Below are 144,179 nucleotides of genomic sequence, written 5' to 3'. Positions count from 1 at the left end.
CCAAAACCTATAGATAAAGTAGAGAAAACCAAGTTATTTGAAACCGAAATGTTTCGTAAATTAAACTTAAAATATTTGGAGCAGATAAAATCAAGTAACACTAGAGAATTTAAAGAGACTATAAAATTCAAGAATTCCCCTCTCATATTAATACTGCTTTTTTCATGTTAATAGTGTGTGTCCGCTTTCATGTTAATTGTTATTTTCAACCGTTTTATTTTAAATATCAAATTTTTTTTTGCTACATTTAATAGTGGAGAGCTTTCATGCTGATAGTGCTCAATGGTGATTTTGCTCGATAAAATGGTTTATCAAAATATCTTAATATAATTTTTTTAAATTTTGGTTTGTTTTGGTATTTGAACTTTTACTTTTTCAAAATCATACTTAAAGTTTAATTTTTGTTTTATTTTAGTACTGTCGTTCAAAATTTGAAGTTAAGTTTTGAAAAAAAATTGAAAGTTTAGGTATTAAAATGAACCAAAACTGATAGTTTAGGCACTAAACATGTTAAATTTTTAACAACAGCGTACTAAAATGAAACAAACTAAATGTTACGTATGATTTTGAAAAAAAACTAAACGTTACGTATGATTTTGAAAAAAATTAAAAGTTTATATACTAAAACAGACTAAACTTATATTTTAGGTACTAAATGCATAATTTACCCTAAAATTTTATATTATATTTGTTAGGATTTGCAGAAGCTCGAATTGACAACCGAAAAAGTTGTAAGAGAGTGAATTGACAATAATTTGTTTAGGGAGTAAGGAGAGTAAGATAGATAAATTTGGCACAATGATTTATAGTGGTTCGACTTATCAACCAACTCTACTTCCACTACCTAAGCTCCGCACTTAGGATTTTCTAACAAATTCACTAATTTATTATTTCTTTTTCAAGGATCAAGAGATAACCTTTACACTCTCTATTTTTTCAATTGGCTAAGATAGAACAAATCCCCTTTTACAAAAGGTAAAAAGAAGTAAACAATAAAACCTCTCAAAGGTAGGGTGTTTACAAATTTAGCTCACTAAAACACTTAATATTTATGTAATACCCCAACTCGTACCCGACCAGGATACGCGTATGAGATGTCACATTGACTTTTAAACTATTTGACTTATCGAAATAATGACTAAAATTTTAACTTTTATTGGAAAATAAAAACATATTTACAAAACGTATCAAAGCATCTATAATTTAAAATATTATGAGTACATGCCAACAACATTTCTAATAACCAAGACACATACAATTCAACTTTTAGCTGATCCGAAAGTCTTCACAAGCATATTGTCATGCTCTTGCCTACCCATCTTGCTCCTCGAAGCTCTTTGAACCTACGTGTGAAAATAATCACACGTTAAGTCTATGACTTAGTGAGACACTATGAATAAAATAAAATCATAAAACATTTATTTAAACTTTTCAAAGAAAAATATTTTCTATGAAAAGCAATTTATATTTCATATAAATGGAATAGGCTTTTATTCACTGTTTAATTTATAATCAATTTATCTTTCATATAAATACATATAAACTTGTACACTTCTCATTCCATACTTGTTTGTTAAATTTATATTCATTTATTAATTATTTAGTCCAACGTATATCGCTGAGAACTCAAGGTATGTGAGTACATTAAGGTTGTGCATTGGGTTGCAGTCGAAACTGCCATATAGAATTGCACCGAAGTGCCGCGTAGAATATGCACCAAAGTACCATATAGAAATGTCCTGAAAGACCACGTAAAATTTGTCCTGAAGGACCGCGTAGAACCCTCGACTCTTGACATGTCAACTATACTGCTAATTCTCATAAAATATACTTTGGGCTTTAACCATATAATGATTTCACATTTATTATTCAAGTGTCTTTTATTCACATAGACTTCAGTTATTTAATACATTTTCACATAGACATTTTCACGTAGAACACATTGACATATATCATATTCACATAGATCATTTTTCAAGTATAACACTTTTCACGTATGACATATTCATCTATAACAGATACTCATATTATTTCCTTTCACATATCATATATTCACTTATAACATATATTCATACATTGGCTTAATTCAATATCATTTATGGTTCTCTAGAGAAATTATTCATATAAACCATATAATTAAAATATTTCACATATACTAAAACCACTTATCATATAAAATATATTGGGTAATTCATACCCAAAATTTATTCAAAGAATCATTTAATAAAACAATGTAATATATATATATATATATATATATATATATATATATATATATATATATATATATATATATATAACATAGAACAATTTGAAAATAATTTCTTTCCAAATCATCTGAGGTTGACTCATCGCAAGTCTTTCTCATCCCATACTTTAAAACGTAAATAAAATGCACTCATCTTTGCCCCACTTAAGTCCTAAGCAGACATCCTTCACTTTAGCTTACTAACTTTACAAGTCTATTTGTTCAACACTTGCTTTCGGTCGAATCTACACATTAACATGATCAATATGAATATTTTAGCTCAATAACATCTAACCAATTAACCTTTACTTGAGCGAAATGAAACACCTAAATAACAATTCTTACTGAATAGTATCGGTACTCTGTTCACAGTATCAATACTTATCTTATATGGTATCGATACCCCTTCAGTACCGATACTATGTGCGAATCCCGCCGGCACGACGGCTTAACAGGCTTCTTGTCACGTGAGGCCATTGGTATTCTGTGATTAAGAATGACCTGCAGAAAATGGCTATGGAATGGAATCGATCTGCGTTTCGCTACATTTTAAATTGGCTACATTGGTATTTGAAAATTGTTACCTGAACTTGTCAATTATTCTCAAATTAGTACTGAAAGTTTTTTCCTTTCAAATTGGTACTTGAATTTGGAAAGAATTCTCATATTAGTACCTATACTTACTATTGATATCAAACTACATCCATAGGCCATAACCTTTCATCCTTCTCCAATCATATTAAAATCACTATTAATATTTATCGACACACAATATGAATATCTTCAATTTCACATATAATGTAGAAATAATATTATCTAAATTCGAAATATTTAGAAGAATATGACATTAAAATCACTTCTTGATAGTATGTCTTGCACTTATTGTATTATTATTTTTTTGTATTTATTAAATACAATGTGTACATATTTACCATCAACTATTTTATAAAATAAAAATTAAATATTTAATTGTCATAATAGTTTAATTGACTAAACTAATAATTTATAACTTAGGGTAAAGAACACAAATGGTCCCCCGACTATATGATATTTTTTATTAAGTCTATCGACTATTAAAAGTTACAAAATGGTCCTTCGACTATAAAGTATTGCTTTGTTGAGTCCTTCGACTATTAAAAGTTACAAAATGGTTACCCGACTATTTATTATGTTCCAAACTCGTCATGTTTTGTTAAAAATGGATGATATTATGAGTTGATGTTAACTTGTTGGCTATGATATGATAAAATTCGATCCTGAAATCTCAAACGACTATCATATTTCAATCATCATGTTAACGTCCAGCTTAAACAATCGCCAATTTTTTAATGAAAAATGATGAGTCTAGAATATAATGAATAGTCGGTGACAATTTTGTAGCTTTTAATAGTTCAAGGACTCAACAAAGCAACAATCCATAGTCGAAGGACCATTTTGTAACTTTTTAATAGTCAAAGAACTTAATAAAACAATATCATATAGTTGAGAGACCATTTACGTTTGTTTCCCTATAATTTAATCAACCGGTCTGGTTTAATTTTAATATATACACATGAACTAAATTGAAAATCATAAGACTAAGAAAATGAATAATATATACTCCACTACATCAAAAGTGTTATGTACCTGCGTTTTTAGCTGCGTTTTAAGAGAAAACGCCACAAAATTTAAAGTATATCGCAGCGTTTATAATACAAACGCCACAAAATGATACTTTAGCGGCGTCTTTTAAACAAACGCCGCAATAGAGTGTAATTTAGCGGCGTTTATAGCAAAAATGCCGCAAAAGATAGTTTATAGCGGCGTTTTTTCAACAAACGCCTCAACATAGTGGTAATTTAGCGGCGTTTGTTTAAAAACGCCGCTATAGGTTGTTTATAGTGGCGTTTTTTCAACAAACGATGCTATAGAGGAGTAATTTAGTGGCATTTACTAAACAAACGCCTCAATAGTATTGTTTATAGTGGCGTTTGTGTGAAAAACGCCGCAATAGAGTATTAATATAGCGGCGTTTATATGATAAATGCCACAATATGTTGTTTATAGTGGCGTTTTTATAAAAATGCCGCAAAAATATAAACTATAGTGGCATTTAAAAAAACGTCGTAAAAGGGTTAATATATACTCTATATTTTTCTCCTACCCAATCCCTAAAATCATTTCAGCGCTACTTCCCTAAAAGGGATTTCTCTCGTACAACAACGACCCTCACACAATTGCAGCCGACGTTGTCTTCTGTATGTCCCGGCGACCAAATTTACCCTCTCACTAGCGAACAATTATCGCACGATTGCACGGTTTGATCCATTCTCTCACTACTGAACTTTTTCATTTATTTTTTGTTGGTATTCTGAAAATGGGGAAAACCCAGAAAGCTACGTAATGAAGAAATATAATAGCTTTCGAATAGGAAAAAAATATATATACATATTATTTTATTGGTTTACTGCTTGGGAGAAGTGTTCTTTTGTTTTCGAATAAAAAAATAATTGCTTTCGAATAGAAAAATAATTGCTTTCAAATAGGAAAATAATAGCTTCTGAAAACGTGAATATCTATATGAAGAGCAGGATAAGTTATTCAGTAACAAAAAATATAGTCAGAATGTCCACGTGGCGTCTTTGCTCTGATGATGGATCAAATTATCATTGGGAGGCTATCAGTCCGAACTTGCCGTCGAAACTCGATGATGACCCGAAAGGCCCTCATATTGCAAAATACCCTTCCATGGTCAATCTGCTAAGTGAAGGTAATGATTAATCGCTGAAATTGTATGCCACTATATTTTTATTTTGTACTCTAAAATTTCATAGATCGCACGCATGTAGGATGTTCAAAGCTTATTGAGAACGATGATAGAGGAGTGGATAAATACCCGATGTTTAGAACCGAAATTGGTAACTCAGTGATGTTGAAAGAATCTTCAATTGAAAAAGCAATATATATCCTCAATGAAGACGACGTTGGCTCTATTGATACTCCAAGTAAACGTTTCTATCTTCTATTTAAATTTATTTAATGTTTGCTTCAGTTCCAAAGCCACCTCCAATGAAATTTCATACTATAAGTGGAAGGTCATTATCTGTTTCAAGTGAAGCACTACAGCGAGCAAGGAGTGTTCTTGGTGAACCGGATTTAGGGGATTTATTTGGTGAAATGGATGAAAAGTTTCTCCATATAGAGTTTACACAGAGGAAAAAGTTAACGATGCATCGTCAAACAAGGAAAACAACTTTCTTATGTCCTTTCCCCACGAAGGAGCAATGAAGAATAAATTCTAGTAAACAATATGGTGAAGACTGTTTATGCATTACTTTAATGTTTCTAAATTTTAATGTATTTTGTTGTTAAGTATTTTTATGCATAACTTTTGTATCCTAAAATTAAATGTATGGTTGTTGGTAATTACATAAAACTACATGATAGTAACTTTAGTTTATGTAGAGCCTAAATAAAATATTTAAAATATCAAGTTAAATAAAGGTCATTAGCGGCATTTGTATCAATAAACGCCGTTATATACCTGACTTTTGCGGCATTTATATCAATAAACGCCGCAAAATGTTTACTGTATAGTGGTGTTTTATGAAGAAACGTCGCAAAATATTTTTACTTTTCCTGCGTTTTTATAAAAACGCCGCCATATGTGTAATCTATAGTGGCATTTAGTTATCAAACGCCATAAAATATTTATATTTTAGCGGCATTTTTTTAACAAACGCCACAAATATTTATACATTAGCGGCATTTTTGTACAAATGCCACAATAGGTGTAATCTATAGAGGCGCTTTTTATGTAAACGCCGCAATATAGTTGAATAATAGAGGCGTTTTTCTACAAAAGCCATAATAAAGTTGAACAATAGTGGCATTTTTTACCTAAACGCCGCAATATATCTGCATTATAGAGGCGTTTTTTTAAACGCCACAATATATCGGAAGTATAGAGGCGTTGTTTTTAAAACTCCGTAAACTTAGATAAAAAATCCCAAAACCCGTAAATTTTCATCTCCCTCTTCATTTTGCAGATCACTGGCGAACCCTAACACCCCTAAATTAAATTTTACCTGCAAACTCATATCAAAACCCCAAATCTCTATCCATCCAACTCTTTCAGATTCATTCTCCTTCGTTCAAGCCACCTTTCCTTTCTTTATTTAAAACCCTAAAATATTTGAAACCAAACTTCAAAAGCAACAATGGGAGCTACTATTTTGAAGTGGCTGTAGCGACACTGCGGGCACCGGTGCTGACGGTGGAAGAGGAGGAGAGCTGATCATTGTGACCAGTGAGTAACTGAACTTGAGGTTGCTTGCAATGCAATGGTAATTTATTGTTCATCTGTCTATTTATTTCTGAAATTTATTCTTTGAGGCTCTATTATCTTTGAATATTTTCATATTGTGTTCAGCATATTGCATAGTTCTTTAATGCTTCACTTTTGCTTTAGGAAACTCTTCTTGTCCACAAGGATTTCAATCTTCGTTGCATATATAATTTGTTTATTTAATTTTCTAGATTTCTCTCAAATAAGTGATATTGATTGCGTAAGCTAATTTTTTATTATTGTTTCTTCTAATTTTAGTTTTTTCTTCCCAGATATCAGCTTAATATATTACATGATTTGCAATCAAGGAACAATCAAACTCTACGTGCCCTGCAATGTGTTGGTGAGAACAAACAGCTAAACCTAAGAACTATAAATTCATTTAAGAAGTTCATATCAGACGTTGAATATTTACCATAAACAAAGTTGTGGATTGTCTGAGATTTTGGTGCTTCATGGATTTATATTTTGATATTTGACTAGTGATGCTAGATCCTAACAGCTCAAGGTGTTTACAATGCGACACCTCGGCGGTATCAATGATTGGAGTTCAAATTGGTTTTTCTAATGTAAGGAGATTCCAACTTTAGGCAACTGAGTGAAAGGTTTCTAGATGTTGAGAAGTAAATATTCTTTAACTTATATATTTAAAATGAGAAATTTAAGCTCCCAACCTCTTAATCATTAAACTTGATAAGTGAATTTTTCTTAAACAATTGCCTATTATATCTGATAGCCTATAATTAGAATAGTGCTATTTAACAATGTTTTTTAAAGTTGTGACTTGGGAAATTTCTCTTCTAAAGGAGAAAAACATAACTTTTAAGTGAAGAATATCTCAAAGAAAAGGATTAAGGTCGTGGATTTGGAGTATTTACTATGGCTTCTTATGCTTAAATAAGTTCTTTTCGTTTGGAGTACATTAAATATTAGATAGTCTTTTAGGGATATTTTAGGATTAGTGACATTGGTTGTTTCATTATTTTATACCTCTGTTGTAGAATCTTTTTCTACCACAATAAATGTTTGTGTGTGTGTATAGGTCATAGTTTGAGACTTTGTATCTTGGTTGATTGTATAGGTCATAGTTCTAACTTCCTACAATAGATATATATCCATTAACCATTTCTTCTCAGATGTTGTAATGGAGAAATACTCGAATGTCTATGCATTTCTTAGTTTTCCTACTGTGTTGCTTTGATTCTTAGTTTTTATCAGATACATGTTTACATGACATACATAAAACTAATATACAACTATGCTACTATATGAATTCTATACGAACAATAAGCAACAATACAAGAAACAAGTTCAGTAGATTCCTCATCTTATACAATTAGGAAAGAAAACTGAATGGGAATCGAGCTGATTAAACAATCAATAAATATTGCCTAGTACTTGCACAGTTGAAATTAACATCCATACTGAGATCCATTAGTCCTTAACATAGGAGCAAAAATAATTGTTCAATTATAACCACTCGGTGATTAGGAAATTGCATGCAAGGATTTGAAATGCGTGGAAATTTTCTATCACCTTGCATTCACCCACACACATACAAATAGATGAATAGACGAAGATTATAATTTAATTATAACTTAGCTAAAAAAATTATGCTAATTGTACTACTATATTATTGTTAAGATGTCTTCATTCGAACTTGTCCATTGTTTCTTTCAAAATGTATTTTCAACTAAAGGATATTGATGGACGTTAACCATGGAATTGCTTTATCTATATTGTTAACCAAATACATCAACGTGACATTCCTAACCATTAATGTTGAACTATGTTTCGATATAACAATTTAAGGCAAAATGGTTTTTGGACTTGAATTGAATTTACAAAATGGTTTTTTGGACTTGAATTGAATTTACAAAATGTTTTTGGACTTAATTGAATTTATTCAAAATTTACAAAAATAATTCAAAGTTCTTTTAATTTAAAATTGAGCACAAAAATGTTTTTACGAATAGTAATTTACTATTTGAACAGTAAATTACTATTTGAACAGTAAATAACTGTTTGAACAGTAACCCGAGGCTCAAAAATTCCAGTTTGTAAAAGGGGAACCGATTCCCCCCAAGGGGGTACCGATTCCCTCACTGTTCATCAGCCCAACGGTCATAATATTTGAATATTATGAAGGGGTATCGATTCCCTATGAAGGGGTACCGATTCCCCCCATTCTGGGCAACCTTTTTGAGTAGAAAAATCATTCCCAAACGGCTCCAAAACATCCCCAACGGCTAGATATGACTTCAAACACATTCCAAGCTATAAATACAAGCTAAGGACACTTGAAGAAGTAAGAGAACAACTATCCAAGCAATCAAACACAAGAGAAGAATTTTTCATTCTTATTTCATCTTTCTCTTGTATATATTTTGTTCTTGTGAGCTCAATCTTGTAAACACCTACCTTAGAGAGGTTTTCTTGTTTACACTTATTATCCTTTTGTAAAGGGGAAAGGTTCTAGCTTAGCCCGTGTAAAAGCTAGGGAAAGGTTCTAGTTTAGCCCGGAAAAACTAGGGAGTTGTAAGGTTATCTCTTTGTCCTCAAAAGAAAGAACAAATTAGTGAATTTGTTGGAAAATCCTTGGTGAGGAGCTAAGGTAGTGGATGTAGACTTTGGTTGATAAAGTCGAACCACTCTAAATCGCTGTGCAATTTTCTATCTTTCAATCTCCTTACTCCCTAAACACAAAACCATTCCGACCCCTCTTTGCAAACCGTTTCGGTTGTCATTTCGAGCTTCCGAAAATCCTAACAATTGGCATCAGAGCCTAACTCGTTAAGAAGGTTTAACCACCTTGAGACGATCCTCGAAGAAGCTCTACCAATTCCCGACGCAACCGACAAAGAAATGACTTTTTCCTCCGGTACTTATTATCTTGAAGAATATCCTATTATGGATTCACAACCGGTCAACAAGCCACCTTTCTTCAATGGAGAAAATTATGCACATTGGAAGAATAAGATGATGTACTTCATTCAATCATACAATCTAGGAGCTTGGTACTCAATCATGGACGGTTACTCATTTCCACCCGGCAAGTACAACGATTGGAGTAGAGAAGAGCAGAAAAATTTTCAGCTTAATTCTAAGGCTATACATATTCTATTTTGTGCTTTAGGCCCAAATGAATATGGAAGAGTCTCATCTTGTTCCAGTGCCAAAGAGATTTGGGATAAGCTCCAAGTCACTCATGAAGGAACCGACGAAGTGAGGGAATTAAAGAAAAGTCTTCTCAACCATAGCTACGAGAACTTCAAGATGAAACCCGATGAAGACATCAAAGCTATGACGGATAGATTTTCTGTGATTGTCAACGGTCTCAAGGGATATGGAGAAGTAATCCCAAATGAGAAGCTTGTGAGGAAGATGATTTACTCTCTTCCGAAGGAGTGGCAATCAAAGAAGACAGCCATTATCGAAGCAAGAAACCTAAAGTCTCTCACTCTCGACGAGCTAATTGGTTCCCTTCTCACTCATGAGATGATGGTGAAGGAAGATGAAGAAAGGGAAGAGAAGAAAAACAAGAAGAAGAATGAGGACGTAGGCATCAATGAAAGCTATCAAGAATCAAGTGATGAGGTGGATGAAGAAGACGATGAACAAGAAGAAGAGATGGTCAAGCTCTTGAAGGAACTCAAGAGATTCATGATTTCCAAGGAAGTGAAACATGAATCAACCAAGAAGAAGAGTCCCCCGGTGTGCTTCAATTGTCAAAGAAAGGGGCATGTCAAGTATGAATGTCCTCTTTTAAAGAAAAAGGGGAAGAAGGCATTTGTTGAATCTTGGAGTGATGAAGATGATTCCAATGATGAAGATGAAGTAGTCAACCTATGCCTCATGGCCACTCATGAAGAAGTTGAGGTATCTTCTAACTCAAATGAATTTAATTCATTTACTTTTGATGAGTTACAAGATGCTTATAATAGGTTGTATTTGGGATTTGAGACCATGAATTCCAAATATACGAAATTAATTTCAAAACTCAAAATTAAAGATAATTTGATTTTGAAAGCAAAAGTTGATTTTGAAAATCAAAATGAAATTTTGAAAAATGATTTAGAGCTTTCAAAAATCAAAATAAATGATTTAGAAAAGAAAAATTTTGAGTTAGAAGTTAAGCTTGAAGGCTTAACAAAAGAAAAAGAATTAATTTCTAAAAATAACCTATTATGTGTAAAAATGGCAAAATGCTCACATTGCCATTTTCATGGTCATTTGGAACATACTTGTCCTTTGAAGAAAGGAAAATGTTTTAAAATTAGACAAGTATGGGTTCCGAAAGGAACAAGGGGCATTGAAACTAACGTCCAAGGATCCAAAGCAATTTGGATACCAAAATCGAAATGAATGTCTCTTGTAGGTGTGTGGGAGCAATTGTGATGAAAATAATGATATTCAAGATGCTCTAGCCACACATGAAAAAGGAATGGGTAACCTCTAAGCTTAATGCTTTTAATTTTGGTTATTTGGTTGCTCATTTGATTTTAAGCATGCATGAGTTTTGGTTTTAAATGATTATGCATCATTGTTTTAATCTCATGTATGTTGAAAAGATGATTATGATGAACATTTTAAAGTTATATTAATTTTTAAGAATTTTTAGTTCATCATAATAAAATTTTGGTCAAAATTGGTTTTAATGCAAATGATATCTCTCTAACAATTGATATCAATTTTTCAAATAATTTAATTTTACAAATTTTAAAATTTTTGACCTAAATTTAAATGATTATGCATGTGGTTTAAATGAAAATGATATCTCTTTAACAATTGATATCAATTTTTTTTAATGCATAACATTTTTCGAAAACTTTATGCAAATGCACTTAATTTTAACAATTGATATTTATATCAAATTTCAACAATTGGTATTGCATAAAGTATTTTAGTCTTGGATAAATTGAATTTCATGTGCTACTAACTTGTTTGTTATTCTTTGTTGAAATTCAATTTTGTTTAAGTGTCAAGTTCTTAAAAGCTAAATTTTAATTGGAATGCATTTATTAAGGGGGAGCTTTTGATTTTTCAAATGATTTTAAATGTAAAATTTACTACTTACTCTCCAAAGTTATTTTGAACATCAAAGATTGAATTATTTTTAATATAACAAAAAGGGGGAAAAGTAAGTTTGGTTTGAAAAATTCAATTTCTTAATAAAAAAAAATTCAATTTCTTAATGAAAAAGGGGGAGCTTAACATTTTCATATGTTTTCCAACAACTAGGATCTTTTTCATTAAACATTTTATTAAGGGGGAGTTTTGCCAAAAACAATTTTTCAAATGTTTTGTTATATCAAAAAGGGGGAGATTGTTGAACTATGTTTCGATATAACAATTTAAGGCAAAATGGTTTTTGGACTTGAATTGAATTTACAAAATGGTTTTTTGGACTTGAATTGAATTTACAAAATGTTTTTGGACTTAATTGAATTTATTCAAAATTTACAAAAATAATTCAAAGTTCTTTTAATTTAAAATTGAGCACAAAAATGTTTTTACGAATAGTAAATAACTGTTTGAACAGTAACCCGAGGCTCAAAAATTCCAGTTTGTAAAAGGGGAACCGATTCCCCCCAAGGGGGTACCGATTCCCTCACTGTTCATCAGCCCAACGGTCATAATATTTGAATATTATGAAGGGATATCGATTCCCTATGAAGGGGTACCGATTCCCCCCATTCTGGGCAACCTTTTTGAGTAGAAAAATCATTCCCAAACGGCTCCAAAACATCCCCAACGGCTAGATATGACTTCAAACACATTCCAAGCTATAAATACAAGCTAAGGACACTTGAAGAAGTAAGAGAACAACTATCCAAGCAATCAAACACAAGAGAAGAATTTTTCATTCTTATTTCATCTTTCTCTTGTATATATTTTGTTCTTGTGAGCTCAATCTTGTAAACACCTACCTTAGAGAGGTTTTCTTGTTTACACTTATTATCCTTTTGTAAAGGGGAAAGGTTCTAGCTTAGCCCGTGTAAAAGCTAGGGAAAGGTTCTAGTTTAGCCCGGAAAAACTAGGGAGTTGTAAGGTTATCTCTTTGTCCTCAAAAGAAAGAACAAATTAGTGAATTTGTTGGAAAATCCTTGGTGAGAAGCTAAGGTAGTGGATGTAGACTTTGGTTGATAAAGTCGAACCACTCTAAATCGCTGTGCAATTTTCTATCTTTCAATCTCCTTACTCCCTAAACACAAAACCATTCCGACCCCTCTTTGCAAACCGTTTCGGTTGTCATTTCGAGCTTCCGAAAATCCTAACAATTAACCTTCTATAAATATTCCTAATAACTTAGTCAGTGACAATACCTACCTAACAATCAAATTCCCACTACATGTAAGGCAACACCAAAAAGGAACCTAGCTATCATCCATAAATTTGTTCATTGTACTGAACTTCTTCATCTAACCTTAATCTAGCATTATAAAGAAACATCTAAATTTTTCCAGTTTTTCTTTTAATTCTAATCTAGCAGATTTAACATTTGTAAACAAACACCCCTAGCCCTGTATCCATGCCCATGCATAGCTATACAGTCATGGAGCAGTTCATAACCCTATTTTTTAAACACGTTCCAAAAATGCAATGAGCCTAGGCACATTTATGCTCCAATTTACAGCAACATATATAAATATTAAGTTTCAGTCCACATAATTACTCTACTAGGAAGCTAAAGCATACTCAATTCCACTTCAATAATGAATGTATGCATGGCATTTCTCAACTAAAGGCAACAACAAAATATCATTAGTTCTGTTATATGGGACATCATCGATGGTTACCTGATAATCATAGATTTAGATGTCAAAAGAATATGTTTGATGGTGATGAAGAGTTTCGACATGCTCCTGAGCAAACAATCGCCTCTGAAATATTCAAAATATTGAAAAATATCAATTTTACTTATGGAAAGATGAATCAACAAAGTAGTAAACGATCAAAGAAAAAGGTAAAACAGGTCAATGAAGAGGTTAAAGTTGACGAACAAACTGATGATGAGTCTGATGAAGAGGATGATCCAAATGAGCTAGACTTATGGAAAAAGATGAGTATATTCTTCGAGTTGCCTTATTGGAAAAAGCAGATTTTGAGACATAATCTTGATGTAATGCATATTGAGAAAAATGTTTGTGAGAATATTATTGGGACCATTCTGAATGATGCCAGAAAATCTAAAGATAATCTTAAGAGTCGACTTGACTTAGTGGAGATGGGAATTCGACATGATCTTCATCCGTAATTACATCCGAATGGAAGATATTTTTTATCGGCTTCTATTTTTTCTCTTTTGAAGAAAGAAAAAGAAGTGTTTTGCACGGTGTTGAAGGATATAAAGGTCCCAGATGGGTATGCATGAAACATTTCTCGATGTATCAGTGTTAAAAATTGAAGACTTTATGGTTTAAAGTCACATTATTATCACATATTAATGCAAGATTTACTGCCAGTAGCTGTTCGCGGTTGCATGTCGAGTAAGGTGACGTCTTCTATCATTGAACTTTCTAATATAATGAAAAACATTTGTGGGAAAGTTCTAATGGTTGAAGAACTTGATAAATTACAAGATCGAGTCGCCTTGACTTTATGCAACTTGGAGAAGATATTTTCGTCTTCATTCTTCACAATTATGGTGCATATACTAATTCATCTTCCTCACGAAGCAAGAGTTGGTGGACCAGTTTTCTATCGATGGATGTACCCTATAGAGAGGTGTTAATTGAATTACACGTTTCAAATTACTACTTATTATACCTTTTAATAAAATGTATTTACGTAGTATGTTGTTTTGTGTATAGGTTCTTGGGCAAGTTGAAGTCTTATTGTCGTAATAAGCGTTATCCGGAAGGATCAATTGCTGAAGGGTATTTGGCAGAGGAATGTATGACATTTTGCTCTAGATATTTGGAAGATGTTGAAACAAGATGGAATAGACCAAATCGAAATGATGTGTTAAGTACTGATGACTTACCTCAACATTATTTGTTTGGAAGTTATGGTCAACCATTAGGGAAAGTTGAAATTGCACACTTAGATGACACGTCATGGGTACAAGCACACCGATATGTTCTTTTCCATCACGATTCAATAGATCAATTTCGCATGTAAGTCTTTCGGACCCAAGCTATATGAAATCTCTTAATCTTTTATATATATCAATTTTTAACGACATAATATACTTTATAGTGAGTTTAAAGAAGTCTTGAGATCTCGTGCACGGTCCCGAAGATTAAATCAGCGAGAGCTACATAAGTTATTCACAGAAACTTTTCATGAATGGTTAGGCCAGATGGTAAGCAACTAAATCTTACGGAATACTTATACATAATATATGTCTTGCTTTTTATATCGACATCAATGGCAGTTAATTTACCATTCATGTGTAATAGGTTTGGAGTGGGAGAGAAGTTAGTGAAGATGTTAAATGGATTTCTCAAGGTCCAAATAGAATAGTTAAAAGATATAATGCCTTCCTCATTAATGGGTTCAGGTTCCACACGAAATCTCGTGAAAGATTAAGGAGGACACAAAATTGTGGAGTCGTAGTTACTTCATCAACTACTAGTTATGCTACTGTCAGAGACAATAATCCGCAGGAGGGAGAGGTAGATTATTATGGAAATCTTACGGACATTATTGAGTTAGATTATTATGTAAAACGAAAGGTTGTGTTGTTTCGGTGTGACTGGGTTGATATAAACAGATGCATAAAAAGAGATAAATTCGGGTTTACAATGGTGAATTTCTCTCGATTAATTCATACGGGTCAAAATTTGATGGATGAACCATATGTATTTTCTTCTCAAGTGAAATAAGTATTTTATTCTCACAATCCAATGGATGACGGTTGGTATGTTGTGTTCCGAAATACTCCCAGAGACGTGATAGACATCGGAGATAGAAGTAGAGATGAAATTGAAACAAGATCAGAATGTTTACCTCTAATACCACAAAACTTAGATGAAACTATCATAAATATAACACAATTTCAATGGGTTCGAGAGGACGTTGATGAAGATATTTATGACAACTGACATTACATAAGAATGGCGTACGAGTTTATATCTTTATTTATTTATAATGTTATAACCTTTAACATGTTGTCTTTCAATATATTAATTAATTAATTCGTTTTTTTATTACACATGTTGGTTTATTATAGATATCATGTCGAGGAGAAAAATAATTGATTTCCGGGTTGTTCGAGCTTCTAAAGACCATGAAGAAAGAAATAACGAGGAATCGAATGCACCTGAGTCTTCCGAAGTTCCTGAAACTGTTGAAGAAGAAGTAGAAATCCAAGGTAATATTCGAAACTTTATTTACTACTTTGTTCATTTTCAAAACTGACATTTAATAATTTCTTATATAGTTGAAAATGCTGGAACGTGCAAGACTCGATGACTTACAACTTTGAAGGAATTATATCAACTTCCTCCTGGGCTTCATGTCAAAGTTTCAAGAAACGATGTGGGTTAACCTATTGGCCCAGAATCACGTCTTCTAGTAGGTTACTTAGGCATATTTGGACGTAATGCGAATCTGTTATCGATCAATTATGAGTCATGGCGTGAAATGCCTAATAGTAACAAACATCAGGCGTTGGATTTTGTTAAGGTAATAATGTCATTATTAGTATATACTATATAAAAATTCAATACTAACGTATACTTACGGTGCACACTTATTTACTGTATAGGAGAAATTTTCTTTAGAGGTCTCTGACGATTATGTGAAGCAAGAGTTACGGAAGAGATGGAGGGACCACAAGAGCTCCTTAAAGAATAAATACTTCAAGAATGATCTCAGCCTTGAAGAGAAGCTGCAAACAGTCCCACCTGGAATGCTCAGGTACCAATGGGAAGATGCAGTCAGATTACAAAAAGGACAAGTATGATGTATTTTTTAGAAATAATTGTAACGAATTATAAATCATCATTAAATTTGGTTGTTTGACATTGTAGGACCGAGAGCATGTTGGTGTTGCTAGTAGGCAACATCAAAAGTTTACGCACACGGCTGGATCAAAGAGTTTTGCTTGTATAGCTAATGAGGAGGTATTATAGATTATTGATATTGTTTTTTGTATTCCATGTACATACTAACTCATAGTAATTATATTATTATATTTTGTAGTAAAATACATCTGGTTCTAAAGTTGGCCGAATCCAACTATTCGATATGACACATACGAAGAAGGATGGAACTCCTATGACTGTTGAAGCTGCAGAAATTATTGTATGTTTATTGGGTACATATTTTAAATTTACCTAACTTTATTTATATTTGTAGCATGACATTTTTTATTTTAATTAATTATTCACCTTATTATGAGGAAAATTTGAAGGAGAAAAGGGCGGAGTATCATATCACTGGTTCGAGTCACGGTATGGTTAATGATGATGACATTGAAAACCGAGCTATTAATGACATTTTGGGTCCAGAAATATATGGTCGGGTGCGTTGTCAAGGATCATTTGTTACTCCCACCAAATATTTCGGATCAAGTTCATCACAATACATGTCATCACAGTCTCAATCTTCCCAATTAGAAGTTGGTCGTTTAAAACAACAGTTGGCTGAGATGGATAAACAAATGGCTAACATGAAAGCGGAAAATGAAGCAAGGGAAGCAGCGACAGCACAGAGAGAAGCATAAGAAATTATGTTTTGCTACAGGTTTGCTGTAGTGCTCTCATAATATTGTTGCTAAGTAAGAACCAGCATAAGAAATTATGTTATGAGGGTAGGCCTGTAAATGAACCGAACGAACACGAACGGGGTATGTTCATGTTCGTTCGTTTAACTTTAATCGAACAAATGAACAAACACGAACATAAACGAACAAAAAATATTCTTGTTCGTGTTCGTTCGTTAAGGAATGTAGCTTGTTCGTGTTCGTCCATGTTCGTTCATTTAAATGATAAACGAACACAAATGAACAAACATAAAAGAACGGAAGTAAATGAACATAAATGAATACAATAAACGAACATAAACGAACGAATGTAAACGAACACAATAAATGAACATAAACTAACATAAATGAACAAAACAAATGAACATAAATGAACATAAACTACAACAACAATAATCACATAAAATTCATTAATATAAGTTGCAACTTCATAGTTAATTTGTATTTAATTGTTATGGGATTTTTTATTTGTATTTATAATTAATTGAATTTTAAAATATTATTGGGTATCATATTAAAATTTATTGGGCTTAATATTTTAAATGATTCTAGAGATATTATGTTAAACATAAATAAACAAATATAAACCAACGAAAGTAAACGAACATTAACGAACATTAACGAACAAACATAAATGAATTAACATATTATCGAACGTTCATGAACGTAAATGAACAAACAAACTTCCCGCCGAACGGTTCGCTGAACGTTCGATTCGTTTACAAGCCTATAGGAGAGTGGATTTCTAAAAAAGTTTAAGAGGATGTAAATTTTTAAAATTCTAATGGATTGAAATTATCAATAAAAATTAAAAAAAACTATAAACATATAATAATTTAAATTTTTTAGGAGACGATTGCCCTCAACCGCGACACCCGATCCCTCCTTATTGTTAAGAGTCTTAAATTCATATGTATATAAACCAATGTCGACATTTGAGTCCGTAGTGGTAGAGGATGTCGAAATCTTAGTCAAACTCTATCTAGCATAATTGCAAGTTCAAACATGGCAGTAGGGCTATATTTAGTTGGAAAAAGTATCACATGGTTCTTACACATTGAACTTTATGATATCTTTTTATTTGACAATGAAACTCATAATATATAGACAAAAGTTGCTTGCTCAGTTAACTCAACTGCTAACAAAACAATATATAATGAATATCCCAACAATTCTAAATCCAAAATGAACCACTTGGGCATACGACATCCCTTGTAACTTCATCTTTACAAACAACAGGCCCTGAGTGGATCATTACTGGCAGATATGGGCGATGGAATTGGACCAAACAGCAAATTTATGTACAATTGACGCCATTATTGACTACGATTGCAAACCAATACCAGCATTTGCATTGAAGGCGGCACTTAAATACCCAACCTTCAAACCAGCCTTATCAGCAACGGTATTATCTCTGCAGCGGTAAGAAATTGTCGGTAATTCCTTAAACCCGACTGATCTTTTAGCCGCATCTGCCATGGCACCGTTCTTCTTCGGACTCTTTTTACTAGACGAGATTTCATCGGTCGTACGCTTGTGAGCGGCGAACCATTTGGCCTGCATGTACCCGTGTTGTCTCCATGGTGGCATCTTCATGTCCCTATCTTTCATCGATTTCCTCATTGCTTTGCACATCAGCCTCACTATCTGCTTCAGTTTTTCTGGCTTTTCGACGAAAATGGTCGGGAAAACTTCGATTAATGAAGCATAACTCATCGTTGGTCGAGCTATTTTGAATTCTCCGGCGAGATTTATTTCGATGATATAACGAGTTCCATTAGCATTCACGTCCACGTATTCATATCTCCCTGCTGGATGCCTCCCAAATTTCTCCCACCGTGATTTGCACAGTCCTGTTTATCAAGTTAATAAGATTACATTTTGACCACTAAAACTCACTATAATTCAAGCTCCCTAGAGAAACTTATGGTTTCACCCCGGCTCAAATTATGATTAGTTGAAATATAGGGGTTAAACTCTTAATTTGAGTGTAAATAGAGGGGCTAGAGACACAAATTGACCCATCTAAAATGAAGGAGAATCAAAGAAGCTTACCCGCGTCAAAGCCATTGTCTCGCAAACCATACATGAGCCGACGTTTAAAACCCTCGGAAGACATGTCCGAAACATTCCGACGATCAAATTCTGCTACCTGTTCCAGGATCTTAAGCTTCTCCTTATCATCATCTTCGTTCTTGACGACCAATCTCTTTAACGTGTCTTTTGTCTCCGACCAATAACCTTCCGAATCCGATGATCCATCGTTTTCGTTGTCCTTCTCTTGCACAGTCTTTTTATTACCCTCATGCTCATCGGATTCAAAGGCGCAATCACTCTCGAGAAAAGAATTCACAAGATCCGAGAGATCACTCAAATCCTCCGGGGAGTGGTCGCTGCCGCTGCTCTCGCAGTGCCGTACCACCGACACCGCACGCGCCGCCTCGTCGAAAGCCGCTGCTATCTTATAGTTGAATCTCATTGGAATCCTCGCCATCATCAACAGAACAAATACCTTTATTCCCTCTTTTCCAGGGAGGACGATTGAGGGAGACGGACAGTGGATTTATATTGGAGAAAATGATAAAGTTTCAGTTTTTGGCAAATGGTGTCGTTATGTGCTCAGTATAGTGTCACAAACGAGCCTGAAAGGAGCAGTGTATTTCCCAGAATATTCGGCCAATATTAAACGAAAGTGGACGAATTAATGGAAATTAAATGCCTTTTCCTCTGTATTTATAAAGAATTATTAGAAACATTATCTCGGCTCCGTGATTTGACTTGGCTCTTCAGTGTTTTCAATGAACCTAACCCGAACACGAGTCTAGATTCATTTTAAACGCCACGCCTTAATTTACCGAGTTACTGATGTCATTGCTACGTGGAAAACAGACGCCGCCACTGTAAGTTCGAGTTTTTTTTAAAGTTCGGAGATTTGCTAAAAAACCGAAGGGTCGTTTAATCTGTTTTGGAATGAATGTCCAAGTTCAATGAACCAATGTTTATGTCTTGGTACAATGAATCTGATCTCACGTGGTGATTATCCGTTAGACAATTTGATAAAGGTTAAAGGAAAGAAGAAAATATAAATTTGTGAACTCATAATCTAATATAGTGTTTTTACATTTTAATCAAAATCGTATCTCTCTTTATTATTGTGATTTATATGTTTCGATTTTCTTTTGATATGGGTGTTTTTTTGGTACAATAAAATTTAATTCATGACGGCTTTTTCAGTCTAGAGTCAGGGCATACATAAGACCCAACTAGCATTTACATAGGAATTTACAGATTATCAACCAACGATAATGATAGTAATCAAACTTGATTTTACAAACTTAAATTATTGAATCTCAACCATTTGTACCTACGTTCGTTTGCTTAATATGGATGTCTATAAGAGTTTATTAGATTGTTCTAACTATGAATTCTCGTCTCAAACAAATGATCGAACAAAATAACGAGTAGATGATTAGGAGCATAAAAATTAGCAACCAGGAAAAGTAAATTAAATATATAAGATTTTTTAGAAATGGAATATATGTTTAAAGATAACTCTTAACTATTTGACATTGAACGCTCATACCCATGACATTCTCGGTGCTCGAACTGAAGATCTCAAAGAATAACAATAATTCATCCATCACCGAGGTCGCTTAGTTTGTACAAAATAATTTTTTTAAATAGTATAAAGTGATCATAAGATAATATATATTTTAAAGTTTCTTGGTTTATGATAACTTACACATCTCCTATAGACGCAAATGCTCAAGCCTAAATTCTCTAAAGAGAATAACATTTTATACGAGTTTATTGTATCATATGTCCCCAAAACCATTATCCTCATTTTAATTAGTCCTTAAACTTTAAACATTCCAATTTCATTTCTAAACTATGACTCTCATTATAAATTAATCCTTAAACTTTTGAATATTCCAACTTCATCCCCAAACTATGATTCTTATTCTAAATTGATCCCCAAACTATTGAATCTTTCAATTTCATTCCCTAATTCATCCAAATATGTAATCAATTTCAACCATAGTTTACCCTATATTTTATTTGTTTCAAACATCTAATAATATAACTTGGCATAATGATTTTATTAACAAGAGATGTGAATAGTATATACTTATAATGTGGGTTGAATTTGAAATGTTCAAAAATTTATGGGACCAATTTGGAATGAAGATCATAGTTTAGGGATAAAAATGAAATATTCAAAAGTTTGAGGACTAATTTAGAATGATAGTCATAGAATAAGAATGAAATTGGAATGTTTAAAAGTTTACGGACTAATTTAAAATGATTGTCATAATTGAAGGACATGTGACGCAATTAAGTATTTATTTACTAATGACACTACTTAATGGGTTGTATACAAATACACTTTTAGATGGCATATAAAGAATGTTAATACATGTTTTTAATTCATAGAAATATAATTAGTATAAAAAAATAGCATAATTATATTTCAGCATGTTAAGTAATGTCATGAAAATTAGTATAAAAAATATAATTCTCGAATTTAAATTTATAATAAACAATTAAAACTTGTTTTTAATAAATTATGATATAATTCTATTTTATTTGTCAAATAAACAAATCTATACAATTAAATTTTAAATAACTTCACGTGCACGTAATTATTAGATAATAATTATGTCAAACAAACTCTTATAGGAAATAAATTTTACACCAATACATTTCCAATGAAATTTCAAATTTTTATTAATTTGGAGATTATAAGATATTATTTGTTTGATAAAAATTTAATTATTTGATAAAAAAAACTTATATATTTTCTATAGACATTGTACTTGAACTCGAAACCTCCAAAGACAATTATCATTATGAAATTCTTACAATTTGAAATCCGAGTCCATTATATATAAATTGGGTAAATTACATCGTTCATCACTGAATTTTATTCTCTCTCTTATTTTACTCACCGTACTTTTAAATTTTAAAATTTGTTCACTGAACTTTACAAATTGAATCAATTTGCTCACTATGCCATTAACTTTTTTAACGGTGTTATAGCATGGCACAAACATCAATTCAACATCGTTTTGAAAAACTCAAATATACAACAAAACAACGTCGTTTTGAATCCTCTTCTTTCCACCCATTTTCTCTTTACTTTGCAAATAAGGTGACCGGTTGCATCTGTCGACCACATCATTTATCATTTCGACCACCGTCTACCGTCGTTGATGGTGGTTGTTCAGCCCCAAAATTCATGGGTTGGTTCATCTCGACCCCCTGAGTCCGAATCTGGTATTTGTTTCACAGAAAAATATCTCAAAATCCTTGAATCCATATTGAATGTTTCGGTTTTCTCATTTTCAATCTTCAATTCGTGGACTTCGAGTAAGTTCCGACAAAATGGAGGTCAGATTCAAACTCAAGGTGTCGAGGTTAAACGACCCATAAAATTGGGATTGAACTACCACCATCTACGGTAGTCGATGGCTGCCAGCAGTGGCGTCCGACCATCTTCTTTTTTTATATTATAGTTGGGTGAGCAAAATAAAAGAGAGAGTACAGTTCAGTGAGGAACAATGTAATTTCCCTTTATATTTTCAATTATTTTATATTAAATAATAATAACAAATGACACATAGAGATATAAAAATGGAGTGAGCAAAATAATTCAATATGTAAAATTCAATAAACAAATTAAAAAATTTAAAATATGATGAGTAAAATAGGAGGAGAGTAAAATTTACGCATAATAGAGTTTGGATAAGAAATTCGGCCCATACTTGAGCCAATAAAGTCTTCAGGAATCCATGTAAGTGGCCGTTTTAGGCCAATTTTCATATTTATTGTCACTTTCGTTGCGTACAATTCTTCCCAGAATCAGGAGAAAAACAATTCTTTTTCTTTTAATTATTAGCAAACACACTCTCTCTCTATCCTTTGCCTCGAATGCCTAAAACTCTAAAAACCAGATTCCCAGTTATCCCTGTTAACGTAAACTTTTTATATTTATATTTATATATACAAGGAGATTGACAGAGATGAGAGCACCATAAATTAAATTCCAGCTGAGCATAATGAGACCTATCTCCGCCAACAAGGTTTGCTTTTCCTTTATCTTCATTCATTGTTCAATAGATTTCTATACCCTGTTTTTGTATTGCCCTTTTACTTACATTCAATAGATACTGAGTGTGGATATGCTTATATTTAGTTTCCTTTTTATATACATTTGGAGTATGGTAATGCTTAGGAATGTTTTTGATAAGGATTTCAGACTCGGGTGGGTTCTTCATGTTTGATGCGACAATGGGATTACTTATCTGAGATCTTGATATATATGCAGATTCATACTGGAATCTGAGTGTTGGGATGCTAATGCTTCTAACTAATGCTTTATAGTTAGCTTAACAATGCTTCTATTCGAGTATTGGTAAACTTTGAGAATTAGGCTTCTTGTTAGTGGTGAAATTGTTAATTGATCTTCATGTTGTTCCTTCTCTTGCTTAAACAAGAACTAAGCTTATCGTTTCTCTCCGCGGTGGTTCGTCATGGAGTTTGGTGGTTATCGACCTGCACTTATGTTTGAATGCTTGACATTGGAACTTCCCTTTTGCAGGACATCAAGCTTCTGGGGTCCTGTCACATCTACAAGCGAGTGTTAAGAGAAGAATTACTCCTACTCTTCGTATATCGCTGAATTCTACAATACCGTATCGAATATCTTGACCATTCTTTTAGCATTCATTGGCCTTGTAAATGCTGTGAAACAGAGATTTGAGAAAAGATTCAGTGTTCTTCACGTATTGAATATGATACTTGCCGTTGGAAGCATTTTATACCATGCCACCCTGCAACGTAAGTACCAACCTTGCCTATGCATCATGTAGTTCCGGAAGATATGTGTCGATGGAAAGCATTGTTTCATTGTTTTGCATATGGATTAGCATATTTGGAATTGTTTGCAGGCAACAACAGGGTGATGAAACTCCTATGGTATGGGAGATGCTTCTGTATATGTACATCCCGTACTCACCAGATTGGCATTACCGCAGCACGATGCCCACGTTCCTTTTTCTCTATGGTGCGGTTTTCGCTGTTGTTCACTCGGTCCTTCATTTTGGCATCGGCTTCAAGGTGCATTACATTATTCTCTGCCTTCTTTGTATCCCACGAATGTATAAGTACTACATTCACACTCATGATGCTTCTGCTAAGCGGCTCGCAAAATTGAACGTGGCTACTCACTCCCTAGGTAGTTCATGCTGGTTCTGCGACCGTGTATTCTGCAAACAGATATCGAGTTGGCCAATCAACCCTCAGGGTCTTGCCTTATGGCATCTATTAATGGGTATGAATTGTTATTTCGCAAACACATTTTTGATGTTCTGTCGTGCTCAGCAACGGCCAACGGGGATGGGCTCCGAAAATCGTCTATCTTTTGGACATTATCCCATATGTGAAGATTCAGAAACCGAAAACACAATGAAAATGTTAGTCTGAAGTTGTCGTTCATCTGGATGGACTCTAAGGATGGTTACTTTTTGAAGTTGTTGGTCAGGATCGCATTGAAATCTACTTTGTAAAAGTATAATAACATGTACCATATTCGTGTTCAACACTCACATATGGGTCACATCACATTGGTTTCATCACCGTCTTCTTCTACCAATTGCGAACTATGTTTAATTCAAACTTGTAACTCTTTCGTGCAATCCATCGTCGAACACGAGGAAACTGTCCAAAGAAACGTTGCTAAAGAGAATCGTACTATTTATTTTTAAAGCATGTCCAATACAATTTCTAAGTTGGAGATCTTCCAACGCATGTCCTAAACAATCTTTGTTCTTGTTGACACCAAAACCTAGACTTCTCCGTCTAGACAGCCGCCCTTTGGTCCTTTATAAACCCTAAAAAAATCAATCCCAGCTCTCCCGACGTGGCTAATCATTTGACGCTATCAGTGGTCGGTGATACTTTATAGATCAGGGAGTGCTTCAATGGGGGCAAAAGGAAGCAAGCAGTCGAGACCAAAGCTAGAATCCAAGGCATTGGTTCTGGGTTCGAAATTTTCGATTCGAAAGCCATCCATCATCGAAGCCTTCAAGCCCCAATGCTTGAGGAAGAGGCAGACGAAGGAGAGGATTATAAGAGTGTCACAGCTGCCCCAGGGTAGGATTGCAAAATTGAGCAAGTTGACTCTAGAGGATTGGTTATTTGCTTCTCCGGGTAATCATTTAGAGTCGAAGGATTATCTTCATGGAGGTGAACTTCATGTTTTCAAACACTTGTCGAGTAAGATCCATCCATCTCCGTCGAGGGAAGTTGCGGTCGATGGCGACAGTCGATCCTTTGATCTCTCTGCCAGTAGAAGCCTAAGTGGGAAGTCGACAAAGAAGGTGAGCTTTAGGTTACCGGAGGAAGCTGACGTTAGGATATTTTACTCTTCACCCTACGGAGACAGTGCGGATTGATTATAATATCAACAACCCTTCTAACGCCATATCATATTAAGAAATCTATCTAGTTCCTGGTGAATTAAGTCAGTAATAGAATTATTCACAAAACCGTTGCTATTTTGACGCCTGTTTTGTTTTCCTTGCGTTGCTAATGAACTATTTTAACTTGCTTTGACTATGCTTTTATTCCCTTCTATTGTGTTACAGTTTGATATTTAATCACTTAAGTTTAATTTGACACGACTTGGTATCTATATTTATAGTGTTATTGATAATATTATTAGTTGTTTTTCATTATAGTAATAACGTGTTTAGGCAAAATGAAAAAGGGATTAATAGAAAAATTGTAAGTAGTGCCAATGATGGGTGCATTTTTGCTCTGGTTCAATACATATTCGGACATGAAAGATCCTTATGACATGAAGAAACTCGTAAACAAATGGGCATATTCTATATGATAACCATAACATAGAAAGGTTGGTATATGTGCTGGAGTCTTTTGCATGTGATCACGGATGTCAATTTAATCTGAATCTGATGTACCCAAACCGATTTGATAAGGTCATATTTTTTTTGAAAAATTCGGTTTCGAATTTGGATCAAGTTCAGATGTAGGGTAAAAAGCTTTGATCCAACTCGAGTCGATGATAATGATGTAATTTCTTTAATTTTTTATTTTTAATTAAATCTTTATACTTTATTAGACCGAGTCGGACCGAATTGAATTTATACTCTAAAATTTTGAATCGGATCAAAGTCGGATGAAGGATATATATTTTTACGAATCAGATCGGATTCGGACGAAAAATATATAATTTTTGAGTCGGATCAAATTTAAATAGATGATATATAATTTTCGGATGTAAATAAGAAAAACTCAATCCTAACTCGAACGTTGCCATCCCTTGATGTGATGCTCCTAGGCAGGTAGGTGTTGTGTTTTGGGAATAAAAAGCAGAGGACTTTCCCACTGAAAATGGCCACTTCGTAGTTAAATTTACTTGTCTCTGAGCCCATGAATGTACGTTGAATCCACCCACTGGCCACTGCCTTGAGTATTCAAATTCAAATAAGAACAAAGCAGGATCCATTCGCCAATAAATCAGAGCAAAGGGGTCCTCAACAGGCGGTGCTATTTGCCAGATTAAGTTCTGACATCATTCAAACTAAAGCCAGAAAACGTTACCGTGACTCAGACGCCACTCATTTATAAACTCGCTGCCGACACTTAATCTATCAAACCATGAAATCCTCTCACCGATTCAGCTACTCCTCATCTTCAACCTCCACCCTCGTCTATACTCTTCACTCTGATTCTCCTCTGCCACCTCAAGAATCCAAACAGATCCCCGCCGACGACAACACCCCAGTCACACTCACCGTCCACCTCCCCCAACCCCATGCCGCCCTCAAGATTCAGTCGGTTTACCGAGGTGGAGTCATCCGCAACCTTTACAAGCAGGTCTCATCGGTGAACTACGAGGCCAACCGTCTACAACAATTAATCCAACGGCAGGAAACATTGGACTCCATCGAGAAGGAGAAGCTGAGGATAAACGAGACCCTGATGGGTCTTCTACTGAAACTAGACTCGGCGCCGGGGATCGATCCGACGGTGAGGGAAGCGAGGAGGAAAGTGAGCCGTAAAATCGTGGGGTTGCAGGAGATTGTGGATGGAATATCGGAAGCGAAAATGGAGGGCGATGACGAGTATTACGGAGGGTGGGGGCCTCGTGCGATATTGTCGATGAAGGATTGGGATGAAGCGGTGGAGGAGATGGAGGAGGAGCTCTGCAAAGAGAGAGGTGGGCTGGAGATGGAGAGGTACTGCGCCCAATACTTGGGCTTTAGATGCTTGCAGAGGTTCCTCCGGGAATGATCATATTGTCTACTCTCTTATTATTGGGAATGTCTCAGGAAAGGCGGGTTAATATACGGTTAATATACAGCATTACCGGATACATTAAAATGTATTTAATAAATTCGGTTTAGCGGTACCTATTATGTTGACAACTAATAATGTTTTAGGTAGAAAATATGAAAAATTATTAAAAAATTTGGTAACCGGTAAACTTTGGTTATCGGTAAGTATCTATCCTTTTTATAAAAGTGTCCATACGTTTAACATATCAAGTAAATTTTACCGGTTTTGTCATAATGAATCTGGTTTTGTCATATTTTTACTTGTTATATTGTAAATTATCTATCCTTTTTATAAAAGTGTCCATACTTATTTCACTGTGAAAATATATTTATTATTATCTTTAGTTAATATTGTTAAATTTAAAATCTAAATAATATTTTATAAAATATCAAAACAATCAAATAATTTTTTGTGTAAATGAAATTATTAAATTAATATTGTAGGTGGAAAACATGAAACACTATTAAAAAATTTGAAACATAAATTACATAACTTTCAAAAAAGTATATATCATTTTTATAAAAGTGTCCATACTTATTTCACTGTTGAAAACATATTTATTATTATATTTGGTTAATATTGTTAAATTTAAATGCTAAATAATATTTTATAAAATATCAAAACAATCAAATAAAATTTTGTGTAAATTAAATTATTAAATTAATATTGTAGGTGGAAAACATGAAACACTATTAAATAAATTGAAACATAAATTACATAACTTTAAAAGCAGTTTTAAATCCTAAAAAGTGTCGATACTTTTAAAAAATATATCGATCCAAAACGATATACCAGGTAAAAATATGATAAAACCGGTAACAAAATGATAAAACCGGTAAATTTAAAAGTGTCGATACGTTATATAAGGATCGACACTTTGTGAATTTAAAAGAGAAGCAGTTATAGCGCCTATAATGTGTCGATACTTTAAAAAAAATATCGATCCACAACGATATAACAGGTAAAAATATGATAAAACCGGTATCAAAATGATAAAAACGGTAAAATGATACCAGATATATTGAAAGTGTCGATACTTTCGTAAGTACGTGTAATAAATTATCGACACTTTCAAAGAAATAGGTAATTATCCTTTCGAAAGTATCGACACCTGACATAAAAGTATCGACACTTTTGTATTTGTATCGATTAAATATAAATAACATATCCGATGAAATATAAGCTAAATATCCTCTGAAAATAGATAGAACGGACGAGTTTTTGAAATCGAAGAGTAATTGTTGCTGCATTTCAGAAGGCGTTTCTAAAGCGAAGTTTGTTTGTTTGTTGCTGCAGTCGAATCGAAAAGTATGTTGTCAAAACCCTAATTTTTTATTATTACAGTAATCGCGATAGGGTTTTTTATGTGTTGTTTGGGGTTTTGGAGTAAGGAAGCATTTGGGACCGATTGCAGGTAGAAATAGATATTCAAGGAAAAATATAAATGTCGATACTTTTATTAAATATTATAGGTAGAAAATGATATTATAGGTTGTATAAATGTGCCGACACATTTTGGTGTGGCCATTCAAATTCTTTTGAAGAAAACCGTTTTACCACAAGAGTAGTTATCTATATTTGTATATTGAAAAGTGTATGTAACAAAATAATTTGATTTGCGTAAACTGATATATGAAGGAAAAATGGAGTCAATGGGTTGGAAAATTGTTGGTGGAGCAGATGACTTTGAAATTGAGGCCGAGACTCGAAAGCAACCAAAGGGTGGATATATGTACTTCTAGTAAGTATCAATGTCTTTTTGTTATTATTGTTGAAATGGTAATTGGATTAAAGTATCGATAAACTTTAAATTGATTACAAATTTTAAATGTTAACAGTATGGCCGAATGCAAAAGGATGAAGGGAGATGGCACACAGAGCGGTTCGGTATGTAAAATGAAATTGACATTGAGTAGTATTAGTATTTAGTGTTAATGTATTGATTAAGAAACGTTTATGTTTAATATTAGGTGAAAAAGATGTGAGGTCCAAATGGAATTCAATGAGTGATGCTGAAAAGGAACCTTACATCACACAGTCAAGGAATGATAGTAAAGAATACAAAGAACGGAGGAAAGCACATGAAAATAAGGTATTCATTAAACTTGTAAATACGTTGATACAAAATATATAAGAACTATAACATTATATATTGTTAAAAAATGTAGGAAGTTTCGACAAGATGCAGCATTAAAAGGGTGAATTTATTAATTAAACACCTTAAGGAGAAGGGTCAGTTGAATGTGCTGGGAGAAATAGGTTTTGGATCGTTGATCGGAGTAAGGGATCGACCTATTCGGAGGGAATTGTGTCGATCCTTGATGGCACAATTTGACGTCAGTCAATGTATGGCTAAGTATGGTGATTATTCATTCCCTCTGGGGGTATCGACTGCTGCAGCCGTATTGGGGGTACAAAACAAAGGCAAAAGTGTTATAGAAGTCTGTAGGAGTAAGAACTGGAAAGCACTTGCCTCCAAATATGGTTTGAATCATAAGGTGACATATACTGAAGTTGAAGAGGATATCAAAAGTGGATCTTACTTGGGGGATGAGCTGAAGGCCCGAGTTCTATTGTACCTTGTCGGTATATTTCTTTGTCCAACGGGTGATACGTCAACGAACAAGGAATATATGAAGCTCATTTGCGATGAAGGCTTGAAGGGTGAATTCAATTGGGCTGAATATATCCATTCGAGATTGATTGAATCAATTATCACCTTTAAAAAGGGCAGCCAGAGATACCTCAAAGGGTGCATAGCAATCTTAGAGGTAAATGAGTTGAATCACTTTTTTGTGTTTTTATATAAAAATTCTAATTTTATTATAAATGCAGGTTGCACTGTTCTATTTTTGGTCGGGCTGTGAGGCAGTGCCGGCTTATGAAAGAACCGGAGTGGCACGCATCCGTGCATGGGGGAAGGAAGAGGTGGTTAGAGTGATGGTGAAGTTGAAGTTGGATAGAGGGAAGAAGCAAGAAATGGTAATAAATGTAATTAAATAATATTAAGAATATAATCAATGTCTTAATATTGTAATTTAATTTTTTGAAGGTTATTGGCAAGGATGTAGAGGAGGCAGTGGAGGCAGAGGAGAAGAAAGGAGGGATGGTTGTATTGGGGGATGAAGGTGAGTGGGACGACGGTGAAGCAAAACAGAGTAACTTCGACATTTTGATGTCTGAATTGGCTGATATCAAAAAAATCCAATTTGAAATCATGCAAAGACAATCAAGAGTCGAAGAGAAACTTGATCAAGTCGTAGAGAAACTCGAGAGGCATAAGGGGGTAGTGGAAGGAAAAATAGATGGAGTGGTGAAAGAAGTAGAGGTGTTGAGGGGTGAAGTGGTGAAAGAAGTTTCGGTGTTAAGGGGTGATATTAAGATGGTGACGGGAGAAAAATTTGAGGGAGTGGTGAAGGAGGTTGTTGATTTGAGGAGTGAACTTACGGGGGTGAAGGGGGTGGTTGATAAATACTCGGATGAAGGAGCTCAATTGAAGGGTGAAATAAAAGATATGAAGAGCTATGTAGAAAAAAAGTACGATGAACTGAAAAAATATGAAGAAGAAAAGAGGGAGGAGGAAGAAGAAGAGATGGAAGAAATGAGGAGGAAGGAAGTCGATGTCATTTATACACCGGAGAGTGTTATAGCAGCAGTTTTGGATTCGGAATGTCCTGCACCCCAGAAGAAGAAGCAGAAGGTAAGTTTAATAAAAGAATACTTAATTTGATTTTTATTATGTTGTTGTGACAAAAATTTGTATGCAAAATTGTAGGTTGAAAAAGCGGACATTCCAACCGGAATTGATGACATCGAAGCTGCAATTTGTGATTATTTATGGAATAGCGAGTTAGAATCGGGGTAAGTGAAATATATTGTTTTGTGAGTGATATTTAAATATTTCATGACAAGATATTAATCCTAATGATTCATACAGATATTCTGTAATATCAATGGGAAATCAATTCGCTACTGTATACGACGTTGCAACGTTGAAGCCTACGGAATGGGTTGGCGGTGTGGTAAGTAGAAAGTAGAAAATAAATAAAACTTATTGAATATGTTCTGATTGTGTAATTAATTTTGTTAGGTTATCGATTTGCTCGCCTGGACCATATGCTACGATTCTCAAAAGTCACACCGGAGGATTGGCTACCTTCCATACCTCTTAGTGGTGAGTTAAATTAATAAATATTGAAAAGTAGTGTTATAGACGGTAAATTAATAATGTTTGTTGCGTAATTACAGCAACAGGCGTTGGAAGGCAACAACAAAGAAAGTGTTGAGGGTATTTCTACCTTCTGGGGTGTCATATTGGATAACTATGTGAAATTGACCGACTGTGAGAAGGTAAGACACCATACCAATTGCAAATGATGTTTTCGGATATAGAATGTTGAATTTTGTCAAATTGGGTGTGAAATTTGTTGCAGATAATGATCACAATAAACTACCATAATTCACATTGGTATCTGTTGGTGTTGGATATGGTAGATCATGTTGTAACAATATATGATAGTATGTTTACAACTGAAGCAGCTAAACAGAGAGTGAAGGATGCTAAGAGATTGGTATGTATGTATGTATGAAATGACATTATGTAAATTATAATGCATAATTTTTGGTGCATAACTTCTTCTATTTTAATGCAGATTAAAATATTAGATTCTTATAATAAGAAACGCATTTGGGTTGAGTCATGTGGATCTCTAGGAAAGTATCCCTTGAAAAATTTCAAATTTGTGGAGCATAAGAAGAATAAGCAATTGAATGGGTATGAGATGTTATCACAAATAGAAAGCTTAATTTATGCAGTATTCATCATATTGACATGTGTGGTTTTCAAATTTTGTAACAGATATGATTGCGGCATGTATGTGATGATGTGGATGGAATCGATCGGTTCTACAGGGGCAACTGGTGATTTTGTAAGTGGATAGAAAAAATTGTTTGTGGTAAAATTGTTAAAAGTCGTAGATTGAATGCTGTAGTTGACAATACTTAACGTTCTGACAATTTGAATATAGGTTGTTGGAGACTGGGATCGATCGCGAGTATTAAACGATCTCGTAAGCCACAATCAAAATGAACGAAGACAGGAGATAACAAAAGCTGCAATATTACATAGGAATAACAAAAGGATGCAATGATGTAAATGTCGAGTTAATTTTGTATAAGATTTATAATTTTGTATACGATTTATATTTTTTTATGTGAATATAATTATGAATGAGATGAGAAAAGTTAGCAGTATGTTGTTGTACATGTTTCTTATACACATTAAGGGTCATGTCGATACTAATATAGTTTGTGTCGATATTTTTTTTCCAGAATGAATTAAAAACAAGGTGCATCAATAAAGTGTCGATCCATATATAAAAAGTGTCGATCCCAAAATCATCGAACCCAAAAGTATAATGTAATATGTAATTTTTCAATCTAACCGGTACAATTATACCGGTTTTATGAGAGAATATGTCTAAATAATGTGTCGACACTAATATAGTTTGTGTCGATATTTTTTTCCCAGAATGAATTAAAAACAAGGTGCACCCATAAAGTGTCGATCCATATATAAAACGTGTCGATCCCAAAATCATCGAACCCAAAAGTATAATGTAATATGTAATTTTTTAATCTAACCGGTACAATTATACCGGTTTTATGAGAGAATAAGTCTAAATAATGTGTCGACACTAATATAGTTTGTGTCGATATTTTTTTTCCAGAATGAATTAAAAACAAGGTGCACCCATAAAGTGTCGATCCATATATAAAAAAGTGTCGATCCCAAAATCATCGAACCCAAAAGTATAATGTAATATGTAATTTTTTAATATAACCGGTACAATTATACCGGTTTTATGAGAGAATATGTCTAAATAATGTGTCGACACTAATATAGTTTGTGTCGATATTTTTTTTCCAGAATGAATTAAAAACAAGGTGCACCCATAAAGTGTCGATCCATATATAAAAAAGTGTCGATCCCAAAATCATCGAACCCAAAAGTATAATGTAATATGTAATTTTTTAATCTAACCGGTACAATTATACCGGTTTTATGAGAGAATATGTCTAAATAATGTGTCGACACTAATATAGTTTGTGTCGATATTTTTTTTCCAGAATGAATTAAAAACAAGGTGCACCAATAAAGTGTCGATCCATATATAAAAAGTGTCGATCCCAAAATCATCGAACCCAAAAGTATAATGTAATATGTAATTTTTCAATCTAACCGGTACAATTATATCGGTACAATTATCTATTACACTAATACACTTATTGTATGTATATTTTCATTAATTATTCCATATTTGCTTCTATGTGTACATATACATTTGAGTGTCTATACTTTTTTAATATATTGTAAAGTATCTATCCTTTTTATAAAAGTGTCTATACTTTTTTCACTGTGGAAAACATTAATTTAAGGTTATCTTTTGAGTGAGTTTTAAGATATTAATTTAGTAATTATAGGCGTCTAATGATTAATTTTTTACGTTACGGTATATATTATTGTTAAATTAAAAATTCTTAATATTATTTTATAAAATATCAACACAATCAACTAATTTTTTGTGCAAATGAAATTATTAAATTAATATTGTAGGTGGAAAACATGAAACATACTTAAAAAATATTGAAACATAAATTACATATCTTTAAAAAAAGTATCGATCCTTTTTATAAAAAGTATGGACACTTTCAACATATTATAATAAAATAGATAATTTTGTAATATAACCGGTATAAATATACCGGTCTTATGCGCGAATAGGTCTACAACCTATATCGACACTTTTTAATATTGTGTCGGTACTTTATGTCCATATTGGAAGAAAAATGTGTCGATACGATTTAAAAAAGTGTCGACATTTTACACATCGGAACCCATAATTATAATGTAATAGATAATTTTGTAATATAACCGGTATAAATATACCGGTTTTATGAGCCAATAGGTCTACAACCTATATCGACACTTTTTAATATTGTGTCGGTACTTTATGTCCATATTGGAAGAAAAATGTGTCGATACAATTTAAAAAAGTGTCGACATTTTACACATCGGAACCCATAATTATAATGTAATAGATAATTTTGTAATATAACCGGTATAATATACCGGTCTTATGCGCGAATAGGTCTACAACCTATATCGACACTTTTTAATATTGTGTCGGTACTTTATGTCCATATTGGAAGAAAAATGTGTCGATACGATTTAAAAAAGTGTCGACATTTTACACATCGGAACCCATAATTATAATGTAATAGATAATTTTGTAATATAACCGGTATAAATATACCGGTTTTATGAGCGAATAGGTCTACAACCTATATCGACACTTTATAATATTGTGTCGGTACTTTATGTCCATACCATTTAAAAAAGTGTCGGTAATTTGAAGTAACGCGGTTTTTCTTCCTTCATTCAAAATATTTATATGTACATACAATAGGAGTGATGTTGATACTTACGATATATTATATGGAGATCGTTGTCATTCCATTCCGTCTTCGAAAAAATCAGTTGATGTAGGCTGTGTGCTTGTACTCAAACTAAGCTTGACTTGAGGACATGTTAGTTTGTTATGCCCCTCACCGTTGCAGTACCCACATCGCCTAATTTGCTTCTCGACCTTGTTCTTCGGCACTTCTTTTCGCTTGCGTTGTTTTCGTTGAGGGTCACGAACATTGTTTACTACAATGCTCTGGTTGACTGAATGATTCAAACCAAACGAGTTTTCTAATTCTTCTATTAGTTTTTTCATCTCATCTCTTGCGGTTTTGAAAGACTCGTCTGTCTTTGATGCAATGTAGCATAACCTACTTGACGTTGAACGTAGAGCAGCGAACCTTGCCATTTGCATCACTTCTGGAGACACATTCAAATCAACATAGCTGGGTGCAGAAGCCTTCGCATCATTAGTCCACCTACTTTGAATCAAAGTCCCGGGCAAATATGTGTAGTCCAATTGCTTCAAAATGTGAAGTTGATGGCGACACGGAAACCCAACGGTCTCGAATTTTTTGCAGGAGCAAATTAGAGTTTTCGTACGAGAATCAAAACTAATTTCAAATTTCCTATTTTTTTCTGCGTACTTTGACAAAATATAATGTTGACATTCATCTGATAAGGACTTAATCTCTGCCTCAATCCGGTACAATGTCTCCGTGTAAGTTCATCTTGGAACACACGAAAAGATTCGCGGGTAAAAATCGCAGCGGCATGGCTTTCAAGGTCGACCAGTTTTGTGATCTGGAAGGGCTTCGTATGGGAACTTAAGTAATCCGCTTTCAACTCGTTCATACGCATTCTACTAATTCCATCTTCAATTGCACGAACAACATCTAAATATGTCTTCTTGTGTTTCAGTGCAATAGCTAGTGAAGCATTCATAGACTCGCACCTTTGTGTTGAGCGAATATTGGCAAAGAAATGACCGGTTAGATATGCTTGTGCCCATAAGTGTCGTGTATTTCCCTTCTCAATCACCCATGGATGCTTTTGGACATTGAATTCTGAAACAATCGAACGCCATTGAATATCAAATTCCTTGGTTGTCCACCAGGAAGCCATGCATTTTGAGAATGCTGCTGTAAACTTTGGGTCACCAATGTTAGCTTGTGCATTGCGAGAAAGATGCCAAGAACATAATCTGTGCTTAGCATAAGGGATAACAGATTTGATAGCCCTCTGCATTGCCCTATCCCCATCGGTTACAACAGAAATAGGTGATTTATTCATCATGGCTTCTAAAAAATTCTGTAGCACCCACTCGAAAGATTGAGACGTTTCGTCAGCGATTATGGCAGTGGCAAACACAATTGTGTTATGGTGATGATTGACACCAACAATAGGCATAATTGGTCGACCATACAAATTATCTTTGTACGTTGTGTCGAACGCAATTACATCACCGAAGCATGTGTAATCCGATCTCGATGTAGAATCCGACCAAATAAGATTATACAATGCCCCCGATTCGTCTACCGAGTATGTCATAAAAAACCCGGGATCATCATGTTTCTTATAATCAAAGTAGGCAATAAGCGCATTCACATCCCCATCGACGATTTCCTTTGCTTTACCTCTTTGAAGTGCATTGTAGAGGTCTTTATGTGTAAATCCAACATTATGATAGCCCCCTGCCTGCTGCGTTAAATAGTTCATTACTTGTGACGTGCCAACACCGACCTCTTTCAATGTTGTTGCCTCATCGATATCAGCCTTACTTACAGCTCGATTAGAACGCATAAATGGTGTCATAGCAGATGTGCACAATGCATGATTATGTTTCTGATCAGACTTACTTATAACCCACTGATCGTTTGTATTTGTTGCTGTAACTACGACTCTAGCCTTACATCCTGTTCTTGTGACTGGCGTATGAGCACGTTGACGATCAACAGTATTGACTTTTGATACTCGAAACCCTTCTTTGGAACAACAAAATTCTTGTGTCTTCACATTCCCTTCCACGTCAAGCCGTGTTGTTCCCTTACGTGCACTAAACCCATGTTCCCGTGCGAATCCCTTGTAAAAGTGCCAAGCTTGATCACGTGAACAGAAGAGCTGACCAACCAATCTGTCAGATTCATCAACATTATGTACTTCATGGCATTCCTCGGTTGGCTTAACATTGTCTACATCAGTATTATCCATGGCAAAAATTTTGTTGTGCAAGTTCAGTGCTCCAGGAGTTGATGGATATGTAAACGAAGGTTCATTTTGAACATGTTTCTGTAGTTAAAGGGTGGGTACAACATTAAATTCGCAGTACATATTTAGGTATGTACAATAACTACAAGTATATTATCATTTTAAATTCGCAGTACACTGTTAAAAAAATTGAAACATAAATTACATAAGTTTTAAAAAAAGTATCGATCCTTTTTATAAAAAGTATGGACACTTTCAATAAAATAGGTAAACATATGATGTAATAGGTAGCCCTTATATAATGTAATAGGTATCGTTTATATAATGTAATAGGTAGTGGTTATATTGTAAAGTGTCTATCCTTTTTATAAAAGTGTCCATACTTTTTTCACTGTGGAAAACATTAATTTAAGGTTATCTTTTGAGTGAGTTTTAAGATATTAATTTAGTAATTATAGGCGTCTAATGATTTATTTTTTACGTTACGGTATATATTATTATTAAATTAAAAATTCTAAATAATATTTTATAAAATATAAAAACAATCAAATAATTTTTTGTGCAAATGAAATTATTAAATCAATATTGTAGGTGGAAAACATGAAACACTGTTAAAAAAATTGAAACATAAATTACATAAGTTTTAAAAAAAGTATCGATCCTTTTTATAAAAAGTATGGACACTTTCAATATAATAGGTAAACATATGATGTAATAGGTAGCCCTTATATAATGTAATATGTATCGTTTATATAATGTAATAGGTATCTATCTCGCATGTGAGTACTTTATTCCAACCATGTGACAAGTGTGACAACTCCATCAACTCACAACTCAGCTTTGAACTCAATCAATATTGTCTTTTAGCTTGATGGTTCATAAAGCATGTTACTTGAACAGTATGAATCAATTATGCAATTTTCATGTTCAATTTAACACTGCATTTCAAATTCATTTCATATGTAATTGGAGTTTGAATTTAAATTTCAATTTGAGTTTGAATTTCAATATATATTTCGGCTCCACTATAAATATTAGCCCAAGCCAATATGCATGTTATCATTGATTATTCCTAATTTCCATTGTTTTTTTTCCAACGTATAAACGCGAGGGAAATCCCGACCATTTTATTTTTTGGTCAACTTTAAAGCGTCAGAAACGTTTCGGGCGTATGATCTGGGTGGTATACAAGAAATGTAACAAATAGCAACTAAAATCATAAGTTGAGTACCACCCAAATCATAAGTCTGAAATACTTCCGATGCTCATCAAAATCCAAAGCTCATATGGTGCCAAGCAAAAGGAAATCAAATCCAAATCTCATATGATGCCAAGCAATAGGTAGTGGTTATATTGTAAAGTGTCTATCCTTTTTATAAAAGTGTCCATACTTTTTTCACTGTGGAAAACATTAATTTAAGGTTATCTTTTGAGTGAGTTTTAAGATATTAATTTAGTAATTATAGGCGTCTAATGATTTATTTTTTACGTTACGATATATATTATTATTAAATTAAAAATTCTAAATAATATTTTATAAAATATCAAAACAATCAAATAATTTTTTGTGCAAATGAAATTATTAAATCAATATTGTAGGTGGAAAACATGAAACACTGTTAAAGTATCGATCCTTTTTATAAAAAGTATGGACACTTTCAATATAATATAATGTAATAGGTAAATTTGCAATGCTATCGGTATAAATATACCGGTTTACTTATAAAATAGGTAAATATAAGCGCTACCTATTACATTATATAAGCGCTACCTAGTATGTTATTGTACTTTATAATATTTCCGGTTAAATAATATAACATAACCGGTCTAAATTTTAACCGGTCACTTGTTTAACCGGTCACGCCGTATATTAGCCGTTTTTTAGGCGCCGCACCGCAGAACGACCCCTTATTATTGTATAAACAAATGTGGAAAAATCAAAAGCAGCCGGCTGCTAGGCTGCTGATTTTTTGTTTTTTTATTATTATTTTTATTAAATTATGCAAGGGATAATTATAATATTTAATCATTGTACTTTAGGATATTTACAAGATTAGCTCTTAGGTTTCAACTATAAATACCCTAGCTCATTTAGCTTCAAATCATCCCAAAGCATTCTAGCTTTCTTCCAATACTAAAGAATTTAAAGAGTTTCTTGAGAGTTGTTTTCTTCTTTTTATCAAGAGAGAATTATCATTGTTTTCTCCTTGGTAGATAGAGAGAAGTTGTAATTCCTATTTTCTCATAGTGAAATTTTTCTACCGTTGCCCGTGGTTTTTACCCTAGATTATTTAGGGGTTTTCCACGTAAATTTTGTGTCTCTTTTATCTTCATTTTTATTTTCTCAAATTATCAGTTGTGATTTTACTCTATCCAATAGTCGTCTTCCGCAACAACAACTGCATGTACTCTTAAGCTTTTGTATAAAATAAAAAAAAGGTTAAAAGAAACTTGTTTAAATTTTATCAGTATTGTAATCAAACATACTAAAAACATTTAATATTAAACTAATTATAGAAGCATAGTTTGGATGAAGAAGAAGGATTCAAGCAACACAACTGCACTTGCACCGCGACATGCATTTCTTGCAATCCGAAAGACTCGGCTTCCCACCGTTGCAATCACAGCGGTTGATACATCTCGATCTGGAGGCTCCTCCCCACATGCACCGCGCCATGCAGCGTAGAAGCGGCACGCACCGCGGACAACCGTATTTCATTTGATCGACGAGGCAGTCTCTACACCCGTTCTCATTACTACCGCCGCCGCTACTATTAGAGGAACACCCCAGAGCTGTCGTAGCCTTCGACGACAATAACATCAGTAGAATCACCATTCTCAAAACCGAACTAGTTAGCTTCTTCACCTCCATTATCTCTTCCTCGACTCTGTCTCTCCGGCTATTTCCAGGTATATATAGCGGCAATGGCTTCAAAATGTGATGAAAATCATGTGGTTATAGAAGTAGAATTTATTGAGTATGGCTCAGTCAGCAAGTTTCATTCAATTAAGTCATTGATATATTAAAATTTTTTTTATTAATTAATTATAAGTTAATATCTATTTAAAGATAATTAATTGAATCTTGTGGTACTGTATTTGTCGAAACGATTTTTCTTAAAAAAATAAATTTAATTTTTTTACAAGTATTTTTTAAAATATATCGTATCGAATAATTTGGTGACTTTTTACTAATAAAACGTTATTTGAGTAGTCGTCATCAATATTTGATTAAGGTGTGATTAGACATCCAAAAACGTATTTATCATTTTAATAAAAATATTAATTTTAATTAAAACAACAAATTTACGGTATGCGTTACTAAAAATTTGAGTTCGGGGGTCGGTTACGCGTGGGGAAGAATTAGCACCTCCACAGCGCCCTAAATCGGTACTTAGTTGATTAATTAGTTGTCTTTGCAATGAAATTTACGAGTTCGAATTTAATTTAATTTAAGATCTCATACAAATAATATTCTTTGAATTTTAGGACGAAATACAATAATATTTCATTATTTTCTATTGAGAAGAATCAACCTCTAATACCTAAAATCAGTCGATTCTTACTCCAATCAAAATAAAGAAATATTACAATTACATCCTAAAATTCATTATTAATTCAAAATTTAAGTGCATAAATAACAATAAAATAAAACAAATTAAAACTAAGATTTTATTTTTAAAACATATTCTTTAAATTTTAAGAGGGTAAACAATAATATTTAATTATTTTCAATTGAGAAAAAATGACATGTCATTTCTTAAAGCAGTAATTTATTAATCTAATCGAAATAAAAAAATATTATTATTTCATCGTATTTTTCAATTTCAACTCTGCGACCATCTTCTTCCCCAACACCAATGGGCCTCCTTTCATCATCATTGTAAGGCAAGAGTGGTCCTTCAGAAAATGGCGTAATCTTTCTCTACTATTCACCGGACACTACATTATTAGTTTCACCATGCTTGAGCTGAGGATACTGATAAGGGGAAACCTTTGACCGTGAAAATGGCGTAATGTTATTCACATGCAGCCATGTTTGTTCCCACAAGCTATCTCCACCTACTACCCTTCTCTGCATGAGTACTCCCATTGTCTTCATTACGAGCAAGATGTTCTTAAAAAGCTCCAGCACTAGCTCCTGAAGCTTCTCATTTTGCTTACCTTCAACTTTTACTTTCATATATTTTTCCATTCGACTGAGCACACCAAGCCACAGTTTGCATAATGTAGCATGATCAGCCAGTTGTCTAAGTTGTTCTGAAATTCTGCTCTTAGGGTTGTCTGTTTGGATGCTATGGTTGCATTTATAAAACTGGGATATGATAATATGAAAGTTATTTAGTTTTTATTCTTTTTTTCTTCTTTATTTTACTTGAATTTAAGAGAGTGGGATGATTAAATTTTGGTTATAATTCCTGAATTCAATTGAAATAATATGATGGTAAGCCGGTGACTGACAATCAACAGATCCTCTTGCAGTTGGATTCTTTATTATTAATAAGATTAGGATATTAAATTGGTCTCACCTACTCTGTCTGACAATTTTTTCAATGTGTTAGCATGCAAAATTTGCATGGTAATCCTAGTTTCTGAGGGGTTTCTGCATTTTATTCCTTTTCTACTAGTAGGTCCATCGACACATGACACATGCTGATGTGGTTGTCAAAGCCTAAAAAATAAACACCGCTAAAATCAGTGCATATAGAATGAATTTTCAAGTTCAAGTCAGAACCTCGTGTCCATCACTTGTTGGGACAAAGACTCTCCTTGGCTCCCTCCAGCCTCCATTTTCATTAGATGGAATTTTATTTTAATTTTCCTCTCAGCACAAACAAGTAGAACAAATGCTTTCTGTATTTTTTCTCCTGTTGAATACCCTTGATTCATTTCATCCACTGATGGTGATAGTCAAGTTTCAACAAATAAATTCAATAGTACAGTAATATATTCTTCAAAACCGGATGCTTCAACAAAACCCCGTTTAAACATTCATTGAATTCTTCGCTACTGAAGGAGAGCTGGCTCTGTTACCATAATACAGATGTTATGAAGAACACAACTACTAACCTGCTTTGAGCCGAGCAACTAACGGTCGAACTCCATGCTTTCCTTAGCTTAAATTCTAGCAAGTGGAGACAATAATATCGGCAACACCAACCAGTAGTCCATGTCAACCTAAGAATGGCAAGCAAGCCATGACAGTAATAGCCTCAATCATGAGGTATTAGTCCAAAGTCCAACAATGTAATCACAGCTCTTAATAACTAGCATGGTCCTACATCCCATATTAAGTTCCAAAAGCAACCAAGAGCCAAAGGCCGAAATCATATTAAGTAAAATAGAGATGTTTACACAATTAACACGAGTCGGTAATTATGTTTGTTTAAATAAAATCGCCGAAAGTAATCTCCTTCAGAAAATTTAACTAGTACTGCCGATGAAGACTTTTGAATCCATCATGATAAACAAACATCATTTTTCTGACTCATTAACGGTTTCAAACTGCTGATGAGAAGCAAAACTCATTCCCAAAATGCAGTGACCAAAGGGTTCAAATTTCAGAAATACAGTGAATTCAGCAAAGAGAAGAAACATGTAAATTTCAACTTCCATCTCATTCATTAACTTTCAAAAATGTATTTATAGATACTACAATTCAAAATGCAATAATCAATTATTGCCACACTAGTGACACACAAAAAAAAAGGTGATGTCCGAACCTGCAAGAAAATTTCCGCTTCCTTCTTTAACATATTGCCAGAATCAACAGGACCATCTGCGTATCTCTTCCCTAGGATTCTCGATGTTACATAGGCAAAACCGTCTCTGGTTCCTCGCAAAGCATCAAGCAATGGATTGAAGATGGCAGCCAGCATTACTTATCCCTTCGCAATTATGAGATACTAACGATTGCAACAAAGAACAACATCATGTGGCAGCACACACACAAAAATCGAATAGCACATATTCCAGACAGGGTCTAAAAACATAAAGGTAAACAATCATACCATGACAATAATGCCTAGAATGGCGAGGGTAGCTTGTTGAGTTTCTTGCCAGAAATTGACATCATTGGACCAACCAAATCTCCCACCCCATCCAAACCAACCACTGCCGCCGCCAATTGTTAACAATTCAAAGCAGCCGGTGGTCAGCCAACAATTCAAAGCAGACGGCGGCTATTTTTTGTCAAAAGTTTGGCAGATTTTGTTGATATTTTTAAGCATGAGAAAATTATTATTAGTCATTAGACTTTAGGGTATTTACAAGATTAGTCCTTAAGCTTCAACTATAAATACCCTAGCTCATTTAGTTTCAAAATCATCCCAAAATCTTCTAGTTCTCTCTCAAGTGTGTTTTGTAAACACCTGTAAATTTTCTCTTTAGTAAAAGATCTACAGCAGTCCGGAGACGTAGGCAAAATTGGCTGAACTCCGTTATCAATTTTTCGAGTATTATTTTTCTGCTTTTATTTCGTATTCTCACTAATCTGGTTATAGGGAAATTACTTGTTACTCGGTTTATTTCCCAACAACTGGTATCAGAGCTTTTGGTTGTGAATTTTGTCAATTTTTTGCGAGGTTACTATTTATTACTATTCACATGAATAGTTAATTTCGTGAATAGTAAAAATTTTGTCGGCGATACGAATTTGTCGACGGATGTGTTCTAATACACAACGGTTCGCGGAAATTGTCAGAAACGATCCAAAGAAGCCAGATTCGAGTGGGAGTGATGGCTGCAGATGAAGGGAATGTGAAAATTGAAAAGTTCGATGGTGCGGACTTTGGATTTTAGAAGATGCAGATCGAAGATTTTCTGTACCAGAAAAATCTATATCAACCCCTCTCATGAAAGCAACCAGAGGGCATGAAGAATGAAGACTGGGCTCTTCTCGACAGACAAGCCCTCGGAGTTATCCGACTGACGTTATCCTGCAATGTTGCTTTCAACATAGCAAAGGAAAAGACCACGGCGGGTCTTATGGCGGCTCTCTCCAGTATGTATGAGAAGCCATCGGCCTCAAACAAAGTTCACTTGATGAGGCGATTATTCAATTTGCGGATGACGGAAGGGGCATCAGTGGCTCAACACCTAAATAAACTCAACACAATCACAACCCAGTTGAGCTCCGTGGAAATTGAATTCGATGATGAAGTTCGAGCTTTAATTCTCTTATCATCTCTACCAGACAGTTGGAATGCTACTGTTACAGCTGTCAGCAGCTCGTCGGGAAACAATAAATTGAAATTCGACGATGTTCGGGATCTGGTATTGAGCGAAGAAATTTGACGGAGAGAATCGGGTGAAACATCAACCTCCTCAGCCTTGCACACGGAGTCTAGAGGGAGAACTTCAGAAAGAAATTCAAATCGTGGCAGATCCAAATCCAGAAGGGAAAAATCAAGAACGGGGAAGAAAGATTTTACCTGTTATAACTGCGGCAAGAAGGGCCACTTTAAAAGAGATTGTCGAGCACTGAAGAAAGATACCAGCACACAAGAGTCTATCAACATGACAGAGGAGACAAGTGATGTCATGATTCTAAGCGTTAACAGTCCGATTGAATCATGGATCTTGGATTCAGGGGCATCTTTCCACTCCACCCCTTGCCGAGAAATCATGGAGAACTATGTCAGTGGTGATTTTAGGAGGGTTCATCTAGCTGATGATGAAACCTTGAAGATCGTCGGGAAATGAGACATCCGATTAAAGTTGCCAAACCAGACCATCTGGACGCTGAAGGGAGTGAGACATATTCCTGGCCTCAAAAGAAATTTGATTTCTGTAGGACAGCTTGATGGAGAAGGATATAGCACAACCTTTTCAGGCTGTGAATGGAAGATTACCAAAGGAGCACTCGTCATTGCCCGTGGTAAGAAGACTAATACTCTCTATGTAACCTCAAATTTAGAGAATATCATTGCAGCAACAGATGCTGATGGAAAATCAAACCTATGGCACCAAAGGCTTGGTCATATGAGCGAGAAATGGATGAAGACACTTTTGTCAAAAGGGAAGCCGCCGGATCTAAAGAATGTAGATGTCAGTCTATGCGATGATTGTATCTTTGGCAAACAAAAGAAAGTCAGTTTTGCAAAGATTGGCAAGACACCCAAGGCAGGAAAGTTAGAGTTGGTTCATACTGATGTATGGGGACCATCTCCAGTTCCATCTCTTGCACCTTCATCGATGATTCTACAAGGAAGGTGTGAGTTTATTTTCTGAAGAAGAAATCAGAAGTCTTTGATGCCTTCAAAAAATGAAAGGTTATGGTGGAAAATGAGACTGGTATGAAAGTTAAGCGGTTAAGGTCTGACAATGGAGGAGAGTACAGAAATCGTAGATTCAGAGATTTCTGCGCAAACAAGGGGATTAAGATGGAGACAACAGTTCCCATGACACCGCAGCAGAATGGCGTAGCAGAGCGCATGAACAGAACTCTGAATGAATGTGCCAGAAACATGAGGATACATGCCGGATTACCCAAATTTCTATGGGCTGAAGCTATCAACACTGCATCTTACCTGATCAACTGTGGGCCCTCAGTTCCTTTGGATGACAGAATACCAGAGGAAGTTTGGAGCAAGAAAGAAATAAACCTTTCACACTTAAAAGTGTTTGGTTGTATTTCTTATGTACACATAGATTCTGTTGAAAGAAGTAAACTTGATGCCAAGTCCAACAAATGTGTCTTTGTTGGTTATGGTGGTGATGAGTTCAGTTACCGATTTTGGGACTATGAAAATCGGAAGATCATCAGAAGCAGAGATGTCATTTTCAATGAGAATGTGATGTACAAAGACAGGTCAACCATGGAATCAAGTAGCTCCAAAACCGAAGCTGAAACAAAGGAATTTGTTAAGTTTGAGGAGATTTCTGGAAATGATGTTCAGATCACTCCTGAAGCAGTTAAAGAAGAACCAGTCATACCAGAATTAAGACGCTCCTCCAGAATTCCTAAACCAACCCAGCGGTATTCTCCTTCTTTGCACTACTTGTTGCTGACTGACAATGGTGAACCAGAGTGCTATGATGAAGCAATGCAAGTGGAGAAATCAGTCAAGTGGGAGTCTTCTATGAAAGAAGAGATGGACTCGCTTATGTCAAATCAGACGTGGGAATTAGCTGAATTACCACCAAGCAAGAAAGCGCTCCACAACAAGTGGATTTACAGGATCAAGGAAGAGCACGATTAAAGAAAATGCTACAAAGCAAGATTGGTTGTCAAAGGTTTTCAACAAAAATAAGGTATTGACTACAATGAAATTTTCTCTCTAGTTGTAAAACTGTCTATAATCAGACTGGTGTTAAAAATTGTAGCTGCAGAAAATTTACATATTGAGCAGTTAGATGTAAAGACAGCTTTCCTTCATGGTGATTTGGAGGAATAAATATATATGAGGCAGCCAGAAGGCTTCATAGAGGCAGGCAAGAAAAACCTGGTATGCAGGTTGAAGAAGAGCTTGTATGGTTTAAAACAAGCTCCTAGACAATGGTACAAGAAGTTCGATAGCTTCATGAGTAGCAGTAGTTTTACCAGATGCCAAGCAGATCATTGTTGCTATATCAAGAGGTTCGACAACAACTTCATTATTTTATTGTTGTATGTTGATGACATGCTCGTTGCAGGCTCAGACATGCAAGAGATTATAAACTTGAAGCAAAAATTGTCGAAGCAGTTTGCTATGAAAGATCTGGGCGCTGCAAAGCAGATTCTTGGGATGAGGATCAAGAGAGACACAAAGTCGGGGACTTTGATGTTATCACAGGCTGAGTACATCAACAAAGTACTCTCCAGGTTCAACATGCAAGATGCTAAACCAATAAGTACACCTTTAGGTGTTCATTTCAGACTCTCCAAAGAACAGTCACCAAAGACAGAGGAAGAACTAGCACACATGGTGAAGGTGCCGTATGCCTCAACAATTGGAAGTCTCATGTATGCCATGGTTTGTACTAGACCAGATATTACTCATGCAGTGGGAGTTGTTAGCAGGTACATGAATAATCCAGGCAAGGTACACTGGGAAGCAGTCAAATGGATCCTCAGATATCTGCGGGGTACCACAAACAAAGCACTTTGTTTCAAAGGTGGAGATACGATACTGACAGGCTATGTAGATGCTGACTTAGCCGAAAATGTCGACATCAGAAGAAGCACTACATGGTATGTCTATACTCTAGGAGGAACTGCAGTGAGTTGGGTTTCTCAACTACAGAAGATAGTTGCTCTCTCTACAACTGAAGCAGAATATGTCACTGTTACGGAAGCCAACAAGGAGATGGTGTGGCTCCAAAGTTTCTTGGAAGAGTTAGGCAAGAAACAAGAAAACAATGTCTTGTATTGCGACAGTCAAAGTGTTATCCATCTAGCGAAGAATCCGTCTTTTCATTCCAGGACGAAGCACATACAATTGCGATATCATTTTATCCGGTCTCTTCTGGAAGATGGGATTTTGAAACTTGAAAAGATCAGTGGAGCTCAAAATCCGGCAGACATGTTAACAAAGACGGTGACTACGGACAAACTGAAGTTGTGTTCAGCTTCAGTTGGCATGCTAGAGTAACAAGTCTAAAAAAGTTGATGCATTGATCGAGGTGTGAAGACAGATTAAAATCAGTCTTCAAGTGGGAGATTGTTAACAATTCAAAGCAGCCGGTGGGCAACCAACAATTCAAAGCAGCCGGCGGCTATTTTTTGTCAAAAGTTTGGCAGATTTTGTTGATATTTTTAAGCATGAGAAAATTATTTTTAGTCACTAGACTTTAGGGTATTTACAAGATTAGTCCTTAAGCTTCAACTATAAATACCCTAGCTCATTTAGTTTCAAAATCATCCCAAAATCTTCTAGTTCTCTCTCAAGTGTGTTTTGTAAACACCTGTAAATTTTCTCTTTAGTAAAATATCTGCAACAGTCCGGAGACGTAGGTAAAATTGGATGAACTCCGTTATCAATTTTTCGGGTATTATTTTTCTGCTTTTATTTTGCATTCTCACTAATCTGGTTATAGGGAAATTACTTGTTACTCGGTTTATTTCCCAACACCATTATCCCCACCACCAGCTTCCTCTCTTCTTTTAATTTCTTTGTCCCACTTTCTATTCAGCCTTCTTTCCACCAAGTGCACTTTCTAATGTTTTTCTAGCTTGTTCCTGCAACCATATAGGAAAATAATGCACAATTAAACATGAAAAGAAGCATAGTTTTAAAGAAGCTGAACCGTAGGGTTCATCAAGTAACTGCTGAAAAGCAAATAGGATAAACGTGCAAATCCAATATCAGCTAACATGAAGTAATTCAGGATAAAAATAGAAAAATAAAGGAGAAATGAGTTGAATTGTGGTGGTGGCTACCTTTCCGCGATTATCCGAGAAAAGGCAGGAAAATCTGCCGTTGCATTTGAGACTGAGCAGTAAAGAGGTCCAGTCTCGGGCGACATGTTGACTGCGGGTCGCGTTGTTGAGCGATAGGAAGGCAGGTGATTCGGGTCGGGTCGAGAGCGATGAGGATGAGAGGAGAGGGTTTTGGTTTAGAACTTGCGCCACTGTTTTTCTCGCATCTCCCGCTCCCTCTGTGATTGAGTTAGGACTTTAAAGGCCACTCCAAATTTATCAAAGCCAAATTTATGTTACTTTTCATGGGCCCGAAATTGGATCGAATTTGAAAGAACACGTATTTATTTATCGGTATAATAGCAAAACTACCAAAGTACAAATAATCACTTTGTCCCTTATTTTTTGGATCATTTTAACGCTCAATGTTTTAGTTTTGAGCAAAATGTGTTATGGGTGAATAGAAATTATTAGTCGACTAATGGTAAGCGCTTACTATTGATGTAATAGGTCCACGTGTGATGTCACATCATCAAAAAATATTTTTAAATATATTTTTACAAGTGTATATGTAATTAATATAATTATAACTTACTCTAAAAATATTGTTTTTGCTAAACTGACATCACAGATGAATTTTTGACGTCCGTATGAAACATTGACAGTTGGTCAACTAACAATTTTCATCCAATCAGAGGACATTTTGCTATAAAATAAAACGTTGAGCACTAAAATACTAAAAAAATAAGGATAGGGAGCAATGTGTCCATTTATACAAACGTCGAGGGCAATTTTATTATTATACCCTATTTATTTTGCTTGTGTATTTTTTTATTAATATAAGATAATATAAGATAGTAAAAAAATTCTAAACCATTTTATAATAAAATACAATTTATATATTTTTCAGTTTATTCATATTTGATTTATATCTATTAAAAATATAAATCATGTTTATCTTTATTTGTTTAATATTATATCTATTTATATTCATTCAATGAATAGTAATAAATATTAAATAAATATGTATAAATTTAAATATTAAATGGGATGATTTATGCCAACAAGTATTGACACAAGTGGTTCGAATTTAGGAATTTAAATTTGTAAAGTCAAATTTGAATCCCACTACAGTCACTCATGTTGGACAATCTGTAAAGTCTTATGTAAATCACAATTGGATATTGAGTATGCCATGATCCTAAATTGAAGGAGTCACCCTGACCTAAACTTTTGTATACCCACAAAAAAATGGGATGATTTAATACTTATAAGTTTAAATATTATATCTTTCATATCATTAAAATTATTTTTTATTCGGTTTAAATCTTAAAGTTATTTTTTTAAAATATTCATACATGAATTAAGTGACTGTAAATGAATTGTTATTATTTTTTAAGATGATCGTATAACAATCCCAAATTTACAAAAAGAAAAATAGATTTGTACCCTCCCCATCTCACCAGCACTTCTCTCGAATATCCGGTATCAATTTAAACAAAAAGTGGAGCGAGAGGGAACATTTCGTCATTTTACTGAACATAAAGAATAGAAAGAACAGTTGGATAGAGAGTGATAGAGACAAAGAGGAGAGAATCAAAACGTTGGTTTGTTTGTTTTTTTGGTTGGTTCAGTTCAGTATTAGTTAAAAGGGGTATTACATGAAGGAAGGAAGCACGGTGTTGGACCAAGAGATATCAAGAGGGGTGAAGAACCTGCTCCGGCAGTCAGACCCCAGCGTCGCCACCACCTTAAACGGCGTCGTTCAGCAGCTGGAAGCCCAGCTAGGTGCCGACCTCTCCCATAAAGCTGCCTTCATTAGTGACCAAATCAACCTCTTGCTCCGTCCCCCACAAACCCACGCTCAGCCACCTCCTAAACACCATTTTAACCTCCAACACCACCCTCAATTTCCTTCGCATCAACAATTTTCTGCCCATTTTGCTCTCCAGCTTCCTTCCCATGAACTCAACTTCCGCCACCCTCATTCTCCTCTCACCGCTCAACCACCGCCGCAGCTCCAGCACCAGCACCAGCAACATCAACACCTGTCACCCCAGCCGGTTGTCACGAAAGCCAATGTTTCCACTCAAAATGCCGCTCCCATTGCCACCACTGAAGTGCCCAGAGAAAGGATTGCCGCCATTTTTTAGTGCTTTCTTTCTATTTTGCACTATTCTCCTGGTTGAACATTTTTTTGAAAGGGTGTTGTGTAAAAATTAGGTCCATTTTAGGGTTTTGCAAATACTATGATTTTTGGCACAAGGTTAGACCTTTTCGTACGTTTTATGCAACTTAGGTTGGGGTTTCCTGCCCCTGAGTTTAGGGGTTTTAGTGTCAGCTTGGTAACATTCTATGCCTCATTATGTGAATTTGAATATTTCCCTTAGTGTTCCTATCAATGAAGATTATCGCATTACTGATTACTGAAGTATTTGTGTGTTCAAATGCTATTGCAGTGCCCCGGTTGCACCCAAAAGAAGAGGTGGATCAGGGGGTCTGAACAAAGTTTGTAGTGTTTCACCAGCACTTCAAGCCATAATTGGTGAGCCAGCTGTGCCGAGGACTGAGGTCGGTTTCCCGGATTAACTAGATTACTTTCAGTCAACAGCGTCGAGTGTGGCGATTCTAACATGTATGTTCCTTTTGATTTAGATTGTCAAGCAACTGTGGGCATACATAAGGAAGAACAGCCTGCAAGATCCAAGTAACAAGAAAAAGATAATTTGCGGTGAAGCCCTACGTGTGGTGTTCGAGACAGACTGCATTGACATGTTCAAGATGAACAAACTGCTGGCAAAACATATTAGCCCTCTTGACCCATCAAGTTTGTGTTGATAGGTGCAAATATATTTTTGGTCTATGATGACTTGAATTTATTAATTTTGCTAATCCTCGCAGAGGAATCAAGTCAAACTAAAAAAGGGAAGGTAAATGTCGAGTCCACCACTGAAGGTGTTGAACCAGGCCCCAATCCTGTAATTATATCCGAGGCGCTTGCCAAGTTTTTGGGTGCAGGAGGAAGGGAGATGCTAGCTGCCGAGGCAGAAAAACGCTTTTGGGAGTACATAAAGGTTAATCATTTGGAGGTAGGAGCTGATACACAAGTTTATGCAACTCTTGCCATTAAACTCCAGTCTCACTCTACCAGCTTAAATACTTGGCTATTCCTCTAGCATCCGTATTAATCTCCTAAGAGGTTTCTGCTCTTGATTTAGGATCCATCAAATTCAATGGTGGTATTGTGTGATGTCAATCTTCGCGAGCTTATAGGATGCGAAAGCATATATGTGATGGGGATACGTGACTCACTACTACGTCGTCATTTATTTAAGCAATCCTGAGATCTCAGATATAGATCTGCTAGAGTTGACTGGTTCGTATAACTGCTTGAATAAGTTCATTACAGATAGTGAGGTCCTTTCTCTTTTCTACTTGTTTCGTTTGTTGTAATGCATCCATTCGACATCAGTTTCGAATTAGTTTGCTTGTTTATGGTCAGAATGAAAATTGTACCATGGGCATCATGGTAAGAATATTTTGTAGTTACGCCATTACCCCGGAACTCTAGGTGTACATCTCTGAATGATCAGTAGTGTATTCAGTATATGCATTATTCTATGTATGTTTTACTATGCATATTCGGAATTGAGTGGAATGTGCCATATTTTTATCTCAGAAACACTAATATTTATAAAGAATAAATCACAAAAAAAGTGTTATATTAATAGAATAACTTGTATTTCTACATTCCCTCTGAAAATCTCATACATAAGTAGGGTAAAGTATATCCATCTTGAAATTTGAATTTTTTTGAAGTCACCCACTCTAAAACCCCAATCATATTAGTCTCTGTCAACACCTCTGTTAATATGCATGCACTTTTTGTTAAGCCAACTAATAATTTAGTTAAACCACAACACTAGATGTTTTGTTATAATTCCCAATCGTGTATTGGCAATTTCTCTTTTATCTCATGTTGTTAAATGCTTTAACAGTTATTATAAGCACCTAAACCCTATACGTTTATCAACTTAGCTATCTTGTTTTGATAATTTGAGAGTAGTTGTTTTTGCATGTGAGTGTATTTTCTTAAGGTCCTTCAAATGTGATCATCATTGTCAAAACTTCCTACACATATAAATGGAGTGTGTGAGACAACATTGTCCAAACAAAAACAAGAGATATTGGGTAATGTTATTATCAGATATAGGGACAAAGTCATGATTAAATTACAAGGAAATTTATATAGTGATTTGATATCGAAAAATGATCGTTATATAACAGTAAAGATATCATATAAAATCGTTATTATACAATCGTAATACTCATAATAGCATCCACTATTACCATCTCGTGATAAAATACTTCACGATCCACTCCTAGTTGCCCCCATCATCACAAGACTATAATGTTGTGTGTTGGTTGAGGTTAAACCCTAATCTCTCTTACTCCTCTTATCTTAAACCCTAAAAATTAGAATAACAGAGTGGATTATTCGACATGCCGACTCCTTGAATCGGCCTCTCCATCTTCATCTCGATTTTTAGTAATCACTCAGAAAATCAATGTTACCCACCATTTCAGGCATGAAGTCCCTAATTTCCCCTCCATTTTCTCCCCTCTTCATTTTCCCAAAACCAAACCTTTTGCTTTCTTCTCCTTGCCCTCCAAAAAACTCAATCTCTCAAACCCTATTTTTCTCCACACAAACCCTTCGATGCTTTCACCAACACCCCCAACTTCTTCAACCCCAATTCGACAATCACATTCAGAAACAACTCAATCTTCTTCGCCGTGTGGTGAGGTCCACGTCATCGTTGGACTCATGTTTGCTGGCAAGACAACAACATTGCTCCGACGAATCCAAGCTGAAAGCAACAATGGCAGGTTTAAAGTTAAACCCTTTTTATTTATTTCCGTGTTTCTATTTTGTGTTGTAGAATTTAGTTAAAAATATGGGTTTTAAATGTTAACTGTCATGATTTAGATGGAAATTTGATCTGGAGCTCGTGAACTTTAGTTCTTTTTTCGTTTAAAGTTTTGGTCTTTGCTGTTGGATGAACGAATGGATTATAAATATTCCCAACTTTCAGGCCCAAGCTCCTGAATAACTAAATATGGGTTTAAAGGTTCTTTATTTTAATGGAGAACCGAATGAAGCTGTTGGTGTACTGTGGAATACAAGTTTGAAGGCAGATGCTGGAGATTATCAGGTTATGCTCGTCACTTGCAATGATGCATATTTAATGGGAGAAGAATCCATGTGTAAATGATTGTTGTTGGAATTGTTCCCTATCAATATCTGAAGATCAAGGGTTTAAAAACTGCTCTTGTCTTAAAAGATTCATGCTATGGTCTTATAGAAGTGACACTTGAAAATCCTATGTACTATTTTTAGTTTCTTGTACTGAGAAGCAGGGCTGGTTGAATGAAGTAAAAGTTCATATCTCGATCTTAGACTCTTAGCCTTTGCTTAGTACAAAGGATGAGAGATGGAAAAGAATGAGAATAAACAATTGTTGATCTAATGTTTAAGATCCATAACCACTTGCTCACTTTGTAGCTTAACCATTAGATTAACAAATTTTGCATTCTCACTCCTTTTGATCCTTCATACATGACATGATATTTGTATGTGTTGAGAAGTGTACATAACTTGGTGACCCTTAAAGTTGGTAGAGCTTTAGATCATTGCTTGATATAATTCCCCTGGCTAATTCTGTGATGAAGTTAACGGCTCGATGAGAACTTTGCCTGGAAACGAACTTTCTTTACCTTAAGGAAGACAGATGAGACACAAACGGAGTTGATCAGTGGATCTGATGTATACATGCCGGTGTGTAGGAAGCATTATGTGAGTGGACAAGTAGTGATTGAAACTGCAAGAAGTTTGTTGGAATCCCAGAAACTTCAAAGTGGCTCTTGCAAATAGTTCACATATGCTTGCTTATTAGACTATAAATGTATTTGCCGTCAATTATGAAATATTGGATTTGTGTTTGATTGGTAACAGTTAGAATGTAAAATGTAATCAGATTAAGAGGAAACATGGTTAATATAGCTTGATGACATATTTTATTTTTACTTTTGTAGTGAAAAAGGATTTAAGAAAAACTTGTCATGTTTTTAGTTATGTTTTGCTGCCATGTTGTCTTGGACTCTGGACATTGGGAATTAGGAGCTTTAATCAAATGTTCAGTTTGTTGGGAAGTAATTACAAGAAATCCAAGGGGGTGTTTTTAACAAAAGAAGTTAATATTACATTAGAGCCACACAAGATGACTGTACCATCATACAATAAAAGGTATATTACACATCATCTTAAGGAACCAACTGTCAACTACTTGAAGAGCTGAAGCACAGCTCGCACGACATCTGGTCAATACTGGAGAACACAAAGACAGTGGTAATCGTATTACACTGTCTCAAAAATATTTTTGCCGAGCCAATTGTCTTTTCGTAAAAATATCAACTTCAATAGTCCACCGTTCAATATCACACCATCACTAACATTTCGTCTATACATGTTTATTTTTTTTTACCATAATTTATAATGTCAAGAAATTGTATAAACCAAACGATCTCGATGATAAAAAATTATTATTCTTCGGTTTTAAACATAAGAATGCTAAGAGGAATTGTTGTTATTTCTTAAGAAAATTATAAACATCAAGATTTCAAGTTCAATGTCAAATAATTAAAAAGTTCACAAATAATTAAAAGTTATGATATTGCATTATACTTATCCTAAATTAATATAAAAAAATATTATAAATAAATTATCATATAACATTTTAATTCAATGTCACTTTCGCCAAAGTTATGCAAGATGTTTTGTCATTACAAATAATCAAAAATCTCCGTTCAAATAAATTAAAGATGGTAACGATTAATAAAATGATAAACAACAAAAATAATCGCCCATGTTTAAATAAAATTTTATTTTTCCATTAAAATTTCAAATGTAATAAATTAATCACAAACATTATAATTTATAACAAATCAATATACTTACAGTACCAAAACACTAATGTGTGTGAATTAATCTAGCTACCTTTAATCATACTTTGACACTTCTTCCTCTTCCTCCTTTACTGATTTTCAATTTTGGATTTAATTTGATGCAAAAAAATCTGGCCGAGAATGAACCTTCCTATCTTCCTCGACATTTCTAACAAAAGGTCAATCTAGAGTAGATGTTCTCTTGGCACTTAGCGCTCAAACCTTTTGAAAACATTCATCTTGATTTAATTCATCAGTGTCAATACAAGGACTTCTCTGCAGTACTCTGAACACCAAAGATACTGCCTCTCTTTTTGAACCATTATCGACTTCCATGGCAAGCAAGACTGAATTCTACGACTACATTTGTTCGAAGAAATTAAACAACAGATGTAGAAACTTTACCACGGAGCACTTCAAAGAGAAAAAATCCGATTCAAGTTGTTTCAAACACCACTTGCCACTGTATGCCATGAAAATAGTCAATCTCAAGTGCAGAGTTGTCAAGGATGATTGATTATCCCATTATCTGATCACTTATTTAAAGATTATAGATGTTAAAAAAAGACCTGCTCCAATGAATTAAACTACGAGCAAAACATTATTAGATAATGCACAACCCTAAACTGCCATATCCTAAAGCTAAAACAACCCAAGCCTGCTGGGGCTTGGGGGAAAAGGTAAAACACTTTCAGTTGGATAAAAAAGAGTGAAAATCACTATCACTTGAAATGGCCTCAGAATTGCAGAATTGACAGCAAGGCTTTATCAAAGCCATTCAGTCCCGAAAGATGGTGTTTTTTTTAATTGTTTTCCTCATCGGCCTCTTTCTACAAAACATTTATAAAAAAACCACTAACACGCCTAAACACAAATCAAAATAAAAAAAAGTAGCAAGATTGAGAAATCTTAGAAGGGGAAGAGAATGAAATGAATGTTTGTCACATGGCCAGTCCCAAGAGGTAATAGCAGCGACGCCGCTCCACAAGGCGATGGAATATGAGACTACCAGCCAACGGAGGAGCTCCCCGAAGGGGAGAACCGTCAACGTCAACGAGCGCTTTTCTATGGCGTTATCTTTGAGATTTACAGACAAAATTTCAGTTTGCCCCGTTTCCATAGATAAGGAATTTTAGATCCTCCGCCATATCGATCTTATTCAACAACGACAAAAAAAACACCAAAACAGCAGAGAATAAGAAAAGAAAAGAAATTAAATAAGTTCATAGTATATAGTTAGAGATTTTCAGATGATTTGCCGCCTCAGAACTTGAGATGTCGGAAAGGTTGTGCTATAATGCATATTTATAGCGCAATTTGGATGCTACTAGGGTTTTACATAACAACATAATAAATTAGGCCGTAAAAAGACCTAAGGCCCAACTATAAGCCTAAAACCAGATGAAATCATAACTTCAAATCCAACATTTTTTACGGTTATTCTCGACGTCCGTTTTATATTATATATTTAAATTTTAAACATAAATTTAATTATAAAAAATATGATATATTTTAGCATTATACCAATAAATATAAACAACATTTTAATCAAATTTGAAGTCTTTAAATAGAAACGAGATAAGAAAAATTCTAAAAATCAAATTCAAATTTGGTCTCGATTGAAAACTTTATGAATAGCACTTTGTCGCTCCTATTAAACAATTTTTAATGTTTAGGCATGATGTATCAAATTTGGATATGAAAACTATTTGATACGTTATATATATGTGTGTATGTTTAACTCCAAATACTTTTTAACCTTTATTTTTACTTTTTAAGTAATAATATCATTCGAAGTATAATTCACATATTTTTATGTGAAATTTTCCTTTTATCAAATTAATTTAAATAGATTATTGAATTTAAAACTTTATGTATTTTATTAAGAAAATAAATAAATTTTCACAAAAAATAATTTATTTTTTTAATTTTCACAGGAAATAAAATAATACAAATTTAATCACAATCACCATTTAGATTCATGCAATGATTATATTTTCATATAAGATCAATAAGTATTATAGACCTTAATCACAACGTCCATTTAGATTCATCAAATGACTATACCTATAATCACAATCATCAATTTAAATTCACGTTACTATTTTTGCGTAAGATCAATGAGTTTTATATATTTTAATCACAATCATCCATTTAAATTCCTCTATTACTATATTTCCGTGTAAGATTAACAAATTTTACAAGTCTTAATTACAACCATCCATTTAGATTCATCAAATGATTATGTTTTCGTGTAAAATTAATTGGTTTTAATATTTGTTAACATTTAAAAAATAGTTTGTTAAAAAATTAATTTGTATTAAGTGGTTTAAATTGTTAATAAATTATAGTAGTCAAATTGACAATAAAATTTTAGATTTAGACAAATTACCTTTTTTTATCATAAACAAAAATGAAAAACTTAAAATGAGAAATCAAATCTCCTAGGATAAATTAGATCCAAGTGAATAACAAAACAAGAGAGGTAGTAGTGCTGAGATTGATCCCTATGAACAAAAAGTCAATTAAAAATTTTGGTGGGGTGGAAGCAAATCATCATATATTTGTTAAACTCCCATTTTTGTATATATCGGCGATGCTTGTTTCCATTACAATCATCCTTTTTCTCCACCCTGCAGTCGTAAATGACATGTAAATCAGAAAATGAAAAGGGATTAGTTGAAAGCATGAGTTGCCGAATTCTTTATAGCCATCATCAGTTATAAAAGGTTATTCTATGAATTGTAAGGATGTGCAAGAGGCCTTTGAACTATTACCGCTAAGAAGTTTAGTTTCATACATAAAGTTTTGATATCACAAGTTGAATATACAATGCAATAGCAAAAGAATCTCAACTACGGAAGAAAGACTGAAAGATGTAAGAAACTTACACGTCTTTAATAGATAGAATCTGGGTGAGGAATCAATAAATTTGTATATGATTAATTTGTGTTTCTTCAGTAGTACAACGGAGAAGCTCACCCTAAACATAAAAGTAGAAAAAGTATGTCATAATCCATCTCAAAGAAACGTACTCCTGTTGAACCAACTAAATTACATCGTAAAGGCAACTATTAGTTTATCTGATTGCCACCAGAACAATAATTTGACACAATGTAGTTTATCTCATCAAATCATTTCCTCTTTAGAGTTGACCCTTTTCAGCTAATCTAGAAATTGCCTTATCAGTCTGAATATTTAGAAAGGAAAGAACAATGAATTTTGTGTGTCATGGTACGTATATGTAGATGTATATTCTTACCATCTGTTATGCTTTGAAGGCTTTCACTAAGGGTCTCTTGGATAGCAGGACTTATTGTCCAAGCAAGACGTTTAATACAATTCAATCTCAATCCTTTGGCTGTTAAACCTGAAAAGAGAAATTTCATATACAAACACATAATCCGAAATTGAGCAGTTCACTAATAAATGGTATCTAGGATGCACTAATCCATATCCATTAATCCATATCCAATATAAAGTGATATGAATTGTTAAACTTACAATTGGAAGTTCCATTTTTCTTCATCATCTCACCAACTGCAACCCCATCACCAGCAGGATCATTTAATACTCGAGCCAGATGCTTGATGCGATTCAAAAGTACCTTCGCTGGCAAGATACCTAACTTATGCACAGGGATTTCCAAACCTATTGAATAAATCATATGAAGAAACTAAATACGAACATGATAAGACAGTGTTTTGCTTCGAAGTTAACATTAATGGTAAAGTAATGGGAACTGACAGTGGGAACTTTTGATATCAAGCATTGGTCCTTGATCATCATTGGATCTAACAAAAGCATCAGCAGCATTAAACTGAGGAGGACTAGCATAAGAAACACGAGTTAAAGCATTACTTAAAGGCAGTTGAATTGGTGACGGAGGAGGGTTTAATCGAGCGGTTTCAGCTCTTTGTCTCCTCAATTGATAATTTCTTCGGCGTCTAGCGAGGTGCTTTTCTTTTTCCTCAAGGCTCATAGATTGCCTTCTTTCCCTGTCCCTAATACGACGACGTTCTCTCCCTAATTCCTTTCGCAACTCTGACCTGCTTGCTAATTCTTCCATCATCATTTCACAGCACAATTCAACACAATCACAATCCTAATTCAAAATTTGAGAAGATTTTACCTGCAAAAACAATTACTAAGAATAAAATATATCTATGCAATTCCAAGGAGAATAATTTATGAAAATATAGAAATTATTTCACAATTATAAGAAAGGAAATTACAAACAGTACTAAATCTAATGATTAAGCTGCAAACATTTCTGATCTCATGAATGAAACATCCTAAAATTCAGATCATTACATTTTTTAAGAGAGTAATGAAAATGGAGAAGGAAAACCCTAACCTGAAACGTGGAGTTGAACGTAGGAGGAAGAGAATCAGGAGAACAGATGAAGTGAAACCAAAGATCAAAGATAATAAGGCAAATGTAAGAATGAAAAACGGATAGAACAGCTAACCAGAACGAACCGGTGCATTTATTTTTCTCTTTATTATTATATTTTTGGGAAATTGCTTCTGTTCTTCGTACAATTGAAGTTGGGAACTGTTAAATTTATTCAAATGTTGTTCATTTCGATATTTGTTTTTTTCAGGAAAATAAATATTTATTTTCCTAAAAAATATTTTTAAATTGTTACTTTAATACCTTTTTATCTATTTTTTCTAAATTTAAAAGAGATTAATTCGTCAAATATCCCCAAATAATCGTATAAATTCTCATTGGTCTATGAACTTTAAATTAAGTCCTCAAGGTATTCGTACTAATCAGTTCTTTACTGTCCCATCATTGTCAATTTGGACGATAATATCGTAAGTACTACTTTCAATCTTTTATGAAATACATAGCATACTGACCCTAAACTTAAGTCTCTTCACTTCAATTTTATCAGTCCAGAAGTGACTAAATCTGCTCCAAGCTTTCAAAAGAGACACACCGAGATTTTTGACATTTCAGACTTTTTCTAACACTAAAAAAAACAACACAGAGCTAAAGCTCATATTTCTATAAATTTACAACACACACTATAGGGTTGATGGTTTAAAATTGAGAGAAGAAAAAAAATGTGGGGAGAATTTACAGAATCCATGGAGTAGTGACTGTTGGAATCGGGATTTTTCACCTCCATGCAGAAGAGGTTGCCATAGATCTGTTTCCCCACCCAAGATAGAGAGCCCCATCTCTCTCTACAAGTCTATAGTTATTGTCATACTCCTCCAGCATATCTCTTACAGCTGTTGTGACCGAGGAACTCAACGGATACGGAGAAAAGCCGGCCATTGTGAATCTTGACCTCCACTTCCCGAGAAGTTCGTGTCTTTCCACCCTTTCAGGCCCTTCGCAAGCAATCATATTCACGATATCACGAGCCACACAATGCTGCTCTGCATTGATCCTTTGTTTGTCGTCTATTGAACAAGCTACATCTATGGATTCAAACATAGCTGCGTAATAATCTAGTGTCTCGACGTACCTTGAAAAGAACGGGGATGTGTTGGTGTTAGACTCTTGCTCAACGAGGGTAACAACCTTGGGTGACAAACTCTTCACCAATCTCAACAGTCGATCTCTGTGATTCCAGATGGTTACACTCTCGTCGGGCATGTGATGCAATACATACGGAAAATTCACGACTACGGCTTCCCCAGGATGGACGTTAAGGTGCTGTAGCTGAATCTCACAACTAATCATATTAGTATCATGAAACTCGAATAGTACATTGTATGACTTGGCAAATTCTGATAGCTTCTGCCCCACGATATTAAGTCCCCCACCTCGAGCATGATTTGACTGAGAATCATCGATCCCAGTAACGTGGATAGACGGGGGCCCACCAGGGCGTTTTGCAAGAGCTGCAATAAGGAACATCCACTGGGTGCCTTGAGCTATTTGGAAGTCAATGATGTGAATTCTTGGCTCATATTGCACGAATTCCTTGATGACAGCATTAGCTGACGTGTATGCAAACTTCCAGTATGGGCAAATCCTGAAGAGAATACCCATGTAAGACATTAGTTCTGAGCTAGTCAGTTGTTCGCATTTCAGGGATTTGTAGATATTACTCCCCGAGGATTCCAACCTTGCCCTAAGCCCTTCCAGCACATAAGCACCCAATCGTTGGATTGGTTTCCCGGATATCGAAACCATTTTCTCCAATACATGCATTAAACCAGCCACTGTCGACATATCGTTGTCATAAAGTGCTCGACCACAGGCAACAAGCACCTCCTTCAAGTTTAATCTAGGAATCATGTCCATCAGTTGATTGTGGTTCATGCCTGCCAATGAACCAGATTGGTGGGCTCCTCTACTGAAGCGGTAATTGCAGCTGTCTATAACATCGGATTCAGGCCTCAACAAGGAAATTTCCAGCTCCCGCAGCTTGTGCTTCAACCCAATGCTATCATCATCAACAGCAGAAGATCCACTGAATGGTGATCCGTGATTATTGTCGGTTAATGATATTGACATGGTAGTCCGAGATAACAGATTAACATGACGGATGACATAACATATGGACTAAATTGGTAACTCAACCATGACATATAGACTGCCATGTCAACATCGTAGACCGCCACGTCAGTACTGTGAACTGACACGCTAGTACTGTAACGACAAAAAACGTTGACCAAATAATCACATTAAATTTATTTTCTGAGTAGAATGATCACATTAGAAAAATAATACAATAATCATATTAGTTTTTTTAATATAGAGATCTCTATGTTTTTATCTTACTTAAATATATATACATTTAATAATATCTAAACATTATTTTTCAATAACGAATAACGATACAAACCGTTAATATCATGTTTTCTAGATGCCTGAATCAGCAGAAACCTGTCGGCGCAGCAATAAAAATTACAAACAAAAAAAGGGCAGTTGATTAAATAATGACAATATGAGGGGTATTCTCTAAGAAACCGCGCCTGCCTGGAAGTGTGGCACTTGGCAAGACAGGTCGCTCATTCCCCGAAGCAACGTAGCCTTTCCCGGAGGAGTTTTTTTTTTAACTATTTTTATTACCAAAGTTGCAAATTCTCTACTCAATAAGATGACGTGGCAACGTGCGAATGGCAGCCGGCTTCCTACTTCATCGTGCATCACCATTTGTACAACAAAAAGAGGCGGTTCGATGAGATGAAGTTCAATGTGAGGTGTATATTTATAATACAAGGACTCACAGTACTTTTCCAATACGGAGGAGACTCTTTCTGGATCCATGCTTTTATATATTCTTTATGTAACCTCTGGTAAATCTTTCATGAGAGGTTCACCTTCACTTCGCCGTCCTATCACTTCAAAAGGTGTCGGCAAGGAACAAAATTCTTACGTATAACCATAGTTTAAATTCCATATTAAAATACACATTAAATTGAACGTGGATCTAATGCAAAGCAGACCAGCATCATTTACCTTATGATACGTTTGGTTTATGAAATGTAAGATTATCAGTGAGAATAAAATATTATCAGGTAATAGGATTACTGAGAATGTTGTATTTTTGTTTGGTTGGTTTAACAGGAATGTAAGATTAACGTATTTGGTTAAAGGAATAAAAGATTATTGGATGTATATTTGACCAAATTGTCCTTATTATATATTTGTATAATATTACAAGTTTTAAATATTTATATATTTTTTAAAAAAATTAAATTCATAATATTTATATATTTTTTTTCAAAGTTAAAAATATAAAAAAGATTTAATAAAAGGGTAAGATTTTATTTTAACTCCTGAACTTCATATAAAATTTTAATTATAGATTTTTTCTGTAAATCTAAAATAATTTAAGGATAAATTTGTAATTTAACCTTCATAGAATTTTTATTATTCAATGACAGAAGAATGATATTTTTGAAAAAAAAATTTAAGGGCATTTTAGTCCAAAACGCCGGTAATATTACAATACCTACGAGAATGGAGTTAATGACATTCCCTGTAATATATCCCAAAAAATCTACTATTGATAATAAAACATTACCGGGAATGACATTCCCGGCTAAACCAACGGAGAAATGTGGATTATATTCCCGGGGAATCCCACATTCTCCCATCCAAACGCCCCCTAATGATATATTCCCAAAATCACCATGTCCATACGTTCGTTCATCATTGACATATTGCCTTAACCAACAGTAAGTCATATCATATGATAATTATTCTAAAGTTAAATGCACCACACGAATCTGATTCCACCGTCACCCACCGCACTATACTTTATGTTTTTTATATGTGGTCTTAAAATAATTATAATTATTATTTTAGACTATTACAGTAACTAAGAAGACAACAAAATGGCGTCAACAATAAAGGACCTACACAACTCATTTGTTCGTCATCAAACTCAATATGAGTTAGACTATGAGTGGACATATATTATCTCTATGCTTTTTCCTTTTTGATTTGTTTGTCTTATTACCCAACCCAACAATAATTCACTATTGAACCAATGAACATCACTCTTCTTTCTTAGATTTACGTATAAACACTCGTTGAAGAATTACTTAACTAATAATTTGTGATTACTTCAATTTTAAAAAGATCGTTTACTAAATTTTTTATATAAATAGTATCTTAGTCAGTGTAACTTGATTTTGTTGGGTATTTTTTAACACTCTAAAGTAAAGACGAAATCAAAAGATAAATGCATTATTTTTTTTAATAAAATAAAAACATTCCATCTACTTTTTAAATTAGGGTAACTTCCATCTACTTTTTCTTCACTTTGGGTAAAAGAAGCAAGCGACCTATTCCATCACCTAATGCTCCTCCACCTCCTTCCCAAGTCATTATTTTGTCCAAAACAGTGATTATTTGTCTTAAATTTAAATTAAAGGATGAATTTTATTCTTTCTCCTATTCCATTAATTATATTTTAAATTTTTTTAATTTTTTCAGTAAATTTAATACATTTAGTTTTTTTCTATCATTCAATCGTTTTTTCACTAACAACATTATGACGTAGCTTTTTTTGTTATTAACATAAGAGTGATTAAATTTGTTATTTACCTATTAAAAATAAAATAAAATAAGCTACATCATATTGCCAATCATAATGCCATTAATAAGGAAACAATTGAGTGACAAAAAAAATCTAATGTATTAAATTTAGTGAAAAAATTAAAAAAAATTAAAATACAATAAATAAAATATAAGAAAGAATAAAATTCAGTTACTAGGTTTTTACTTCACCCTTTAAATTAAATTTAAGACGAATAATCAATGTTTTGGACAAAAGAATGACTTCTAAAGGAGGTCGAGGAGCATTAGGTGATGGGAATAGGCCGCTTGCTTTTTTTTACCCAAAGTGAAAAGAAAAACAACAGTTAAAATACGTCAAAAATTCATCGTAGGTCCTCATACTATTGAAAAAAAATCAATGTAACACTAGTAGTATTTTTTCTCTCCATGTGGTCCTCAAACTCAAAAAACAAATATAATGTGGCTCTTTGACCAATATTTTTTTGTCTTTGATCGTTATAGTACTGACGTGCTAGTTCATTGTGTTGATGTCACAGTTAATCTGTCATATTTGAGTTACCAATTTAGCCCATCTGCTATGTATACGTCACATTGATCTACCACCCTAGAATACCATGTCAACACCGTGGACTATCGCATCAGCATCGTTAATTGCCCAACAACACCCTAACGACTAATGATGAAAAAATATTAGTCAAAGAGCCACATTTAGTTTATTTTATGAGTTGAAGGGTCACGTTGAGAGAGGAAAAAATAATAAGAGGGTCACATTTCCTTAAAATTTTGAATGCAAATGAAAGTAATATATTTTAAAAGGTTGAAAATGAAACCCCTCAGTAGCGGAATTTAATATCTATTTAGTATGGTCCGACTCTGATCATCGATCTTCGGATATCAAGTCTCGTAAACGGGATTCAGTCGATTGAAAAATTTACATCAAAAGAAAGAAGAAACACCTCCTAACATGAAAGGCTACGATGGATGCAACCAATGTGAACATTTTTCTCTTCTCTGTGCGTGCTCACATGCATACACACCGAGTGTAAGTAGCTGTTTTATCTTCAAAACCATCAATTTCACATAATCAATCTCCTAGAATGCTACCAACTTAAGCAGCCCGGCATCCGTGCTAATCTCTTGCAGTCGAATGCCAAGGCGAAGTGTGGGATTGAACTCTGGTAATATCGGATATGCCATTCGAATAGAACCTCAACTACAATGTGAGTTCATGCCTGCAAGAGGCTGGCATCAAGATGAAATGGATGATAGAAAATAAAGCAACCACAATAAGCTAAAAATAAGTGTACTCTGAAGCAGGAAAATGGAAAAGCCTACCTGTTCAAGACCCAAGTTTTACACAAAGAAAAAGAGACACCGGTATGATATGGCATCGCCCAAAGAATCAACCAGAATACTTCCAATTCATAACAGCATTATCTAAGCTAGCCTGAACATTAAAACATATTTTAGCAAGCAAGAACCTTGGTACCTGGAATTCAAACCACGTGGATGGAGAATATCCTTCATATTGTAATACCGCGAAGAGACGCCAACCGAAAAGCTCGAATATTTTGATATATGAAGTGAAATTTCCCTTTACATTCCTCCTAAAGAAACTGACATTCACATAATTATAAGCTGTATGCTTTATGTTGCAGCTGTTGCTGCTTCTTCGGATGATATAAGATCAACATATATCCCCAAAAAAAGGTTTTATGCTTTACAACCTATGGTACTCACTTGGTAAACCCTCCATTCACAAAACATAAGTTTTGCGTTGATCAATTGCATCCCAAAGATATATGCGTTTCACTCCTACAATGGTGTTTTCTAACAATTACTCAAAGAAAAGCTCATTTAAATGGGATCTCAGACCCATTTAAGTCAATTTCTAAAGAGTGTAGCAGCAAGACAAATGCCTTGAAATTAACAACTTGGGAATCAGACAAAGCAATAAGATATATTTGCAAACATCTGTCCTAAACATAAACATTTATAACAAGAAAAGGGAATAAACGAGAATGGAAGAAGAAAAAGCGCTAGTTGTTGAGTCCACGTTTCTGGTACTGGGCGACCTCGCCCTCATTAGGAAAAAATCCCATGAGTCGACCCGCTGAGTTCTGGTAGGCATACATAAATCCTCCAATTAACCCTATCAGCCCACCTGTCACCATTGAAGGACCTTTTAATCCAGGTTTTATCCCTGCACTAACCAAATACCAAAAAGACCGGAGAAGGGTTTAAGCATTAAACCCCAAAACCTTTTTTCAGATGATAACAGGTTTAGAGGAAAAAAGGATCCAATTGCATTTCAATGTTAAAAATCGATGATTATTTTTATATGAAAAAAACAAAGGTTTTCCAGATAGGTAGCCGACGGTGACGGACACGCCTGTGATGGTGACGAAACGGAGGTAATCGAGTGTGTCGAAATTGCCAACGACTTTGGTGAAAGTAGGATTTCGATCTACAACTGGATACTCTGGCTTGGCCGAAGCTGTAATGTCTGTGTTCATCTTTGATGTTTTTTTGGGTTCTTTTTGCAAATGCAGGTGCTGTTTGTGTCTCTTTCAACGACTCGACTTCAGATGGGAGAGGTGAAAATGGAACAAAACACCCTCCCGGTCCGAATTTGACATGCTTTTTTGTGGTTGTTGATTGAACCATTAGATTTGGGCCTATTGATAAACCATGTCTTGATATGAACGGATTCTATTGTTATTGGGTTCATTGGGCTGTGAATTAATCAATGCTGATGATGTGATTTTCAATTCATTAATCAATGCTTTATGCAAGAAAAAGATGATCGATGAAGCTATTACCATCTTAGAGCTAATGAGTCAAAGAGATGTAAAACCCAATGTTGTCTCCTACAGTTGTTTAATACATGGATGTTGCAGTTCAGGTAAATGGGCTGAAGCAACAAGCTTGCTCGATAGAATGATGGACGAAGGTGTTCATCCTAATGTTTTAACTTTCAGTTCTTTAATCGAGGTTTTATGCAAGGAAAAGAAGACCGAAGAAGCCATTTCATTGTTTGAACTAGTGATTCAAAGAGGTACAAACCCGAACATTTTCGCCTACAATTGTTTAATACATGGGTTTTGCAATTCTAGTAAATGGACTGAAGCGGCAAGCTTGCTCAATAAAATGATGAATGAAGAGGTTCACCCTGATGTTGTAACTTTCAATTCTTTAATCAATGCTTTGTGCAAGGAAAAGAGGACAGAAGAAGCTATTACCATGTGGTGGACTAATGAGTCAGAGACATGTAAAACCCGGCTTTTTCACTTACCGTTGTTTGATACACAGGGTATGCGATTCAGGTAAATGGACAGAAGCAGCAAGCTTGCTTTGTAAGATGGTTGCAGAGGATATTGAACCTGGTGTTGAAACTTTAACATTTTGTTGGATGCTACTAGCAAACAAGGAACAACAGAAGCAGCGTATGAAGTACTGAAGTTGATAGACCACAAAGGTGTGATGCCTAATGGATTTACTTACAGGATGATCAGAATGTATTGTGTGCATGCGAAATGAATAAGGCACAAGATGCCTTTGATTCAATGGCAACCAAGGATTTTGAACCGGATTTAGGGACCTATAAGATGTTGATCAATGGGTATGTAAAGAGCAAGAGAAAAGAAGAGGCTTTGAGTATTGCTGAAGAAACGCTCGAAAAATAATTCACTTGATGTGGAAACTCGTAACATGCTAAGAGGTTTACAAGGCTATGAAAGATGTGAGGTGTAGACGGAGATTTTTTGTATACACAAAGACTTAAACTCAAACTTGTTTAAATGATATTAAATTGCTTATTATTTTAATCAATCTTTTGATTAAAATGAAGTACAATTTTACGGTAACATGAGTTGTTTTAGAACTATGTAATATGATCACTCCCAAGGGCAGTGATATTGTTTGAAATTGGAAAATTGAGCAGTGAGCAATAGCTGCTCTCCCACCCTATTTTATGTTCCCTAATAATTATAAGATCCAAGCATACGACAACGTCAACCCTTAAATTTCTATTTTGGTCTAATTTGGTTTTAATACCTCTAGTATATTATAATATGAGATTTAATCCTTAATTCAATATAATTTAATCATCCACTTTTATAATATCATTAGATTCATCCCTCCACAAGCCTTTGATAAAAAAGGAAAAAAAGCATCAGAGGTCCTTGTAATTTTAAATAACCAATATGATTATCGTATTTTTTCTCTCAATGTGGCCCTCTAACTCAGAAAATAAACTCAATGTGGCCCTTCGACCAACTTTTTTTTGTCGTTGACGTTATAGCATTGGCGTGCCAGTGTACGGTGTTGACGTGACGATTTACAGTGCTGACATGACGGTCCATCTATCATGTTTGAGTTAGCAATTTAGTCCATCTCCCATGTCATCCGCCACATCAATTTGCCATCATGGACTGCCACATCAGCACCGTAATGGTCAACGATGAAAAACGTTTGTCAAAGGGTCACATTGGATTTATTTCTAAGTTGGAGGGTCACATTGAGAGAAAAAAATAATATGAGAGCCACATTAATTTGTTTTTAAAAGTACAAGGATCTCTGATACATTTTTGCCTAAAACGTGCCTTTCGCGACCTCCCTCTGGTGATAGTTACCGCCTTTGGCTTACCAAACTATTTCAAGCGCCTTCAACCTCAACCTTATTTCTCTAATCAAGTTACAAATTTTCCAATTCAATTTAAGCGTTGTATAATAGTAGCTTTGAAAAATTAGACGATGTCAGAGAAGTTCTCGCCTACGCTCAGAATCGGAGATCTCAGCCATTTCATAGCACCGTCTCAAGCCTGCGTCGTTTCTCTCAAAGCAACCCCTAAGAAACCTGAACCTCAGGTACATGTTATACCTTCACTTAATTTCTTTCCCGAATTATCAATCTTATTTCGTGATTTTTGCAAACTTCGGTTCGGAATTAGGTGCTATAGTTTGTTTCGGGTTTGTAATTGGCTCCTTCTGTTTAGCTTTAGATGCTTTGGTTTGGTTCTGTTTTGTAATCGCGTAGGCTTTATTCTACTAATTATCGAATTATTTAGCAGTAGAAGAGTATGAATTTTCGTTATTTTTTGTTAAATTTTTCTTATTTTCAAATACTCTGCCGAAGGTTTTAGCTGCTAAGAGTCAGCAAACTGAACGAGTAAAGATTTCACTCAAGGACTGCTTGGCATGTAGGTAATATGTCCATCTATCTTTGGCTTATCCATCATGTCCTTAAAATAGCGTAGCTTGCGGATTAGATTAAAATTTTTTGTTTGTTAAAGTAATTGAAATTGCTGAATGTTGATTGTCTAATTTATGACTGCCAATTGTTATCTTGATGAAGGCTTTATTTGTTTGTTTATGTTTCAAGTTTTATTTACATTGAAGGTATGTTTGTAATTTCTTTTCTATGTTGTAGTGGGTACATAACATCGGCAGAGACAGTGATGCTCGAGATGCAAAGCTTAGATGAATTCCTTTCCAATATTAATAAAGGGAAAGCTGTAATCGTATCCCTTTCTCCACAGTCAAGAGCCTCCCTTTCTGCTCACTTCGGCATCCCTCCACTGAAGGTACAATGGAACACTAGAAACTTTTAACCTAAAACTCTCTGATAGTGGCATTCTACCCCCTGACATGCTCTTCTGTTACATTCTAACTATATGATATGAAAAGCAGAGAGGGTTAAATCTAGAAGTTTTCTCACCGCACAGGTATGCCCATTCCACACCCTTCCTACTTGTACTACCTTCTGACTACATCTGTGATTCCTTGTTTATTTTTTTGGTTTTCATTTCATTGGAAGTACAAGAAAATGTTGCCTATATGTTATTTAAGTTTAAGATTTCTAATTATGAAAGTTCTTTTCTCATTTTCAGGTTCTCGAGAAACTCACAACCTTTTTAAAGTCCTTGGGAGTAAAAGCTTTTTTTGATACTTTTTGTATTAGAGACTTTACATTAATTGAAACTTGTCACGAGTTCATTGCTCAATATAAAACAAAGCCAAGCAAATGATGACGAGAAAATCAAATCCTCACTCCCAATGCTGTCCTCATCATGTCCGGGTATACATTCTATTTGTAAAAGTTGAGAAATCATTTAATAGCATTCTCTCTCTCTGAAACCCTAAAAATGCATATGCACATGATTGTCTGAATTTGTGCATTATATGTGGAGAAAAAGACTATGTATGGGATGTCATAGTAATTTATGGAATTGCTGTGCTCAAAAGAGTTTTTTCTGTGTGTCTTTCGTTGATTGCAGGTTGGATATGCTATACTGAAAAACAACTTGGATCATATATTTTGCCATACATATCCTCAGTAAAAAGTCCTCAGCAAAAGGTCCTCAGTAGTCAATGGGAGCTGCTCTTAAGCATCATATATGTCAGACAATGGGTTTAGGTAGTCTTGTCTATTCAACTTTTATGCACCAGACTTCTCAGCAGTCAATGGGAGCTGCTCTTAAGCATCATATATGTCAGACAATGGGTTTAGGTAGTCTTGTCTATTCAACTTTTATGCACCAGACTTTGGCTTTCTTTTTGGTCATGGTCATACTATAAACAACAGTTGTTCTAGCAGAGAGAACTTAAAACTTGTAATGTACTCTGGTAATGGTAATGAATTGCTTGATTAGCTATTCTCATAATTAAAAAAAAACAACTAAGATTTTGCTAAATTTTGTTGTTACCAATGAATTAGAGCATACTGATTTAAAACTACTCAGCCTCCAACCCTACTATTGGCATAGAAAAACTAGAAAACAACTAAATATTGAGGGCAATAATAATAAGAAAATCATATTCATTTAACATACAAATGAAGGAGAAGGAATATGGAATAATATCTGGTGCTTTATATGTATTTGTATCATGAAGTCACTTTCACAGTCTGTGTGCCTCCAAATTAATGAGAATGATCAAAGGATAGTTCTAATTGCTTTCTTTATTAATGTCACAGAACATCTCCCTACTCCCTCTACTCTTTTTTATTTACTATTCAGGTGCTATAGAAAATTAGCTTTTTATCTAGGACTATTTTAGGAAAGCCAATTGTGAGTTAGCATCTTATGAAAATTTCTAGTTTTATATCTCGATACTACCCAAATATTAGAGGAAATGGTGCATGCCAAAAACTTTGCATTGTCCTTGATGCTTGAATGACTGGATTATTCATTTTACTTGATAAGCCGGAGAAGATATACCATGTAACTGTGATGCCATGTTATGATAAGAAGCTTGAGGCTGCCAGGGAGGATTTTGTTCTAGTGATGGAATCCACTCTGATGAAGGTCTTTGTATCCCAGAAGTTGACTCTGTCTTGACCTCAGGGGAAGTATTAGATTTGATACAGGTGAAGTCAAGGTTGCACATTATCTTAATTTCGACATTTCAATGTATTATTTGGTCATTTTTTAAAAATTTATTTGGTCAATTTTTGTGGTTGAAAGAAGTTGATTTTAAAGCCTTGGAAGTGTTGCCTCTTGATAGACCGTAAGTACCACAGTTATTGTCTTTAAAGTGACTCTCTATTCCTTGTTGTTACATACAAATGAATAATATGGTTACCATTCTGCAGGTTGACAATTTTTGATGAGCAAGGACATCTTTATGGTGTCTCAGGAAGCTCTGGAGGTTATACTGAAACTGTCTTCCGCTATGCTGCAAAAGTTCTCTTTGGAAGAGAAATTGATGGGCCGTTGGACTTCAGAACTATAAGAAATTCTGATTTCCGCGAATTGAGTCTAGAAGTAAGTTTGCTTTTTAATTTGATGTTATACACTTTAGGAATAAAGAGTCCAAATATAAAATGCAAATTCAGCCTGAAGAGTTCCCTTTCTGTAATGTAATCTTAGTTCGCAAAGGTTGTATTGAAATTGAATCACGGATCTATTATTCAACATATATGGCTCAAAAATTCATCGAAGCAACTTTTTTTTTTCTATGTTGATATCCTGACAGTCCACTATGTAGGTGGAGGGGAAGACTGTGCTGAAATTCGCCCTATGTTATGGCTTCCAAAACCTGCAAAATATTGTCAGGAAAGTTAAGACACGGAAATGTAATTATCAGTATATGGAGGTTATGGCATGCCCTTCAGGTTTCTGTTTCGTTGTACCCTCTTATTTATTTTTTAATAATGAATTGGATTTGAAATGTTCACTTGTAACTTTTTATTAGGATCTGGATTTTCATTTTTAGCATAAGAGTTTTAATGTTTGCAGGTTGCTTGAATGGTGGAGGGCAAATCAAGCCAAAGCCAGGACAATCTCTAAAGAAGTTAATCAAATCACTAGAAACTGTTTACATGGAAAATGTGAGTTTCTACGTTAGTTATCAATTTGTCCACACGTTTTTTAAAATTTAAGCTTCTATGCTTGTGATGCTGTAATACTAAAATTGAACTGATTTCACATGCTACATGAAGCTTAACGTTTGCATGCATATGCAATCAAGCTGTCTTCCGAATATCCACATAGCTCAAAAGTTCCAAGTGGGGAGAAACTCTGCATCTAATCCTTTTTTGTTTTAGATTTTTTTTACTCATTCTTCTTTGTTAAATTAGGTCCTGGAAGCTGATCCTTTCAAGAACCCTCTGGTGAAACGGTTGTATGATGAGTGGCTTGAGCACCTGGGTTCGGAAAAGGCTAAAAGGCACATGCACACGGGATATCACCCTGTTGTAAAAAGTATCACTGCTCAGTTGCACAATTGGTAAACACTTTCTAATATCTGGTCCTGTACAACATGGGAACTTTCCCTCCCTCTTTTGTCTCTCCTTGTGTGCATTTCATTGTTGGCAGCTGTGGCACGTTGTTGCCTGGCCGTTTGATCCTCTGTATTTGCAATTGCAAGGAGACCAATTTTGACAAGGAGATATTTTGTTTGGAGGAAAATTATTTCTTATCACATCTTTCTTTTTTGCTAAGTGGGTATCATATCGAATATGATATGCGTTCGATACTGGCATACTCATTTGTTTTGATCTTTTCATGCATTCGATCATACCCATGTCAGAAGGTGTGTTTTTGGACAACCGACGGACACATACTTTAGGGGGGAAATGTCTGGGTAACATTACTAACATAGATCTTTTACGCATATGCTGTACCTGTATTATATATTAGACGGGAAGGAATTGATTTGTGTTCTCAAGTATCTTGAAACATTAATAGCATATATTGGTGTGGAGTGGTGAGCAAATAGTTAAATTTATCTGGTTCCGTCGGTTTTTTTTTCTTTTTCTTTATCGGACTCAACAATCAAATACAAAAACTGAATCAATCCGCCTTTGTGGTCTAGACTGAATCAACCCACTTCCTGTAAGTTAACATATATTCATATTACACTGTTTGAGCTGAAGCTTAAAAAGTTTGCCACTGGAATCACCTATACCATATCTATAACCCCCAGGGTTTCTTGTTCAAAGGGGGATTGAACCATGTGTCAAAGTGAGCTCTAATTTGGGCTTTCACTTAATGGGTTTTGGTGCAGCTGGGCTTTGCATTTTGGGTTCCAAAACCATGGGCCACTCAATTATATGCGCCTCAAGTAAAAGGATATCCCCATCCCGGTTACTGTTGTTTCAGAGTGGCATACAATCATCCACATTTCTGCATTCAACATTATGGACTTCACGATCATACACACGTTACGTAAACTTCACGACTGCCCCATATCCTCCCGTACCAGCTTTCATTATTTAACACTATGGTAACAAACAACCAAATGGTTTAATCTTCAATTCTATCCTTTTTATTTTATTTTATGAATTACTAAAATTTATTTTTAATTCTTGTATTTTTACCATGGTATGAATTATAGATGTTCCTTGTTTATCTATTGAATGGTTTAAGCATAAACTAACCTCACCGAGTTAAGTAGGACAATATAAGCCGGACAAAACTAGGACGACTAATTTCTCAGTTTTTTTTGATATAGTTGAAGGATGGATTTCAAATTAGACCCTAGAGAAAGGGTAAAGGATTGAGATGATGAGTCAGCTGAAGGACATATATCTACCGGGTCCTGAGATGAGATCGTACTACTTGCCTTTCACTTCCAAACCCTGATTAATAATATTAGTGTAGGTTTTGTTTTATTTGTACACAATTACTAGTAGTTTAAGAATTCTGACTTTGGTTTCTCGTAATAAGAGATTGGTAGGTGGATTATATTGTCATATGTGTAATGTCAGGCTTAGATTGTTTAAACAATAATAATCTACTTGGGAGAGTTTTATCTTGTATTTAGAGGTATGATCTGTGTGATTATGGGACATCTAAAGTTAAAAAAAGAATAATCATTTTGTTGTAATTAGTAGTGATGAGTTGATTTGTGATACCTACTGGCAGCCTCCTGCAGTGATAACGGTAGCGTTGAAGGTTGGTATGCACTGTGAAGCATGCGCTCAGGTTTTGCGGAAGCGAATCCGGAGGATCAAAGGTCTACTTCATTCGTTATTATAATATTAATCGGATTCGAGTATAAATGATGAATATATAACTTTGAGGATGCATTGATTGATCGCAGACGTTGAGTCGGTAGAAACAGACGTGCGAAATGATCAAGTTACCGTAAAAGGAACCGTAGATCCGACAAAGCTGGTCGAGTATGTATACAAGCGAACCGGAAAGCAGGCAACCATAGTGAAAGATGAAGAAAGGAAGGAAGAGGAGAAAAATGAACAAGAGACTAAGAAAGAGAACCAAGTCGAAGATGATAAAAAGAGTGACGACAACAAACCAAGTGAGTATTTTCCATCAAAGTATTACTCCGACTTGGACTACCCTCCACAGTTCTTCAGTGATGACAATCCAAATGCCTGCTCTCTTATGTAATTTTCGCAAATGCTACATTGTATTTTGTATTAAGACCCACTGCTTAGTTGTTACGTTTTTTGACATTAGCTGTGTAATTATAGGTTTTGTGAACCATGTTATGGTATGATTTTTTATCCCAAATTAATTTCAGACTTCAAATTTAACCCATATTTTTTTATTTGACCTCTTTCTATTTTCATAATGTCATTAGTTAATCTAAATCAATGTTGTAGGCACTGGACCTTTATTTGTTGGTGTTAAATATTTGAACTAACAATTTATATTATATCAAGTTAAAGCATAAGAGCTGAATCTGTATTTGAACACACACAAAGGACCAAAACCATAATTTAAACCGACCTTTTTGAAGTTTTCAGTCTTAATTGCTAACAAAGATACACAAATTGAGTCGGGGGGAATCTTTAGTTTAAATTTGATGGGGACCCAAATACTTATATATAAATCATGAAAACAAGATCAGAATGTTCACAAGTTTACATCTATACTTACTGATAAAATCACAATCATATGATCACCAGACACTACAAGATTCCATATAGAGACACTGTCTAATACTATCGCTGGACGGGTTTTTACAGCAGCACAGTAGCATACTTGGACCGAAATCGATGAGTCGATCCGAGTGCCACCATGGGATGACCGTTCTTCCCCTTCTGAATATACAGATGATTGAGGATTACATGCTTTGGTCTTGACAGAGGAGGTGGTATCTCCATGTGATATGTAGGCAGATTGAGCAATGACAGTTGTAGGTGCGGAGGAACGAGTGGTAGTTCCTTAGCAAAATCTTCCGCTCCAAGCGGCAAACTACTGTAACTTGACTCAGGGGACTGGGGAGGTTCAAAACTAGATGTACTTTCGATATCTTCTGGAACATAATCCTGAAGGGTATCCATTCACAATTTGCATTTCTAAGTAGAAAGTTAAGGAAAGGAGACGGAAGATAAAATACAAGCATGTATGCATATTATTGTTTTGTTCAATAATATCCTAAGGCACTCTTTTTCTCCTTCGCTGATTAAGGAGCTTATCTACAAGCACCTTCAATCAAGGAGGTTTTTAATGAGGCCTGAAATTCTTATAAAAAAAATAGAACGTACAAAAGATGAACGTTATAGCCAAGTGAGAGTCGGTGCTTTTGATCACGTGGAGCAAAAAGCTTCGTCGCTTTGGCTTAGCAATAGATGAATCCAAACCATAAGAGCAATGCCAGCATGATTAGCAGAGGTTATATGTTTCCATAGACGCCAAGGAATGAATTTATTCCAAGACAAAAATATAACTCAATAGAAAAGTTATCCAAAGAATGGAATTCACCTCATCAGGACAAGAGCGGAAATACTCATGGAACACACCCGTATTCAATGAAAACAAATAGTTGAGAATCCTAAAACTACAAATACCAAACTCATTACAAGATAAGAACAAAAGAATTTACCTGCAAGTCCAAAAGGTTGTTAGCACTGCAAACAGCATCTTGAACCCATGGCAAGTCAGGGGCATACCTCCACTGTCCGTCAACGATGAACCAATACTGGTAAACACCTGATGGAACACTTTCATGATAGTGAAGTCTTTTCTACATCTCTGCAAAGGAATTCTGATCAAGATTGCAAGTAAGTTAAATGTTGGACCTGCAATAGCAGTTCATAAGGAGCTAACTATTTTTCTTTAGATAAAAAAGTATAGAAGGCAGTGAATATCTGGAACCTTGTCTTCCAGTTATCCCATGATCCCTCAACATCAGCTTTTTTGCTACCATAGCTCCAAGTAATCAATGTTGGAATTCACTTCTCACTGCAGCCAATGATATCCTCATATCCTATTGTACTCTGCAACCACAACTGGTTCGAATGCATCTCATCGGGCCTCTGTAAAGGAAGAACGGGAACCTGGGAGGAACGAAGGCACAGTGTATAAAACCGGCAACTTTCAAGAGAAATAGATACATGTTACTATGCTAGCAGACTAGAAATATATACAAGTTAATCTCATCATAATGTACCCTCGAGGCTTAAAGTTATAACAGGAAAAATCATCTGGCATGCATCAATGCAGAACTATACCATTTTCTGCACAGGGAGCACACAGTAGAACAGAAATGACCAGATTCTATGGCGTTCACATTATATACACATCATTTCCACATAAGAATTTTTCTCTCTACCTGAGGGCCTTTGAATACATAAAAAAAGTAATAACATGAATTTATTCATATTTACTTAGCATTAAACAAATAAGCAATAACATGAATTTATTCTAATAAGTAATCATTATCTTTGTCTAAATTTATACATTGAACATATATATACATGATATGAAGAAGCCAGATTTGCATGCAACACAATCAAATCACATTCCATGAAATCGAAATCCCCAGAAAAGCGTACCTGAGGAGTAAACATGAGAGGAGAGTGGGTGGATGAGGGACTGTGAGGAGGTGAGTGACCCATGGGTGCAGCCAAAGTTTCGAGAATATTGTGTTAGAGTATGCCCAAAGACCAATTATGATGATTGTAATAATACATTTATTTACCAATTTTATTGAATAAAGGCATTGCCACTATTATTTTCAATTATATGTTTGTGTTTAACATAAACTGAAAGATAATAAAATTCATGTAATAACATTATTATTATTAAAAGATCCATAGTCAAGTATTATTATGGGCATGGACAATAATAATACGCTTAAGACTAACATGTTATTGATTGATAACAATGAGTTGTCTTTGACATAGAGATGTCCGAATTGATATATGATTATATTGTCTGAGAATAATGTATTGGATTGACCCACCATGAGCATATGTCTTGAATTATTATGTAACGGTCATAACATTGCTCATGGTGATGACTATATGTATGATCCTCAGACTTGAGATCAATGTTATCCCAACATATATTGTTGCATGTTTTGATACAGTTAAACATGCTCCGTAACTGATTGCACTATAAAAATTGTTATTGAATATATCTCGATATATATGTAGTGAGGTGTATATGATTAAGATAGGATTTTTCCTTCCTACATAATAGGAAATATATCACAGGTCACTTGATTGAGTGAGACTGGAAATGCATAGCCATGCTCGAATAAGTTGATATGAGATATCACAAATTATTCGTTAATTATAGTCTACTCTAGACACCAAGAAACAATATATGGGTTATAAGTGTGACTATTCCAAGACTTGTGCCTATTCTGGATATAAAGGACAAAAGGATGTAATACATAAAAGAGTTAATCACGAAAATGATATGTCGAATCATAATTTCTTGTAACTTAGGTGATAATGATATATTGCTAGATGTCGCTCATTGTATGTAATATTAGAATTGTTCTAATAATTACTACTAACGTTACAATAACCTACAGGGTCACACCCTAGGATTGAAATGAGCAAAGATGTACAATTTGTTGTATGCTACTAAAATATATCTAGTGTTAATTTATGTATATTTGATATACATATGATTTAATTATCCCGAATATAGTAAGTAAACATTAAAAGAATGTAATTTCGATTACAATGCTTTTAGTCAATATTTAATTCGGAATAATTAAATAAGAGTTTAAATAAACGTTAAAGATTGTAATTCAAATTATAAGTCTTTAATGAATATTTAATTTGAATTAATTAAATAAGATTTTTTACTAATTCGAAATAACTTAAAATCCCTAATATGTTACGGTAACTGATATATTTAAAGTGAAGTAAGGTCTACCAACCATTCTTCTTCAGCCGTTTTTTTAAAAAATATTATTTTTGGGAAAAGTAAATTTTGCTCTCAATCGGATGAACTAAGTAGAGGCCAAGACGTGTTTTCGTAGAGGCTTACGATTCGAACCGTTTGTGATCACCATTAGTCGTTGTTGTCTTTGATGTTTTTAAAGGGACCCATTGTAAGTATTCGCATCATTTCCTCCCGATTTCGGTTTTGCGTACAAGGATCGCTGGTGAGACTGTCAAATTTTTGTTTTCGCTGCGCCATGGGGTGCGCCGACGGTCCTAACATATTGTTACCCTTTTCTTCCTCATCATCAATTCTGATGGGCTGTTACTGTAGAAACAGAGTTTTTCGGCACTGGTAAACAGAGTTTTTCGGTTATGGTAAACAAGAATTTTTTATTCTGAAATTATTTTTATTTAAAAAACAGTTGTATATTACACAAGATGATACATGAGATTTTTATATACATGAATTAGAGACCTAGATAAGATAGGAGTCGTCTTTTATACAAATTAGGAGATATTTTTAGAGATGAGTTAGGATTCAAAGTTTAACTTAAACACTACTTACACTCCCCCTCAAGATGAGGAGTGAATATTATGAAGACCCAGCTTGGATGTAATTTCGTCAAAGGTAATCCTTGGAAGTTCCTTGGTCAATACATCTGCTAGCTGGTTTTGTGAAGGGACGTAGTTTAGTTTCACAGTTTTGTCATATACTTTTTCTTCCATAAAGTGTCTGTCGATCTCCACATGTTTTTGCAATGCTTATCGTAGATTTGTTGTCACTCTGAAGTTCAAAAATGTTGTTGCAGATCTCTAGTTCAGTTAAGAGTCTTTGTAGCAAAATTTCTTCACACATTCCGAGTGCTATCGACCTATATTATGCTTTTGCACTACTTTTAGAGACTACTGATTGTTTCTTGCTTCTCCATGTCTCTAGGTTTCCCCACACAAATGAGCAATATCTCGTGGTTTACCTTCGGGAAAGGATATCCCGTGGACACTTAAAGGAAAGAATCTTTCTAGGCAAACGATTGATTAAAAGTAGCTGTTAAGAGAGCCTCACCCCAAAGGTATTTCGGAACATTAGAAGAAAAAAAGTAGTGCTCGGGTTACCTCAAGAAAATGACGGTTTTTAGGTTCGACGACCCCATTTTTTTGTGGAGTGTCGATGCAAGAAGTGAGTTGGACTATTTTGTTTTCTTGGAAGAAGGATCCCAACGACTGACAGAGGTATTCCCCACCATTATCAGATTTAGGATGCCAATGGAACTTTGGAATTGTGTTTCAACCATTTTGTGGAATCGTTTGAAGATGGTACAAGACTTAAATTTGTCCTTCATAAGAAAAGTCCAAGTGGTACGAGAGTGGTCGTCAATAAAAGTAATAAACCAATAAATTCCATGTAAACCCGTAACCAGTGAAGGTCCCCAAATGTCACTATGAATTAAAGAAAAAGTTTAAGCGAGCGAGAGAGAGGAGGATAAGAACTCCGAATGTGTTTTTCAAGAGAGAAAATGTCACAATAAAATGATGCATGATTTTTATTGATAATAATTTGGGAAACAATTTTGTAAGATAAGAAAAACTTGGGTGACCTAACCTAAAATGCAATAACACAATGTCGGTAGCCACATCTGTGGGAGAAACTGAAACAAAAGAAGAGATAAATGGTGCAGGTGAGTGGTTGGGAACGAGAGTATAAGGAGGAGCGTCAAGGATGTAGAGTCCACCACGACGCCTAGCATTGCCAATTAACATCCCCGAGGTCAAATCCTGAAATTCGCAATAATCACGAGTAAAATGAGAAGTACAACCAAAATCGGTAGATAATTTGCTAATTGAAAGAATATTGCAGTCAAACTTGGAACAAATAGAACATTAGACAGAGTAATGTGGCTATTAATGCGAATTGAGCCACTGCCCTTAACTGGTGCCATCAGCAGTAACACTGCATGAGATAACATTTTTGTGAAATGTGGAAAACAAACTGAAGTTGCCCGTCATATGATCACTTGCTCCGGACTCAACAATCCAAGAGACACGCCCTGGTGAATGGGATAAGAAGGTAAAAGGAGAACTACCTTCACTAACAGTGTAGACAGACTTGGACGAAGAATGATATGCCATGACTACTGAGAAATTGAGAGCTTGGGATATGTCGTGAACTAGCAGGGAACACTGCTATAAGTGACAATCGAATATTTGAGGAGATCGACGCTAGGATGAGTATCAAATGGGCTGTGCGGGGAGGAGATAGTGTTTATCTGACAGTTACCAATAGCGGCATAACAGGTACCAAATAGCGGAACAGAAAGGGATGCCGTTGTGACAAGGGCAGCGCTAAACCGGAGGCACGACAAGAGCAGTACGACGAGGAGAGCAGCGTTGTGACCGAAGCGGCACTGCTGTGGTTGCGCAGCAAGGAAGACGGTGCTTCGAAGGGGCGGTGCTGCGAAGAAGACGATGATGCGAGGAGAACAGGGCTGAGATGAGGACGATGCTGTAAAGGGTTTTACAATTAGAAGGATGGCAGTGCAAAGAGTTTTCCAGCTCTAGTAAACAGAGTTTTTCGGTTTTGGTAAACAGAGTTTTTTGATTCTGAAATTATTTTTATTCAAAGAACAATTGCATATTACACAAGATGATACATGAGATTTTTATATACATGAATTAAAGACATAGATAAGATAGGAGTCATTTTTTTACAAATTAGGAGATAGTTTTAGAGATGAGTTAGCATTCAGAGTTTAACTTAATCAATACTTACAATTACTCTCATATTCTCTTCCATTCACAGTCCTAATTTCTCTCTCTCTAGATTATCAAAATAGAGAAAACCCAAGCTCCCACCACTCACAGAATCTCACAATTGATTCATAATTCCCCCACTTTAACATATACACATAATTTTTTTTTTAAAATAAAAAAAAGAAACCAGATGCAGATTTAGGAAAATTATGTAAAAAAAATGAAAGAAAAAGAAAAATGAAGAGAATTGTGCGATGACTTAGGAGAGTGATGAACTAGTGGGGAGCTGGGGATGAATGGATGAAGGTCACGCCATCGTTTGACAGTCTTTTGGTTCTCGGTTGTTTTGGTTTAAGGTTTAAGGCTATATAAAACTATGACCTCCCCTCTCCCTCTCCCTCTCCCTCTCCCTCTCCCTCTCCCTCTCCTCTTCTGTCTCCCTGCTTGTAATGCCTAGTGCCTGTCTTCCCCTTTCACCTCTGCTTTATATATATACAATCTGTTTTTACTTCGTTCAATTATTACACTTTCTTAAATAAAAATCAACTCTATTAACTTTCCTTATTAACATTCATTTACTCCTAAACAACCATCCCGACAATGAAATTAAAGGCAAACACGATAAAACGACGAACTCGATTCAGCTCTTGTCGGCTCCGGTCGTAATGGTTCTTTTTTAGGGAAATGGTCGTCGGGTGGAGGCGCAACCTGGTGAGGTTTTTTTCAATGGTAACATCGGTAAGGGTTGCGGTCGACGTGAGTATAGAGATTAAATTAAGTGTTTTTCAAAGTTTAGGTTTTTTTAAAGATTTTTAAAAAATGAGTTTTTTAATATAATTTTAAGTTTTTTTTTTAATTTTTAAATTAAATTTAAAATTATTTGAATGTGACATGTCTTCAACAGTAAATAACGATCGTTACGGTTTGGGTACCAAAAATAAAAATATTTATAACGTTAGACACATGAATGAATAAGAAAAAAAATTAAATAATTATTTAAAAAAAGTATAATTTAAACAATTATTTTCTAATTAAGCCAACAAATGACGATGAATTCATTGAACAAAATGGAGAAGCAGAAGACTTTCAGTAAGAGGAAGTGGCCGAAATGGTGGCCCACTTTAATGGAGTGGTCCGTAAGTGGCGAAGCAATTAGGTGGGAAGGAATCCAATCTGAGCCCGCATGTGGCACCGTACTACTAATTACTACAGAATAATAAAGTTGATACTGATAGCAAATTTCCTTTGGGGCGATAAATCTAACACATTGACGTAGAATCGACATTAGTCGTATATCATGACATGGGGAGAAATTCCCATGTCTCTCCGTCATTAAAAAATATTTATATTGTATGAGAAATTAAAATTTGAACCAAATTTATTTTAAAATTATATAAATATAGATAGTTTAAATTTAATTACAACACAAGAAAGATATTAACAATACATTATACATAAATTATTAAATTTATTTTAAATATAATGTTTTTAACATCTCGTGTATTTTTCATTTATTTCCCAAAAATAACTAATATATTGGTTCTCACTTCTCAAAAGTTCAATACAATACAAAATATTGTTATATACATCACAATATATATACTTATATGCATTACAGAGAGATGATTTGAAGTTTAAAAACTCAATACTGTGACCGAAGCGCCATCTAATTGAGCCATATGATCGTGTACATATATCCCAAGTGTATCCCTCGTTCAAGCTGTTTGTTTTGTTGTATTGATAGGCTTTGTAATGCATGATTTCAAAGGTTTAGATGTGATATGTTGGAATCTTATTTTTCCGGCGGTGTACGTGCGAATGCTGTTTCCGACGGATGAAAGTTTCAAATGCTTGTGTTTCTTCACTAATGCTGGTCGGCACATCGACTTCTTTGGTATTCGAATAATTTTAATCGAGCATATCTTTTCCAAATTGGCAATTCCATGGAGGTGTGATGGAAGATCAATTATAAAATCTCCATATTCATCAGTTGTAGCTTGTGTTGTGCTTGATTTGGTCTTGCATGGAGTTTCACATTTAACACCCACCATAGCCCCTATACATGAAGAATTTAATAATAAAATAAAAATAAAAATAAAATGAACAAAAAGGAAATTAGGAGAATTCGAACCATAATCTCTAATATATAGGGAATTTATAAGCAATTATAATATCACATAGATTAATTTCTTAAATAGTATATTGACACTTTTATATGAATTATTATTGATTTTTATTATCAAATTTTATAATAATAGAAAATTAACACAATAAAATATTGATGATACGAAAAATAATTTTAAACTAAGTAATTGAACATATCATAATATACTTTATGGAGTAATTTATACGATAATTCTGTTTATTTTTTGTTACAAATTAATTCATGCAATAAATATGACCATCAATGTGAAGTGATGTGTTTGGTTAATTTAATTTAATTAAATGGAGATTAATGCAATTCATGCCTAATTGTGACATTGCATTTTTGTGGAGCCTAATGTTCACATCTTACATTAATGTTTTGAGTGTGGGCCTCATTTTAATATTTCACTGAATTAGAATGGGATTTTCTATTTTCATAAAAAAATAAAACATGTTTGATTTTATTATATTCAAAATATGTGTATGAAAATATTTATGTGATAAGATATACCTATAAAAATAATTATAGATGATCACAATATAAAGTTAATATATATATATATATATTATAATTTTAAGATGATTAAGTCTTGAGACAATCACACAATTTTATGTTAGAATTTTTGGATTTTTAAGATGACTAAAAATTTTATGGTGTAAGATTACAAATTTTCATGTGTAAAATTATGTCACAATAAAAAGTAAAAATGATTTAAAATATAAGAGAATTTAAAACTTTTAAGGGATGTGATTGCCTCAACACCCTTTCTATTCGTCTTCTATTAAGTTTCTATTTATCTTAATATTGTCTTAATAATATATTTTAATTTTAATAATATATTATCACTAAATTCAATAACAATAAATAAAATTGTAATCACTACATTAAATGTACTCCGTATTTTATAAACTCATTTATGAATATCTAAATCGTTGATTGACTCTTGTAATAAATGAAATAAGATTGGTTTTTTTTATGTTGAGATGTAATGAATAAAATAATAAGAACAAATTGTTAGAATTCAAATCTAATTTTACTATTTATGCTGGCAAGGCATAGATAATTCTAGAAGATTCTTGATTAATGAAGCATGATCTTGAATTACTTAAGAACTAAGCATGGAAAATAAACATGTGACAATTGATGATGGAAGGGAATTTCATTAAGACAAGGAACTCCATGTGACAATTAATGTCTTTAGCATTAATATAAATGTATGCAAAGTGAATGAGAAGGAATATGAGAAAAGACTTAGAAAAGTTAGAATGAGAAATAGCTTAGCAAAGCTATTAGAGAATGAAAAAGCTTAGCAAAGCAAGGATGAGAAATAGCTTAGCAAAGCTATGAGAGAAAAGGTAAAGCTTAGCAAAGCTTAGAATAGCGATGTTGCGTTTGTAAACAAGCCACAGCTAGTGTTATAATATTGTAATATTGAGATAGTGTCATTGTAACGTATTTTGCTTCGTATTAATAATATTGCGAGTTATATAAATTACTCGAGTGCCCACCTACGCTTCCAACAAGTGGCCTCAGAGCTTGGTTCGAGTTTAACGTGGTGGAGAAGATGGCCAACATGATTCAACCATAAATTCCGAAATTGACAAAGACGAATTATGACAATTGGAGCATTCAAATAAAGGTGTTACTAGGCTCTCAAGATTATTGAGATATAATTGAGGATGGTTACACCGAGCCTGAAAATGCAGAAGAAGAAGCAGTCCTGACCAATTAAGAAAAGAAGGTATTGAAGGAATCCCGGAAAAAAAGATAAAAGAGCGTTGTTCTTTATTTTTCAAGGAGTAGACGAATCTATCTTTGAAAAAATTTCTAATGCGAAGACCGCAAAACAAGCTTGGGAGATTTTGCAAAAATCTCTACAGTGCCGAAAAAGCAAACAAAAATACATAGCCGCAACAGCGTGCACTTGCCAAGAATCCAGTCTCCCATAACTGAAGCAAGCATATCGATACAAAGTATCACTTTATACAAGAGCAAGTGAAGAATAAAATTGTGGAGCTAATTTACTACAAAACTGAAGATCAACTAGCAGACATGTTCACAAAGCCACTGAGAGCAGATATATTTAACCGACTCAAAGAAAAGCTCGTAATGAAAAATCAGATTTGAGGAGGAGTGTTAGAATTCAAATCTAATTTTACTACTTATGCTGCCAAGGCATGGATAATTCTAGAAGATTCTTGATTAATGAAGCATGATCTTGAATTACTTAAGAACTAAGCATGGAAAATAAACATCTGACAATTGATGATGAAAGGGAATTTCATTAAGACAAGGAACTCCATGTGACAATATAAGAAGAATTTGGAAATGCCTAGATCTTTCATTAAGGAGGTTAATTACCCTTATAAATATGTCTTTAGCATTAATATAAATGTATGCAAAGTGAATGATAAGGAATATGAGAAAAGGCTTAGAAAAACCATAATGAGAAATAGCTTAGCAAAGTTATTAGAGAATGAAAAAGCTTAGCAAAGCTATGAGAGAAAAGGTAAAGGTTAGCAAAGTTTAAAATAACGAGGTTGTGTTTGTAAACAAGTCGCATCTAGTGTTGTAATATTGTAATATTGAGATTATGTCATTATAACGTATTTTGCCTCGTATCAATAAAAGTACGAGTTATACAAATTACCGAGAGCCCACCTACGCTTCCAACACAAATGATCCATTTTTATGTCTTGTTTTAAATATTGCTTCCATTTACGGTTTTAAGACAAAGTTGTCGTGACCTTCCACCTGAGAGTGTTCCTTTGACGTCCAAATTTCTTTAATCCCAAGCTTGTTTGACATTGCAACTGGTGAAAACCCAGAGGAATAGGATACCTCAACAACAACACTTTAAAATGTGCACGATCAAACGATTTCTTAGTTTAGGGTCCAAGGCAACCCAACTCGTGATTAACAATATGACCTAAGATACTGTTACCGGTAGGGCTAGGTAATAAAAATCATTTTTTATTCAAAGATAACTCTCATCCATTTGACATTGAACGTACACACCCTTGTTATTCCTGATGATCGAATCGGGACCTCAAGGAATGACAACAATTCTTTTACTATTAAGGTCGTTAAGTTTGTGCAAGAAAAATCGATTTAAACTATAATGTTTAAACCGTTTTTATTTATTTATTTACGAATTAATAAAAAAATCATGATTATTCGAAGAGAAAGAAATTCCGGACGGGAGCTAAATCATCAACATGTTTGGGTTATATATTCTAAGATAAAGGAATAATTGAATTGAAACCTGAAATGGGCCATGAACGAAGTTGTGAATGGAGCCGGCAAGCTTCACAAATAACAGAGCCAGTAACGAGGACGGTAGACAGCTTCTCCTCGCCGTATCCAGCCATGTGCAACATCTCGTCTCTGCTCGACAACTCGTATAATATTGGCTTCCTAATGACCAGCTCCGCCATTAATGAGCTCTGCTGAAGTAATAGCGAAACAACGATCATCATCATGGCCTGTAAAATGTTTCTCATCGTCTCGTTTACTTTGAATTTGATCACCCTGTGATTGTATGTTGCTTATATCAGCTCAGGGACAAATGGAGATTAATAGCGAGAAAGCCCCACCAGCAGCCGCTTTATATTACGTAAAACAAATAATACTATCAAAGGGTCAATCATTTCAATTTTTTTACCACCCCTACGCATATTGTTGACCTACAACTCTTTATATTCAAATCCAAAATCAATTTCAAATTATCATAATTGAACCGACGATTAATTAATCGTTATTAAATGATACTTATTAAGCGTATCGTATTGATATTATGTATGTATTATAGTTTTTATAACCATTTACAATGTCGATGCTTTCGAAACATACTGGGCACGGGATATTAACAATGCAATTGTAAAATGATGATATTATTTAGAAGGCTGATTTTGGTAATATATGTATAAAAGATGTCGGCAAAAGGGTCAAAGATGAAAAGGGATTACAGGGGCAGAAGATCAACTATGAATTTGGTAAGAGCCGGGGGGACGTTTAACTGTTGGTTGGTTGCCTACTCCTGTCATAGAATATTGGTCTAAATATGGGTTTAGTCCCTCTTCTATGTCAAAATTTGAGATCTAATACCTGTACTTTTTTATTATGTTCAAAATGAAAACGCCAAATAGTTCTTTCTATCAAAGTGAGACTGATTTCTTTTAGTTAGTCAATCACATAATGGAAAACATTAACGGTGTTATCAATTTAGATCCATTAATAATATATATATATATATATATAACTATAATATATAAAAAGTACGAGTTGTGTGAAAATTTGAATTAACTAAAATATCTTTTTTTTTCCTTCGGCATATTACTAATTTTTGCATTAAACTCAGCAACATAATCCCACTAGTTTTACATGTACATTTTTAATTTAGCACTATATAAAAAACAATTAACTATTTTTTAAATTCATTTAATGACTACCGTTTGTCTTAGGACCTAAATTTAATCTTTTAAACGTATAGGGGTTAAATATATCAAACTAGAGAAAGAGAACAATGGCAAAATCCATAACTTACATATAGTACAAGTAGTAGTGACAAAATCTGACCAAAATATATAAAAGGAGGCTTGGGCAAGTTCCCAACGATTGTTGGTCTCCAGGGCTGCCCCAACAATCAGCCATCTACCTTTTGCTCTTTGAAGCAAAACCTACGGGCTTTAATTAATTATTTTCTTACTTTGGGGACTGCTAATATATTGTTAATTATATATAAGTCGGAAATTGGGGACAGGCAAAAATCGTGAAAAGTGGGTAAGGTGAAGCATAAACTGGAGATGGAGTTGGTAACCTGACATATTATATGCAAAAGAGAAAGATGTCTTTTCATTTTTGAAACATACCCCATTCCTCAATTATAGCTTTACTTTCATATTATAAATATGGTCAACCTAAACGGTTGATAAATCGTTATAACGGTCCTAGTCTAACCATTAACGATTAACCGTTATTAATGGTTCAATTATAGAGTAACTTATAATTAACCTATTACATTCATTTTCAAACATAACGTAACTTAAAAATTTTAAAATTTCATAAATTTACGGCGATAGCAACATATATATTAAAAAAAAATCTTATTTATTTGTAAATATATTTTGTTTTATAAAAATATATATATTATGAGGTATATTCATTTTTTTACTGTTTTGTATTTTGTAATCTAAAATCATTTATTTCTTTCGTCTGTGTTTGATTTAATATGTTCTTATGATAAATATGATAACTAAAAAGTAGGAGAAACCATTTTGATTTTATTTCTAATTCTATTCTCTAGAAAATATAATTAATTAATTATAATTTATTAACCGTTAATGATGATTAATTCATTAATCGATAACCAGTATTTTTAACAGTTCGATTAATCAAAACTATTAAACCTTAACAGTTCGATTAATCGAAACTATTAAACCTTAACAGTTTAGTTAATTAATATTTATGGTTAACGATAACGAATTAATTTGAACACCACTAATTAAAATTTTGAAAAACTGCATTTAAAGTGAGCTTTTGCTTGAGATGAACCATTAATGGTTGGACAGAGATAATATCCCCAATTTATTGTCATTTAATATTTATTTATTTATTCTAATATATTGATTGAAAGTGAAACGCTTTAGGAAACATTTTTTTTTTCCAGCTTTGCTTCAATTGTGAGGTGCATAAGAGAATGCCTCACTTGTTCTTGGTCACCGATGGTGCAGCGGAGTCATGGTAGTCCGAAGTGATGGGTTCGGCAACAAGGTCACAACAACCGACATGGACTCGAGTACCTCGACTTTGTAAACATGCTTAACTTTTGATCAAATTCGATAAAATAGAGAAGAAAATATCCAAATCTAAACTTTGAATGAATCATTCATTTAAATATGGCGCAGAAGGACAGAATCTTGATACAATGCTGACATAAAGATAGCAGCATATGTGCTTGATCAAGTTAAAAAATAATTTATTTATGAATTTCAGAAGTTGAATCCGTGCGCCATGTATAATTTTAGGTGCCTAAACCGGGAATCACTGCCCTTCGAGGTCACGAGTGTTGAAGTACATATAGTTATTTTCATCCGAGAATGCCGAAGAAGTAGGCACCGGAGAAAACCCAGAATAGTCAACAACGTATTTCAAGAGCTCGTGTTTCCGGACAAATGGCTGTGATGCGTATTCTTCAAATGGCATCCACTGCATAAAAAAGAAACTTGAGAGGTTTCATCAAATCCGGACTATTTGCTCGGATAGTCAATCAGATTTTTCTAAACCATATTGACAGTTTTTGATGTTGCTGCAAAATGACATATATACTTGAAACTATAAAAACAAACCTTGGCTGCCTCAATCTCAGTTTCCTGCATTTGAATTTCAGACGAAAGTGGTTCCAGCAGTCATAGGAAGAATATATCTGACTTATCAAAGAATGCTTTGTGACTTTGTTTGTAAATAATGGAAGAAAAGGGAGAGAAGCAAAAATCGATGGTTAGTTGGTTACCGAGAAAATATATCAATTTGTTTGCGGACTCTGTCAGGATTTGTGATGAAAACCCAACTCTGTGTAGAAAGTGCATATTGTGCTCCTTATGATAGCTAATACACACACACGAAAGATGATTTATCTAGCGGCCTTGCTGAAGCATTCATGACATACACAAATATGATTTAGAATGGTTGATTCCAATGTAAACTGGAAGACCATATGCGCTTGCGTTTCGTTATAGTATCAATGCTAATAAAGATTTCATACCTGAATGCTAGTACTTCAATAAATTTTGTACAAACCCGAGTCAACAAAAGGAGTGAATATTCAAATCATTGATAAAGTGCAACAACTTGTCATATATTTGTGTATTGAATAACTGTTAGTCACTGCCATCTCTTCTTTGACTTCTCGAACTGCAGCCACACAGATATCTTCTCCCTGGAAATAAAATAGTTCAGGAAGGGGAAAATTTACACGCCATGGTATTATATCTAGAATCCCCCGGTACACATACCTCATCCACAACTCCTGTAGGGAACTTCCACACACCTGTACCCCGAAATCGTCCCGTGTTCTCTTGAACCACTAATACCTATGATCGAGATATGAGAACCACAAATTTGGAATTCGTAATCGTGTTTCAAGTTAAGTAGCTGTACAGATAATACAGTTTTATCTTGATAAGCACTTATCAGAGGCAGAGAGAGTGAATGAGTGAGTTAGCATTCAGGAAATAATTAGTAGTAGTTGCTGCTTTAAGATTAGTTACTGAAGAGGTAATGGATATCATATAGTACAGAAATAAAAAGGTCAGGGTGGGGGGAAGAATCCAGCCACTAATCCTTGAGAAACTCGAGGTTTCAAGGAGAGCTTTGGGTGACTTTTCCACTCTTTTCAACACGTATTATACGCGGAATATAGCAGGCTGATTTGAGCATATAAAAGAAAAATATTTTCAACAAGAAAGAACAAGGGGATCATCCTGATCCGTACAAAATCCTACATATAAAATTGCAAATATTCAACCAAGGGTAGGTCACGGGCAATTTAGTATGGTGTTACTGTTACCAAGTGTAGAAGCTAAAAACTGCTAAATGAGTTTAGAAACTACGAAGATCCTTGAATCAAGTAAAAGCACAGAAAATCAATTGAACCATACAAATAATGTTATAGTCCTACAAAATTGTAAATCCATGTATAATTTATTACCATCTAAAAAAGTAGAAAACAAGAGTTCTGATATTATTTTGTTCCTAAGGCAAGATTAGCACAATTATGGAGCACACTGCTTCAGTAAGTTAATGTTTGTCCTTCTAAAGCACATTGTTGGTATTCGTAGAGAAGCAAAATGAAGATCATTGGCATTATAAATAATCATGCAATTAAAGCTATGTCCAATCATATAAGATCTTTCATTCCCGTATAAACAGTACAAGTTAAAAACATCCATAATGAAATATCTTATGCGGATTGGCTATCGATAGAATTTATAAATAAAGTCACAAGGAATTGGAGAATCACCTCTCTTTTCATTCATGACAAATGCACCAATACTCACCCGGTGTTAAGCATAGGCAGGAAGAGTATGTGTACCTTCAGGAATCCAATAACAAAGCATCAAGTAATTAGGCTCAGCATGGTGATGCTAAAATCCTTCCTGTGCATCAAGACAGTAGTAACATAAACTATGACTGTAAGAAATAGTAGAAGCGGCGGTTATCAATACCAAAATGGCTTTCTAGAAACTAGTTCGATTAGGTTGTGAATGACATAAATCACCTCGACAGCAGGGTCAACAAGATTGGCATACTGAATAGGCAATTTGATCCACACACCCTTTTTCCCCTGCAAAACATGTTCTTACATGATTCAGAGAGAAACATGGAACCGTGTAAGAGATATGGAACTATTGTTAAGTGCCTAGAAAGCAACCAGGAAATTCCGAGTGAATATCAACACACAAAACCTATGTAAAGCTGATATCAAACCATTAGACGCAACATTGGCCTACTAATAACAATAAAGGAAAGGACCAAAGTGTGAAGGCACCAGCAATGAACAAGAACAGTAATGTCCACTTGAAAACACTTTTTCGTAGCAACACCAAACAGTCAAATTTTAAACCAAACAATCCAAAAAAAAAAAAAAAACTTTTCAAAAGCAGTCTTCAACAACATTTTCCAGCAGCACTTGTCTAAAGCAATGCCAAAGTAAGAAGAAAACCTGTAGTCGCCACCGTGCTATTGAAGCTCTAAGCATTGAAGTAAAGAGGGTAGACTCCGAGGGCTATGTCACTTCTACAACCACTCCTCCATACCTATCATTGACTGCATCAAGTAGTTTAAAATCTTGCAATACTTGTTCATTCACAGGCGTTGAATTCGTTGATGCTGACATGACTCTGAATCTGGTTCTAAACACAGCTGCAACAAATCAAAACATATTCCAACCTGAAAAGCCATTCACTATTAAACCTAAACAAGAAACTAGTACTTTGAAAGCAAAACCCAGAATTTGTAATCGTTTTTCCTATTCTTACAGGGGAAAAATGTTATAAACTTGATTAAAGTTTTCATTTTGGGTACATACCGGTGGAAGATGAAGGCAGCTGAAGTGAAGTGCAAGATGCCAAATTTGGGGGAAAACCAAACCCGAACAAAGACCACAGATTTCTGGTTGTGATTGAGAAGTCAAGCCTTTTCAACATTTTGATTCAATTATTTATTCATTTATTGTTATATATACTGTCATTTTAGTAATAATATAATCAAATAAAATACTATTAATTAGCATGTTTATTTTGGTTTCATACTGGTGGAATTAAACATGGCTATCGGCGATTAGTTGGCGACTGGCAAAGCAAGCAACAAGGTGCCGGCACAGCAATGGATGTAACCAAATCAACTGTCGTGTCTGGGAATTTCATGTTTTATTGGAATGCGAAGGGAAGGGAAGATAAGCTGAAAGCTCAGAGAGACTGACACGTAAGCATAGGGGGGGGGGGCAAACACGGAATTATCTGCAAACCAGGGTAAAAGTCGTAATTTTTGCAGGCCCATGCTTTGCCCTTTTTATTTTCATTTTACCCTTTTTACTTGAATTTACTAATCACATTCACCCAAACTCCAAAACCAAACCCTCAGTCCGCCGCCCCTTTTTTGATTTTTTTAATCTAGTGGTAGTAATAATTTATTTGAATTATTTAGCTGTATTTTATATTTACTAGAAGTAATTTCTGTTGATTTTACAGTGAAGAGAAAAGGATGGAGCTTTTCACCGGCGGACGGGAAGCTTTCCCTCAACACGTGGCGCCTTTTCCTGATTTAACGGCAATGATTGAATCGACAGAGGACATGATGATGGGTGATCACCGGTCGAATTTTCCGCCTCAGAAGCTGCGTCCTATTAGGTACAACGGCAGGTCACCGGCGAGCTTACAGGCGGAGGATCCCTTGGAGCTCGTTGAGGCAGTTGAACTCGTAGGTGATGATGTCTGCGCTGTAAATGGAGAATCCTTTGACTACTTGGTACCTCCCATTAAAGCCGAAGTTGGCGACGTGATGGGTACTGTCGGCTGCGGCGGCGGTGGGTTAGAGGAGCCGCCAAGCTCGGAGCAGAGAGAAGAGCCTTCAGGGTAAGTATGTATCTATGTTTATTGCGTCTTCCACTACATGACCTTATTGTCAAGCTATCGACTTTATTTCATGTATGTATGTATGTATCCTAACCATACAAGAAAGAATTTATATTTATGTAGTATACTAATTTATTAATATAGCATCCATTGACACGTTGGAATACACATCCATCAGAAAAGAAGTAATAAACTCCCACTGCTGATTAAATTGGGTTAGGTAGGTCTTTTTAAATTAATTTTAAATGGGGTAGCTCTTTCAGTGCTCTTTTTCTATCTAAAAGACTCGGACAGGAAACCTTATTTAAGGGGAATCGAGCTCCTTATCCATTGACTTGACAAGCAATGATTGTTATCCTAAGTCCACATTATTTAGGACAAGTACATTTGAGCTAATGTTCATGGCAACCTCAAGTAAATGTTAGGTTGGGTTCTTTATCTCCTTTGATTGAGTTTTTGAGTATTTTCTTGTTGATGTCTGTTGAATTTTCCTAGGAAAACCTGTTTTCTTTTTTATGTTAATGTTTGGAACCGAAGTATGAATAATAATTTGGAATATAACTTGCGTTAAGTTAATTTGTTGAGATTTTGATATTTCTTTAGATATATATATGTATTTTTTGGGTCTGAGACCCCAACTATATCTGGGGTTGATCTGGGTTAAGTAGCATCGAGCTCCTTACCACTCGACTCAATAGGTGTTGCTTGTCTTTGGATTTTACTATATATACAATATATTTACCCATTTCAGTGGAACTGGAAATGATGAATAAAGTTGCCATCATGAACTACTGCATTTGATACAATATTATTAGTAAAGCCCTTTTTATATGTTCCATCCATGTGAATGTTTATGGCTTTTACTTTTGTTGGATCACATGGGAAAAATAATGTACAATACAGAGCATAAAATTTGATGTTTTATGGACAGCATCCTGCTCTGTCATGTTCAACTTCCTAGTTTTGTAATGCTGGTAAGAGTTTAATGGGGTTTTTTCGAATTTGGGTGAAAAATTAAATGGGAGTGGTCCTTTAGTAGTAAGTTGACTCTGGTAATTTTAAACTTTGATGATCTTACTCGGAAACTATTTTTATGGCCAACTTTACAAGCTGATCGATCGATTTGTTATCACTTCCTGTTTTATGGAAGATTCTTGAGTGTCTTCCAAAATTGGGTGTGTAGATCTAATAAAATTATATAAAATGTGAAAAGTTGATTTTGTTGATTTGTTGATTTTTTATGGTTTGAAGCCGATTTTGACAAATTCATGACCATAACTGTCCAACCAACTGAATGTCCTGTGATATTTTCCTTGTTTCAGAAAATCATATTCGGATAGTTATGGTAATGATTCGTCAGCAACCTTGAATGAACCTTTAAAGAAAAATAGGAAGCGGAAAAGAACAGAAAAAGATGAAGTTTTCTTGGAAAAATTAGTGAAGAAAATTATGGATAAGCAAGAACAGATGCACAGGCAATTATTAGAGATGATTGAGAAGAGGGAAAGAGAGAGAGTAATTAGAGAGGAAGCATGGAAATGGCAGGAGATGGAAAGGATAAAACGGGACGAGGAGGCAAGAGCTCAAGAGATGTCTCGTAGCATAGCTCTCATTTCCTTTATCCAGAATGCTTTGGGCCATGAAATTGAAATACCGATACTGTCAACAATGTCACGCACGGAGGAAAATGGAGGTAAAGACATGAGTGAAGATCACAGTCAAAAGGGCATGATTAATCCATTCGTTCCAACAAATAATAGATGGCAAGAAGGGATGATGCAAGCCAACGGGGTTGAAAATCATGTCGATAGAGATGGAGGTTGTCATATGTGATCCAAATAATAGGAGATGGCCAGATGCAGAAGTGCAAGCTCTGATAATGCTTCGAAGCACTTTGGAAGACAAATTTCACGTCTCGGGCTCAAAGTGCTCCATATGGGATGAGATATCCGTCGGGATGTACAATATGGGTTACTGCCGAAGTGCAAAGAAGTGTAAAGAGAAATGGGAAAATATCAATAAATACTTCAGAAAGTCGATGGTAAGCAGCAAGAAGCATAAAGAAAACAGAAATAGATGCGCATATTTTAATGATTTGCATGTGCTGTACAAGAATGGATTCACTAGTCAAGTGAACCATTTGAACTGTACCAAAGTTGAAAACGCGGACAATGGTGAAAGCTTGAAAGGTAACAAATGCTGATAAATTAAGATGGGATTCAACTAATTTAAGGATGAATGTGACTGCAGGGATCTTGAAAGCAGAAAATGTTGAGGCAAACTAGGACTGGTTTTTAAAAAGGATAATGAGGCAGATATCTGTTGCATGTAGTTTAGAGCTTGGATTTTTTTTCGAGTCATTGACTTCCTGTTGTGTTCATTCTTATATGAGAAATCAGTTGGCTGTCTGACCTAAAACATTAGCTGAAAACTGCATCTGATTTTTCCTTGCGTGTGTCGATTGGATGACCATTTTTTTCTCAGAAAGTCTTCTCAAGAAATGGACAATATTGCAATTTTCTTCTACACATTATAATCTCTTACCTTGGAGGAACAGCAGAAGGTGGCATCTTGATCATGACTATCCAACCCCTATGCTTCACGCGGGTCTAAGTAAATGTGATTTGTTAAATTTAAAACAAACCATGCTACGATTGGCCTCTTGGAAAATGCACGCATGCCTCGTTTATTCTACTTGTCAATGTATTTTGCGCATAATCATAAGGGTAAAATGCACCCTATGCCACTCAATTATCAGTTGGGTTATTATTAGGAAAAAAAATCAGTTAGGTTATAAACATGTCAGTCTTTTTTGAAAAAATAAAATCTAATCACTCCATTAAAACATTATTGTAATCGGTGACTGAAATGTTAGACAAATAGTGATGAATTCAAAGCACCGAGGGCAACTTACCAGTCGTCAATCAATCTCGTATTCGAGTTATATAGCATATAACAAATACTTTGTAAGTTTATAAATCAAAATTTCTCAACAAGAGCAATCCCTTGTTGCTATATGGTAGAATGCAGATATCAATTACTGTTTTGATATGATGAATTCATTTACTTTAATAATATTAAAAATGACTAAATTGATAGAATTTTAAAATTTAAAGAGTTAAATAATTAAATTATTTAAAATTAAGATCAAAATATGACACATTTGTAGTCAAACTATAATTGAGTGACCTAAGGTGTATTTTAACCTTATAATAATTAATATATTTTTTAATTAAACTAAAGTGATTACAAAATAATATATATTCTAAATACTCTCAATTATTGATTTAACAATGAGTATACAAAAGAATCTCATTTATAATCAAATAATTTTTTCAAACGGGATAACTCCGATCAATGTACACGTGGCAGCTTTTAATGGAAAAGAAAAGTGGAAAAATAGATAAAATCTTACAATGAATTATAAGGTAAATTACAATAAATAGTCAGTAATATTATCGACTTATAATAAAATAATTATTTAATGTTATTAATTTATAATTAAAAATAATTATTTTACCATCATTTTCGTTAAATTGATGATGTGGCGATGTTGACAAAAGGTTAATATTTAATTTTATCTCTAAACTACCACTAAAACATCAAATAGGTCATTGAACGACCTATTTTAAAACTTTTTCATTTTTTTAAAAACCTCATCACCTCCACTATATTCGAATCACCTTCCTTACAAAACGAAAACCACACTTAAACAAACCCTAAGAGCTTTCCTTTCCTTCCTGAAATTTTGATGGTTATTACAGATGCCACTGACCATATTTTTACCAAATTATGACTGACAGATGCCAAACAATCTATCTATTAATTATGATGAACCTTCACTTTAGTCTACGATATTACGAACATTTCAAAGATTGGAAGATCTAGAGTGAATCTATCAATTATGATTAACCTTTGCACAGTTTTTATCAAATCAAGTTGTTGTCAACTGAGTTGAATTTGGCCTAAAGCGGACATGTGAGTTCAAAGTTTCATTAGAATTTGTTCGGTGAGCTTTTGTTTAATTTTGATTTTTGTTTTTGCAAGAAAAGCTATTCGAATATAGTAGAGGTCAGGAGATGTTTGGGAAAAAATGGAAATTAGAAACCTTTTGAGGTAAATTAAATGTAAAAATCATTGTTTAAGGACTTATTTGATGTTTTAAGATTAGTTTAGTGGAAAACTAAATACTAATATTTTTTTAACATTGTCACGTCATCAATTTAACGATAACGATGATAGAGTGACTATTTTGTAACAAGTCGATAACATTAGTGATCATTTGTTACAAGTCTATAATGAAAGTGATTATTTTGTTAGTTTTAAACCTTTAGCGGAAAAAACAAAAAAAGTGTTCAAACAATAGTCACCATTGGTGTAGTTTACCCTAACTTATAGGGAGAAAAGCTGAAATCAACATTTGAAGTGGGAATTTAAGGGTCTGTTTGTTTGGCTGTAATTGGTTTTCCGGAAAACCAATTCTAGAAAACCAATTACATTTATGGAAAACCAATTACATAATTTTATTTCTATATAATTTTTCAATGATTTCTCTCCCAAATTATCAACTATCAACTTAATAAAGGTATGTTTTTCTCTAAATTAGTGATGATATCTAGTTTATAGCTCGTTTGTTTAGTAAATTAATTTACAATTTGTAGAATGAAATCATCTAATGTTGATCATGTTTGGATAGATTTGTGTTTTGGAGGGTCATGGGAGAATGTTAATGGTGTTTTACAATATATTCCTTTACCCATGAATCTTCAACTAAAACTGTCATTAAAAAAGTTAATTTATGAAACTCTAATGTTAGGTGTTTCAAAGAAATTGAATTTAGAGCCTCTAAGTGGATTTAGGCTATTTTATCAGAGAAAAGGTAAAGTTTATTTGTTAACCGACAATGAAGATGTTGAACGATTCATTGCTTACATTAGTGTTTCGCAAGATGATGTTACATTGTATGTTGTTGAACCTAGAAGTAGTGAAATTGGGTCAGTAGCATGTAGTAATTAACTAAGTTCTTCAACCCCAGTTTATGGTGCTCACAATGTACAACGTTGTTATCAATCTCAAAATTTAATGGTTCCACCACAATTCATCACCAAGAAAATTTGTTTCACCACATTTCCAATACCAAACACAATATCAAACACAATCTCGAAACCCACAACCTTTCCCTAATCCAAATCCCAATCAACTTTCAGCACCAAATTCCAGTTTTCGCATTGACCAAATTCCTCAAAATTTAATGGTTCCATCACAATTTCATCACCAAGAAAATTTTGTTTCACCATATTTCCACCACGATTTACGGGATATACTGTTTACATTTGTGTTGCAAAATTAATATTCGTGTTTCGAATTCAAAAATAAAATTCGTGTTGCGAAAATAAACGCGCTTTGCGAATTTGACTTATGTGTTGCGAATTACAAATTTGCGTTACAAATTTGGAAAATCGCATTGCGGAAAAGAAATTCGAGTTGCGAATTTCAAAACTGAGTTGCGAATATGGGAAATTCGCGTTGTGAATTTGAAAACTGTGTTGCGAAATTGGAGTTCGCGTTGCGAATTTGTTGGTTATTTTCGCAAATCCAAAAAAAAATTGGTTAAAATCGTATATTATAAGGCATTTTCGGTCACTGAAGTTATTTTCTCTTTAAATTACCGTGGACTAAAAGACTGATTTTACTACATATTGTAGGGATGATCATCCAAAAAGTGTTTTATCATCCATGCAAACAATCATGACTGTGGTGCTAGAAGAGAGTGAAGATGTTTTTGATGATCTTTTACTTGTTATTTTGTTTACACTAGGTCGTAATAGAAGTGTAAGAATTTCTTGTTTACTATCAGCTTATTGCTTAAAGATTGTGTGGCTACCTCTATTTATTCTTTAGAAGTTTTAATTCTTAATTGGAAGGGAATCTATTTCTGGAATCTATAATTCAGGGTGTTACACAAGCTGCCAGGAGACTTGCTATGAATGTTATAGAGCAGTATTCATAAAAACTTGAAGCTGTCATAAAACAGTTTCTCATTTCAGTGATGTCAGGAGATAATCAGCCAGTAAAAAGTGAAATTGACTATCATGAAGTTATCTATGATATTTATCATTGTGCTTCTCAGATACTCAGGAGTTGTCACATACCTCACAGGAGAGCTGTTGGTATGAAAACAATCATTGTTTTTTATTTTTACTAATTACTTTACCGCATTAAGATTTTGTTCTCCATTTGAAGACATTTATTTTTGAGAAAAAATTATATTCTAAAATAATTCTTAAAGTTTTTCGAGGATGAAATTTTTCTGGAGAGTTTAGGTTCAGCCTTAGTGGATATGGGGGCTTTTTTTTCCTCTTTATTATGGTTTTATCATAGTTATAGTCTTAATGTTAGGTAAATGAGTTCAAAGATGGTTGAAGTTGATAAACAATTCTGAGGGCTATCAGTTCCTATATATGCAGACTGATCAAATAGACACTCGTTTGAAAGCTGTCCGATTGGTTGGATCCCTCTTTGCACTGCCTGGCTCTATCATATCTGAAGCGTTTCAGCCAATATTTTCAGAATTTTTGAAGAGGTTGACTGATAGAGTTGTTGATGTTCGAATGTCCGTCATTGAAAATGTTAAGATCTGTTTGTTGTCAGATCCCTCAAGACCTGAGGCTCCTCGAATTATCTGTGAGTTTCTTTTGTTTTTTAATATGTATTCATTTATGTTAGCTAATTTTGATTTTGTTATGCATTTTCTAGCTGCCCTCTGTAATCGGCTTTTAGACTATGATGAAAATGTTCAGAAGTAAATTGTGGATGTAGTTTGTGATGTTGCTTGTCATTCTTTTGTTGCCATTCCTGTTGGGACTATAAAACTAGTTGCAGAGCATCTTCGAGACAAATCTGTATGTTCCTGCACTTCTTGGATTACTTTTGTTGCCACTTTTGAATCCAGTGATGTTTACCAAATGCATATAACTTTTTCTTTTGTTTGGAATGTGCAGCTGCTTGTTAAAAAATATACTATGGAAAGGATGACTGAGATTTTCAGAGTTTCTTGTACTGTATGCTCTGATGGCTGGATCGATCACTATGAATTCGATTGGATACCTGGGAAGATATTTAGGTGTTTCTATGACAAAGATTTTAGGCAAGTCATTTGAGAAACTTGCAAGAAAGGATTAATTTTGCACTTGTTCAGAATATATCACATTATTTATCTTTGTTTTTCCTCATCATTAAAAACTGATCTGCAGTAAGCACAATGTAAGTAATATGTCCCTCTCTATTGGCAGAGTTGTTTCTCCTATGGACTCGTGGATATGGAAAGGTATAATTAACAATTTTATGAAAAATGATGAAGTGGGAAACGGGTTAAGAGCGCATGCCAAGATTCAAGTTGGTAATGGTAAGTCTGTTTCTTTTTGGAATGATATTTGGGTAAATGGTGATACCCTAAAGAATCAATTTCCAAGGATTTATGCACTTTCAACTAATAAGTGGGGGAAGGTGTCGGATTTTGGCTGTTTTGTGAATAATGGATGGGTATGGAATATTTAATCTAGGCGTAACTTATATGATTAGGAGTTAGATCATTGGATTCAACTTATGTCTCTGCTCAATAACATCATATTGTCTGACTCAGTGGATGACTTCCTTAAGTGGTCGGGGAAGGGTGATGGTTTGTTCTCGGTCAAGTCCTGTAGGTCGACTTTTTCCCTTAAGTCCGGAGGATCGTTTTATTGGAGTAAGGAGGTTTGGTCTGGTTTCACTCCTCATAGAGTCCAAACTTTTCTATGGCAGGTTTCCCACCAAAAACTGGCAGTCAGATCGGAGTTGAAGAGAAGGGGTATGGTTTTGGAGGTAGTACTTTGTCCGTTATGTTTGAATCAGGAAGAAATGATCCAGCATTTATTTATTTCCTGTTCGGTCGTAGGGAATTTATGGAATAGCTTTTTCAGGCTTTGGGATATCTCTTCAGTTCTGCCTAAAGATCCGCCGGCTTTGTTGAGTTCTTGGTTTGATTTAAGGCCGAAGTCTCTAATCTGGAAATTTATTTCAGGTGTTGTTTTCTGGTCAATTTGGAAGACTAGGAATTTGGTGGTGTTTGATAAGATGAAGGTAGACAGTTCATCTCTTTTCTTCATTTCAAGATTCAGATTGGCTAAATGGTATTTAGCTAAGTTCTCGAATGACAATATCCTAGTTGACTCTCTCATTAGGGATCCTACTATCGCCGATAAGCTTCCTCGTCCTTCTGTTAAAAGGAAAACTGTTCAAAGTTGGCTTCCTCCTCCAACTCATTTTTTAAGTTCAATGTTGATGGGACAGTCAGTGGTGATGGGCTAGTGGGTGGAATTGGAGGTATTTTGAAGGACTCTAGCTGTATTGTCTTAGGGTATTTTTCGAATAGTGTTGGCCCTTGTCTTCCCCCTTTGGCAGAATTTAAAGCAATAGAAAAAGGCATCGATTTTTTTTCTCGCATCAGCTTGGGCTAAAGAGGGAAGTCTGATTATTGAGAGTGACTGTAAAGTAGCTGTGGACTGGATCATGTTGCCGACTTCAGCCCCTCCTTTCTTTAGTTCTTTGGTTGGGAAAATTGTATCTATAATTTCGGAAAGGGAGTTTATTGTGAGGCACATTTCTAGAAATTACAATTGGGAGGCAGATTCTTTGGCTAAACAAGGGATTGGGTGATTTTTGTCTATGTTATGGTTCTAAGTAGTTTGTGTTGGGAGTCTGTTTTTTATGCTGGTGTGTAAGGTGTATTTTTTGAAGTAATTTGTATGAGTATGCTTTATTAATAAAGCGAGACACTCTTTTCCCCCTTCCGCTAATTACAAATCACCGTTTTGGTGGTCCGTTAATCATGATGGGGGGTTTTAACAAGGCCTCACATTCCTATCAAAAAAAATTCTAGGGGCTATTTAGTTAATACATTTAAATCTCTTATTAGGAGAGATTGAAGCTTAGAGTTGGAGGTATTCTATATTTTCATCACCTTTAGTTTTGTTAAATAATATCTTCAATGAAAGCCATGCAAAATCAACTGAAAATTTTGTTTGTATAAATTTTCCTTCTCATGATTATTTATTAATTTATTTTTCTTGTGCACGTAATAAGATGAATTAGTAATCTATTAATTATTTTTATTAGTACCTCAATGAACATTGTTTTCCTATAGTAAAATGCAAAGTAAAAGATTTAAAAAGCTTTCTGTTGTGTCTTTCTGTTGGGCGTGTGCTTTGCATAATCATAACATTTGTAACGTATAGAAGTTTGGTTATCTTTGGGAATCCTTTTAAGTTGAGTGATGTAGTTTTTCGTGAGTCTGGAGTGTGATTGCACGAGTACTTTGGATTGGGTGAAATACCCTTCTTATGCCCTGACCCTTTCTTAGATTTGGTTAGGGATATTAAAGCTGTTGTTAGGGCTCGGGCAATAGTTCTCCGCCATGTTAGAAGCAGTGCAAATGATAAAGCGGACGAGTTAGCAAAGCAAGGAATTGGGTAGGAGGGTTGGCCATATAAGAGTTTGGTTGTCTTTGGGCAACCTTTTGGTTTAGTGATGTAGTTTTTCATGATTGGTGTTTTCCTAAGTGGTTTAGATGTACGAGAACTTTTTGTAATTGAAATTTCTGTAGGAATTTATTCTGAGGTATACTTTTCCTCCTTCAGCTACCTATCGGCATACTTTGTAATATTTCGAGAAGTATGAAGGGGGTTTTTAACAAGACCTCCAATTACTATAAAAAAACATTTGTAACGTATAGATCTGCCCTGCAGGTCAGATACGATTGAATCCATTTTATATAGATCCCTCTTTCATACTAAATTCTCAATCAGAGATAAAGTTAAATGTTGGATAAGAGTTTTTTCTGAGTTTGACAAAATTGAGGTTAAGGCACTTGAGATGATGCTAGAACAGAAGCAAAGGTATATTATAATTGCTTTCTTATATGGTTTCTGACTAACTTACCCTTCAATTGTGCATTTAACGGATTTTAAACTGAGTTTTGGGAGTTTCTTGTTGGATTGCAGGTTATAGCAAGAGTTGCAGAGGTATCTCTCTCTAAGACAGAGGCATTAGGTTTGAAACTTTGAAATATTAAATAGTATCCTAAAGCACACATGTTACACTTCTATGAACTGTTAAACTGAAATGATCGGTTCTTTCTACAATGCAGGATAATGATGCTCCTGAAATACAAAAGAAAGTTTTATTTAGCTTTCAAATCATGTCACATTGTAGAAAACAGACTGTAGAAAGAAAACAGACTGTATTGTAGAAAACAGACTGTGGGAAACAGACAAGTCTGTTATTTTATTCTTGCTTACTTTTAGTAGAAACATATTACATATTTATATACAAATTATGCCTCTAAACTAGGAAACTCTAAGTTAGGAAAGATACTAATCCTAGGAGATGTAATCCCTTGAAATAAGGGATTGAAAACAGAAAATAATTACAGAATCTCTTGATAGCTCATTTCTATAATTCCTACACCCCCTCAAACTGGTGTATATATGTTGTATATACCCAGTTTGAATGACAGCTAATCAAAAGTCACTCGTGGAAGGGCTTTGGTGAAGATATCTGCAAGTTGTTTCTTCGTTGGAATGTACTGCATTTGTGCAACTCCATTGTTGACCTTCTCGTAAATAAAATGTATGTCTATCTCAATGTGTTTCATTCTATCATGCTGTACTGGGTTTTTTTGATATACTCATAGCTGATTGACTGTTACTAAAAATCTCAAAATTCTTCTTGTCATCTAAGTCCAGTTATGTGAGAAGTCTTTTAATCCACATTCCTTCACATATTCCGAGAGCCATTGCTCTAAACTCTGACTCAGCACTACTTCGAGAGATAACGGCTTGTTTCTTACTTCTCCAAGTCACCAAATTACCCCAAACGTATGCAAAATAGCCACTAACTGACCTTCTATCAGTTAATTCACCTCCCCATCTTACATCTGTATAAACCTTTACTGTTCTGTCTTGATTTTTTCTAAATATAAGTCTAGCTCCTGGGCTAAACTTCAAGAACCTTAGAATTCTATTAACAACTTCCAAATGTTCTTCTCGAGGATCACTCATATGTTGGTTGACATTGTTCACTGAGTATGCAATATCAGGCCTGGTCAGTGAAAGGTAGATCAACTTCCCAACTAACCTTTGGTAGGTTTCCTTGTTTACTGGATTTCCAGTCCGGTCCTTGCAAAATTTCAAGCCTGACTCCATTGGAGTTTCAACTGGTTTGCAGTCGAGCATCCCTGTTTCTGCAAGAAGATCCAAAACATATGTACGTTGGTTTATGACTAGCCCTTCTTCGGACCTTGCAACTTCCATACCCAGGAAATACCTCATACTCCCTAAATCCTTGGTTTCAAACTCCTTTGCAAGATTCATCTTTAGTTTTTCTATTTCTTCTATATCACTGCCAGTTATAATCATATCATCTACAAAGATAATTAGGAGGGTTATCTTACCACTCGGTGTAATTTTTCTAAATAATGTGTGATCTGCTTGGCTTTGTTTGAAACCATTCTGTGTCATAGCCTTAGCATATCGATCAAACCAAGCCCTGGGAGACTGTTTTAAGCCATATAAAGATTTATTGAGCTTGTACACAGTTTTCTTAGTGACCTTTCCTTCTAATCCGGGGGGACCTCCATGTATACCTCTTCTTCAAGGTTCACATTCAGAAAAGCATTCTTTATGTCCAACTGATGCAATTTCCAGTCCATGTTAACAGCTACTGATAACAATATTCTGATGGTATTCAATTTTGCACCCGGTGCAAAAGTTTCCTGGTAGTCGATGCCATAGGACTGAGAAAAACCTTTAGCAACCAGCATTGCCTTGTATCTTTCCACACTCCCATCCGAACGATATTTGACTATGAATATCCACCTACATCCAACAGCTCTCTTTCCTTCTGACAAATCTGACAAACTCCATGTCTTATTCTTTTGCAATGCTTTTATCTCCTCTTTCACAACCTTTTTCCACTCAGGAGATTGAAATGCTTCTGTCACATTTCTTGGGATTTTCACACTGTTAATGGTGGCAGTGAAGGCCCTGAAATTAGACTGCAATTTCCCATATGCAATATACTTATTTATGGGATGAGTAGTGCATTTTCTTACCCCCTTCCTAATAGCAATAGAAAAGTCATCAAGATCAACAGTAGTAGCCTCTTGGTAACCATCATTACCTTCTGTTTCAGATGCAATAGGATCTGAATCTGGTTCTTGGCTTTCAGAGGCAACAAGATCCGAATCTGGTTCTTGGCGAATGCTAGGTTGACTGATTTCTTCAGTAACATCTTTCCTTATTCTTGAGTAAACACTGAGTTGTTTCGAATGGGGAGTTATGGCTTCAGGGTCATTGTTAGGTGCATTTTTGGTAGTAGTGGAAGGTGTTTTACACGGACTAGAGTTCTGAGATAAGGAGAAAGGTAATTCATCAGAGTTATTTAGGTTATTCCTATCACTCTCATTAGGAACTGAGACAATGCTAGCCGGCTTTGGAGAAACAGTAATAGGTAAAGAAATGATAGGCTGTAAAGAAATATTGGTTTGAACAGGTTGAAATTCCTTGTAACTCTCCCCCTGAATTTCTGTTCCCAAAAAATAAGGTTGGTTTCAAAAAATGTAACATCAAATGAGACATATGTCTTTTTTGTGGAAGGTGAGCAACACTTGTAACCCTTCTGACTCGAAGAATAGCCCAAGAACACACATTTTATGGACCTAGGATCTAATTTCCCTCTGTTGTGGATATGAACAAAGGTTGTACACCCAAACACGCGATGAGAAAGACTTGAGTTTAAATGTTTAAAATGGAGAAAAAGTTGAAACAGAACCTTAGTAGGAATTTTGAAATCTAAAGTCTTACTTGGCATTCTATTGATGAGGTATGTAGCTGTAAGAAGAGCTTCCCCCCAAATATACTTAGGAGCATTAGCAGCAAACAGAAGAGACCTAGTAACCTCTAGAAGATGTCTATTTTTCTTTTCTGCTACCCCGTTTTATTGAGGTGTGTTGACACAAGACGTAAGGTGAACAATGCCTTTTTCCTTAAAGAAATACCCAAGAGTTTTATTTAAATACTCACTCCCATTTTCACTCCTCAGAATTTTTATTTTTGTGTCAAATTGGGTTTCAACTTTTTGATAAAAAATTTTAAAAAAAGACTTAACCTCAGACTTTTCTCTCATTAAGAATATCCATGTTGTCCTAGAGTAATCATCTATAAAAGACACAAACCACTTATACCTAGAAATACTTTTGACAGGAGAAGAGCCCCAAATATCACTATGGATGATGGAAAAATGTGTTGTTGGTTCAAATTTGGCTGCAATATATGGTTTTCTGGTGTGTTTGGCTATTTGACAAATTTCATAGGAAAACAATGATGGATCTTTATTTATAAATAAGTTCGGTAACATTTTGGAAAGAGAGTAAAAATTATGATGACCTAATCTAGAGTGTCATAACATAATTTTATCGTTATTGAGATCAGAAGATAAAATTGGTTTCCTAAGAGCACTGGATAAGGCATGATTATGAGATGTTTTACCTCCAAGGGTGTACAATCCTTTGCCCAGCCTAGCACTGCCAATCACCCTCTTCGAGTCCTATGCCTGAAAAATACAACCACCAGTACCAAACACAACATTACAACCAGAATCTTTAATTAATTTGCTGACTGATAACAGATTGCATGCAAGTCTAGGAACATAGAGGAGATTATGAAGTATTAGATTTTTGTTTAATGTAACAGAACCACTCCCTTTGACTGTAGTGAGAGAGCCATTTGCTATTTTGATAGAAGTTGGTAAGATGCTTTCATTATATTCCTCCAAGAGATCAATATTTCCTGTCATATGATCTGATGCACCCGAGTCTATTATCCATTGTACTGAGAAAGCATATGGATTATTTCCATCAATAGCAGTATAAGTCATATTGGTAGGCTTGGCTGTCATACTGCTCAAAATCTGCTGCAGCTCCTCTATCTGTTTCTTGCTAAAACTGCTTGAGGAATCATCTTGAGAGGGAATATGAGCCTCCTTTTGAAACTTGGACCGTGTGTGCTGCCAGTCGGCTGGTTTTCCGTGCAGCTTCCAACATTGATATATCATATGACCTGGTTTCTTACAATGTTCACACCAGAGGCGATTTTGTCTCTGCTGCACTAAAAATCTGAAATCTGAAAAATAGATTGAGAGGGGCTGGTCTGGGAAGTGATTTCGGATGTTGAGGGATCCCGATTAGCCATGAAAAAAATAGAGTTGAACAGAAATTGATTTAAAGAGAAGCGGAAATCGGATTGATCGCTCTAACCTGATACCATGTAGAAAACATACTGTAGAAAGAAAACAAATTGTATTGTAGAAAACATACTGTAGGAAACAAACAAGTCTGTTATTTTATTCTTGCTTACTTTCCGTATAAACATATTACACATTTATATACAAATTATGCCTCTAAACTAGGAAACTCTAAGTTAAGAAAGATATTAATCCTAGGAGATGTAATCCATTGAAATAAGGGATTGAAAACAGAAAATAATTACAGAATCTCTTGATAGCTCATTTCTATAATTCCTACACCCATTTTTTTTCTGATCCTGTGAAGGTTGAAGAGAGTTTTCAGACTCTTGATCGGTTGAAAGATTCTAACATCTGGAAGATTTTATTGAATCTACTGGATCCCAATACCAGTTGTCATCAAGCTTTTAGTGATCGGGTAGGTTGTATTGTCAAATGTGATTTAAATGGGATGTTTCTCATAAGTGAACTTCTCTTTGGTTTTGGAATTTGGGGAAATGAATTATGACAAGTAGTTTGACCCATGAAATCTAAGTTTTTACATTTTAACTTCTTTCATTGTACCATTTATTTGAAATATATATGTTCATAAATTGCACGATGAATTGCTTGAAATACTTTCTGAGAGGCACCAACTCTATGATTTTCTGAGTATGCTCTCTCTGAAGTGTTCTTATCTACTTTTTAACAAGGAGCATGTGAAAGAAATCCTCTTGGAGGCTACTGTACAGAAGTCTACTGGAAACACACTATACATTCAGTCTTGCATGAATATACTCGTGGTAATAATTCGTATCCCTATTTTTTGATAAAGAAACGAGGTGTCGTTAAAAACCCCCTTCATAACCACTGTTGTACTAAAATACATCAGCGAACATTGGAATGAGGAAAAGAGTGCCTTAAATGTTATTCCAAAACTAAATTACACTTCATAACGACAACCGGCTATTACAAACACCCCCCCCACATAATCCCTACCTTCTCTACGCCCACACTATAATGAACTACTACCCTATACCCGCCTTAGCCAAGTTGTCTACCGCCCAATTCACATACCTTTTTACAAACCTTATAATAACACTATGTTCGAAAACAACACTGACAATTTCCTTAACTAGCTGTGAAAATACTGTAGGACACACTTCTGGATTCTTAATCCAATTAACTGTATTTGCTGAGTCAGACTCAACAATTAACCGACCCTTGCCACACCACTCTGAATCCACACCACGAAATAATTTGTATCTCTATGAAACTTGTTTTTCTGGGCATGTGCAAGTCCCAGCTGTGCTTTTGCTGGTGTTTTTCTTTTCCTATGCTCCAGTTCACCTTGTTATTAAGAGTATGCAATTTTAGTGCCTTTAACATTAGTCCTATGAAGTTTATGTTCTTTCTTCTCTTGGGAACATATGTCTTTTTGCTTCTTTTCAGATTCTTGTGCGATTTAGTCCATCACTTCTTGGAGGAGCTGAAGAAGAACTGATTAATTTTCTGAAAGATGACAATGAAATTATAAAAGAAGGCATTTTGCATGTTTTGTCTAAGGCTGGTAGTACTATCCGAGAACAACTTGCAGTGTCATCAAGGTGCAACTTTGGGATATTTGACTTGTTAGAGTTAGTTTGTTACCCTTATTCTTAACATATTCGTAATGGTTGTTTGCAGTTCAATTGATCTTATATTGGAGAGGCTTTGTTTAGAAGGTAATCGGAGACAGGCCAAGCATGCAGTGCATGCACTGGGAGCAATAACAAAGGATGATGGACTCAAATCTCTCTCTGTTTTATATAAGGTTACATGATATTCAATGATTCGAAACGTGTTTTTTAGAAAATATTACAAATAACATTTCCTTGACATATTTGCCTAACCAATAGTTTCTTTGCTCAATTTGCAGATCCTTGTGGACATGCTGGAGGAAAAGACACATTTACCAGCCGTACTTCAGTCTTTGGGATGTATAGCTCAGACTGCAATGCCTGTTTTTGAAACCAGAGAGAGTGAAATTGAAGAATTTATTAATAGAAAAATTTTGAGATGCATTAATGTATGTTGCATCCTTCCTTTTTATATCTTTGTCATATTTATTAGTTTTTCATGCATAAACCTTCTTTATTGCTTCAGGATTCAGATGGCAGTGCAAAAGAGTGTTGGGATGACAAAAGCAAACTCTGTATGTTGAAGGTTGTGGATTGTTGTCAGTTTGTTATTTAATATTATCTTCATTCTGATAATTTCATTAGTAATATCAGTATCTCTCGGAACATGATGTCCGGGTTTCAGTTTTTGATTTTCAAGCTTTTTTGCTTCTATAATTTTTTCATAATGGATCTCTCAACCTGTAATATGTTTTGTGTGCTGCAGGTATTTGGGATAAAGACATTGGTCAAAAGCTACTTGCCTGTCAAAGATGCTCATCTTCGTCCTGCTATTGATGACCTTCTAGGACTCCTTAGAAACGTACTTTCTTTTGGTGAAATATCTGAAGATATAAAATCAAGGTACTATAGCTAAATCTGGAGGCTTCTCCCTCCCTCTCTGTGGTTCACAGATTGTTTTCATTACTTACTAATATTTTGTGTGTGGCTGTTGAATATCTATGTTAATTTCCCTTAATTTATTGGAATATGTTGATTTTTGAGGCTCAAATTTCATGCACAAGTTTTTACTATCTTTCAGTCTAGTTGATAAAGCCCATTTAAGGCTTGCTGCAGCCAAGGCAGTTCTTCGTCTATCTTGGAACTGGGACCATAAGATTCCTGTTGATATCTTCTATTTAACCTTGAGAATAGCAGAGGTGAAGTAATATATGAGATGTAAATCATTAATCTTGTTTTCTTTAACTTTTCTTGTTCACTTTGCCTGTTCTCTTAGTTCTGTTCTGGGTTTCTAGATCTCTTTCCCTCAGGCAAGGAAACAATTCTTCAACAAAGTTCATCAATATATAAAGGACAGACTCTTGGATGCAAAATATGCTTGTGCTTTCTTACTTAGCGTACCTGGATCCAAACAGCTTCAGTTTGATGAGGTTGGCATGCTGAACCTGATTTTTTTTAGCTTAATTTGCTGTCCAATTTATATTTGCTTCCTTTATAGGATGATTTGTGAATGCAACTGTTATTTTCTGTCGTGTTTGAAACAGCAGGAAAAACAGAATTTAGCTGATATCTTTCAAATGTATCAGCAAGCAAAAGTTTGGCAGGTTGTCATACAATCTGATACAAGTTCCTCGACATCTTATCCTGAATACATCCTACCTTATTTGGTACATGCTCTTGCTCATCATTCCTGTCCCAACACAGATGAATGCAAGGATGTCAAAGGATTTGAATTAACATACCGGTATGTGCCTCTTCTTAATCTGTCTTTGTTTTTACTCTTAGATACAAATTCAGGCATCAAACTCATATGTTTCAGGAAATTTTACTCGACTATTTCTTTGTTGGTGAATAAAGATGAAGATGCAAAGTCAGAAGCTTGTGCTAACAAGGAGGAGAGTATTTCTTTGATATTCTGTCTTTAAGAGTATCAAACAGTCTGAAGACGTTGTTGACGCAACAAAATCGAAGGTTTAGTGAGAAGTTTATTTTTATTTTTGTAGTTACCATTATCCTGTTTTTTGTATAAGTAGTTGATAGGTTAATGGTTCTGCCTCTCTTTATGATGAGATAAGTTAAAGACCTCCTTAAAACAAAAAATCTAATTCATATAATATTTTTCCCAGAATTCACATGCTATATGTGACCTTGGACTTTCAATCATGAAGCGCCTAGCTTATAAGGAGGATAATTTGCAAGGGCTTATACAGTCGGTTTCTTTGCCTCCACTCCTGTACAAACCGTATGAAAGAAAAGAAGGTGAAGATTCCCTGGTAAGGCTTCAGTTATATTTGTCTCGTTTTATCATATTTTCTGTGCTTCTCCGTGGTATTCTGCATGTCAAATTATATGAAGCTTTTTAACAGCAATCGGGTAATGATAGGAAAAACCTGTGCCTAGCAGTGGCACTTTTATACTTGAGAGGCAGGATGTCATCTATTTATTCAGTATTGGGTATAACACCCAGTTCTATGTGTAGCTAACCCACTTGTTGATAATTTGTAAAGTCTTATGCTTTGACCATGTAATCACGTGGCGCCAGTGATATCATTTATTTCTTCATTTGCATCATATTTGGGATATAATTTTAGCACTATGTTTTTTATTGGCTCTTTCATCTTTTTGATAGGCTGGAGAAAGGCAAACATGGTTAGCTGATGAGAGTGTCCTGTCTCACTTTGAATCCCTAACGTTGGAATGTGATGGAATGGTATGAGATGCTCCCTTTCATTCATCTAAAGGGTACTACTATATGGTGTTTTGGAAGGGCTATAAGTACCATGCTTGTACTGGTGGTTGCAACCAGTACATACCAATTTTGAAGAAAATTATTAGAACTGGTATGATACTATACTGGTCCATAACAGTTAGTACACCCTCTACTGGTTGGTACAAGATTGTTTTTAAAATAATCTTCTCTTAGTTGATTCTTTTATTTGACATATTCCTAATGATCTTCTCTTGTGATCTTCTTTCCCCTGTAATAAAACATGTTTAGTAGATTAAACTATTGAGCCGTTTGTAATACATTAGAAAACTTGAAAACGAGCCATAAATGCTTATAAACAACTGAAAAAATATCATGAAAAATTTAAAACTATATGCCAAAATACATTAGTAGTGATATGTTCCAGAACAAAACAGTACTTGCATACAGGTATGATAGTGATTACCTTGGTATTTAGTGTTACATTGTTCACTAACTTTTCCTGCTCCCCTTCTGTCTCGCATTTGATTCAGAAAGAGATTTCCAAGGAGGTTCTCGGAGAAAGTGAAACTGAAAGAAATGAAGTGCCTCTTAGAAAAATGATTAAGCAATTAAAATCCAAAGAATCCAAGGATGGGAAAGCTAAAAAGAAGAAGTCTCCCTCGGTAGAAAAAAAAGATGCGGAAAATGATGTAGATATTTTGAAAATGGTTAGGGAAATAAATTTGGATAGTCTACAGATGTCCAGTAAGTTTGAATCAACCAACGGTCTTCAACATTCATATACCAAGAAAGAAAAAGTGGGGCAGGAGCATCAGAAAGGTAATAAGAGAAAAGGCAATGTTGCAGCTTCTGTCTCAGTGCCTAAACGCAAGAGGTCGTCGTCAACACATAATGCTTTCAAGATATCTAGAAGTGCTTCTAAGGTCCCTTCAAGGGATTCAGGAGATGACTGGCATGAAGCTAAAGATTCCTCATTTCTATCCAAGGAAATGGACATTGATAAATTCCACAATTCAAAAGAGAAAATGCCTGCACGCAAAAGATGGAATGAGAATAAAGAATCTAACTACTTGGTACCAAGCATTCGGAAGAAAAGAAGCTTCTCATCAAAAGTCAAAGGCAAAGGCTCTGACTGGGATCATAGTGATGATGACAATGAGGATGAAGCTGATGATGAAAATCTGGAGGTGTGTCTATGTTTTTTTTACTTGGTTAAATTTCTACCAGGGATGCACACATTTTATGTTCTCAGGGTTTGCTGTTGTGATATCTGTTTAATGTCTCCATGCAGAAGTCAGACACCAGCAAGTCTGCAGCTGGATCTAGCAAGAAGCAGAAGAGGAGCATTGCTGGATTAGCAAAGGTCCACCCCCTCTCCCTCCTTTATGTCTTGGTGTAGCTAACCTGCAATTTTTTTTTAATGTTTTTGCTAGAATTTCTCTTGTTACAGTATTTGGAATTGCACCAAGCACCTGCCTTGCATCTCTCTTACTCTCTGTAGTTGAGATTTAGCTCAGATGCATACCATCTATATTCTACCTTGTGCATTTTGTAGTTCTATTGGGGCATTGTTGCCTTATAGAATTATCCTATCACATTTAGAAATGGCTTCTTTTTTCTCCATTTCAATCCTCTTGGTTTCTCCAAGTTTTGGGCTCGTTGTTCATTATTGATTGTCAGAATCAGCCATGTAAAAGTCTCATTTGTGTAGGAGTTTTATGATGAGAAATTATAAGTCTTAGGAGTCTTTGTAATCTCTATCTCTAGATAGAATTTTATCTTTGGCAGAAAAGTCCTCTTAGAAGTCAGCAACTGAGTTTATTTTGAACTATTGTAATCTCCTAATTCAATAGTCGGATTTCTCTTGCATTACCTGTTTTATTCTTTCCTCTCCTTCGATTTATTTTCTTAGATTATAACATTGATCTTCTTTGTTTCTTTTGTTCAGTGCTCAACGAAGGAAGATGGAGTTGATATTGCAGATTTGATTGGTTACAGAATAAAAGTGTGGTGGCCTTTGGATAAACAATAAGTAATAAAAACTTTTGCAGTTCTTTGCAGCGGATTCTAAAAGTTTACTGAGAATCGTGATGTGAAAGAGATTGATTGCCAGTCTTTATTTCTGTTGTAGTTAACAAATGTCATATCTGAAAGCGATGTTGTACGACTATTTCAACTTTCTCCTTGTTAGACTTGCAATTTCATCCTCTCTCTCTCTCTTTTTTGTTGTTTTAAAAACGACCAAAATTTATTAAAAAAATTGTTCTGGTCTTATAGCAGCTTAAGGTTTTTGATTATATGTTTAGCATTTTATATGTACCATTGTGATTATCCGGTCAACTTGACAGTTTCCTTGAGTATTAATTTGTTTCTAGTAAGAGAGTTAATAGATCATAGTTAAGAGAGATTTTTAATCATTATGGTAGAGTCGTGAGGGTCTTTATTCCAAATTTTATGGTTAAACCAAATTATAAATCATCAACGTTTGCTTTTGTGCAATATGATAAGGAGGAAGGCTGTAGAAGAGCGGTTCAGAATGTTGATCGACGGGAAGAGAGTCTCAGTGGGGATTGCAAAGTACAAGAAGGGCAGGAAAAGAGCAACAGAAGAAAATAAAGTTCAGTTGGAAGGATTTATGTCAGTTAGAGGGGACAATGGGAGGCAACAGGTTGAACTGGAGAATCCGAGAAGCCTGAAGGATGGTAGGCAGCAGGTTGAACTGGAGAAACAACGAAGTCTGAGGGATGGTAGAACGTATAAGAAGGTTTTGAATGTGGAGAATAGAAGTATGATGGTTAAAGAAATTCTGGAAAATAGGGGAGGTCAGAATATTAATTTGAATGGAGTAAGGAACGTATGGGAAATGCACATCCTATCACAAGATTCATGATGGGTGAAAAAGTCCTTAACAGGGGTTATCAAAGATCATTTACAGCATGCTAAAGTGATGAAGGCCTTGGCAAAGGAGGGTTTTGAGGTAAAAATAGTAAAGTGGGGATATGTAAGGAATGCCAGTATTATTGTGTTCAATTCAAAAGAAGATTTAGAAAAGGCGTGGTCGAGTTTCCATGAGAAGTTAAGCTTCTGGTTTGACTGGTTAGCTCCGATGTTGAATGAAGAAGGTGTTCCTCTGGCATATTGCTTGGTGGACCTGGTTGGTTTACCTCTTCTTAGCTGGAATGAACCTTTCTTGGAAAAACTTGCAGGAAGGTTGGGAAAGTTTGTTAACATCCTCGAGAAGACAAGAAATATAGAGGATCTCTCATCGGCAACAGTGTTGTTAAGGGTAGCAAGTCCATTCGATGTACCCGAATTTATTACTATGGGATCATATGGTAGATCCTTTAAAGTTAAAGTTAATTTGGATCTGTCGTGTAATGTAAGTGCTGATGCGAATGGAATCGAGTTGGAGAACTATTCAAATAATGGTTACAGTGTTGATTTTTCAAAGGAAGATGAGGGAGGAGATGCAGAGAAGGAAGAAAATAATCGGGGAATCTCAACTGAAGGAATTTGGTCAAAGTTAGGCACGTGCTTACACAAAAGTCAAGAAAGTGGGAAGATGGTGGAAAGTGGGGAACATGCTCTGGAAAAAAAATCTCTCACACATCCCAATATTAATGGGATGTCAGACAATTTTGAATTTGAATTAAGTCCTAATAGGGATTATACGGGTCTTGGGCTACGAGAGGTTGTGGATCAGAGTTGTTCAGCCCATTCAGACTCAAATTGGGAGTCATATTCCCCAGTTACTAAATTAATTTCTGCTGGGCCTGCTGTTAAATTGAAGTGGGATGGGACAAAATTTCATTCAAAGGTTCAGTCTCCTCTTGAATCAAATGAAAATGAAAGATGCATCGTAATAGAGGATATTATTGAGGGAGTACAGGCAAATCAAATTAATGTTCTTGGTAAGCAAGTGGAAGGAAAACTGATACAAGAAGAAAACAGTGAATTCAATGTGAAGAGTGCAAAAAAGTGGAAGCTGAGATTTCCTGTTTCTAAATGTCTGTCTATAAGAAGTGCTCTTGATGGAAGGAGAGGAAAAACAAGTTATGCTAGAGTGTATAGAAGAACAAGGAATAGACGAATATGGTTGAATTCGGGTAAGGAAGAAGATGTCATTTGTGCATAGGGTTTTCTGATTCAGAAACAGAATAATTTTGAGCTCAGTAATAATTAGCAACTGTCTCCAAAAATTAGTGGATGTGAACAGGACAAGGACATCACCTGTTCTGTAAATTTTCAAGATACATTTATGGCTCCTTTAATGCGTGGTGAATACTCAGAAAGTGTGGCAGCAGCTTCTTCAATCACTTCAGGGTCAAGAAAAGAATATAGAAGGAAGAAAAAAGGCTTAATCACTGAAGCCATAGACTGGGTTAATATCTATACTGCTTCTTCATTCACATTCTCGAAGTTGTTGGAGGAAGCATTGGCTACTTGGTAAGTTTCTCAAATGTTGGGTATTTCTTTCAACGAATGGAAGGAGGCTTTTATTGAAAAAATTTTAAGCCTTGAGAAACATTCAGAGGCAGTAAAAGAAGCTTGACTGTATATCAGTATTTACTGTTTGCAGTATTGGTTTTTGTTGTTTGGGTGTTGACTATTTTATATGAATAAACTAAGTATTCTAACGTGGAACATAAGGGGCCTTGGGAGAAGTGAAAAAACTGTAGCAGTTGCAAGGCAAGTTAGGAAGTTAAAACCGGTTTTTCTATTCATTCAAGAATCAAAGTTGGAGCAAGTCCATGTGTCAATTACAAGGAGGATAGGGGGTAATTTGCTAAAGGGAGTACTGGTGTCTCCAGCTCAAGGTTCATCGGGGGGGTTGATTACTATGTGGAATGAAAGTGTGGTTCAAGTTATTTACCAGCATGTTCACAGCAGGTTTCTGGCAGTAGTGGGGAAATTGATGAATGGTCAAATGGAGTTTGTTTTTATTAATGTGTATGGTTCATCTATTGAATCTGAAAAGGAAGAATTTTATGGGGAGCTGCTGCAATTTGTTATGTCACAGAATTTTCCAGTTTGTATTGGGGGAGATTTCAATGCGTATATTGATATGGAAGAAAAGCAAGGGAAATCACAAAATTGGAATTCAATCAATATCCTTAGATCATTTGTGCAGCAAGCTAATCTCATTGATTTGCCTTTGTCAGGAGGAGCTTATACGTGGTGCAACAATAGAGAATCTTCAACATGGGTGAGGCTCGATCGGTTCCTAATTTGTGCCAGATTTTTTAACAGTTTTCCTAATGTTACTCAGAGTCTTCTATCGAAATCAATTTCAGACCATAATCCGGTTTTACTGGAGGATGCTTTTATAAATTGGGGACCTAAACCTTTTAGGTTCTTTAATTTTCTTTTAGAAGAACAAGGATTTGATGATTTGGTTGAAGAATCAATGACAGTAGAGAAAAAAAAGAAGAATACAGGGGGAATTTTCAGGATGTTACAGGTTACCAAAAATAAAATAAAAAACTAGTCTGGTAGCTGTCACAAAGGGCTGGCAGAATCCATCTCGTAGCTGGAATTAAAAATCACTGATTTGGACAGAAAATCTCAAGGTGAAATTTTGTCTTCAGGGGAGTGGGATCAACTGCTTGAATTTAAAATAGAGTTATGGAGGCTGCTGAGAATCGAGGAGAGGACCTGGTTCCAGAAATCAAGAACCAGATGGATTAAAGATGGAGATAGAAATACAAGGTTTTTCCACCTAAGTGCTTTGAAGAGAAACATAATTAATATCATTCATTCATTGAAGTCTGAAGGGGGAATAATTTCAGATCCAGAACAGATAAAAACAACGGTGTTCAATTTTTTCAAGAATGCTTATAATGTAAAATCAACTTTGGAAGTTGCAGGCTTTGAATTTGATTTTAAGCAACTGACAGCAGTTCAAAGGGATTGCCTTGAAGCACAAATTTTGGAGCAAGAAGTTTGGCAAGCAATTGCTTCCTCTGAAAGCTCTAAAGCTCCTGGCCCGGATGGTTTTACCATGGGATTTTATAAGAAGTACTGGTTGAATTTGAAGGAGCAGATCATGGAGTTTTTCTCTGACTTTTATAAAGAAAAGGAATGAGTTCATGGGGTAAATCATGCATTTATTACCTTGATTCCTAAAAAAGATAATCCAGAGAGTATTGAAGACTACAAACCTATCAGTCTCGTTGGCAGCTTGTACAAAATTCTTTTGGAAGTTCTTTCTAAGAGACTTAGTTCCTGTATTAATGACATTGTAAGCCACACTGAATTTGCTTTTATTCCGGGGAGGCAATTGTTGGATTGTGCGTGTTTAGCTAATGAGGGAATCGACTATTGGAAGAAACAAGGGCTTAAAGGGGTCGTTTCTAAAGTGGATTTCAGTAGATCGTATGATTCTGTAGATTGGCAGATTATTTTGAGGCTTTTGAATGATATGGGATTCGATGACAGGTGGGTTTCTTGGATTTCACAGTGTATCTCCACCGCTTCGATTTCGGTCTTAGTGAACGGGTCTCCTACTGAAGAGTTTAATATTGCAAAAGGATTACAACAGGGTTGTAGTCTTTTTTGTCTTCTCTTTAATGTGGTTGGTGAATTACTTCATTTGATGCTATCGAAAGTTGTGGATTATGGCCTTTTCCAAGGGTTTTCTTTCGGCAAAAATCATAACAATTTCACTTTGTCTCACCTTCAGTTTGCAGATGACTTAATTATTTTTTGTCATGCTTCCATTACCTAAATTAAGAATGTTAGAAGAGTTTTGAGGATTTTTAGATTAATTACGGGACTTCATCTAAATTTATTCAAAAGTAAACTGTATGGTATTAATGTGGACGATGATATTCTGGGAGAGTGGGCTTCGACTATTGGGTGTTCTATTGGCTCCTTCCCGTCGGTATACTTAGGCTTACCTTTGGGGGCTACAAGGAATTGCGTGAAATTATGGGAGCTTGGAGGGTAGATTGGTTCTCATCAAATCAGTGTTGTCTTCTTTACCTATCTTATATCTTTCTTTATTCAAGATTCCATCATCTATTTGTCAAAAGCTAAATTCTATGATGGCAACCTTTTTATGGGGTGGAGGGAATGAAAAGAAGAAGTTGCATTGGGTAGGTTGGAAGAAGATTTGTATTCCGATAAGTGGTGGAGGTTTGGGAGTTGCTTATTTGAATCTTACTAATCAAGCTTTGTTGGGAAAGTGGGTTTGAAAGTTTTCTAATGAGAAGCATTCGATATGGAAGAGATTCGTTTGTACCAAACACAATGTTAGCTTCCATTTTATGGATATTTACAAGGTCCACTCTCCTAAGGACTCTTGGATTTGGAGGGGTTCACCAAAGATGATTCTATTGGAGGTTGCCTTAGATCCCAAGCTAAGTTACAAGTAGGGAATGGAATTTCGATTTCCTTTTGGAATGATGTATGGTCAGGGGATTTACCTTTGAAAGTCTTTTCCCCTAGGATTTATGCGTTATCTTCAAACAAAATGGGTAATGTTGCAGATTTTGGTAGTTTTGATTCGAATGGTTGGGAGTGGAATATAAAGACTAGAAGGAATCTTTGCGATTGGGAAGGAGATCAGTTGGTAGAGCTTATGGATTTACTTAAAGACATTAAATTAATTGATTCAGTGGAGGATTGTTTACTTTGGGGCGATGCAGGTGAGGGGCTGTTTTCGGTTAAGGAGTACAGGAAGTCTCTTTCAGCTTATAAAGATGTTTTTTTTCAGTGGAATAAATGTGTGTGGTTGGGTTTAGTCCCTCCTAGGGTCGAGGCTTTCCTTTGGCAAGTATCTCATAAAAAAAGTTGCAGTGAGAGTGGAATTGAAGAAAAGGGGGTTCCAATTGAGGATGATTTTCTATGCCCTCTATGCAATTCATGTGAAGAATCTGTTCAACATCTTTTTATTGCTTGCCAGGTTTCGTGGGACTTATGAAACAGAGTAATTGCCTTTTGGGGTATTTTGTCAGTTTTACCAGGTGATCCACAATCCCTTCCAAGCTCTTGATCTGATTTGAGGCCTTATTCAACTATGTGGAAGCTAATTCCAGGGGCAGTCTTATGGTCGATTTGGAAAATCAGAAATGAAATAATTTTTGAAAAATTTAAACTCGACAGGTTCACATTGTTCTTCACTGTTCGGTTCAGATTAACAAAATGGTTCCTAGCAAAGTTTTCGAATTTCTCTACTCATGTGGATTGTTTGATTGGTGATCCTTCACTGGCTGATGATATTTCGGTTTTTAAGGAGTTGAATACGCCTAAGGTATGTTGGACTCCTCCTCCTATTGATTTTTATAAGATGAATGTGGATGGAGCAGTTAGTAGAACCGGGATGAGTGCTGTTATTGGGGGTATCATGCGAGATTGGAATCGATATGAGATTATTTCCTTTTCACAGAATGTTGGTCTTAATCATATCAGTCTAGCAGAATTGAAAACTATCAAGAAAGGCATTGAAATCTTTGTCGCCTCGGTTTGGGTTTCGAAGGGGAGACTGATTGTGGAAAGTGACAGCAAGCAAGCAGTGGATTGGATTCTTGATCAAGCCACAGTTCCTACATTCCTAAGTCAGTTTGTTAAGGACTTAATGTCTGTTGTATCTTTGCATGATATTATTGTGAGGCTGACAAACTAGCTAATGAGGGAATTGGGTGATGGTTATCTGTGTTCCCCTGGGTTTGAGTGTCTAGCAGTAGGGGTTTTGTTTTGGTGTTGTTAAGTTTTATGTAACTCTTAGGAGTTCTGTTAAGTCTTATGTACTCCATTTGAAATCAATAAAATTGAGACACTCTTTTCCTCCTTCCGCTAGCTGGTTCTTACCATAGGGTTAAGGACCACTAAGAGGAAGGTTTTTAATGAGGTCTCCTATCCTATCAAAAAAAAAGTCTGTAAAGTTTTTTGTTCAACTGCCTCCACGTTGTTGTAAATGTGCAATATCCCATTTGAACTGGTGCAATATCATTTTTCATAACATCAATCTTTGTAGAGTTTCTTTACTGATTTTATCCTACTTCTGGAAATGCCAGGTTTTATGAAGGTACAATTAAGTCTTGTGACCCTATAAAGAAGAAGCATGTGGTAAGCTGCAGCTGTTTTCCTACTTGAATGCATATGTGAACATCTGTGTCACTTGGAATCAACTGCTAATCAAGTGTTTTTTCTTCCTAGATATTATATGATGATGGAGATGTGGAAGTACTTCGTCTGGAAAGAGAGCGTTGGGAGCACATTGGCACAGATCGCAAGTCTGGAAAGGTTAAGATTTCATGTCTCGCATATTCCCTCAGGCTAACTTCATTTTAATTTTTGTTTGAGCTTACTCTATATTTATTTTGCTCACACTTTTTACAGAAGGAAAATTCAGCAAAAGTCAGTAAGAGTCCTCTGAAGGAAGCGTATGTGCTATTAACTATAATTTTTTAGATAATTCTTTCTAAATCTCACTTTGCTGTGTAGTTTTCTTTTTCATATCCTCCTGGTCCACCACCTCAATAAAAAAAGAAAAAGAGAAGCTAATATAGAGAGTGAACTCTTCTCTAAGTTAATTACAGCATCGCTTTCAGATATGACATTTGTTTTGAGAATGACTTGTTACATTTAGTAATTAACACTTATGTTGCTTCATAACTTGATTGTTGTAGTTGTACCATTGACAGGTCTCCTGGACAGAAAAGTAGGAGCTCAGGTGGTCCATGTCTGAATAAGAGTTCAGTAAAGACGTGAGTAATCACTTGACGATTAGAAGCTATTTGTCTTTAATTGGTTTGTGAACTTAATTGAAATTTGATTTGCAGACCTAAGGGGAAAAGGACTGCAAAGAAGAACTTGAAGCATACTCTAAAGAGTACATTGAAAGAAGATGAAGAGAACACTGGTATGTCAGAATCCAAGTCCACTGCTGTAAACGAAAATCTTATTGTTTGTTTTCATAATTTTTCTATAAATTAGAAGAACGCTTTGTTAGTTTCCATGTCTTCTCATGGAGCTTTGCAGCAACCCAATTTAATTTCCTTTAGATTGAATGTTGTGTTCGAACATGTTTTTGGTATATGTAGGGTGTGCGGCAACCCGATTTAATGTCATTTAGATTGAATGTTGTGTTTGAACATTTTCATGGTTAAAAGTAATGTTATTTTGGTATATGTAGGTTGTATCACGGAAATTTGTGGAATAAGTATGAGATGTTGGGTCATTATTTCTCTTTCCCCACTCATTTCCTGTCCCTAACTTATGTTTCTCTCCTCTTTCCCAGATGAATCTGGAGCAGACACCGAAATGATAGTTGAGAATGTAATGGAAAGAGAAGAATCTTGGAAGGAAGTGGCTTCAGTTTCCCAAGGCAGATGTTGGGAAGATACAAAAGGAAGCCCAAATAATGCCAAGGAGTCGGATGAAGTTAAATCTGACGCTGATGGGAATCATTCTGGACATATAGATAGCACTTCAGAAAATGCTCAAAAGGTGGATGAGGAAGAGAAAGCAGCTGATGGATTAAGTGAAGACTACAGAGAACATGCGACTAAAGCAACTGGATCAGAAACTAAAGAGAATCAAGAAAGTGATCAGGTCGGGAGTAAATCACCGATCTTGAAGAAATCATTGGAAGGACCTCCCTTGACTTCAGATGTTGCAGATTATGGGATTTCTGATGATGAGCCCCTTGTACTACATCTACCAATATGTTCAATGAAGTTTCATATTTGTCTTTTAACTTGATTAAGTTTTGATCTTTTTTTTCTTTTGAAATGCAGAGCAAGTGGAAGCACAAAGTTGGGAAATTAGGTTCCAAGAAACTGCAGTAGGGGCTTGAAGTTGAACCTCAGTTGCAGTCTTCCTATGTAGAGGTGGGAAACAAAGGTGGTGCTGTGTGTCCATTCAAAGTACCTAACAAGATCGCAGAAGACAATGTGCATCTGACTTTATGTAAACACTAATAAATGTTGTAGTAGTCACCATAGCCCTAGACTAGAACATTGTAGAAAATGTACTGTAAAATTAACTGTAGGCATATTCCCATAATCTGTGGTCCGGGTAAAAAAAAAAACTTTTAAGTGTCTGGATGGTGTAGATGATAAAGGATTCCGAGGTGTAGTTGCATCAAATTGATAGGGCACTTTGTATAGTTATATTTTGGGGGTTGTTACATAAGTTTATTTGGCTTAAATCAACCACATCAAATTGGCTATTGTTTCAGCGTCGTCTGCTCATCCTGCGGCTAGCTATGAAACACCAACTGTTTGATCTATTGTGAAAATCAAATATTCCACAATTCAAGTATTTGTGCAAATGACGCCCATTTTTTTTGTGGTTCTTTTCATTGATAGGATTAGGGGTGTAAACGAGCCGAGTCGAGCTCGACTCAAACTCGAAAACTTTATATAAACTCGACTCGACTCGAAAACTCTTGAACCTAAAATTTTCAAACTCGATTCAAGCTCGAATTACAAGTGCTCACCGCGCGGTTTCGTAAATTAAACCTACGAGTTTGGGCTTTAATTTTTAAGATCACTTGTGGAGCACTTGCTTCTATCTTAAAGATGTGCTGTCGCTTTCTTGTAATCCAGGCTATTTGACATAACTGACACATTTTTTTTTAATTTTTTCCTTTCTGACACCGTTTGACCAATATTTCCAGAAGTAGCACCCTTTCTGCTGAGTTGGCAAAGGCGCGTCCCCAGGGACGCGCTTTACTCGTGTTTTCGCTGAGTTGGATGCCACGTGTGGAAGGCGCGTCCCCGGGGATGCGCCTTTGCCAACTCAGCAGACACGTGTGGAAAGCGCATCCCCGGGGACGCGCCTTCCATTAAATGTCATAAATGCCCACATCTGTTTTTCCTAACTACCCTCCTCCTCCCCTATATAAACCCCCTCAACCCTCCCTCATTCTTCACACCAAAATCATCTTCTCCTCTCTTATATAACTCAAATTCTCCAACTATTTGAGTTTTAAATTTGTTATTAGTGGTAAGAAATTTATTTTTATGTTAGTATTTTTTTAAATAGTTATTATTTTTTATATTAATATATTTATGTAAATATTATATTTTTATTAAAATAATATTTATATAATTATTATTTATTTAGAATTATTAATTTTTTTTACTAATTATATTGTTTTGTCTACAGTTATAATGGAAAACGAAATGCTGTTGCGATTGGATATTGATCATATCTCCAGACATTTTAGCGATATGGTAATATTTTTTATAATTAATGTTAATATTTAAATTTATTTTTATTTTAAAGTTATTATGAATTTATATTAATTTTTATTTTTTATAATGTATATTATTTAGGATGCTGATCGTATTTTAGAGACTTTTATTAAAAATCCACGTATACCGACACCGGAACGTATTTTGCCATATTTGGCTTCTGCCGGGTTTGGGTATATTACAACAATTATAGGCGGTTGCAAACTCGAACCTGTCCTAATTTCTGCACTGATTGAGAGGTGGAGGCCCGAGACACACACTTTTCACCTTCCATGTGGAGAGGCGACAATTACATTGGATGATGTCTCTATGCATCTGGGGCTTCCCGTCGACGGAAATATGATGTGTGGTATGGCGGATGGTGATTGGCAATCAATGTGCATTGATTATCTTGGAGCTGCTCCGCCAGAGTTTAATGGAGGTAGAATAGCTTTATCTTGGTTGAAAGCTAATTTTGAGGTTTTAAATGAAAATGCTTCAGAGGATCAAGCAAAGGCATGTGCTCGGGCATATATTCTACGAATAATTGGAGGAATATTGATGCCCGACAAATCTCGCAACCAGGTACATTGTATGTGGTTGCGGCATCTGATCGATTTTGATGAAGCTGGAAGATATAGTTGGGGTGCTGCAGTTTTGGCATTTCTCTTTAGAGAAATGTGTCGGGCGACGAATTATAAGAAAACTGCTATCGGTGGATGTCTTCTGCTTCTACAATCATGGGCGTGGTTCCGCATGCCTTTCTTATGCCTGATCGTGAATGAACCATACGTATTCCCCTTATTGTTGAGGTAATTTTCGAACTAAATTTTGATTTAAATATTTTCAATTAAATAGGGTGATATTTAGTTTATATTATATTTCATAGGTGGTCGATGAAAAGAAAGGACCATAAAAGTATACCTACTGGGTTAGAGGAAATTCGTTTACTTATTGATACGAAAGCTGGGTCTGAGGTATGTTTTTAAATTAGTTTAATTATTAATATTTTAATTTAAAATGTTAGATATAATTAGAATATTTTATTTATTTGAATTGTATATTTATATTTCAGTTTCAGTGGATACCTTATGCGAGCGATGAAGTGAAAGCTTGCATCCCACCTTAGTGGGTCATTAGAGGTATGGATATCGGTTATACCTCTTATATGTTATGCTATTATTGAGTGGCATCCAGTTGATCGTGTGCTCCGTCAGTATGGTTGTACGCAATATATTCCTGGAGCTCCTAGGAATTTAGACGACGTGCATAACATAGATAGACGAGGGAAGAAAGATGTTAACTGGGTGGTGAGACACAGAGATTGGATTGCGCTTTGGGAGAACCGATATACACTGGTGGCCCCTCGACAATATTACGCTGAAACTGGTCATATGGTTACGGATAACTATATGGACTGGTTTAATGAAAATGGGAAGCCGTTTCTACTTTCGGCGGAAGCACGAGGGGTTAACATTCCTAGGCGCCGAGAAAGACGTCAACCGTCTCAATATCATCGTCCCCCGACGCGTGGACGGAGAGAAGGCGCTACCGGTTTTGCATCAGTCCCACCACAACATCCTTATTCGTCGATGCCGCAGGGGTACATGCCCAGCCCTCCACTTCATATGCCAAGCCCACCAGTTTATATGCCATCTCCGCAGGGTTACATTCCGAGCCCGCAGGGTTACATTCCGAGCCCGCAGGGTTACATTCCTAGCCCGCAGGGTTACATTCCTAGCCCGCCAGGTTACATGCCTAGCCCGCCAGGTTACATGCCTAGCCCGCAGGGTTTTATACCATATGGAGGTGCATATAAGACTATGTTTAATGATCCAGCATATGATTCATATGCATCTTATTTGGCTGGTGGTGCTTCTCCGCAGACACCTCAATCTCCATCTGGATCACAGACATCGATGCCAATGTTTCCACAGTTTTCACAGTTCCCGGGGAGCGGTGGGATTGTTACTAGCACTCCTCCAGGGTCGTTATTTTATACAGGCCCTTTAGCCCCTTCAGCGTCATCTACACCAAATGAAGAAAATGTTGCTGATGATGATAGTGAAGATGAGGAGACTGAAGAACAAGTTCCACGAAGAAATCCTCCACGAAATAGACAACCACCGCCATGTGGAACTCATTCGAGAAGACGACATCGGTGATCCAGTTATATTTAATGTTATTTAAATAATTATATTTCAAAATTTTATGTAATTTGGTTATGTTATTTAAATGTTTCATGGTTGTTACATACATATTTTTTAATGTTATTTTTATTCACATTTAACATTAAATGTTTGATAAATGTTTTTAAAATACAAATTATATTATTCGAAATTTAAAATAAAAATAAAAATAATATTATTCAAATTTAAATTTAAAATATAAATTATAGTATTCAAAATTTAACATTAAATTTCAACTTAATATTCCAATTGTATTCGAAATTAAAAGTTATATTCCAATTATAGTTCACAATACTTAAATTGAAATTAAATTTATCCATACATATGATTTTATCATTAACATATATATTAAAACGTATACATTAAAATCAACTTATGTTGAGTTCATCGATCGACGTAATCGGCCAAGAGGGGGGTGAATTGGCAATTTATTCAATGTCACATTTCAATGCTCATTCCATACAATTTCAATGTCACAATCAACTTATCACTTCACATTTATTCAATTTATCCATAACATTTTATCTAATTTATTCAAACTTCACATAACGTTTTAATTTAAGTTATTCTTAACTTGCTGAACATTCAAAAGAAGTTAAATTTTGGTTATAATTTACCTGATTTACTGATATATCTAGTGTCCCCGAGGGACATGAGTGACATAATAGGGCAATGATAACATATTCTCTGATGAAATAATGGAAGACGCGCCCCCGGGAACGCGCCTTCATGTGAATAGTGAAATAATAGGTACTGATATATCTAGTGTCCCCGAGGGACATGAGTGACATAATAGGGCAATGATAACATATTCTCTGATGAAATAATGGAAGGCGCGCCCTCGGGAACGCGCCTTCATGTGAATAGTGAAATAATAGGTACTGATATATCTAGTGTCCCCGAGGGACATGAGTGACATAATAGGGCAATGATAACATGTTATCTGATGAAATAATGGAAGGCGCGCCCCCGAGAACGCGCCTTCATGTGAATAGTGAAATAATAGGTACTGATATATCTAGTGTCCCCGAGGGACATGAGTGACATAATAGGGCAATGATAACATATTCTCTGACGAAATAATGGAAGGCGCGCCCCCGGGAACGCGCCTTCATGTCCCCTGAGAAATAATAGGTACTGATATATCTAGTGTCCCCGAGGGACATGAATGACATAATAGGGCAATGATAACATATTCTCTGATGAAATAATGGAAGGCGCGCCCTCGGGAACGAGCCTTCATGTGAATAGTGAAATAATAGGTACTGATATATCTAGTGTCCCCGAGGGACATGAGTGACATAATAGGGCAATGATAACATGTTATCTGATGAAATAATGGAAGGCGCGCCCCCGAGAACGCGCCTTTATGTGAATAGTGAAATAATAGGTACTGATATATCTAGTGTCCCCAAGGGACATGAGTGACATAATAGGGCAATGATAACATATTCTCTGACGAAATAATGGAAGGCGCGCCCCCGAGAACGTGCCTTCATGTCCCCTGAGAAATAATAGGTACTGATATATCTAGTATCCCCGAGGGACATGAGTGACATAATAGGGCAATGATAATATATTCTCTGATGAAATAATGGAAGGCGCGCCCCCGGGAACGCGCCTTCATGTGAATAGTGAAATAATAGGTACTGATATATCTAGTGTCCCCGAGGGACATGAGTGACATAATAGGGCAATGATAACATATTCTCTGATGAAATAATGGAAGGCGCGCCCCCGGGAACGCGCCTTCATGTGAATAGTGAAATTATAGGTACTGATATATCTAGTGTCCCCGAGGGACATGAGTGACATAATAGGGCAATGATAACATATTCTCTGACGAAATAATGGAAGGCGCGCCCCCGGGAACGCGCCTTCATGTGAATAATACTCCGATTATAGACACTATTATATGCAACGTATTATAAACTTTCAAAACAAACTTCAGTTCACAATCTTTCAAATTCTCAAATTCCCAAACTCTAAATTCTCAAATTCTCTGAAAATGAGTCGTCTTTCTGCTGTTGTTTTGTATGATGGAGAAATTAAGGAAGCTGAAGAGGGGGTTGTTTTTGAGTCAGATCATTATATCCCCTTAACCTTGAAGAGAAACATCACAATTGAGGAGTTAATCACAAAAATTTCGTTAAAGATTCGTGTAGCAGGCCAGAGAAGACTATCTTCACTTCAGTACAGATTTCCTACTGAACTTTTTCCACTCACGTATACATCATTTCAGCTTTCAAACGATGATGATGTTTCTATGATGGTTGATGCTCATATGGGGAGTTCACAATCTCTTATTGAAATATATGCCACTTTTATTGAGGTTCGTGCAACTCGTGGTCTCTCATATTCCTCTCACTTTGGCATTGCATATCAAACTGATCAAGTTGATAGCCCGACACAACTGATCTGTAATGATTTCACATCATTAATGGCGGATCCAACGCCATATACCATGCCATCAAGTTCAATAGGAAGGCATTCATCTGCAACTGCTTATGATCTCAACCCACGTGGCTTCACCAATAATCCATATGGCAACTTCTCTTCTACTTCAAGGGGCAGACATTCATCTGCCAATGTTTTCGACTTACATATGAAAATGCCAACGAGATGACAGTCTATTCACATCCCACATGATACAATGGCCTCAAGTTCAAGGGGAGGACACGCAAGCGGGAACTTATTTGACCTTAACATTGGATTATCGGAGGAACCCTAATCTCCACCAGAAGAATCTCTTCTGGAGCCAGGTGCAGATGGTGCTGAAACGGGATTATTCGTTGAACCTGACTCACCACAGTTTAACGTACATTCTGATGATGACGAGGATGACGTTCCGATAAAAACAACACCAGCCGAACTTTCTGCACATATGTATGAGGCTGATTATGATGCAATGTATGAGCCTAAATTTCCAGATCTTCCTGATGTTGGCAACTATGGACTTCAATCATCAGTCAATGACGGTAATTTACATATTGGAATGGAGTTCGCATCGAAGGAGGAAGCAATGATGGCAATAAAGAGTTACAATATTCGTAACACAGTTCAGTCCCGAGTTGATCGATCTAACACGGAGAAATATGTCTGCTACTGCGTCCAACGTGACAACGGATGTCAATGGATGGTCCGTGTATCAAAGAGGAAGAGGAAGAACAACTTATGGGAACTAACCAGATACAATGGTCCTCATACATGTTGTGCAACAGGTATAAACCAGGATCATCCTAACTTGGACTCCAACATTATTTGTCAAGCAATCATGCCCATTGTGAAGCAAAGCTCTCATATAGTTGTTGTAGTGTTGATTTCTGCTATACAGTCACAATATGGGTACACTGTCTCATATAAAAAAGCGTGGTTGGCAAAACAGAATGCCATTTGCAAACTTCATGGCGAATGGGATTCCTCTTACAACGAGCTGCCCAGTTGGTTTCATGTTGTGCAAAGACTTAATCCCGGGACAATTGTTGAGTTCAAAACTCAACATCATTACGTGAATGATCGAATGGTTCGCGATCGCTGCCAATTTTACCGAGTCTTTTGGACTTACCCTCAGTGTATTAATGCAGTCAAGTACTGTAAACCAATTGTCCAAATTGATGGTACTTTCTTGTATGGGAAATACAAGCAAGTTTTATTATTGGTTGTGGTCCAAGATGGAAACCGCAATATTCTTCCTGTTGCGTTTGCCCTCGTTCAAGGAGAAGACACTGAGTCTTGGGCTTTTTTCCTTAAAAATTTACGTTTACATGTTGTCACAAGGGAACGAGTATGCATTATTTCAGACCGAGGAGCCGGGATAAAAGCAACAATGGACTCTTTGGGTACAATGTATAGACCTCCACATGTTCAACATCGTTATTGTGTCCGTCATATTGCTGCAAACTATTACGGAAAATACAAGAAGAACGATGAACGTCAGTTAGTCGTGCGGATGGGTATGTTACTTTTTTCCCAATTTTTCTATCAATTTCTTATTACTTATTTATACTTCATATTAACTATTACATATTCCTAATGGCTTAGGTTACGAACTCTTACCTCAAAGGTTTGAGTCGATGCTACAAGAGCTGTTTGGCAAAAATAAGAAGGGGTGCGAGTACATTATGGACATCAGTAAAGAAATGTGGACAAATGCATATGACGGGGGGGTATCGCTATGGTCATATGACAACAAACTTGGCTGAAGCAATAAATTCAACCTTAAAGGGGGCGCGTCATTTACCAGTCACGGCGTTGGTTAAAACGACTTATTTTCATTTGGGTCAACTTTTTGCAAAGCTCGGTGGACAAGCTCTTACTTGGATGCAAAACGGACATATTTACCACCCAAGACTAGTAGTTGATTTACAGAAAAAAGTGGATGCATCAAATGGGATGTTAGTTACAAATTTTTCTCGCACCCATGAATTGTTTCGTGTAACCGAAATGCCACGTCCCCTGCAAGGGATTGAAGCTAACTCTTTCAGAGTTAATCTGCAAGAGAGGTGGTGCGATTGTGGTTTCTTTCAAGCACTCAAATATCCATGCTCTCATGTCATTGCTGCTTGCTCACATTCGCATTTGGACTACAAAAATTATGTTGATCCCGTATACCAACTTTCACAAGTATTCAAGGTATATGAATTTGAGTTTCCGCCCATAGGAAACGAAAGAGACCCAAATGAGATTCAAACTTGGCTTACAATTGTACCAGATCCATTGCTATTGAGGGACTCAAGTCGTCCAAAATCTACTAGAATACATTGTGATATGGATATTCGGGAGAAGTCAACAGAACAAAAACGATGTGGGCATTGTAGAAACATCGGGCACAATAGAAAAAAATGTCCAGCTCTGTTATCATCATATAACCGTTAACTCTTATGTAATTAATATTGTATTTAAATGAATGTTTTTGTTTCTAATAATTTAATGTTATTGCATTTATATAATTTGTCAATGTATGTATACCTAATTTTTTTTAACTTTTAAATACATAAATATATTTAATATATTTATTTAATATAATAATTAATATTATTAGTTATAATTTTTTTTAAAATATAATAATAATTCCACCTTCTAAGTAGAGAAAAATATTAAATTAAACAAATTAAAAGTTATTAAAAAATTTATGTATACGATGACACATTTCATGTTCTGATTGGAGGATTAAATTTATTAAATTAAATTTTCAATAAGACTAATTTTATAAAATATGTAAGTCTTGAAGATTAAATATGTAATTATACTAATTTATTAACTTATACATCAATATTTTCGTTAAATATTGATATGAGATGACTAGATTGATAACATTTAAATAATTAACTGATAAAATTAATAGATCGATAATCAAAATCAAAAATAATAATATAACCATATGTGTAATATTATAATTTCATACATTTTTCCTATAACACACATTAACAAAATACATTTGATAATTCTTACATTATAATCGAAACATTTTACATAATATATTATTAATTTATAATAATAATAAAAATAAATTATTTATTATTAAACAAAATACGTGTCTGCTGAGTTGGCAAATGCGCGTCCCCGGGGATGCGCCTTCCACACGTGGCATCCAACTCAGCGAAAACACGGGTAAAGCACGTCCCCGGGGACGCGCCTTTACCAACTCAGCAGAAAGGGTGCTACTTCTAGAAATATTGATCAAACGATGTCAGAAAAAAAAATTTAAAAAAAAAAGTGTCAGTTATGTCAAATAGCCTGTAATCCAAACGCCACTTTTCTCTCATCAAATTATCATACCGATGGCTCGTACCAAGCAAACTGCCAGGAAATCAACCGACGGGAAAGCTCCACGAAAGCAGTTAGCCACGAAGGTTGCTATGAAGTCGGTCGACCAGGACGGAGGACAACAGCCGAGCCTGCTAGAAAGAGCCTTACTTGCAATACTTCGTTTGGTCGTGGGTTGCCATAACTTGTAGTTATTGCTGGAGTGGCTGCTCTTGTGTTTGGACCTAAAAAGTTGCCTGAAGTTGGCGAGACTATTGGGAAAACTGTCAAGAGTTTTTAGCAGGTTTGTCGATTTCCTCACATGGGTTTTTGCTCAATATGTAAAATGAACAAGAATTTGAATCCATTTCTTCCTCTGTTCAAAAATGGTTCATTTGTTATTGGGTTGTTCTAAAAATGGAAGCTTTGGTGTTTTCACTGAGGAACCTTTAGGGGGGAAATGAAAAGTGAGGAAATTCTTTACTGCTGTTTAACTAGGTGAGCAATTAGAACATTCAGATGGCTTTTTATGGTGTATTGATTGAGATTCAAATTTGAGAGATGATTGAGCTAGGAAATGATAAATTTAATTTGATTGTTTCTTAAACGTCCCATGTTCTGCATTTGAGTGATATTTGGCATTTCTTTGAATCATAACTGAAGGTAGCTCTACAAGCTTGGTTTCCTTGGAATCATTACTGAAATTTCATCTGTAGATCAATAATAATGATTATTGAGTTTGAGTAACTTCAGTATTATACCTTTTGACTGCCATTCATGGTACACTCATTGTCTTTGTGGAACTTTATCTGAATAAGTAGGGTTGCTAGTTCTACCAGAAGTGTTCAAGTTGCTAGCAGAAGTTCGTAGCACTGTCGGATTGCTTGTTGTTGGTGAAGTCTTTATTTCAAACACAGATTAATCACATAGCGAGAATGAAGTAAACAATAACACTAAAATACATTTGTTCTACTAAAGCAATGTATAATACCAAGGGATTGTCTCAGGAAAGGCGGGTTAATATACGGCTAATATACGGCAGTACCGGATACATTAAAATGTATTTAATAAATTCGGTTTAGCGGTACATATTATGTTGACAACTAATAATGTTTTAGGTAGAAAATATGAAAATCTATTAAAAAATTTGGTAACCGGTAAACTTTGGTTATCGGTAAGTATCTATCATTTTTATAAAAGTGTCCATACTTTTAACATATTAAGTAAATTTTACCGGTTTTGTCATAATGAATCTGGTTTTGTCATATTTTACCTGTTATATTGTAAAGTATCTATCCTTTTTATAAAAGTGTCCATACTTATTTCACTGTGAAAATATATTTATTATTATCTTTGGTTAATATTGTTAAATTTAAATTCTAAATAATATTTTATAAAATATCAAAACAATCAAATAATTTTGTGTGTAAATGAAATTATTAAATTAATATTGTAGGTGGAAAACATGAAACACTATTAAAAAAATTGAAACATAAATTACATAACTTTAAAAAAAGTATATATCCTTTTTATAAAAGTGTCCATACTTATTTCACTGTGAAAATATTTATTATTATCTTTGGTTAATATTGTTAAATTTAAATTCTAAATAATATTTTATAAAATATCAAAACAATCAAATAATTTTGTGTGTAAATAAAATTATTAAATTAATATTGTAGGTGGAAAACATGAAACACTATTAAAAAAAATTGAAACATAAATTACATAACTTTAAAAAAAAGTATATATCATTTTTATAAAAGTGTCCATACTTATTTCACTCTGGAAAACATATTTATTATTATATTTGGTTAATATTGTTAAATTTAAATTCTAAATAATATTTTATAAAATATCAAATAATCAAATAATTTTTTGTGTAAATGAAATTATTAAATTAATATTGTAGGTGGAAAACATGAAACACTATTAAAAAAAATTGAAACATAAATTACATAACTTTAAAAAAAGTATATATCATTTTTATAAAAGTGTCCATACCTATTTAACTGTGGAAAACATATTTATTATTATCTTTGGTTAATATTGTTAAATTTAAATTCTAAATAATATTTTATAAAATATCAAATAATCAAATAATTTTTTGTGTAAATGAAATTATTAAATTAATATTGTAGGTGGAAAACATGAAACACTATTAAAAAAATTGAAACATAAATTACATAACTTTAAAAAAAGTATATATCATTTTTATAAAAGTGTCCATACTTATTTCACTGTGGAAAACATATTTATTATTATCTTTGGTTAATATTGTTAAATTTAAATTCTAAATAATATTTTATAAAATATCAAATAATCAAATAATTTTTTGTGTAAATGAAATTATTAAATTAATATTGTAGGTGGAAACATGAAACACTATTAAAAAAAAATTGAAACATAAATTACATAACTTTAAAAAAGTATATATCATTTGTATAAAAGTGTCCATACGTATAAAAGTAGGTCTAAGTCATGAAGAAATATTAAAACGATATACCAGGTAAATATATGATAAAACCGGTAACAAAATGATAAAACCGGTAAAACGTTACCGAATATATTAAAAGTGTCGATACTTTATATAAGGATCGACACTTTATGAATTTAAAAGAGAAGCAGTTTTAGCGCTTATAATGTGTCGATACTTTAAAAAAAATATCGATCCACAACGATATAACAGGTAAAAATATGATAAAACCGGTATTAAAATGATAAAACCGGTAAAATGATACCGGATATATTGAAAGTGTCGATACTTTCGTAAGTACGTGTAATAAATTATCGACACTTTCAAAGAAATAGGTAATTATCCTTTCGAAAGTATTGACACCTGACATAAAAGTATCGACACTTTTGTATTTGTATCGATTAAATATAAATAACATATCCGATCAAAATATAAGCTAAATCTCCTCTGAAAATAGATAGAACGGACGAGTTTTTGAAAGCGAAGCGTAATTGTTGCTGCATTTCAGAAGGCGTTTCTAAAGCGAAGTTTGTTTGTTTGTTGCTGCAGTCGAATCGAAAAGTATGTTGTCGAAACCCTAATTTTTTATTATTACAGTAATCGTGATAGGGTTTTTATGTGTTGTTTGGGGTTTTGTAGTAAAGAAGCATTTGGGAACGATTGCAGGTAGAAAGTGATATTCAAGGAAAAATATAAATGTCGATACTTTATTAAATATTATAGGTAGAAAATGATATTATAGGTTGTATAAAATGTGCCGACACATTTGGTGTGGCCATTCAAATTCTTTTGAAGAAAACCGTTTTACCACAAGAGTAGTTATCTATATTTGTATATTGAATAAAGTGTATGTAACAAAATAATTTGATTTGCGTAAACTGATATATGAAGGAAAAATGGAGTCAATGGGTTGGAAAATTGTTGGTGGAGCAGATGACTTTGAAATTGAGGCCAAGACTCGAAAGCAACCCAAGGGTGGATATATGTACTTCTAGTAAGTATCAATGTCTTTTTGTTATTATTGTTGAAATGGTAATTGGATTAAAGTATCGATAAACTTTAAATTGATAACAAATTTTAAATGTTGACAGTATGGCCGAATGCAAAAGGATGAAGGAAGATGGCACACAGAGCGGTTCGGTATGTAAAATGAAATTGACATTGAGTAGTATTTAGTGTTAATGTATTGATTAAGAAACGTTTATGTTTTATATTAGGTGACAAAATATGTGAGGTCCAAATGGAATTCAATGAGTGATACTGAAAAGGAACCTTACATCACACAGTCAAGGAATGATAGTAAAGAATACAAAGAACGGAGGAAAGCACATGAAAATAAGGTATTCATTAAACTTGTAAATACGTTGATACAAAATATATAAGAACTATAACATTATATATTGTTAAAAAATGTAGGAAGTGTCGACAAGATGCAGTATTAAAAGGGTGAATTTATTAATTAAACACCTTAAGGAGAAGGGTCAGTTGAATGTGCTGGGAGAAATAGGTTTTGGATCGTTGGTAGGAGTAAGGGATCGACCTATTCGGAGGGAATTATGTCGATCCTTGATGGCGCAATTTGATGTCAGGCAATGTATTGCTAAATATGGTGATTTTTCATTTCCTCTCGGGATCCCATGTGCTGCAGCCGTATTGGGGGTAGAAAATGAAGGCAAAAGTGTTGTAGAAGTCTGTCAGAGTAAGGACTGGAAAGCACTTGCCTCCAAATATGGTTTGAAGCATAAGGTGACATATGCTGAAATTGAAGAGGAAATAAAAAGTGGATCTTACGTTGGGGATGAGCTGAAGGCCAGAGTTCTATTATACCTTGTCGGTATCTTTCTTTGTCCAACGGGTAATACGTCAACGAACAAAGAACATATGAAGCTCATTTGTGATGAAGGCTTGAAGGGTGAATTCAATTGGGCTGAATATATCCATTCGAGATTGATTGAATCAATAATCACCTTTAAAAAGGGCAGCCAGAGATACCTCAAAGGGTGCATAGCAATCTTAGAGGTAAATGAGTTGAAGAACTTTTTTGTGTTTTTATATAAAAATATAAATTTTATTATAAATGCATGTTGCACTGTTCGATTTTTGGTCGGGCTGTCAGGCAGTGCCGGCTTATGAAAGAACCGGAGTGGCACGCATCTGTGCATGGGGGAAGGAAGAGGTGGTTAGAGTGATGGTGAAGTTGGATAGATCGAAGAACCAAGAAAGGGTAATAAATGTAATTAAATAATATTAAGAATATAATCAATATCTTAATATTGTAATTTAATTTTGAAGGTTATTGGCAAGGATGTAGAGGAGGCAGTGGAGGCAGAGGAGAAGAAAGGAGGGATGGTTGTATTGGGGGATGACGGGGAGTGGGACGACGGTGAGGGAAAACGTAGTAACTTCGACATTTTGATTTCTAAATTGGCTGATATCAAAAAAATCCAATTTGAAATCATGTAAAGACAATCAAGAGTCGAAGAGAAACTTGAGAGAGTCGAAGATACACTTGAGAGGCATAAGGGGGTAGTGGAAGGAAAAATAGATGGAGTGGTGAAAGAAGTAGAGGTGTTGAGGGGTGAAGTGGTGAAAGAAATTGGGGTGTTAAGGGGTGATATTAAGATGGTGACGGGTGAAAAATTTGAGGGAGTGGTGAAGGAGGTTGTGGAATTGAGGAGTGAACTTACGGGGGTGAAGGGGGTGGTTGATAAATACTTGGATGAAGGAGATCAATTGAAGGGTGAAATAAAATAGATGAAGAGCTATGTAGAAAAAAATACGATGAACTGAAAAAATATGAAGAAGAAAAGAGGGAGGAGGAAGAAGAAGAGATGGAAGAAGTGAGGAGGAAGGAAGTCAAAGTCATTTATACACCGGAGAGTGTTATAGCAGCAGATTTGGATTCGGAATGTCCTGCACCCCAGAAGAAGAAGCAGAAGGTAAGTTGAATAAAAGAAAATTTAATTTGATTTTTATTATGTTGTTGTGACAAAAATTTGTATGCAAAATTGTAGGTTGAAAAAGCGGATATTCCAAGCGGAATTGATGACATCGAAGCTGCAATTTGTGATTATTTATGGAATAGCGAGTTAGAATCGGAGTAAGTGAAATATATTATTTTGTGAGTGATATTTAAATATTTCATGACAACATATTAATCCTAATGATTCATACAGATATTCTATAATCTCAATGGGAAATCAATTCGCTACTGTATACGACGTTGCAACGTTGAAGCCTACGGAATGGGTTGGCGGTGTGGTAAGTAGAAAGTAGAAAATGTTAAAACTTATTGAATATGTTCTGATTGTGTAATTAATTTTGTTAGGTTATCGATTTGCTCGTTTGGACAATATGCTATGATTCTCAAAAGTCACTCCGGAGGATTGGCTACCTTCCATACCTCTTAGCGGTGAGTTAAATTAATAAATGTTGAAAAGTAGTGTTATAGACGGTAAATTAATAATGTTTGTTGCGTAATTACAGCAACAGGCGTTGGATGCCAACAACAAAGAAAGTGTTGAGAGTATTTCTACCTTCTGGGGTCTCATATTGGATAACTATGTGAAATTCACCGACTGTGAGAAGGTAAGACACCATACCAATTGCAAATGATGTTTTCGGATATAGAATGTTGAATTTTGTCAAATTGGGTGTGAAATTTGTTGCAGATCATGATCACAATAAACTACCATAATTCACATTGGTATCTGTTGGTGTTGGATATGGTAGATCGTGTTGCAACAATATATGATAGTATGTTTACAACTGAAGCAGCTAAACAGAGAGTGAAGGATGCTAAGAGATTGGTATGTATGTATGTATGAAAGGACATTATGTAAATTATAATGCATACTTTTTTTGGTGCATAAATTCTTCTATTTTAATGCAGATTAAAATATTAGATTCTTATAATAAGAAACGCATTTGGGTTGAATCCTGTGGATCTCTAGGAAAGTATCCCTTGAAAAATTTCAAATTTGTGGAGCATAAGAAGAATAATCAATTGAATGGGTATGAGATGTTATCACAAATAGAAAGCTTAATTTATGCAGTATTCATCATAATTGACATGTGTGGTTTTCAAATTTTGTAACAGACATGATTGCGGCATGTATGTGATGATGTGGATGGAATCGATCGGTTCTACAGGGGCAACTGGTGATTTTGTAAGTGGATAGAAAAATTCGTTTGTGGTAAAATTGTTAAAAGTCGTAGATTGAATGTTGTAGTTGACAATACTTAACGTTCTGACAATTTGAATATAGGTTGTTGGAGACTGGGATCGATCGCGAATATTAAACGATCTCGTAAGCCACAATCAAAATGAACGAAGACAGAAGATAACAAAAGCTGCCATATTACATAAGAATAACAAAAGGATGCAATGATGTAAATGTAGGGTTAATTTTGTATAAGATTTATAATTTTGTATACGATTTATATTTTTGTATGTGAATATAATTATGAATGAGATGAGAAAAGTTAGCAGTATGTTGTTGTACATGTTTCTTATACACATTAAGGGTCATGTTGATACTTTGAAGTAAAAGGCAAATTTTCAAAATGGCCAACAGGGTGCAACCATAAAGTGTCGATCCATATATAAAACGTGTCGATCCTAAAAACATCGAAAACCAAAAGTATAATGTAATATGTAATTTTTCAATCTAACCGGTACAAGTATACCGGTTTTATGAGAGAATATGTCTAAATAATGTGTCGACACTATTTTAGTTTGTGTCGATATTTTTGTTCCAGAATGAATGAAAAACAGGGTGCAACCATAAAAGTGTCGATCCATATATAAAAAGTGTCGATCCTAAAAACATCGAACCCAAAAGTATAATGTAATATGTAATTTTTCAATCTAACTGGTACAAATATACCGGTTTTATGAGAGAATATGTCTAAATAATATGTCGACACTATTTTAGTTTGTGTCGATATTTTTGTTCCAGAATGAATGGAAAACAGGGTGCAACCATAAAAGTGTCGATCCATATATAAAAAGTGTCGATCCTAAAAACATCGAACCCAAAAGTATAATGTAATATGTAATTTTTCAATCTAACCGGTACAAATATACCGGTTTTATGAGAGAATATGTCTAAATAATATGTCGACACTATTTTAGTTTGTGTCGATATTTTTGTTCCAGAATGAATGGAAAACAGGGTGCAACCATAAAGTGTCGATCCATATATAAAAAGTGTCGATCCCAAAAACATCGAACCCAAAAGTATAATGTAATATGTAATTTTTCAATCTAACCGGTACAAATATACCGGTTTTATGAGAAAATATGTCTAAATAATGTGTCGACACGTTTTAGTTTGTGTCGATATTTTTGGTCCAGAATGAATGGAAAACAGGGTGCAACCATAAAGTGTCGATCCATATATAAAAAGTGTCGATCCCAAAAACATCGAACCCAAAAGTATAATGTAATATGTAATTTTTCAATCTAACCGATACAAGTATACCGGTTTTATGAGAGAATATGTCTAAATAATGTGTCGACACTTTTTAGTTTGTGTCGATAGTTTTGGTCCAGAATGAATGGAAAACAGGGTGCACCCATAAAGTGTCGATCCATATATAAAAAAGTGTCGATCCCAAAAACATCGAACCCAAAAGTATAATGTAATATGTAATTTTTCAATCTAACCGGTACAAGTATACCAGTTTTATGAGAGAATATGTCTAAATAATGTGTCGAAACGTTTTAGTTTGTGTCGATACTAATTTAAATATCAAGTGTTTTTCCACCGTTCATTATATATAGTACTCTTAATCGAGAAACCCTAAACATAAAGACAAGCAGGCAGAAGATAACTCTTCCTCTTTCTTCTACCGTTATCATAAGTGACGATAAGATATTCAGGTAAATTTATCGATATTTTATGGGTTTAATTGATTTCTATATTGGAGTTTTTTTCCTGAATGTGTTTGTGTTCCATTGTAATAGCATCCAACCAAAATGGCTCCAAAATGTCAGCGTCAGAAGCGAGGTCTTTCTCAAAGCTCTTCTCAACCCAGTTCTTCTCAATCACAACCTCCTTATGTAACAAATGATTCTTCTGAGGAAATCAGGTCCTTCGAAACTCTGAACTTTAGATCCGATATAGAGAAACAAAGATGGCAGACGAGTTTTAAAGTAAGGAAGATTCGTCCCGAACGTGTCATTGACCTGGGTTTCTTGTTTGATGATAAATATGCATTTAGTTTTAAATCCACATTTACATCTTGGGGTTGGCTTGAATTCCTTGGTGTAGAACCAAGATATTATCCCAACCTAGTTAGAGTCTTCTACAACAATGCTTCCTTACAGCACGAGCCTAATAAGACTAATATAATAGGAATTAATACACATGTCATGGGGAAGGATATATATATATCTCCAGAAACTATTGCGGAGGGTTTAGGTGTAGCGAATACAGGGGATTCAGATGAAAATGGTGTAGATTGGTCTACAATTAAACGGGTTGCTAGAAATAGCCCAATTCACCTCGATGTAGAGTCAAGAGTGTTTCACAAAATGCTCACATGGTATATCCGGCCTAGTGGGGGAAAACATTCAACGCTTCGAGACAGCGATTATTGGTGGATAGCAAAGTATAAATCCAAAACGGCTCCAAACATTGCAAAACTCATATTTAATACAATTGTATATATGGTCACAAAGGGAGCAACAATTTCAACTACACTACCATATGGATGTGTCATCACCCATCTGTTGAAGAAGAAGGAAGTTGATTTTTCGTATGATGCCCCTGTTCGATTAACCCGCAAGATTGACATGGTATTTATTAAAAAAGCGGGATATGATTTTGTTGAAAAACTCGGTTGGAAGCGTGTAAAGGAGGTCGGATTAGATCAAGAGAGGGAGGAAATGGACCCCGTTGGCCATGAAGAAGAGCAACCAAGTGGAGACGCAATGATGGAAGAAGCTCCAGTTGCAGAGGATGTCACAATTAAGACCGTGATGGAATACATGGTCAATTTTCGGGAGCATATTGATTCCCTTGTGAGTGGAATGCGATCCGATATTTCATCATTGCAACGTGAAGTCTCCATGTTGCGTAACGAATTACGTCAACGACATCAAACGAGTTAGGTAATTCATTATCTATGTTTCTTAACATTTACACGTTCTGAACTTTATTTTATTTTCTTTTAACAGATGTGGACAACCAAGCGGTCGCAGAAGATGAAGCTGACGATGAAGATGACGATGATGATGACGATGATGAAGATGATGATCCAAACAAGTATATCGTGTCTGCAACGCCGCCTTCAAGAAAACTTTTAATTTTTGATCTCAATGGTGTCCTTGCCTACATCCCAAGACTGCCTGCAGGTTTTAATTCTATTCTTTTGTATCCATTATTTTAACATATAAGCGTAGAACTTTAATCTCATTTTCTTCATGTTGTAGATGTTGTCCTCAGAAGAGGATTATTTGAATTTATGCAATTTTGTGTCGACAATTTTGTTGTTGCCCTTTGGTCTTCAAAGATGAGGTTAGAACATGTTTGAAGAAATTGAATTACTGTAGTCAAAATCGTTAATATACATTTGAATGTTAACATTCAAACTTGATTACAATCTCAGGCATAACGTCGACCGTGTACTTGAGAAACTACCTGTATTTTCCGAGCATTTTCTATTCGTGTGGGTAAGATGAATGTCATTACAGTTTGCTGACTTTTCGTTGTCTATGATTCCTACATATTTATGTTCGACTATTTGTGAACAGGATCAAAAAAAATGCAAAACATACGATTCTGTTACCTACTGTAAAGATCTCAATGATGTTTGGAACGCGTGTCCAGATTTTAACGAGCTAAATACACTTTTGGTCGATGATTCAGCGGAAAAATGATTTATAATCCGGTAAGTTGCATTTATGCAATATGTTTTTCCAGTTGAACAGGTGTTCAGACATTGATTATTTTAACAACTTATGTGTTTATATAGAAATACAATTACATATGTCCACATACCTTTGACGCTGCTTCCCATTCGAACGACAATGCTCTAGGTATGACACAAATTTATTCATGCTTATGCGAATTTAGTTGATTGTTAGTAAAATTGCACCTCATTAGTTTGATAATTGAAATTATTTATGTATGTCCTCAGAAAAAGGCGGAAACATACGAGAGTATTTGAAAAATTTATTAAAGGCCTCTAATATTCCGGACTTCGCTAGAAATAACCCTTTTTCATCGGATTAATTTTGTTTGCCGGTACATTATTTGAACATTCTTGTGTATTTATATTTTGGTGTGATTATATTGTGTGTATATTTTCATTAATTATTCCATATTTGCTTCTATGTGTACATATACATTTGAGTGTCTATACTTTTTTAATATATTGTAAAGTATCTATCCTTTTTATAAAAGTGTTCATAATTTTTTCACTGTGGAAAACATTAATTTAAGGTTATCTTTTGAGTGAGTTTTAAGATATTAATTTAGTAATTATAGGCGTCTAATGATTTATTTTTTACGTTACGATATATATTATTATTAAATTAAAAATTCTTAATATTATTTTATAAAATATCAAAACAATCAAATAATTTTTTGTGCAAATGAAATTATTAAATTAATATTGTAGGTGGAAAA

General features: G+C 34.8%; 10 protein-coding genes, 1 non-coding gene and 5 pseudogenes across 12 annotated transcripts; 9 read left to right on the top strand and 7 right to left on the bottom strand.

The window, feature by feature from the left end:
• Nucleotides 1–11,632: 11,632 nt before the first annotated feature.
• On the bottom strand, nucleotides 11,633–19,957 carry LOC120203941. Of its 2 annotated transcripts, XM_039204073.1 has the most exons (4): nucleotides 19,345–19,957; nucleotides 18,602–19,142; nucleotides 17,666–17,670; nucleotides 11,633–11,644 (listed from the first exon to the last, which is right to left on the bottom strand). In XM_039204073.1, the coding sequence occupies exons 1-2, from the start codon at nucleotides 19,784–19,786 to the stop codon at nucleotides 18,613–18,615; spliced, it is 972 nt and encodes a 323-aa protein (XP_039060004.1). In that variant the 5' UTR covers nucleotides 19,787–19,957; the 3' UTR covers nucleotides 11,633–11,644; nucleotides 17,666–17,670; nucleotides 18,602–18,612. The 2 variants fall into 2 exon arrangements, with proteins under 2 accessions (XP_039060004.1, XP_039060003.1); XM_039204072.1 differs by lacking the exons at nucleotides 11,633–11,644; nucleotides 17,666–17,670 and having other exon boundaries at nucleotides 18,515–19,142; nucleotides 19,345–19,956.
• A 3,865-nt stretch (nucleotides 19,958–23,822) lies between these two features.
• On the top strand, nucleotides 23,823–24,760 carry LOC120203957 (annotated as a pseudogene).
• A 2,211-nt stretch (nucleotides 24,761–26,971) lies between these two features.
• On the top strand, nucleotides 26,972–27,625 carry LOC120203940 (BAG family molecular chaperone regulator 5, mitochondrial). The gene has a single exon (XM_039204071.1). It carries the CDS (start codon nucleotides 26,974–26,976, stop codon nucleotides 27,607–27,609), a length of 636 nt encoding a protein of 211 aa, XP_039060002.1. The 5' UTR covers nucleotides 26,972–26,973; the 3' UTR covers nucleotides 27,610–27,625.
• A 22,613-nt stretch (nucleotides 27,626–50,238) lies between these two features.
• LOC120203937 lies at nucleotides 50,239–52,047 on the top strand. The gene is made up of 5 exons (XM_039204070.1): nucleotides 50,239–50,802; nucleotides 51,128–51,239; nucleotides 51,324–51,495; nucleotides 51,570–51,757; nucleotides 51,887–52,047. The coding sequence occupies exons 1-5, from the start codon at nucleotides 50,330–50,332 to the stop codon at nucleotides 52,010–52,012; spliced, it is 1,071 nt and encodes a 356-aa protein (XP_039060001.1). The 5' UTR covers nucleotides 50,239–50,329; the 3' UTR covers nucleotides 52,013–52,047.
• Nucleotides 52,048–56,405: 4,358 nt separating this feature from the next.
• Nucleotides 56,406–56,499, bottom strand: LOC120204273. Its single transcript, XR_005523925.1, has one exon. It is a non-coding gene; the product is annotated as a small nucleolar RNA SNORD96 family (small nucleolar RNA).
• Nucleotides 56,500–60,591: 4,092 nt separating this feature from the next.
• LOC120203955 (scarecrow-like protein 13) lies at nucleotides 60,592–62,157 on the bottom strand. Its single transcript, XM_039204084.1, has one exon. It carries the CDS (start codon nucleotides 62,155–62,157, stop codon nucleotides 60,805–60,807), a length of 1,353 nt encoding a protein of 450 aa, XP_039060015.1. The 3' UTR covers nucleotides 60,592–60,804.
• Nucleotides 62,158–66,705: 4,548 nt separating this feature from the next.
• LOC120204065 (NADH-ubiquinone oxidoreductase 20.9 kDa subunit-like) lies at nucleotides 66,706–67,190 on the bottom strand. Its single transcript, XM_039204156.1, has 2 exons — nucleotides 67,027–67,190; nucleotides 66,706–66,882 (listed from the first exon to the last, which is right to left on the bottom strand). The coding sequence occupies exons 1-2, from the start codon at nucleotides 67,188–67,190 to the stop codon at nucleotides 66,714–66,716; spliced, it is 333 nt and encodes a 110-aa protein (XP_039060087.1). The 3' UTR covers nucleotides 66,706–66,713.
• A 286-nt stretch (nucleotides 67,191–67,476) lies between these two features.
• LOC120203954 (pentatricopeptide repeat-containing protein At1g62930, chloroplastic-like) lies at nucleotides 67,477–68,360 on the top strand. The gene is made up of 3 exons (XM_039204083.1): nucleotides 67,477–67,945; nucleotides 67,987–68,060; nucleotides 68,181–68,360. Exons 1-3 carry the CDS (start codon nucleotides 67,477–67,479, stop codon nucleotides 68,358–68,360), a joined length of 723 nt encoding a protein of 240 aa, XP_039060014.1.
• A 1,008-nt stretch (nucleotides 68,361–69,368) lies between these two features.
• Nucleotides 69,369–73,581, top strand: LOC120204070 (annotated as a pseudogene).
• A 1,057-nt stretch (nucleotides 73,582–74,638) lies between these two features.
• On the top strand, nucleotides 74,639–75,564 carry LOC120203953 (heavy metal-associated isoprenylated plant protein 7-like). The gene is made up of 3 exons (XM_039204082.1): nucleotides 74,639–74,668; nucleotides 74,988–75,135; nucleotides 75,223–75,564. Exons 1-3 carry the CDS (start codon nucleotides 74,639–74,641, stop codon nucleotides 75,528–75,530), a joined length of 486 nt encoding a protein of 161 aa, XP_039060013.1. The 3' UTR covers nucleotides 75,531–75,564.
• A 523-nt stretch (nucleotides 75,565–76,087) lies between these two features.
• On the bottom strand, nucleotides 76,088–81,400 carry LOC120203952 (annotated as a pseudogene).
• Nucleotides 81,401–83,693: 2,293 nt separating this feature from the next.
• Nucleotides 83,694–87,715, bottom strand: LOC120204069. The gene is made up of 2 exons (XM_039204159.1): nucleotides 87,433–87,715; nucleotides 83,694–84,077 (listed from the first exon to the last, which is right to left on the bottom strand). Exons 1-2 carry the CDS (start codon nucleotides 87,668–87,670, stop codon nucleotides 83,737–83,739), a joined length of 579 nt encoding a protein of 192 aa, XP_039060090.1. The 5' UTR covers nucleotides 87,671–87,715; the 3' UTR covers nucleotides 83,694–83,736.
• Nucleotides 87,716–90,050: 2,335 nt separating this feature from the next.
• Nucleotides 90,051–93,798, bottom strand: LOC120204068 (annotated as a pseudogene).
• LOC120204066 lies at nucleotides 93,790–96,561 on the top strand. The gene is made up of 2 exons (XM_039204157.1): nucleotides 93,790–94,300; nucleotides 95,623–96,561. Exons 1-2 carry the CDS (start codon nucleotides 93,930–93,932, stop codon nucleotides 96,131–96,133), a joined length of 882 nt encoding a protein of 293 aa, XP_039060088.1. The 5' UTR covers nucleotides 93,790–93,929; the 3' UTR covers nucleotides 96,134–96,561.
• LOC120204067 (trihelix transcription factor GT-2-like) lies at nucleotides 96,129–96,603 on the top strand. The gene is made up of 2 exons (XM_039204158.1): nucleotides 96,129–96,489; nucleotides 96,551–96,603. The coding sequence occupies exons 1-2, from the start codon at nucleotides 96,180–96,182 to the stop codon at nucleotides 96,583–96,585; spliced, it is 345 nt and encodes a 114-aa protein (XP_039060089.1). The 5' UTR covers nucleotides 96,129–96,179; the 3' UTR covers nucleotides 96,586–96,603.
• A 1,790-nt stretch (nucleotides 96,604–98,393) lies between these two features.
• On the top strand, nucleotides 98,394–123,892 carry LOC120203951 (annotated as a pseudogene).
• The last annotated feature ends 20,287 nt before the right edge of the window (nucleotides 123,893–144,179 follow it).

Source organism: Hibiscus syriacus, unplaced genomic scaffold (assembly GCF_006381635.1).
Source record: "Hibiscus syriacus cultivar Baekdansim isolate YM2019G1 unplaced genomic scaffold, ASM638163v2 tig00010533_pilon, whole genome shotgun sequence".
Taxonomy (NCBI): Eukaryota; Viridiplantae; Streptophyta; class Magnoliopsida; order Malvales; family Malvaceae; genus Hibiscus; species Hibiscus syriacus.
Note: the sequence above shows the minus strand (reverse complement) of the source record. Positions and strands in the feature narration are given on the sequence as shown.

Coding starts and splice junctions, on each gene's coding strand:
- LOC120203941 (XM_039204073.1), bottom strand. CDS start 19,786: ATGATGGCGAGGATTCCAATGAGATTCAACTATAAGATAGCAGCGGCT. Junction 19,143..19,344: donor AGACAATGGCTTTGACGCGG/GTAAGCTTCTTT, acceptor CTTGATAAACAG/GACTGTGCAAATCACGGTGG.
- LOC120203940 (XM_039204071.1), top strand. CDS start 26,974: ATGAAATCCTCTCACCGATTCAGCTACTCCTCATCTTCAACCTCCACC.
- LOC120203937 (XM_039204070.1), top strand. CDS start 50,330: ATGAAGGAAGGAAGCACGGTGTTGGACCAAGAGATATCAAGAGGGGTG. Junction 51,240..51,323: donor CAGCTGTGCCGAGGACTGAG/GTCGGTTTCCCG, acceptor CTTTTGATTTAG/ATTGTCAAGCAACTGTGGGC. Junction 51,758..51,886: donor TAAAGGTTAATCATTTGGAG/GTAGGAGCTGAT, acceptor CTCTTGATTTAG/GATCCATCAAATTCAATGGT.
- LOC120203955 (XM_039204084.1), bottom strand. CDS start 62,157: ATGTCAATATCATTAACCGACAATAATCACGGATCACCATTCAGTGGA.
- LOC120204065 (XM_039204156.1), bottom strand. CDS start 67,190: ATGAACACAGACATTACAGCTTCGGCCAAGCCAGAGTATCCAGTTGTA. Junction 66,883..67,026: donor TACCTATCTGGAAAACCTTT/GTTTTTTTCATA, acceptor GTATTTGGTTAG/TGCAGGGATAAAACCTGGAT.
- LOC120203954 (XM_039204083.1), top strand. CDS start 67,477: ATGATCGATGAAGCTATTACCATCTTAGAGCTAATGAGTCAAAGAGAT. Junction 67,946..67,986: donor GACTAATGAGTCAGAGACAT/GTAAAACCCGGC, acceptor TTTGATACACAG/GGTATGCGATTCAGGTAAAT. Junction 68,061..68,180: donor TGCAGAGGATATTGAACCTG/GTGTTGAAACTT, acceptor ATTTACTTACAG/GATGATCAGAATGTATTGTG.
- LOC120203953 (XM_039204082.1), top strand. CDS start 74,639: ATGGATTTCAAATTAGACCCTAGAGAAAGG. Junction 74,669..74,987: donor AATTAGACCCTAGAGAAAGG/GTAAAGGATTGA, acceptor AGTTAAAAAAAG/AATAATCATTTTGTTGTAAT. Junction 75,136..75,222: donor GCGAATCCGGAGGATCAAAG/GTCTACTTCATT, acceptor GATTGATCGCAG/ACGTTGAGTCGGTAGAAACA.
- LOC120204069 (XM_039204159.1), bottom strand. CDS start 87,670: ATGAGAAACATTTTACAGGCCATGATGATGATCGTTGTTTCGCTATTA. Junction 84,078..87,432: donor TCGTTCATGGCCCATTTCAG/GTTTCAATTCAA, acceptor CTTCATGTATAG/GGGCTATGGTGGGTGTTAAA.
- LOC120204066 (XM_039204157.1), top strand. CDS start 93,930: ATGGAGCTTTTCACCGGCGGACGGGAAGCTTTCCCTCAACACGTGGCG. Junction 94,301..95,622: donor CAGAGAGAAGAGCCTTCAGG/GTAAGTATGTAT, acceptor TCCTTGTTTCAG/AAAATCATATTCGGATAGTT.
- LOC120204067 (XM_039204158.1), top strand. CDS start 96,180: ATGCTTCGAAGCACTTTGGAAGACAAATTTCACGTCTCGGGCTCAAAG. Junction 96,490..96,550: donor CAATGGTGAAAGCTTGAAAG/GTAACAAATGCT, acceptor ATGTGACTGCAG/GGATCTTGAAAGCAGAAAAT.